Source organism: Melozone crissalis, unplaced genomic scaffold (assembly GCF_028551555.1).
Source record: "Melozone crissalis strain CALT ecotype California unplaced genomic scaffold, PUWL_Pcris_2 ptg000096l_1, whole genome shotgun sequence".
Taxonomy (NCBI): Eukaryota; Metazoa; Chordata; class Aves; order Passeriformes; family Passerellidae; genus Melozone; species Melozone crissalis.
This window is the reverse complement of record NW_026535873.1, coordinates 399,922-542,031: the sequence shown is the minus strand read 5'-3', so window position 1 is coordinate 542,031 and position 142,110 is coordinate 399,922.

Here is a 142,110-nt window from a genome sequence, read left to right as displayed (position 1 = left end):
AGGAAGGACGGTTTCCATTGTCAATTCCACCTGGTTTACCATTAGATTGTTTTTTGACCAAAGGCAACTCTTTCACTGGCACACCAACCAAACAGGTTGAAAAAGGCTTTTCTGGTTCCGAATCAGACAAACATATAGTATCCGATCCGGCAGCCTTGGCTAAGGTCACCCAAACATTTGTTTTCGGTTGATCCCAGGTAAATCTGCACGACAAAAACCAATTAAAATCAAACAAAACAAGTATACCATTTGATTTTGCCCCATCTCTTTCAAGATTTAAGTTTTGGCAGAATTCTTTCTAAACAAAAACAATAACCTAAGTTTTCAGTCAAAAATTAGTTTTGTTTAACAAACATTCAGCATTCAGTTAGCATACTCATAAATAACATTGGCACAAAATCAGAGTTCATGGGTTCCACCGATGCACAAAGAACGTCAGGCACAAGAGGCGTCAGGCGAGACCCGGGATCCTTCGATTCGGTTCACGTCTGCGTACTTGCTTCCTCAGTTCTGGGCTCGACAACAGGTTCTGAAGTGCGATATGGTTTGACGTTTTTGGCAGGAACCCACTTGATTCCAGCACCTGTGGAGACAAAAGCATACCCTTTCCCCAAATTATTAATCAAAATGGACCTTCACTTGAAAAACGTACAGAGCCTTATTCAGTCTCATCTGTGGGGTGATCTCCGTTCCCCCTCTCTGTTGATCTAATATGCATTTTAGGGTTTGATGTGTTCTTTCAATGATTGCTTGGCTTGTGGGAGAGTGGGGAATACAAAAAATGTGTTGAACACCCCATTCATTTAAAAATGTGGCAAATTTTTGAGATATGTATGCGGGACCATTGTCAGTTTTTACTTCTTGGGGTACACCCAAGGAAGCAAAAACTTGCAGGAAATGATGACAGGCATGGCTGCCAGTTTCACCTGTGTGAAGGGAAGCAAAAACTGCACCAGAGAATGTGTCTATGGAAACATGAATATTTTTAAATTTACCAAAAGAAGGATATTTAGTAACATCTGTTTGCCACAACTGTAGGCTTTGTAAGCCTCCGGGGTTGATTGCTCCTGTAGAAACAGGAGGTTGTACCAATTGACAGTCAGGGCAAGTATGAATGATAGCTTTATCTTGACTTTTAGTGATTTGGAACATTCGCATGAGTGCTTGTGCATTTTGGTGGAAAAAGGCATGACTCAATTTTGCTTGTTCAAAAATGTTTGGTAATATGTTAGAAATGACCATTGTCAACTTGTCTGCTCTTGCATTTCCTTCCACTAAAAATCCAGGAAGTGAAGAATGCGCCCTAATGTGAGAAACAAAATATGGATTAGTTCCATATTTTAATATTGCAAAGTTCCATATTTTAATATTGCAAAGTTATAAAAAGACAGGAAAGCCAACGATGTAAAGCCTCATTACTAACATGCTTTAAAATTGAACATTAACATTAGCAACATAAGCAAAATCTGTGACCAAATTAAGAGGTTGATGGAAAAGCTGAAAACTCAAACCACAGTCAAAGTCCAGTGATGAGGTTGTCTTCTTTGAAGAGTTGATAGTCTTCTTTGAAGAGATGATGTCTCAGCCTTGGATCTTTGTTGCATCCTTGAGGTTTAGTTGTAGAAATGTCAAGTCCAGCCTTTTGGATTTCAGTCCCAACACCAGCACAGGTTTGCTGCATCTCTTTCTGTGTCGAAGCTGTGATGAGCAGATCATCCATGTAGTAGTATAATCTTGAATCCTGGAAATTTCTGTGAACTGAGGACAAAACTTGTACAACAAGACATTAGCAGATCATATACATCATGACAATCACATCCTATGATAGGTAGAAAGTCACTTTGATTGGAATCTTTACATATGACAATCTTTTCGTGACATGACCAGCCCAGTGAGAGTATTCACCCATTGCCAGTGGGTACCACAATTTGTGTCTGAGCGCGGTGGAACGCGCTGTTTCTGAAGTTTAACGACAGTGGGTTGCCATTGATGTCAAATAGTGAATGACAGAATTTAGCAAGATGCCTTCCTTTTCGGCATCGAGGGCAAATAGAAATTTGATTTGATGTCCCACGACAATCCTTTTTAAGGTGCCCTGGTTTACCACAACCAAAGCAGACAGGCTTTTTATTAGGATCTACTTGTACAGCATTAACAGAATTTTCCCAACGTTTTTCTTGTTTTTCTAAAAGCTTTTCAATTTTATCCATTCGTTGTGTCAAATTATGTTCCAGTGTTTTTTCCAAAGCATTGACCTGTGAATTTGCAGCATTTTGTGAACCCATAAGTCTACTGCAAGCTGTTAGCATCTGTGTAATTGTTGGAGGCTGATCAGACAAAGCTAAAATAATTTTTCTACATTCATTATTAGCATTTACAGAAGCAAGATTTTGAATGATATAAGAGCGGGCTTGTTCATCTGGACATTGTCTTTCAACTGCTTGAGTTAATCTATCCAAAAAAGAACCATAAGATTCAGTTTCACCTTGTCTGATCAGTGGATAAGAATTCAAATGTGAGCCAGGGGGCTCAAGTGAAAGCAAGGCCTTTCTAGCAGCATCCTTAATGTCTGTTAACACAGGCCTAGGCAGTTCAGCTGCTTGATTTTCAGGCCTATTGTAAGGTGAATCACCAGCTAATTGAGCAACATCTAGATTAGCATAATCAGTATTTGCATATCCTTCAACCAACTTGTTGAGTAGTTTTTTCCATTGTAATTCCCATAGTAGGTACTGTGAATTGGTTAAGATCAGAGAGGCCACATTCCTGCAATCAGCAGGAACTAAATCATAAGAGTTAAAAGTATTTTTCAACACACTGTTAAAATAGGGAGAAGAAAATTCACTCTCTTTCAAAGCCTGTCGCAACTCCTTTATATCATGATGATCAAGTCTTTCATATTTTGGATTTCTATCATTTCTTCCATATTTTACTGGTAAAGCAAGATATTGTTCCTTTAAATCCGAATCTTTTTCTAGTTTCCGATTAATGTATGACCAATCAGGTAAATTTAATGGAAAATCAAAATTGTCACTTCGATCAGTGACAGGTTGACCTTTACTTCTAACCAATATATTTTCTGATTCTGAAAAATCACTAAATCCAAACCTTCCAGGCCTTCTGCCCAAATCCAAATTCCTGACAGGGACATGTACTCTTGTCCAGGAGTTCTGCCAACTCCGGGAACTCGGCCAGTTCTGGGAACTCGGCCATAACAACACGCCTCCTCTGAAGCCCGACCCAAAGGGGCCGGGACAGAGGCGTGTCCCTTTCTTCTGGGAACAGTGCCATTTAACCTTGAGTTCGATACTTTACTACAAGTTTCACATTGTCTCCCTGCCAAGAAAAATTCAGCTGGGGAGTCCCCAAATCCAGGTTTTAAACTTACATGATTTTGTTTTAAAATACAAGAATTAGGATCCTGACATTTTAAAAACTCAACCCATGTTTTTTCAGGGTTTTGAGAGTTATCCATCCTTTCAAAGGATTCCACCCTTAAAGCCAATTTTTCTTTCTCTGTATCTATGGATTGACAAACACCAGAAAAACCATGTTTTTGCTTAACTGAAAAAGAGTTCCCCAGAACCACAATTTCCCGAGTGGAAGTGACAATCTCAGCTTCCATCTCAGGCATAGAAGACTTCAATGTCCCTGCACAAACAATTTTAGAAGGTACAGACACTTTTTCATTTGCATTTTCTACACATATTTTCCCATCCCCCTTACAAGAGTCACATATTTTTACATTAACAGAACAACACGAAGAAAAGTCCAAAAGAGTCTCATTTTTTCCCAGAGAGAGAGAAGGAGGATTTTTTTCAACAGAGTTCAAAGCAATAGTGTCACCATTTGAAACAACACTTGTTACATTCTCAGATACACACACAGTCTGCGGTTTACTGGAAATTAAAGAGACAGAGCCAGAAGCTTTGTTTTCTGAGGCAAAGTTGATCTTATTATTATCAGTTTGTTTAAAACACTCCAACAGAGCTTTACATATCGGCATAAGTTCTCTTAAGCTTTCATCTTTTTTGAGAGAGACTAGATTATAGATTCTCCAGTTTATCTGATCCCAAAAATGAAAAGTAAAAGCAGACTGTAAGTCTAAATCTTGCGTATTCGCCTTAACCCAGACAAGTAAATTTTTAAGCTCCGTTTTTGAAATTTCAGAGTGACCTTTCTCTTGTAACATTGTCTCTAATTGATGAAAAAAATCCCATTCAACTTTTGATAAATTCGTTCCCATTTTTGTGTTCTTTTAATAATTTTCTTTTTCTCTATATTTACTCCCAACGTCACCCAAGCGCTCTCCCGAGATAGTTACTTACAATTTCCTTGGCTTCAGCGGGAGAGATGATACAGTGTCCTCCTTGATAACACTTGGGTCCCCGCGGCTGGTACATCCACGATTTTTGTTTTTTCTTCTATTCTACATCATCAGACGGGGTATTCCTCACACGGCAGGCACCATTTGCTGAGGGATGGGTAGATATAAGTCCAATTGTGTCAGGAACCCACGTCGTTAAAAAGGAACCCACTAGGCCGCGGCAAAATATCCAAATATGGATAACATTGTAAACAGACCAGTGAAGAGATTTTTGCTTTTATTTTCAGCACATCAGTCTCAGAATACAAAATGGAGACATGACAGCTCGCTGATCCACCCCAAAATGTCTCCTCCACGAGGGCTCATACAGCAATACATAAAATCATCTCAGTCTACATTTTCAGCCAATCACACACAGAAAACACATATTGACAAGCATTCTATCCAATCTTATAAAGCATACGTAATGGTAGCAAAAACAAAGACCAGTTCATAAGAGACAAGGAACAGAGTTCTATTCACGCTAATCTTCTGAAGATATACACTAAAAATCCTTGTTGCCATCCTAAAGCCAATTCTAGAGAGGCCTATTGTTATTTGTCAGGTCTACTGCTTGGGAAACTTTTCTGCTTTCATGGGAAAATTTTCTGCAATGCTAAAAAAACTCCAATCTAAGGCCTAGATACCTGTTTTTAACCATTTCTAAAAAATCCTCTAACAATATGGATTCCAACACCAACGACTGGGAGTGGGCCAAGAGAGGCGACAGGAGTAACATCGGAAGGGGTCACAGTGCCCCAAAGGCTCCCACGAGGACCAGAGAGCCAGATCTGGCCCTAGTGAACAAAGATGCGCATATAATCATCCTCGTCCTCCTCCTCCTCCTCATCCTCGTCCACGTCCTCGTCCTCGTCCTCCTCCTCCTCCTCCTACTCCTCCTCCTCGTCCTCGTCCTAGTCCTCGTCCTCGTCCACGTCCTCTTCCTCCTCCTCCTCCTCCTCCTCCTCCTCCTCCTCCTCGTTCTCCTCGTCCTCCTCGTCCTCCTCCTCCTCGTTCTCCTCCTCCTAGTCCTCCTCCTCCTTCTCCTCCTCCTCGTCCTCCTCCTCCTCCTCCTCCTCCTCCTCCTCCTCCTACTCCTCCTCCTCGTCCTCGTCCTAGTCCTCGTCCTCGTCCACGTCCTCTTCCTCCTCCTCCTCCTCCTCCTCCTCCTCCTCGTTCTCCTCGTCCTCCTCGTCCTCCTCCTCCTCGTTCTCCTCCTCCTAGTCCTCCTCCTCCTTCTCCTCCTCCTCGTCCTCCTCGTCCTCCTCGTCCTCCTCGTCCTCGTCCTCCTCCTCCTCCTCGTTCTCCTCGTCCTCCTTGTCCTCCTCCTCCTCGTTCTCCTCCTCCTAGTCCTCCTCCTCCTCCTCGTCCTCCTCGTCCTCCTCGTCCTCGTCCTCGTTCGCCTGCTCCTCGTCCTCCTCCTCCTCGTTCTCCTCCTCCTCCTCCGCCTCGTCGGCTTCCTCCTCCTCATCGTCCTCCTCCTCCTCGTCCTCCTCCACCATTTCCTCATCCTCGTCCTCCTCGTCCTCCTCCTCCTCGTCCTCCGCGTCCTCCTCGTCCTCATCGACCTCCTCGTCATCCCTCTCCTCCTCATGGTAATTCTCGTCCTCCTCGTCCTCCTCGTGCTCCTCCGCCTACTCGTCCTACTCGTCCTCCTCTTCAACCCTCTCGTCCTCCTCATCCTTGTCCTCCTCCTCTTCCTCCTCCTCGTCCTCCTCCTCCTCCTCCTCGCCCTACCGCTCCTTCTCCTCCTGGTCCGCCTCGTCCTCTTTTTCCTCCTCCTCGTCCTCCTCGTCTTCCTCCTCCTCCTCGTCCTCCTCGTACTCCTCCTCCTCCTCGTCCTCCTCGTACTCCTCCTCCTTCTCATCCTCCTCGTCCTCCTCCACTTCCTTCTCGTACTCCTCGTCCTCCTCCTCCTCGTTCTCCTCCTCCTCGTCCTCCTCCGCCTTCTCTTCCTCCTCGTCCTCCTCGTCCTCCTGCTCCTCGTCCTGCTCGTCCTCCTCGTCCTCCTGCTCATCGTCCTCCGCGGCCTCGTCCTCCTCCTCCTCCTCTTCCTCCTTGTCCTCCTCGTCCCCCTCGTCCTCCTCCTCCTCCTCCTCCTCGTCCTCCTCGTATTTTTCCTCATCCTCCTCGTACTCCTCCTCCTCCTCCTCCTCCTCGTCTTCCTTGTCCTCCCCGTCCTCCTCGTCCTCTTCCTCCTGCTCGTCCTCGTCCTCCTCGTACTCATCTTCCTCGTCCTGCTCCTCCTCGTCCACTTCCTCGTCCTCCTCCTCCTTGTCCTCCTCCTCCTCGTCCTCCTCCTCCTCATCCTCTTCCTCCTCATATTCCTCCTCCTCCTCATTGTCCTCCTCCCCCTCCTCCTCCTCCTCCTCCTCGTCGTCTTCCTCGTCCTCCTCCTCATCTTCCACCTCCTCCTCCTCGTCCTCCTCTTCCTCGTCCTCCTCCTCGTCCTCCTACTCCTCATCCTCCTCGTATTCTTCCTCCTCGTCGTCCTTGTCCCCCTCCTCTTCCTCCTCCTCCTCCTCCTCGTCTTCCTCCACCTCCTCCTTGTCCTCCTCCTCTTCGTCCGCCTCCTCCTCCTCCTCTTCCTCCTCCTCCTCCTCGTCCTCCTCCTCCTGCTCCTCCTCGTGCTCCTCGTCCTGTTTTTCCTCCTCCTCGTCCTCCTCGTCCTCCTCGTCTTCCTCCTCCTCCTTGTACTCCTCGTCCTCCTCCTCCTCCTCGTCCCCCTCGTCCTCCTCCTCGTCCCTCTCGTCCTCCTCGTCCTCGTCCGCCTCGTCCTCGTCGTCGTCCTACCACACTTCGTCGTCCTCGTCCTCCTCGTCCTCCTCCTCCTCCTCCTCCTTCTCCTCCTCCTCCATCTCCTCTTCCTCGTCCTCCTCGTCCTCCTCCTCCTCCTCCTCCTCCTCCTCCTCCTCCTCCTCCTCCTCCTCCTACTCGTCCTCCTCATCCTCCTCCTCCTCCTCCTCGTCCTCCTCCTCCTCCCCCTCGTCCTCCTCCTCGTCCTCCTCGTCTTCCTCCTCCTCCTGGTCCTCCTCGTCCTCCTCCTCCTTCTCGTCCTCCTCGTCCTCCTCGTCCTCGTTCTCCTCCTCCTCGTCCTCCTACTCCTCATCCTCCTCGTATTCTTCCTCCTCATCCTCCTTGTCCTCCTCCTCGTCCTCCTCGTCCTCCCCCTCCTTCTCCTCCTCCTCGTGCACCTCCTCCTCGTCCTCCTCGTCCTCCTCGTCCTCCTCCTCCTCGTCCTCCTCCTCATCATCCTCCTCCTCCTCCTCCTCCTCCTCGTCCTCCTCCTCTTCGTCCGCCTCCTCCTCGTTCTCCTCGTCCTCCTTGTCCTCATCCTCCTCCTCCTCCTCCTCTTCCTCGTCCTCCTCCTCCTCCCCCTAGTCCTCCTCCTCCTCCTCCTCCTCGTCCTCCTCCTGCTCCTCCTCCTCGTGGTCCTCGTCCTAATTTTCCTCCTACTCTTCCCCCTCCTCGTCCTCCTCGTCTTCCTCCTCCTCCTCGTCCTCCTCGTCCTCCTCCTCCTCCTCCTCGTCCTCCTCCTCCTCCTCCTCGTCCTCCTCGTCCTCCTCCTCCTCGTCCTCCTCGTCCTCATCGTCTTCCTCCTCTTCCCTCCCCTCCTCCTGATCATCGTCGTCCTCCTCCTCCTCCTCGTCCTCCTCGTCCTCCTCGTCCTTCTCCTCATCCTCCTCCTTCTCCTTATCCTCCTCCTCGTCCTACTCGTCTTCCTCCTCCTCTTTGTCCCCCTCGTCCTCCTCCTCTTCCTCGTCCTACTCGTCCTCCTCCTCCTCGTCCTCCTCGTCCTCCTACTCATCCCTCTCCTCCTCCTGGTCAAACTCGTCCTCCTCCTCCTCCTCCTCGTCCTTCTCCTCTTCCTCCTCGTCCTCCTCCACCTCCTCCTCGTCCTCGTCCTCGTCATCCTCGTCCTCCTCCTCCTTCTCCTCCTCCTCTTCCTCCTCGTCCTCCTCCTCCTCATCCTCGTCCTCCTCGTCCCCGTCCTCCTCGAGCTCCTCCTCCTCCTCCTCATCCTCCTACTCCTCCTCCTCGTCATCGTTCTCCTCCTCCTCCTCCTCCTCCTCCTCCTCCTCCTCGTCCTCGTCCTCCTCGTCCTCCTCCTCCTCCACCACCTCCTCCTCCTCCTCCTCTTCCTCCTCGTCCTCCTCCTTCTCGTCCTCCTTCTCATCCTCCTCGTATTCCTTCTCCTCCTCCTCGTGCTCCTCCTCCTCCTCTTCGTCCTCCTCGTCCTCCGCCTCCTCGTCCTCCTCCGCATCGTCGTCCTCCTCGTCCTCGTCCTCCTCGTCCTCCTTGTCCTTCTCCTCCTCCTCCTCCTCCTCCTCCTGCTTGTCGTCCTCCTCCTCCTCCTCCTCCTCCTCCTCCTCGTCCGCCTCCTCCCCCTTGTATTCCTCCTCCTCCTCCTCCTGCTCCTCCTGCTTGCCCTCGTCCTCCTCGTACTACTCCTCCTCAACCTCCACCTACGCGTACTCCTCCTCGTACTCCTCCTCCTCGTCCTCCTACTCCTCCTCGTCTTCCTCGTCCTCCTCGCCTTTCTCCTCATCCTCCTCCTCCTCCTTATGCTCCTCCTCGTCCTCCTCGTCCTCCTCCTCATCCTCCTCCTCCTCCTCCTGCTTCTCGTCCTCCTCCTCCTCCTCCTCCTCCTCTTCCTCGTCGTCCTCCTCCTCCTCCTCGTATTCCTCATCCTCCTCCTCATGCTCCTCCTTCTCGTCCTCCTACTCCACCTCCTCCTCCTCGTCCTCCTTTTCCACATCCTCATCGTCCTCGTGATCTTCCTCCTCCTTGTCCTCCTCCTCGTCTATCTCGTCCTCCTCCTCCTCCTCTTCCTCCTTGTCCTCCTCGTCCCCCTCGTCCTCCTCCTCCTCCTCCTCCTCGTCCTCCTCGTATTTCTCCTCATCCTCCTCGTACTCCTCCTCCTCCTCCTCCTCCTCGTCTTCCTCGTCCTCCCCGTCCTCCTCGTCCTCTTCCTCCTGCTCGTCCTCGTCCTCCTCGTACACATCTTCCTCATCCTGCTCCTCGTCGTCCTCTTCCTCGTCCTCCTCCTCCTTGTCCTCCTCCTCCTCGTCATCCTCCTCCTCATCCTCTTCCTCCTCATATTCCTCCTCCTCCTCATCGTCCTCCTCCCCATCCTCCTCCTCCTCCTCGTCCTCGTCGTCTTCCTCGTCCTCCTCCTCATCTTCCACCTCCTCCTCCTCGTCCTCCTCTACCTAGTCCTCCTCCTCGTCCTCCTACTCCTCATCCTCCTCGTATTCTTCCTCCTCGTCCTCCTTGTCCTCCTCCTCTTCCTCCTCCTCCTCCTCGTCTTCCTCCACCTCCTCCTTGTCCTCCTCCTCTTCGTCCGCCTCCTCCTCCTCCTCCTCCTCCTCCTCCTCCTCGTCCTCCTCCTCCTCCTCCTCCTTGTGCTCCTCGTCCTGTTTTTCCTCCTCCTCGTCCTCCTTGTCTTCCTCCTCTTCCTTGTACTCCTCGTCCTCCTCCTCCTCCTCGTCCCCCTCGTCCTCCTCCTCGTCCCTCTCGTCCTCCTCGTCCTCGTCCGCCTCGTCCTCGTCGTCGCCCTACCACACTTCGTCCTCCTCGTCCTCCTCCTTCTCCTCCTCCTCCATCTCCTCTTCCTCGTCCTCCTCATCCTCCTCCTCCTCCTCCTCCTCCTCCTCCTCCTCCTCCCCCTCGTCCTCCTCCTCGTCCTCCTCGTCTTCCTCCTCCTCCTGGTCCTCCTCGTCCTCCTCCTCCTTCTCGTCCTCCTCGTCCTCCTCCTCCTCGTTCTCCTCCTCCTCGTCCTCCTCCTCCTCATACTCCTCGTATTCTTCCTCCTCGTCCTCCTTGTCCTCCTCCTCTTCGTCCGCCTCCTCCTCCTCCTCCTCCTCCTCGTCCTCCTCCTCCTCCTCCTCCTCGTGCTCCTCATCCTCCCTCTCCTCCTCCTCGTCCTCCTCCTCATCCTCCTCCTCATCATCCTCCTCCTCCTCCTCCTCCTCCTCCTAGTCCTCGTCATCCTCTTCCTCCTCCTCCTCCACATATTCCTCCTCCTCCTCGTCCTCCTCGTCCTCCTCGTCCTCCTCGTCCTCCCCGTCCTCCTCCTCCTCCTCGTCGTCCCCCTCCTCCGCCTTCACTTCCTCCTCCTCTTCCTCAACCTCCTCTTTCTCCTCCTACTCCTCCTCATCGTCCTCCTCCTCTTCCTCCTCGTTCTCCTCCTCCTCCTCCTGCTCCTTGTTCTCAACCTCCTCCTCCTCCTCCTCATATTCCTCCTTCTCCTCCTCGTCGTCCTCCTCCTCCTCCTCATCATCCTCCTCGTCCGCCTACTCCTCATCCTCCTCGTATTTTTCCTCCTCGTCCTACTTGTCCTCCGCCTCCTCCTTCCCATCCTCCTCGTCCTTCTCCTCCTCCACCTCGTCCTCCTCCTCTTCGTCCGCCTCCTCCTCGTTCTCCTCGTCCTCCTTGACCTCATCATCCTCCTCCTCCTCCTCGTCCTCTTCCTCCTCCTCCTCCTCGTGCTCCTCATCCTCCTTTTCCTCCCCCTCGTCCTCCTCGTCTTCCTCCTCCTCCTCGTCCTCCTCGTCCTCCCCCTCCTTCTCCTCCTCCTCGTCCTCCTCGTCCTCCTCCTCCTCCCTCTCCTCCTCCTAGTCATCCTCTTCCTCCTCCTCCTCATCATCCCCCTCCTCCTCCTCCTCCTACTCGTATTCCTCCTCATCCTCCTCGTGCTCCTCCTCCTCGTCCTCCTCGTCCTCCTCCTCCTCCTCCTCCTCGTCCTCCTCCTCATCATCCTCCTCCTCATCCTCCTCCTCGTCCTTCTACTCCTCATCCTCCTCATATTCATCCTCCTCGTCCTCCTTCTCCTCCTCCTCCTCCTCCTCCTCGTCCTCCTCCTCGTCCTCCTCCTCGTCCTCCTCCTCCTCCTCCTCGTGCTCCTCGTCCTCCTCTTCGTCCTCCTCGTCCTACTTGTCTTCCTCCTCCTCCTTGTTCCCCTCGTCCTCCTCCTCCTGCTCGTCCTCCTCGTCCTCCTCCTGCTCGTCCTCCTCGTCCTCCTCCTCATCCCTCTCCTCCTCCTGGTCATCCTCGTCCACCTCCTCCTCCTCCTGCTCCTCGTTCTCAACCTCCTCCTCCTACTCCTGATATTCCTCCTCGTCCTCCTCCTCCTCCTCCTCCTCCTCCTCCTCCTCCTCCTCCTCGTCCTCCTCCTTCTCGTCCTCCTCCTTCTCGTCCTCCTCCTCTTCGTCCGCCTCCTCCTCGTTCTCCTCGTCCTCCTTGTCCTCATCCTCCTCCTCCTCCTCCTCTTCCTCGTCCTCCTCCTCCTCCCCCTAGTCCTCCTCCTCCTCCTCCTCGTCCTCCTCCTGCTCCTCCTCCTCGTGGTCCTCGTCCTAATTTTCCTCCTCCTCTTCCCCCTCCTCGTCCTCCTCGTCTTCCTCCTACTCCTCGTCCTCCTCGTCCTCCTCCTCCTCCTCCTCATCCTCCTCGTCCTCCTCCTCCTCGTCCTCCTCGTCCTCATCGTCTTCCTCCTCTTCCCTCTCCTCCTCCTGATCATCGTCGTCCTCCTCCTCCTCCTCGTCCTCCTCGTCCCCCTCGTCCTTCTCCTCATCCTTCTCCTTGTCCTTATCCTCCTCCTCGTCCTACTCGTCTTCCTCCTCCTCTTTGTCCCCCTCGTCCTCCTCCTCTTCCTCGTCCTCCTCGTCCTCCTCCTCCTCGTCCTCCTCGTCCTCCTCCTCATCCCTCTCCTCCTCCTGGCCAACCTCGTCCTCCTCCTCCTCCTCCTCGTCCTCCATCTCTTCGTCCGCCTCCTCCTCGTTCTCCACCTCCTCCTCGTCGTCCTCCTCCTCCTCGTCCTCGTCCGCCTCGTCCTCGTTGTCCCCCTACTACACTTCGTCCTCCTCCTCCTCCTCGTCCTCCTCCTCCTCCTCCTCGTCCTCCTCCTCGTCATCCTCGTCCTCCTCCTCCTTCTCCTCCTCCTCTTCCTCCTCGTCCTCCTCCTCCTCGTCCTCGTCCTCCTCGTCCCCGTCCTCCTCGAGCTCCTCCTCCTCCTCCTCATCCTCCTACTCCTCGTCCTCGTCCTCCTCATCCTCGTCCACCTCGTCCTCCTAGTCCTCCTCCTCATCCTCCTCCTCCTGCCCCTCCTTCTCGTCCTCCTCCTCCTCCTCCTCCTCCTCGTCCTCCTCCTCCTCCTCCTCGTATTCCTCCTCCTCCCGCTCGTGCTCCTCCTTCTCCTCCTCGTGCTCCTCCTCCTCCTCGTCTGCCTCCTCCTCCTCGTATTCCTCCTCCTCCTCCTCGTCTTCCTGGTCCTCCTCGTCCTCCTCCTCCTCCGCCTCGTCCACCACATGCTTGTACTCGTCCTCCTCGTCCTCCTCCTCCTCCTCCTCCTCCTCCTCGTCATCCTCCTCCTCGTCCTCCTCCTCCTCCTCCACCTCCTCCTCCTCCACCTCCTCCTCCTCCTCCACCTCCTCCTCCTCCTCCTCCTCCTCCTCGTCCTCCTCCTCCTCCTCCTCGTATTCCTCCTCCTCCCGCTCGTGCTCCTCCTTCTCCTCCTCGTGCTCCTCCTCCTCCTCCTCCTCGTCTGCCTCCTCCTCCTCGTATTCCTCCTCCTCCTCCTCGTCTTCCTGGTCCTCCTCGTCCTCCTCCTCCTCCGCCTCGTCCACCACGTGCTCGTACTCGTCCTCCTCGTCCTCCTCCTCCTCCTCCTCCTCGTCATCCTCCTCCTCGTCCTCGTCCTCCTCCTCCTCCTCCTCCTCCTCCTCCTCCTCGTCCTCCTCGTCCTCATTCGACTCATCCTCGTCGTCCTCCTCCTTCACTTCTCCTTCCCCTCCTTCTCCTCCTCCTCCTTCTCCTCCTCCTCATCCTCCTCGTCCTCTTCCTCCTCGTCCTCCTCGTCCTCCTCGTCATCCTCCTCATCCCTCTCCTCCTCCTGGTCATCCTCGTCCTCGTCCTCCTCCTCGTCCTCCTTGTCCTCGTCCTTGTCCTCCTCCTCCTCGTCCTCCTCGACCTCGTCCTCCTCTTCCTCCTCGTCCTCCTCCTCCTCCTCGTCCTCCTCGTCCTCCTCTTCCTCCTCGTCCTCCTCCTCCTCCTTCTCCTCCTCGTGCTCCTCCTCCTCCTCTTCCTCGTCTGCCTCCTCCTCCTCATATTCCTCCTCCTACTCATGGTGCTCCTCCTCCTCGTCCTCCTCATCCTCCTCGTCCTCCTCGCCCTCCTCCTCCTCCACGTACTCGTCCTCCTCGTCGTCCTCCTCCTTCTCCTCCTCCTCGTCCTCCTCGTCCTCCTCCTCCTCGTCCTCCTCCTCCTTCTCGTCCTCCTCCTCCTCCTCCTCCTCCTCGTCCTCCTCCTCCTCCTCCTCGTATTCCTCGACCCCCTCCTCCTCCTCCTCCACCTCCTCCTTCTCCACCTACTCCTCCTCATCGTCCTCCTCCTCCTCCTCCTTGTCCTCTTCCTTCTCTTCCCTGTCCTCCTCGTCCTTCTCCTCCTCCTCCTCCACCTCCTCCTCCGCCTCGTCCTCCTCGTCCTCCTCCTCGTATTCCTCCTCCTCCTCCTCGTCCTCCTCGTCCTCCTCCTTCTCGTCCTCCTCGTCATCCCTCTCCTCCTCGTGGTCATCCCCGTCGTCCTCGTCCTCCTCATCTTCGTCCTCCTCCTCGTCCTCATCCTCCCCCTCCTCCTCCTCGTCCTCCTCCTCCTGTCCTCGTCCTCATCCTCCTCCTCCTCGTTCTCCTCGTCCTCCTCCTCCTCCTCCTCCTTGTCCTCCTCGTCCTCCTCCTCCTCGTCGTCATCCTTCTCCTCGTCCTCCTCATCCTCCGCTTCCTCCTCCTCGTCCTTCTCCTCCTCCTCCTCGTCCTCCTCCTGCTCGTCCTCGTCCTACTCCTCCTCCTCCTCCTCCACCTCCTCTTCCTCCTGCTCCTCCTCCTCCTCCTCCTCCAAATCGTCCTCCTCCTCCGCCTCCTCCTCGTACTCCTCCTCCTCCTCCTCGTCCTCCTCCTCCTCATCCTCCTTCTCGTCCTCGTCGTCCTCGTCCTCCTCGTCCTCCTCGTCGTTCTCATCCTCGTTGTCCTTGTCCTCCTCGTCCTCGTCCTCCTTCTCCTCCTCCTGGTCCTCCTCCTCCTCCTCCTCGTCCTCATCCTCGTCCTCATCCTCCTCCTCCTCGTCCTCCTCCTCGCCCTCCCCCTCGTCCTCCTCGTCTTCCTCCTCCTCCTCCTCGTCCTCCTCCTCCCCTTCGTCATCCCCGTCCTCGTACTAGTCCCCCTCCTCCTCCTCCTCCACCTCCTCCTTCTCGTCCTCCTCCTCCTCCTCCTGCTCGTCCTCCTCCTCCTCCCCCTCCTTGTCCTCCTCTTCCTCCTTCACCTCCTCGTCCTCCTCCTCCTCGTCCTCCTTGTCCTCCTCCTCGTCCTCTTCCTTGTCCTCCTGCTCCTCCTCCTCTTCCTCCTTCTCCTCTTCGTCCTCCCGCTCCTCCTCATCATCCTCGTCCTCCTCCTCCACCTCGTCCTCTTCCTCCTCCTCCTCCTTGTCCTCCTCCTCCTCTTCCTCCTCCTCCTCGTCCTCCTCCTCCTCGTCCTCCTCCTCCTCCTCCTCTTCGTCCTCCTCATCCTCCTCGTCCTCCTTGTCCTCCTCATCCTCGTCCTCGTCCTCCTCCTCCTTCTCCTCCTCGTTCTCCTCCTTGTCCTCTTCCTCCCCCCCCTTCCTTGTCCTCCTCCTCCTCCTCTTCCTCCTCCTCCTCCTTTACCTCCTCCTCCTTCTCTTCCTCATCGTCCTCCTCCTCCTCCTCATCCTCCCCGTCCTCGTCCTCCTCCCCCTCCTCGTCCTCCTCTTCCTTCTCCTCCTCCTCCTTCTCATCCTCCTCGTCCTCGTCCTCCTTCTCGTCCTTCTCGTCCTCCTCCTCCTCCTCCTCATCCTCCCCGTGCTCCTCCTCCTCCTCCTCCTACCCCTCCTCGTCCTCTTCTTCCTCCTCCTCCTCCTCCTCCTTGTCCTCCTCCTCCTCGTCCTCCTGGTCCTCCTCCTCCTCCTCCTTCTCTTCCTCCTCGTCCTCCTCCTCCTCCTCGTCCTCCTCCTCCTCCTTCTCCTCCTCCTCCTCCTCCTCATCTTCGTCCTCCCCCGTCCTCCTCGTCCTCCTCCTCCTCCTTCTCCTCCTCCTCGTCCTCCTCGTCTTCGTCGTCCTCCTCCTCCTCCTCCTCCTCCGCCTTTTCCTCCTCCTCCTCCTCGTCCTCCTTCTCCTCCTCGTCCTCCGCCTCCTCGTCTTCCTCCTCCTCCTCTTCCTCCTCCTCCTCCTCTTTCTCCTCCTTCTCCTCCGCCTCCTTCTCGTCCTCCTCGTTTTTCTCCTCCTCCTCCTCCTCCTCTTCCTCCCCCTCCTCCTCCTGCTCCTCCTCCTCCTCATCCTCTTCCTCCTCCTCGTCCTCCTCCTCCTCCTCCTCCTCCTCCTCCTCCTCGATCTCCTCCTCGTCCTCCTCCTCCCCCCCCTTCCTCGTCCTCCTCCTCCTCCTTATCCTCCTCCTCATTCTCTTCCTCCTCGTCCTCCTCCTCCTCCTCGTCCTCCCCGTCCTCGTCCTCCTCCCCCTCCTCCTCCTCCTCCTCCTTCTCCTCCTCCTCCTTCTCTTCCTCCTCGTCCTCGTCCTCCTTCTCGTCATCTTCGTCCTCCTCCTCCTCCTCCTCGTCCTCCCCGTGCTCGTCCTCCTACTCCTACTCCTCCTCCTCCTCCTTCTCCTCCTCCTCCTCCTCCTCCTCCTCCTCCTGCTCGTCCTCCTCCTCCTCCCCCTCCTCGTCCTCTTCTTCCTCCTCCTCCTCCTCGTCCTCCTCCTCCTCGTCCTCCTGTTCCTCCTCCTCCTCGTCCTCCTCCTCCTCGTCCTCCTGGTCCTCCTCCTCCTCCTCCTTCTCTTCCTCCTCGTCCTCCTCCTCCTCCTCGTCCTCCTCCTCCCCCCCCTTCCTTGTCCTCCTCCTCCTCCTCGTCCTCCTCCTCCTCGTCTTCCTCCTCCTCCTCTTCCTCCTCCTCCTCCTCTTTCTCCTCCTTCTCCTCCGCCTCCTTCTCGTCCTCCTCGTCTTTCTCCTCCTCCTCCTCCTCTTCCTCCCCCTCCTCCTCCTGCTCCTCCGCCTCCTCATCCTCATCCTCTTCCTCCTCCTCGTCCTCCTCCTCCTCCTCCTCCTCCTCGTTCTCCTCCTCGTCCCCCTCCTCCCCCCCCTTTCTCGTCCTCCTCCTCCTCATCTTCCTCCTCCTCCTCCTTATCCTCCTCCTCATTCTCTTCCTCCTCGTCCTCCACCTCCTCCTCATCCTCCCCGTCCTCGTCCTCCTCCCCCTCCTCCTCCTCCTCCTCCTTCTCCTCCTCCTCCTTCTCTTCCTCCTCGTCCTCGTCCTCCTTCTCGTCCTCCTCGTCCTCCTCCTCCTCCTCCTCGTCCTCCCCGTGCTTGTCCCCCTCTTCCTACTCGTCCTCCTCCTCCTTCTCCTCCTCCTCCTCCTCCTCCTCCTCCTGCTCGTCCTCCTCCTCCTCCCCCCCCTCGTCCTCTTCTTCCTCCTCCTCCTCCTCGTCCTCCTCCTCCTCGTCCTCCTGGTCCTCCTCCTCCTCCTCCTTCTCTTCCTCCTCGTCCTCCTCCTCCTCCTCGTCCTCCTCATCTTCCTCCTGCTCGTCCTCCTCCTCCTCCTTCTCCTCCTCCTCGTCCTCCTCGTCTTCGTCCTCCTCCTCCTCCTCCTCCTTTTCCTCCTCCTCCTCTACTTCCTCCGCCTCCTCTTCCTCCTCTTCCTCCTCTTTCTCCCCCTCCCCCTCTTGCTCCTCCTCCTCCTCATCCTCCTCCTCCTCCTCGTCCTCCTCCTCGTCTACTGGAGGGAAACAACAGGAAGCAACAGACCCGTCCGAGCTGCCCAATCCTGAGCTGATCACTTTGAATAAAAGCATTGAAAGGAGAAAAAGTCTCCTGCCCTTTTTATTTCAATGCCACAGTGTCCCCTGTGTATCCGACAAGGCTGAGCACAGTGTCTTTGACAAGCTCCCTGCTCTGGCATCAGGGAGCCTTTGTGCTTCAGGCTGGCCCCTATCAAAATGCCAAGAAGCTGGTGCCTAAATGTGACAGACCAAAGCCCATTGACCAGCTGTCACAGGCTGGGGGCAATCACTAGGTCCTGGCAGGACTCCAGCACTCAGCATCCTCAGCCAGCAACAGTAAAGTGCTGGCTGGTCAGAAACTTGCAGCTCTGCCCTGCACTAAAGACAGCAGCACACGCAGCTGGCACTTACTGGCTCAGAATGTTCAGGCCGTGGTGTGGGCACTGATGGAGGCTGGCGCTCATCCACCTCATTTGCCTCCTCTTCGGCCTCCTCTCCATGAGCCGAGGGAGCCAGAGGAGAGACTGCTGTTGGTTCTGTGATCTGTGGACAGACAGCAGTGTGAGGGACAGAAAGTTACCTATGATTTATAACCTTATTTCTATTCAGCACTTTATTCTATTCAGCTCTATATCTACAACCAGCTCTACTAAGGACAAATCAGAAACTTGGATAACAATGAGATTCTAAGTCACTGTGACTAAATTTAAATGGACTAATTCAACAGAATTGCTAATAGTTCTGAATTAGACATTACACCCTGGCTACTATCAAGAAGCAACATTCTCTCTGCAACATGAGCTTTTCATTCCTTGAAAGTTCTGAAATGCAAAATTAGGAAATAGCCAGAGATGCCTTTGTTATTGCTGCTGCAGACATGAAAATGGATTTTCTTTCAGCCTACCCAGCTGGCCCTCTACACTCTACTGCCACAGGCCAAGCTCTCAGCTTGCTCTACAATTCCTAAGCACCAGGAACATGAAATGTTCCTTTCTCACTCACCTCAGGATCAGCACCTCTGAATATACGCTTCAGGTGACCTGGAGTGGGCAAGGGAAAATGAACAAGTGGTGTGAGAAAACTGCCTGGGCTGCTGAATCCCACAGAAGAGAAGAAGTCAACCCAAACAGAGAGTATTTTTCTTTATCAACATCCCTCCACATGACATAGTTCTTTCACACAGCCAGCAAGAGATCAGGACAATAATCTTGGTTGTGCCTACACTTCGGCATGTTCAGGGAGTAAATGAATACAAACACGATCAAGAAAATTCAAATTGTTCTTTAACATTCAATGCTTCTGTTCTGTTCTGTCCAGCACACAAAGCAGCTTTTGTTCTCTTGTCTTTCAGGTACTTTTTTTAAAAAAAGAAGTTGCATGCACTAATTTCCATTAAGTTTCTGAAAACAGTCACCCAGAAAAGCTTGCCCCAAATCCCCCTGAGCTGTAACAGTTCTATTGTGCAACAGCACAGCAGCAGCTCCAGGGCTCAGGAGCAGACACTCACTGCTTTGGAGTTTGCACTTCACTGCAAAGGGAATCTCTCTTTTTGACTTCCGTCAAGGGTCAAAATAGACAGTCAAATTCTTTCATTACAAAATTTGGAATAAAAGAAGCTTTCCCTGAGTTCTGGGGAGAACTACAAACTCTTTAGAAGGCCTTCTGAGAAAGCCTCCCAGTCTGCATTTTGGAAGTTCTCCTGCTTGACCCAGCAAACTGAGGAAATGACAGACTCTGATGCCACAGACTCTCCTGTGGAGGGAACGGAAGCCCTGCAGGTTCCCCTGCAAATGCTGCCCCTGTGGCTACAGACACCCGCCTTTTTAGCTGAACCTCTTGACAGGAGCTTTATCAAACCAGTGGCATCCTAATGCTCTTTCTCTTTCAAAATCAGAAACTCAGCCACCAAGAAAGAGCAGGAAGACATACAAAAGCCAGGTTAGGTTACACCCTAACTTAAGCAGAAGGGAAACCTCTACTTACGGGTGAAGTGTGTCACGTAATACACGGAAAATGAAATGCCATAAGCAGCAAAAGCTGCTGTGGCCAGATGGTGAAACATTATCATTTTTGAAAGTTAGGTAAATAATAGAAGAAACAATGCTCTTGTCAATGGGCAGCTACCCACTGACAAATTCCCCAGCCAGGAAATCTGAGCAAGCACTAGGGCTGCTCTGACACTCAGGCCTTCCGTGCACCAAGGCAACCTTCTGATGTCACTATGAAAAGGTGGCAACCATGCCCTGACATCACAAAGCAAATGCTGCATGTTGGTCTCTGAATTTATGCAAAGCAATAACCAACCTTCCCTACAGCAAACACAAAAGAGCCTGGGAAGTTCTTCTCTGTCACAAAGCAGCACAAATTCCCCTCATGGGCCAAACCCTGTTGTTCAGGGATCCAAGAGGAACTCCAAGGGTGCCTCAAGCACCTACAGCCTGTACCCCAGCTGAGCACTCAGATGGGACACAAGCAAAGGAAACCAGACCAAGACAATGGCACACAGCATTGCACATGTGAGAAATGACTCTCACTTTTAACATTTTAAAGGTTTAGTAAACCTTAACAAAGGACTGAATAAGGAAAAATTACAGCATTGGGAGTCTCTGTGACTAGCAGCCACGTTCTCATCTACAAAAAGGATGCTCTGCCTTTTATACCCTTAGCCTCTCTAAAAGTTTTGTCAGTCAACTCTTTCTCTGCTGACCATTGGTGGAGATTACTTTTTTGCATCCTGATGGGAGGTCAGGTGTTGTTACACCCTGCCTGCTGGTCACAAGCCAGCCCTCCCCAAATGCCCTGACTACCAAGGCTATTACAAGGGGGATGGGAAAGAGGACTATGGGAGGATATATTACAATACCATCACTACACATTTGAACATCCACATAACATCTGCTTCGTAATTGTCAGAGCCAACCACTGCATCACTGTTGGATTTTCGGCTGTTTAGATGGTCTGGGAAGGCCCGAGGTGGCCTTGGGCCGCCCGCGCTCCAAAGGACAAGAAGGGACTTCAGATCTTTTCTTGGTCTCGGTGTTTATTAAATGCTTATCTAAAAGATTTTCTCTTGGCCTGACAGAGTTCTGCTCAGCAGTCAGCCATGGGCACACACTGAGAGCCCCTAGGGCGGTCATCTATCTTTATACTTGGAGTTACGTATACAATATTTATCATTTTTCTCCAATACCCTCTACTCTTATTAACCAGTGTTCTTTTAGTAATGCCCAATCCCAGAGTGCCAACATCACCACAGAAGATGGAGGCCTAGAGGAAGAAGAAGAAGGAGAAGGGCACGCCCCAATTCCTCCATCTTACTTCTCTAGACCCCCCTGTACAGAAATCTTAAACCCTTTATCTCACACTCCAATTAACTTATCCCTTCACCATTCACCCCGGTGAAATCCTCCTATCCTCATACTGATGTCATCTCCCATGTGGGATCAAAGTCCAGCCACCAGACATTTCTGGCAACATTCCAGGACTCCCGAGCCCCCCAGGGGTGGTCTCGGTCACTCTGCCCCTCAGCCCTGAGAGGCTGAGATCCCACACATCACTTGTCCAGAACACACAGAACCAGGAGAGAAGCCACTGTTGGCATCACAGCTGAAATGCTTCCTAACAAATCTCCCCACATATTTGCACCTTTATTGGACATGCCAAGGGCTCAGCTGCGTGTACATCTCTGCCTCTCTTCCCCTTTGGCAGCAGTCAAACTGGCAGCATCTGCCCACCAGCAGCAGCTGCTCCAAGCTGGGAACGCCACTGGCGGTGCTGATTTCCAGAGGCTTCTGTGTGCCAGGGGAAGCCAAGGTAGGAGCGGGTTGAACGGTGCTGGCGCTGCTGCTGCTCTGTGCCAGAGAGCCCCGGCTGGGCAGGGCACGGTGCCCACTGCGCTGCGGGCTCCTTCTCCTGCCACAGCTGGGCACTCCTGGGAACAAGGCATGACAGCTTGTGGGCAAGCCAAGGGGTTTCTGGGGCTGCACTGCTCTGCACACACCCAGCACACCTGCAGCACAGAATTTTAACCCTCAAACAGGTAAACCAAAGGGAAACAGCTGGAAAAGATTTCATTTCAACCATTCTTTATGCTTCAATAGAAATGACCAAAATGAATGTTACCGAGCAGGGCCGATGCACACTGCCAGCTCAGTGTGAGAAAAGAGGCATTACTTTATTTCAGTGCTGGGTGCGTGAGGAATCACTTCCCTGAAACATGCACACCCACGTGTTACTATACATGGAACTAAGACATTGCTTTCATTACTTTTATTCATTATTTTGCTGAAACTCACAGGCTAAACATTCTCACAAAGTATTTGACATGTTTAAATCACTTCCCCAAAATTACTGACATTTAGAGTAGGGGTCTCTTGAGGGTCTCTGGTGGTCATGTGGTGAACATCCCATTCCTCAAATTCTCCTTCCATGGTTAAGAGCCTTCTTCGCCTTGAATGCATTGCAGCTACCTCCTCAGTAGGCCCACTGTCTTTATTCTCAAGGCTAAGACATCCACTTGCACACATTAACCACTGCTGTGAGGGAAGGTACGACTAAGCACTGCCTGTTAAAGCTTAAAAAATTCACAATTTGTTGCAGGTCAACACTTCCCCAACGTCTCTCATTCCTTCTCTGGGAATCAAACACAAACATTTTGTGATCCCTGAGCCCAAGGCCACCTCCAACCCTCCTGTCACCCAGCAGCCCTTCTCTCCTCACAAACAGCAGGCCCAACAGTGCCTTCCCTCACTGGCTCAGTCACCAGCTGTGTCAGGAGTTCTGTCACACACTCCAGGAACATCCTGGACTGTTTGCTCTCCGCTGCACTCTGTTGCCAGCAGACATCCCCACCCTGTTCCATGCCCCTTGCAGAACCCTGCACCTGCTGTCCATGGGCACCTGGCAAGGGGAGGCACTCATGGCAGAGATGCACCAGCTGCACTGGGCAGGAACCAAAACCCTCTGGCAGCACAGCTGCTGGCCTGGGTCTGGCACAGCTCTGCACGCCCCACTCCTCACGGGCTTTGGGCTGGAAATGCAATTGCACTTTCTGCCTCATGGAGAAATACCAGGGCTGCACAAACAACGGCCAGCAGGCCACATCCCAAAGGCACTGCAGCATGGAGTTGAGAAGGAAGACCACCCTTCCCCAATTCCTAACCATACCAAAACCACCATAATTGGGACTGTTAATCTTCTGAATGTAAAGTTGATTCACAGGGTGACAAGGGAATCTTCCAATGGAGTTGAAGTTTGGTAGAGTTTTTATTCTGAGTCCTACTCAGACTGTTGATTTGAAAATTTATTTTAAAATATTTTTTTAAAGGCTGTGAAGTCATATGGTTTTGTTCTAATACCAAAATGGCTAGATGAAATGTACTGGCATTTTAATTACATCAAAACTGATTAGTCTGTAAAAGCTTTCCTGCAGAATAGCCACTAAACAAGAAATGAAAATTTGTGGACTGCTGACTTTGCAAATTTCTACTAAACTTATCAGACAATGAGGCATTTTTAGGTAGATCATAGAGCAAATTAATTCCTATGGATAACTTGATTTGGATAAACCTGTTGATTTCAAATTAAAACTGCCAGCACATACTAAGTGGAAATCTGAATACTCACTTCTATGAGCTCTGAATTATTAGATAGTCATTGTCTGCCATATTAACAAAAATTATCATTCCGGCTATTTTTTTTACTTACAGGCAGCTCTTCAACACTCTTTGTAACATCAGAGAGTTTGTAGAAAGGTGAACCATGGGTTGGTGGAGCATTGCAGAAGGCTCCTATGTCAGCACTAAACGTTCACATTTACCATGGTATCCCTTCTTGCCTTTAATTCCAAGCTACAGCTCAGTTCCTGCAGTATAGATTCACACTTGTAGTCTGTATTTGCAGCTGGTTCTTACTTCCCTGTCCAGGAAAAAATCATGCTTGGATATCAAATCAAAATAAAACGAGGAGAGAGTCAGGTTCTGGATAGGTATAGCAAGAACTAAGATTTTTTTTTGCAAATATGTTGAAAAGTTGTTTGTACATGCTGCAAAACCAGCAGATTAAAGACTGCACTCTAACTTGCAAGCTGAGCTTTGCCTGTTCTTTCTGGACTAATTTCTTGAGGCCAGACACTGAACCTAATCAGTAAGAAAATCCAAACCACAGGAGTAGTTTGGAGAATATTCTAAATTATTCTGTCATGATGCTTTTTGCCTAAAAGTTCTGGCCATCATCCAATTGGAGTAATTAGAGGAGATCGAAGCCATCATACTGTGCCTGTGCACACAATTCCTTTCCAGGAGTAATCCATGAAGCAACGCTGACACATCCACACCAGCAGCTGCTGCCACACAGTCATGAAGCAGAGAATATGTATTTCTGCTACACTTGGACAGCTGAAGATGCCTCTGCTGAGCTAATTTTAGTGACTGCCCACCACAGATGAGACCTTGTGGTCAGTCTCCAGCAAGTCAGGGCAGTTAATATTCTGCCTAAATGAAGTAAGTCTAGCAATACATAGACCATGGAGCCTGAGGAAAGCCAGCAGCTGTGGGAGATTTGTTTCCATATCTTTCTTTTTACTAATTTGGCTGCAGCCTATTATTTAAAGCATGGAAACTTTTTGCATACCATTGGCTAGAAGGTTGATCAGTCTTCCATTCATGACTCCTCTGAAAGCATCACCGCAGTGTTTTTATCAGTAGCTCTTCCATCATCATGGCTCACACAGCATTTCCTGCAGCTCTTCCTGGAGTCAGGGAAGGCACCAGGAGAAGGGGGAGAAAGCTGTGTGCAGAGACTGTGTCAGCTGAAGAGACATTTGTTTCCTCTGATTTGGCTGAATGGCTGCAGGAACCTTGCTGGCACTGATGGCGGGGTGGCCTTTTGCAGGGCTGGGCAGAGTTTGGGGCCCAGGATCCCTCCTCTCAGTGGGACACCAGGGTGAGCAGCCCCTGTCCCAGCCAGGAACAGAGGTTCTGTGGCTCTGCCCTGGGCACAGGGACCTGCCACTGCCATGAGCTCCTGCCGCGGCTCCTCTGGGGCAGCTCCTGCTCTGCAGTGATGATGGGCGCAGCTGGGGGGGGCTGCAATGGAGGGTGGCTTCCAGTGGGCTCTGTTGGTCTGCCACACTGGAGCCAGCAGAGCTTCTGGAAGGAGTCTCCTCTAGTGAGCTGCTGGAGCTGGAGCTGGCACTGGCCACAGAGCCGCTGTGTTCATCCCTGACAGGACCAGAGCACAGCAGCCTCTGGGCCTCCTTGCTGCACGATGGCAGTGAGGAGGCCATGCACCAGAGGTTCAGTATGTGTGACTCAGTTTCCTCATAAACTGTGCTAAGAAAACCCTGCATCACTCCTGCCAGATCTAAGACACACCAAGAAATCTGTTGGCACTTTGGGAACTCAGAATTATTTGAATTTTGAACAATTGTCCTATGAGCGCTTTTGATTGTTTTTGTCATTTTGTGTTGATTCAGTTGATCCTTCAGAGAAGCTGTCTTAATAATATAAAACACGGTGAACTGTGGAGACCCTGGGGGGAATTCCCTGGTCTAAGGAGACACAAGAAGCTTCCCTCAAAAAGCTGTTAGACCCCATTGGCTCCTTCCCCTGTTCCTGTGTCTGTTCCTGTGCTCCTGAGCCACACCTTCCCTATTCCCTGATTGGCCCCCTTATCTTTGTACTGCCCCGAGATCAGGGTCAGCCCCCAGGCCCCTGTGGAGACAAAGTGAGACCCTCTGTGTGTGGGTGCTGGGACCTGAACATCTCCCTGCAGAGCTGAATAAAACATCTGTGGAGATTATGCAAAGGCCCTTTTTGCTTCTTTACCCTGGACTATGCTAGCAGCAATTCAGACTGCTACAGAGGAGAAGCTGCAGTACTGGCACCAAGAGTTTGGCAACTTGACCATAGGCACAGAGGGCGTGCAGGATGCTGCTCTAGGAATTCCTTAACCAGCCATCTCTGGTGCTGGCATATTCCCTCCAGCTTCTGCTGCAGCCAGGGCCACTTTTGGTCCAGTAGATGACATTGTTATTTGAAAAATTCGGCCCACACCTTGGGCAGGAGGCCATGCACAGGCTCTGGTCCTGCAGCCCCTGCTCAGCTGGGGACAGTGTTCCCTGTGGGGAAGATGGAGCAGCCATCACAGGGTCTGGGGGGCTGCTTTCAGCAAGGGGGTGTCAGGGTCCGTCCTAGTGAACAGATGACCTGATGGTTCGTAGGAATGATCTTAGAGTGCAAAAACCAACATGGTACAAGGGGGTTTGCAGTGATAATCAAATAAAATGTGGTTTTATTGAAATAACTACAGCAAAAATGCAATAGAGGGATTAAGGGAGAGAAAAAGATAGAGAAAGAGAGAGAGAGAGAGAGAGAGGGAGAGGGGATATAGCTACCAACGCAGAGATGAAGTCCTTTGGTCCAGTCCAGCTGAAGATCCGCCTGCTACACTGGGGAGATCTCAAAGGCTCTAGCTAACTCAGAGGTTTTTATTACTGAAAATTGTGAGGGGGGGGGGGGGGGACAGATACAATAGGGAACAGATGTAACAGGTAGTCTATGTTCTCAGCAGTAAGCGAGAGCCATTGTTTTCTTGCTCCAGTGGTCACAGTCTGCAGGCATATATCTCGCTTTGGTCAGCTTGCCTCCCCACACACCTCCCCCGGGCTGGGGGTTTCAGTCCCAGTCCTTGGAAGGAGAAGAGGGGCCTTTTAGGAGTTTCGTGTCTCAGTCCTTGGTGGGGAAGCGTCTTACATCTCAGTCTGTCTGTCATGGTGCTTGTAAAACAGGTGAGGGTCTTCAGTGGGAGACCACCTGAAACTCAGGAGAAGTCCAGCCAGGCCAAGGGATGGGACAGCTTCCAGAGCTGCTATTGTTGGAAACGGGGCATGGTGCCCTCTTCTTAGCATACAGCAAACACACTTGTGAAAACAATAGCTTAACACTGAGTTTTCAGGTCTCAGGGCCCGTGGAGTGTGACTTTTCTCCTTCAGAGCCAGATTCTAGACAGGGGGGGGTCTTCTCTTCAGTGGTCTCCCAAGGACAATCGTGGGGCAGATGAGGGAAAATTCTGATAGACTCTCACAGGGGGGCGAGGCTCTCTCCCTGCTGGGCTCTAGCAATTGTTTGGGGGAGCTGATGGCAAATTGTATGTAGTCATGTTCATCCTACTCAGAAAACGTAACAGCTTCTATCATTCTTCTGCAGAGTGGGCAGGATTTCTCTTTGCCCACTGTAGGATGCAGCCCAGGCAGAACTGGTGGTGACAGGGCAGAGAAAAATTCACATCCTTCTTAGTGCCCTGGCAGATGGGGCAGCTCCATTCTGTCCCCATGGCCATGTCTGTCTGTCCCAGCAGCAGGGAAGAGCTGAGGACCATGAGCTGCTCTCATCAGCAATCTTGCTTGGCCAGAGCCCAAGCTCGAGCCAGAGTGGTCCAGGCTCTGTCAGTGCCCAAATAGAAGCAGAAAGGGATGTTTTATCGCAATCCATTCCTTGGTGAAGGAGGTCCATAGCAGCCTCAAGAGGCACCTCAGACACTCAACAGTCAAGGCAGTAACATATGGACAGGACACGGATGGCAGTTCATGGCTGGGAGAGCATTCCTAGACATATCCAAGGACAAATTTCCCAGGAACTCTCCACAACTCTGGGATCTGCCCATCAGCTCTGTCAGAAGCTTCAGCAGAACAATCAAAGTCCTAAAAAGCAGCTTCCAGACACTTTTCCTACCATCCTGCCTGAGTAGCCGGGTTGCTTGCTGCAAAACACTCTTTTTCTCCTCTTCCCCAATGCCCTGTGGACACTTGCGGCCAAAATAAAAAGCTCCTGGCCCTCTGTGTGATGTGATAATACAATTTTTATATTTCCATGCTGGGATGAAAGAAAGCTGTGCTGTGGGTCAGGAGAGGCCAGGACCCACTTGGCCTTCCTGCAGGCTGAGGGGGTCCCAGCAGACATCTTGCTGCTTTTTTGGGGAATGTGTGAGGGGGAGTGGAGGGGGTGACAGAGAGGCCGAGATCACAGAGTGGAAACTCAGCTCCAGTGTGGCAGTGCTGACTCTCCCTGCTGAATGCCTGCTGGGGCTGGCAAAGAAGGAAAATGCCCCAATAACAGCCAGTGGCACTGTGTCTCAGGGACAGGTACAGGGAGGTGACAACAAACAGCAGCATGGCTCGGTCTCACAGCTTCTAGGAAGCAGTGACAGAGAGGCCTCATGTGCCAGAGATTTCAGAAAGGCTGTCTTCTCAAATGGCCACTCTAAAACCCCTCTCTTTGCCTCTTGGGTTTGTGAATGCTTTTGACAGCCACAGCATCCTGGGGCAACGCGTTCCACGATTTCATTAAGCACTCCTTGAAAAGCACCTCCCATTGTTCAACTGAGCTGCCAGCCTGGTCATTTCAGAGGGTGCTGCCTTGGTGGAGAGAAAAATCAATCTTCTGCCTTTCAGGGAGCTGAAGGAGAAGGGACTCTTCCCCATCAGACACCTGGCTGGGTCCCATTCAGAGGTCCTGCTTTGTAGACTTGGTGAGGTTTGCTTGGCAGTTACCAGCGAGGTGAGAACATTGTTCTGAATTGTCCCCCATACTTCATACACGGTGTGTAGAGTAGGTATGTGCTTGTTCATCTCCATGTGTGCTCAGGGTCTGCCTTCATTTCTGGTTTTAGACCTGATATTTCCAATGTCTGTCAGCTGTCTAGGATCTGTGGGCACATGCAGCTGTATTTATTGGCAGGTCGGGTATCTGACACTCAATCTTTGAGTGTGGAGCCTTTATAATGCAATGTGCAAATGCAGAAACTGAGACACTAATGACATTATTTGCCAGAGTTCTAATCTCTGCCCAAGCTATAATTCAACGCTGCAAATTATTCTGTAGACCCGAGCCTGTGTTTTCTGTTTCCTGGCTGAGTGCTTCAACTGCTGGTGTTGCTTTTTTGAACAGGAGCACCTGACTCTTTCATCTTTATGACTTATTCCTTCATGATTTGAAAGCAGCGCTTGCTTTAATTTTCTAGTAAAAGGGCCTAAAATCAAAGCTCTGGACATTTTAGAAGGCTTAAGTAGAACACTTAAGTGAATATTTTTTTTAGGCCTGCAGTGAGCAGGTCTGAAGCCAGAAATTGGTGCCAGAGTAAGTGCCTTTCTGTGCTTGTGCTCTCCTGCTCTTCCTGTCCTTGTATGCTCCTCTGGACACAGTGGGATGTGTTGTCATTTTCTGGGACTTCTGTTGAAGGCAACTGGTTTTCTTTTCAAGGTGATTCTTATGTTTCCCCTCATGGCTTCCCCAGGTGACCAACCTCCGTTCCAAGGTGTCCTGCTCTGCCATTGTCACTCTGGGAGAGCTCTCTGTGACCTTGAAGAAGGACATGGTCTCTGAGGTGGATGAGGTTGCTCGGGTCCTTCTCCAGATGGTGTCCAGCTCCCCAGAATTTGTTCAGAAAGCAGCCAGTCAGACCCTGGGGATCATGGTGGAGAATGTGACTCCTGCACGAGCAATGACTGCTCTCATGGACATGGGAGCCAAGTAGGTTCTTCTTCTTTTAGTGATGTTCTTCACCTTTGTGTGTGTGGGAGGGAGAAGGGATGAGACAGAAAATGGGAATGGTGGGAGGGGAGGGTCCTGTATCTTGCATCTTCTGTGGACTCAGTGACTTGATTCTCCAACCAACCTCACCTCTTTCCTCTTGTCACCTATTTCTGCCCTCCTGCAGCCCATTAGTTCTCAGAATAACAGAAGTGTAGAATATGGGGAGTTGGATGGGGCCCATCAGGACCATCGAGTCCAGCTCCTGGCCTTGCCCAGAACAGCCCAAGGGTCACACCAAGTGCCTGAGATTGTTGTCCAAATGCTCCTTCAACCCTGTCAGGCTTGGTGCTGTGACCACTGCCCTGGGGAGCCTGTTCCAGTGCCCAGCCACCCTCTGGGTGAAAAACCCTTTTTCCTGATACCCAAACTAAAGCTCCTCTGACTCAGCTTCCTGCTGCTTCCTGGAGTTCTCCCAGTCTGTCAGATTTTCCTAGATGTGGTGACTGATGGGGAAGGGAAAGTGCCTGCAAAGGCCAAGGATAGAGCCTTGTGCTTTTGTGGGCAGAGGGACAATTGCAATTGCAGCTGTGAGCAGTGTTTGGTATTTCACAGTGCTAACCACAGAGGCCCTGGGAAAACCACGTCTCCTCATGATGCCATTAACTTGAGAAATGAGGAGGGTCCTTGTAGGGGCGCGGAGCACATGGGGGACAATCTGCTGGGTGTGGCACAGCCTGCACAGCAGGTGCAGCTCCTGCTAAAGGAGCCTTGTATCACTGTCCTGGCCTTAGAGCTCTACTTTCTATTCAACGTGATGTTTCATGTTAGCCTTGAGATGATGAATCACTTTACAGGCACCTCCACAGGCTGACTGCCATGGGACAGTTGGAGCAAATGCTGCCTTAAATGTTGGTGCTGGGCCTGCTAGTTCCCAAGAGACACTCTCTAGAACAGGACAGCCTGGCTAAACTGCCTGCCACCCTTTCCTCAGCTTTGCAATAGGGTAAAACATTCAGATGTCTCTATTGCCAAGCCCCATAGAAGAAACAGGCTGCATTGCTGGATATTCCGCAACTTCATGACCCACAACGTGTTTTCCCTGCATTTGTTGTTTTCCAAAGTTCTGCAGATTTGGGGATAAATGGGTGGAAAGAGCCTCAATCCTGCTGCAGCTCTGTGTACTGGGTGCCCTCTGATGTGTCAGCATCAATTGTCCTTAGTTTCTAAATTATTCATATGTCATCTATTTCTTTAATCTTTCTCAGAATAAATACTGTGAAAGTAACTGAGTATCAGAAAGTGCAGGGAGACTGAATTCCTCCCTCTTCCGTGCAGGCAGGCCTTGTGTGCAATGCTACCTTTGTGTTTAGCTGAGGACAGAACCTTCTGCAGGGGTCTGAAGGTGCAGGGACAGCCCAGGCTCCTTCCCCCAGCAAGGGCAGGGAGCAGCTCTGGCCAAGGCCGGCGCTGCTGCTGCTCCTTGTCCCTGTGCCCAGGGTTTGCTCTCTCCTCCCCAGCAGCCGCCACGCCCCAGTGCGCGAGTGTGCGGCCCAACTCCTCCTGTCCCTGATGGAGACAATTGGAGTCACCCAGCTCGCAGGCACACCCAGGGCTGAGAGGCTGCCACACGTGGCAGGGAAGCTTGCTCGGGACTGTCACAAGGACACAAGGTAATGATCTTCATTTCACCTCCCAAAACAGGAAAACCGTTTTGTGTCTGGCTAAAAGGTGAAACCACACAAGAGTGGAAACTAAAGGGAATATGAAGTTACCTCACGGTGTGAATAAGGGTCATAGAATCATGGAATATGCTGAGTTGGAAGGGGCCCATCAGGGTCATCAAGTCCATTCCCTGGCCATGTGCAGTGATCCCAAGAGTCACTCCATGTGCTTAAGAGCATTGTCCAAACTCTTCTTGAGCTCTGTCAGCCTTGGCACTGTGACCACTGCTCTGGGCTGCCTGGGCAAAGGGCTATACTGGGAAACCTGAGGCTGGCCAGCAAAAAGGAACATTGCCACCTTTTTCCTGTGGCTTGAAGGATTCTTTACTGAGATCAAAAGAGCTCAGATCAACCAGTCCAACACTTTTGTTTGGCCTTAGGTGCACAACACAAAGCCAAAGTGGTGGCTAATGTTCATCACTGAAGGATCCCAAACATCCATTTCTCATTAACTTCACACTATCCTAGAAATATTTCAGGGGTCTTTAGCCAATCTTTTCAGACTTTCTAAACTTGTTCTGAAGATTTCTAGAATGCTGTTATCTGTGGCTCAGTGAGCTCCACATTTCTTCTTGAAGAAAACTCTGGTTTCCTACTGGCAAAATCAACCCAAACCACCAAAATCCCCTTCCTTGATAATGAAATTGCCATTAATAGCTGCCAAGAACACCAGAGCAACTAGCTGCCCCTGTGCATACACATAGCATAGAATAATCAAGAGGATGCATGAGGTATTTTGTCCTGGCTTCCCTGCCAGTTAAAGAAAGGCAAATTATTGTGCAATGGCAGCAGGACACTGCTAACAGGCTCTGACAACAAAGCAACAAAGCAAATGTGTTTTGCTTGTTCCCTGGGATGCTTTGATGCCACAGAAGCACACCCCCAGTTTCAGAGTGAAATGGTATTTTTCTGTGGCCCCACATTCTCCTTTTGCCTCTTGTGTTCAGCTGACAGCACTGTGCAGTGTCAAGTGAGGTAAATCTCCCTCTTTGTGAGTAGGTAATGCCTTCTCTGCAAGGATTGCCCCTGATGAGCTTAAGGTATCAGTCTCTTCTGTTAACACTCTTCCTGTGTTTGTTCACTTTTGTTTTCCTTCCTTCCTTCCTTCCTTCCTTCCTTCCTTCCTTCCTTCCTTAGGCATTATGGACAGGAGATGGTGAAGATGTTGCTCAATCATCAACAATTTAAAATGCTTTTGGAACAATCTCTTTCCACCCATGACCTGGAAGATATCCTGACAAGAATTAAGAAGAAAGTAAGTGCTTGGCAGGAGAAATGTCTCCTTTGGGCAAGTATTGCCACTGCTAATATGAAATCAAACATACCCAATCTGTCTTTAGCTCATTCCTCTTCTGCTGAATCATTTTGCTCCTGGGAATGAGCTGTTAATCCTCAGCCTATTCATCTGTAGACCACAAAGGAACTGATGTTATTAGGGAAAAAGTGGGGTTTAGAATATTTTCGATATCGGTCACAAAGAGGAAAGGGTAAGAGGAGAAAATGGGTTTACATTTAAGCGTAAGCCACCACCATGCTCTCCCTACTCTGCCCCCTGTAAAGCAATTAAGTGAGAATTGTGCTTCTGAAGATAACAGAGTTTTTGCAAAGGACACTGGAAGTAGTAGTGCCAAGAAAATTTCCAAATTTGCAAAAGATGTCCAAGTCAATCCTAGTTACTACAATTACTGTCTGTCTTTTGGGAATACTGCCCTGCTGTCCAGCCATGTGGAGCTGGAAGAAGCTTGGTGAATTCAGCAGCATCCAGTGGAAAATCCTTTGTTTGTTTGGGGGATGATTTTATTTTTCCAATCGACATTACAGAAGGGAGCCTGCCTTTGTGCAGGCACAGGGAGAGTGAGTGTTGAACCAAATCAACTTCCAACACAATGGGCCAACCCCCAAAGAGTCCAGTTTGTTCTGCTGCTTCCTTCACAAACACTCGTTGCCTGCCAGTTTGCATTATTCACATTTATGCTCAAGACTAAGGAATTTGGGATTTTAGATTGCTGCTCATAACCTGTCTTGACTCAAGACCCATAACCTGTCTTGGGCTATTGAAAACAAAGAGTTGGCATCACTGAATCTCTGGTCTGTTTCCATATTTATAAATTAGGAAACGTTTCCCTAAGCCTTGGTATCAGTGATCCTGGTTCTAACTTGTGTTTTCAACAGGGAATTTCCTGTTTTATATTCTAAAGATTGATGGGGTTTCTCTGTGTCTTTGTAGGGGATGGAAAACCAGAAGGCTGAAGGCCCATCTTTCAAGGAGCCGGTGAAGGAGAGGAACGATGGCTCAAAGGAGCCCCAGGCCACATTGTCTGCTAGCAAACGGTGCTGAGCACTTTTGTCAGATGTGACAAAGCACATGACAAGCTTTACATGCCTCTTCCTCAGGAAAAACTTTCTGGCAGAGATGACCAATGCCACAGATTGTTTCCTTTCCCTACAAATGCTCTAGGATAAAAAATGTCTACTTCTGCATTGTGCTGAACACATCTTCTCTGGAGGGGTTTCCACAAAAAAGGAGAGACAAACAGACACCCATTGGTTGCAGCTCAGACGATCCAGTGCAGTGGCAAGGGCAGGGTTGTGGAGGCTGGGAGAGGGCCAAGTTTCTGCTGCCTGACTTGGGACAAGTAAATTCAAACAGGGTTTTTTTTCATTTGAGTGGAGTCATTTTCAGATGGGTGTTTTGATGAGAAATCTCAGTCTGGAAGCAAGATGCCATTCCACAAAGATGCAGTTCTCATCCGTGTGGTTTGGCCTGGCTGAATCATGGTTTTCTTACCCTCAAACACTACCAAGTTGGAGTAGTAAGTAGCAAGACAATTCCTGAACAACTTCAGTCAACAGGTGTCTGAATGTGGACTTTTTGTCTTGATATTCCTGTCCTTCATGTAATTTGCTCGATGGACAGCATGTTTGGTTTATTGCCCCCTGTGCTGCAATCAGCATTTAAGACAGGAATTGCTCCTTGCTGTCTCTTCATGGCAGTTGCAGAGCTGCTTGTACCTGTTCTCTGATAACAGAGGGGATTTATTTAACTCTGTCCTGCTCAGCAGTGGCAGGAAAGTGACCACATGCCTCAGTAGCACAGCTGGCATCTTCCCGTGCTCATGGAAGAGACAGGTTGATCCAGGAGAATTGTTCCCAGTGGGTTTGTTAAGCTGTGCATCTGGTCTCTAGGGAACCAAATGAAATGTGAGTGTAGTTCTGGGATGTCTGGCTTCTGTTTTTATCTCTCTTACTGATTTTCTGAATCCTTCAAATTTGGCCCTGTTCATCTGTTCAGATGCATCTGAGCTACTTTTCCAGATTTTCATGCCTGGTTGCAGAGACACTTCTCCAGAGTGATGAGTTCCCTTATTCTAAGACACACACATCCCATATGAGGAGGCATTTAAACTTGGAAGTTATGTCTCTCTTTCTCCACAAAGCAATGTGGCCTGTGTGCCCTGGCAGCCATCTGAAGATAGATCAGATGCATCTCATCCTTGGTTTTCCTGAGCGAGCAGTGGTGAGAATGTCACTTCCAGATTGTCTCCTGTAATGATTGTCATGAGGTCCACGTTGTTCTTCAGACCCTTATGACTTTCCAGCTTGAAATCACATCATTAGGAAAACTGCTCAAGATGTTTTGCTCACTATTAACTGCAGGTATTGTCTGTGGCTGCAGCTCTCTCCACAGAGAACAGTAGGCACAACTTTCCCAGGCATTGTCCTGGGGAAGGTTGTGAGAAGATCAAAGAATGAGAAACAATTCTTATCTTCCCTTGCTGCGCCTGTTGTTGTGAACATGTGGAATGGAGATTTATGGAGATTTGTTTACCAAAGGGTAATTTTTTAATTGGCCACTGGTGATGGTGTTTTGGATTCAATTGACCAATCTGGTCTGTCTGTATCATATAGTATAGTATAGTATAGTATAGTATAGTATAGTATAGTATAGTATAATAAAGTGATTGTTCAGCCTTCTGGAATCATGGAGTCAATGCTAATTATTTCCACGATGGGGATGCCATGCTACAATAATTATCACCACCGGGTCCTCATTTGGTTTTATTTTCCAGGGTGAAATCTACCTCTGATGGACACCTCCTACCCCGTGCACAAGCCCAGGTCACGTCACCTCCAGCTGTGGAAGAAACAGAGCTGCTCCTGAAGCTTTACCATCTCCTGGAAGCCAAGGGGTTTCAGACAAGGATGGAAGGAGTGGAACTCCTCCAAGACCTGTGCAAAACCAGCCCCCAGCTCATCTCCACTAACATTGCCCAAGTATGTAGAGTATCTTCGCTGCTCCTTTCCTTTAGCTCCTTTCCTAAGCCTGTAGCAGCAAAGTTAATTCAGTGTGTCTTGGCACTCCGTCCTGGCTGTTTGGGACACGCTGGTCCCTCTTAACCAGACAAATGTAATTCAGGTCCAGGCTTCAGCACAAGTTATTTCAGTCCAGCTGTATTTGTCTGGCAGGTGCCTATTGATGCTGTTCATCAGATGATGGCAGAATTTTCTGCTGGTGTAACTGCTGCTCTCTCCTACTCCCAGTTGGGTGAAGTGAAGGGAATCCAGCCCCTGAAAGCATGGCAATTGTTCTCTAGACCAAAAATGGGTTTGCATAGGGAAGAGAATTATCAGGCTGGGTTGGTTTAAACCCAGTTGTTTTTTTGAAAGAATACTTCTATATACTCCATTTTGTCTTACACAGGCACAGCTCTGGCTACTCATTCCCATCCTTGTTCCTATTCCTCTTGGTAAAGACAGTGCTCACCCTTCTTGGGGGTCTTTCTTTCTCTTTGGAAAAGGAGGAAAACAGCTAAGGACTCATCTCTGCCTTCTCTTCCCAGTAGCTGCTTTTTCCCTTTTTCCAGGGAAAGGTGCCTGATAATATGACTGTCAAGGGACTGAACCTGCTCTAATGAGAGCTGTACAGCACATTACATTTCAGAAGTCCACCTGTTACTTAGAGAAATGGTCTGGATCCTGGAAGAGTTGATCAGAGCCCTGCACTTCTCCAGACACTGCCTCTGAGACAAACAAAAGAAAACTTAGATCTCCTCCAGCCATAGTTTTGGCAAAATCATAATTGCCCTCAGTACTTGAGGCAACTGTATAGAAAACCAGGCATTGTAAACATCTGCTTCCACTCAAAGCAAAGGTACTCTTTAGCATTAATAAATGGAATTGATTCAATGATTTATAGATGGAGAGAAATACCATAGGAACTATTCTGTCCCCAGCCAAACCTCTTAAAGACAGAAGAAAATCTTTCAACCAGCATGAGGTTGTGCCACCATTCCAGTGAGTGGCCCCCAGGAAAACAGTGAAATTGTGCAAGCGAGTGCTGACCTGACAGAAAGGATCACTTTCATCTTTGACATTGCTGACTGCTACATCCACTCTTCAAACAAGGACATTTGAATCCAGCTTTCACGTTGCTTGTTCTCTTCACAGATTTTTGAATATTTTGTCCTGAGAATATCTGACAGCCACAAGAAAGTGAAGCAGAGGGCGCTGGACATGCTGGCTGAAACCCGGTGATCATTGGTTTGGTGGAAGGAATAACAACGAACCTGAACTCAAAGGATCCCAGGGTTTGTGGGGCAGCTGTGAAAGCACTGGAAGAATCCATTGCTCATTTGGGTAAGGCTGAGCCCTGGCAGGGACTCTCCTCACCTTCGTCTCTGTCTCTCCTGCACAAGAGAGCACTGAGTGCCTTGACAGCTGCTCTTGTCTGTGGAACACTCCAGCTGACACCCACCAGAGGCTGTGCGGGTGCAGTCCTTATGCACCATCCCCAACAGGCTGGAATGGGATCAGCATTTCCCAACAGTCCCAGGAGCCCTTGGCTCTGTGCTGCTTGTCTGAAGAGCAAGTCCTGGGCTACAGCTCTGCTACAGTTCAGAGGCAAACGGGGTTTGGAGTTTGCTTGGGCCCTGTCTGACTTCCCAAATGAACAGCTTTGCTGTTGGCATGAAGGGACACTGACCCATCAGAGCTTCTGCAGAGCAGCCACCTGCAAGGCTCTACATTACAGGCATTAGCTGCCTATTTTCCACTTTTCTTCTTTGTCTTCTGTTTTCAAAGGGGAACTTGTGATTCACCAAGTTCATTTCTTTAGAACAAACAGGTATAAACCCAGCTGTCAATGATGCCTTGTTCCACATGTTGTTTTGCATGGGGCAGGATGGCCACAGCAATTAACTACATAGGCAAGGGCTGCTGTAAATGCCTTTGCCACACAGATTTATGTCAGCTCTGAGAATGCTGCACTGGGGAAATATGCCTGAAAAAAGGAGTGTTGAAGAGGCAGGTCTTCAAGGGGAGTTTCCACTTTCTCCTCCCCAGCTGCTTTGTGAGCTCAGGAACTGCCTGACTCAGTGCCTTTCTGTGACCCAAGTGTGGGGCTCTTCCTTTTTGCTCTGGGATGCAAAACCTTTTCACTGCTTCCATGTGACTGAAATCTCTAGGTCCCTGATGTGAAGTTTGGATTTACAAATATGAAAGGAGAGTTTTTCTTTTGGAATTTAAAACCCTTCCAAGCAGGCTAGAAAGAAAGAAGAAAAGGATTCAAATATCCACAGAAATGTACTTCATTTTATAAAATGGGGTTGGCCCTGCCCTTTCCCTCCCCACTGTCCTTGCTCCTATGACCTGAGAAAAGTGAGCAGAAATGTGTGTTTCCCTTGTAGATAAAGTGTCACTGCTGAAAGAGCTCAGCTACCAATGGAATCACCTGAGTGGCCAAGCCCTGCTGGATGTCACTGAGCGTATCACAGGTATGGCCTCCCCTTCTGAGCCAAGAGCTCTTCCCAGGGAGCATTTACAGGGAATGCCTGTGAGCAGACAGCAGAGCAGCTCCTCCAAACCAGGAGGTGCTGAGCGTGTCCCTGCTGCCCCATAGCCAAGGCCGGTGGGTTTGGCAGGTTTTCCCTGGCTGCTGCAGATCTGGGCAGCATCTGAGATGGGGGCAGCGCTCGGCCTGGGGCTGAGCTCTCACTGGGGCATCTCAGAACCACCTCCAGCAAAGGGAGGGCTAAAAATGCCCCAGCTGGCTCCTCTCTGGGAAGCTCGGGAACATCTGTGATCTTTGAGGGGAAATGGTGGCCAATGCTGTTTCAGGGCATCAGTTTGTTTTGTCCTCACAGAATTCTTGTTTTTCTCTTGGAAAGTTTTGAGGCTGAACCGTGCAGGGCCTGGAGGTCACAGCTTAGGCCAGAACTCAACAGAGGTATCAGAGGCACAGGTTTAGTGCAAGGCAGCCTCTGGGGCACAGGGACAGAAGCAGAGTGCTGAGGCTCCCTGCCTGTGCTGTCAGAGTGGCCTTGGACTGAGCCTTTCCGGGTGTGCAAACAGTGTCTGCCTGTGTCAGCGCTGTCCAAAATGCTACAAATGCAGCTGATAATTGATTCCTCAGAGGAGCTTGCTATGTCAGCAAGAGCCAAGGAATGGAAAAAGGATAATCTCAATATATAGCAGAGAAGATGATTGATAGCCTTGCCTTAACTGGGGCTAAATCCACTGCTGATTATGCCAACATCTTTGAATGCAAGGTTTAATACACTTTGTGTCTTCATTAGGAATCTGAAAAGGGCATGTTCAGCAATTGGGAATGTCAAAGGTCCTTTAAAGAGCATTTGAATAAAGTAGATCTCCAGCAATAGGGCATTTAGTTTAGCAGTTCTTTTGATCTCTTTTTCAAATAAAGGAAGTAACCATAAATTAGGACTACTTTAGAAAAAGTAGATGTTCTCTCTGAGATTTAGTAGGAACACACAGCTGTTCCTCACGTTCAGTAGTCACTGATGTCTTTAATTGCATTTAAACTCAAATGAATTCCCATTTTAAAATGGGTACCATAACTCTTTTCCTGCTTAGCAGAATTGGTTTTGGGTACTTGCAGGAGCTCTTTCAATGTTGATGACTGCTGGTGGATTAAAAGCATAGAGAAAATGAAGTCTCTTCCACCACAGAATATTAAATGCCTACTAGATAACATTTTGTCTGATCAGAAAATAAGAATGGTCTCCAGAGCATTTCAGGTTTTCATCTCTTAGCCAAATCTGCCAAGCAAGAAGCCTTTTGGTAGTAAATATTTGTCTGTGTTTGATACAGTTCAGTTCAGAAAATGGGCGGAGATATTTCAGGGACAATGTGAGAAAACACTCGTATTTTGGTTACATTTCAGTCTCCTGTGTAGCATTTTTCTTTCTCTATGCCCTATTTCTGTGAACATTATAAGAAAAAATGCCATTACCATTGGGAGGGGAAGTGGCATTAAAATGTGGAGATGCCCAAATGCCAAGGCAATGGGGTCTGAGTAATTATCTAAGACACTCTGAGGTTTGAAACAGCTCTTTGTTGGAAGCCCCAAAAGCATTCTGCCAAAGACACCAGCTGGTCACTGATGTTTCTCATCCAGCTGTCAGGCAGCAGCCATCTCTGGTGGGCTGGAGTTTTGAGGTGTGTTCTAATCCTGCCCTTTGCTGTGTGCCACTGAGCACAGGGAAGAGCCAGATTAGACATTTGGCACTTGACATCAAAGTTACAAAAATGGAATCATCCCTTTTATTAGAAATCTCTCCATTTCCTCTCTATGTGCATTTCCAAATCTTCAGTGTGGGTTTAGACAACTTCTTAATGGAAATCAAAGGCAATTGGACATTTCATTCATTGTTCATGCAGAGATTGTGAAATAATTTAGTAAAGGTAGGAAGTCTGCCACAGGGACAAGGCTCTGGTTGGAGCAATTCGTGCTGAGGGGTTGGTGGTTCTGTTTCCAGGATGATCAGCTGCTTTGCCCGTTTCTGGACCAAGGGGCTCTGGGTGCTGTTTTGCTGATCTTGGCCAGAGAGGCTGGCAAGAAGCAGAAGCAGAGGCAGATCCTTGTTTGCAGTGAGGCTGGTGGGTAAGGAGCTGTGTCTCTGTCCCGGCAGTGCTTGTGCAGGGGGTTCATGCCAGGTGCCCTGAAGTCGTCCAGCGCGACGCCCTGCCCGTGCTCTGGTCCTGCCTGGAGAACAAGGCGCTGCCCGTGCAGAGCGCCAAGGTCCGCACCGTGGCCACCAAGCTGGCCTCTGCCCTCTGCAAGGTGATGGGCACCCAGCTGAAGAAATGTGCTGCCAGCAAGCCTCCACATGTGCGGGAAAACCTCTCCAGAATGCTGGGCTGGTGAAGGCAAGATGTTCTCCAGAAAGCTGAGGAAGTGCTGAATTGGACACCTCTGGATCTGCCTTTTGAGCTGTGCCAAAAATGACAAAATCCTAAGGAAGGGTGTTCATCTGCCCCTGCTCTCTCCATCACATTTCCTAGTCATGGCATGGGGGGCCTGAAGCAGCTCCAGATTGAGGACAAGGTGAAGGCAATCATGGCTCAGCCTCACACAGAGGTGAGGGGGGAGCTGGGCCAGTCTCTGCTGGCAGGAAGGGTCTTGTGGCAGCCCAGAGAGGCTGTGCACATTGCCAGGGAACAGCTGTGCCCTGCATGTGCCCCTGCAATGAGCTGTGCTGCTGCCAGTGCCCCTGGAGCTGTAGGGCTGCTGAGCTGTGGGGCAGGCAGAGGAGCAGGAGTGTGCATGTGCAGCTGAGCCATTCCTGGAGAGCACAGGGCTCTGGGCTCCCTGCTGTCCCAGGGCAGCCCAGAGGCCAGGCTGTGCCTGTGCCAGCTCTGGGCAAGTGGCTCAGGGTTTGCCCTGGCCTGCCTCAGTGTCTGCCAGCAGGAGCATGTTTCCCTGTGCAGCTGTTTGGACATTTCCAGGAAATGTGTCTCAGGAAATATGGAGCTTCAGCTGCTTTAGGTTTGCATGGTGGCCTCCGTTAAACTTTGTGTCTCCATTTTGCAGATCTGACTGGTTACAGTCTTACCAAGAAGTTTTCTCTGGACACTTCCGATGTTCCCTCACCCACAAAGTCCTCACCTCCCGTCCAGAAGAGCTCTCTTTCCTCCAAGCTCAGGAAGAAGCTGCTGCCTGTGTGAAGAGTGTTTGAATAATAGAATTGATGCGTTAGGCTGAATAGTTACAGCTGTACATATGTTCTGATCTTTAGATGTAGATTGAATTACTGTGTTTTGATTGTATCTTTAAAATTTGATGACATACTTTTAGTTGTATATATTTTATTTTGATGATGAAAAAAAAGTAAAAAATAAATAACATTTAAATAAACCAAGAGGAGAATGTGAGACCAGGACCTGCTAGCCTAGAGATTGTGGGAGTGCAGCTCACTCAATGTGCCAGTGTCTCACCACATCCTTTCCTCATTGGGCCTCTCCTCTTCCTCTTTGGCCATGGTTTCTTTGTGTCATTTGTGCTGCTGTTTTCAACTTGTCATTGGAACAGGGCCATACATTGACCTGTTTGAGGGACAATGGATCCAAAAGATCCTGTCTAATCAAAGGTTTTCTACCTAGGTGTGTTCTGTGCCCACCAAAGGCCTGAGCAAAGAAACAAAGAGAAGTGTGCCCAAATCCCAAAGCTTTGCTCCTTTGCAATCTCCCACAGATCTGGCTCACAGGTGTCTTCAATCACAATTTCATAGGTAAGAAGAGGTCATGTATTTCACTGGGAAAAGATGCACCGCTTTGGCAAAGTCACCTGTATGTATATTTACCCAGGACAGCACTCCAGCTGTGTTGTTTGCACCTTGTTTGCAGAAGGTTGAGTGCACTGGGAGGCCAATAACAAGTGACAAGGTCTCCTCAAATCTGCACTGCAGCCTGGGTGCCATTCAGCCCAGAGCTAGGGGATCATTTGTTCCCATGGACCAGTACTTCCCAGTGGAATGAATTCCTGCACAGCTGGAAGAAGCAATTCTGGATTCAGCTCCAGCTCTTGGTGGGCTGCATGATCATTGACAGTGCTGCACTTCCAGAAATTATTCTGCAGTTTCCTTTCATAGTCATTTGAAACTTTGAAACTTCACATTTCAATTTGCTTTGCCTTAGGAAAAACACTTCTGGGCCCAGTGCAAGCTGTAATCTTTTGACAGCAAAGTCCTCATGCTTGCCAGCTTCTGATGTTACACATTGTCACCTGGCTGCATGTGTTTGCTTGGCTCTGGGTCTAGTCCCAGCCTAGTAAAGCCCAGGCAGGGTGGCACATTGCAGGGAAAACTGGTCCATGAGCTTATGGGGTTGCCATCAGCAGCAGAGTGAATGTGCCCTTTGGGGATTCCTCTGGAGACAAATTTAGTGACCTACTCCATGCCACAATATTACCTTAGATCTTTCTGCAATATCCTAGAAAAGGCTGTGAAACTTCACATCTCCTTGCACAGCCACTGTTTGAAGAGGGGCATTTTTGTCCCTCCTCAAAGTCATTGCTCTTGCACACCAGAAACATGAACATCCACCAACAGGAATGATGCATGGTCCTGCTGCTGCTGCTTCAGAGCTCTGGGAAGGACAGACCTGGGTATTACCAACATGAGCACTTAATCAGCATTTCACGCTCCTTCAAGCTGTCCAGATCTCAGGGCTTTTTGTTTCAAAGCAGCCACTGCACCATCTCTAGGGAAGAACAGGAAATGGGAAACAGCGACTGCCAACCTTGCAGGGGTGTGGGGGAAAACCTGAAGTGTCTGCATCAAAAGATGAATGGGAAGAGTGTAATTGCCAAAGCAAATGCTCTGTTAGGATAGCAGGACCAGTTCTTTACTGCATGCTTGCATGAAGATCATTTGGGATCTCCTTTTTGTATCTCATGCAGAAAAGGAGCTCTTAATAATACCACGCTACTTAAACCAGATTGGGATGTAGCTCTGTAGTGGTTCACAATGAAGCAGACTGCCTGCTTGGCCACTGCCAGCCCTGCTGAGCCTGCGAGGGACTGTAGTGTATCCCATGCCTGTTTTGCCTCCAAGCAAAGCTTGGTTTTCCTTATTAGTGTGGAGTAAATACAAGAGTCATAAAATGGGCAATTAAACTGGCCAATCTGGAGGATATGCTCATGCTTTCACACATCAGTCTTGCACCTCACGCTCTCAAGGCTTCGTACTCATCATGAAATATTTTAACAAAAAAACCTCAGCTCTCAAGTTACATCTGAATAAAATTGCACAAGATCATCAAGAATTCTGCTGTCAGGAACAAGACAAGAGCCTTCCGACACTCACTTGCAGCTGTCCTGGATTTCTGCAGCCCTTTGTGAAAAGCTGCTGCAGACAGAGTGTTTGGAGTTGGTTTGGGCCTTTATGAAAGATCTGTGGAGCAGTGTGCAGGGCTCTCCTGGCAGGAAACTGTTTGTCCAAGCCCAGGGACACGGTGCTGGCAGGAGCGGAGCGGCCCCGCTCCCAGCCCGAGAGTCTGTGAGCTGAGCCACGCCGGGGAGAAAAGGCAGCGAGGGGCTCCAGCCCAGCTGCTTCACTGCCCTGCCCGCTCCATGCAGCTCTGCCATGGGAGAAAGCCTATGCCGGACGAGCCCCCAGGCTTCCATCAGCTGCTGGAGCTGCTCCGTGACAGCTCCTGTTCTTCCGAGAGAGACCCTGGCGCCTTCTTGTAACGCGTGCCATGGGGGGATTCTGTTTGTTAATAAACTGTTGGGGGTTTTCCACTTTCATCTATTAGTAATAATTTCCTATTGCTGGAAAGGGATTGTTGGAACACTTTAGAGGAGACGACTTATTGCACAATATCCTGTTTGAAGTTTTCTCAAACTGTGAGAGACAGATGGCTTCACACAGGAGCATCCCCAAGGCTGCTGACGGGAAGGCACAGAGGAAGACAAACCCAGTATTTCTGAGCGAACTCCTTGACACCAAACCAACCTGAGTTGTCAAACAGCAGACCTGATGTTTCGAGACATGGGCCACAGGGAAAACCTTTCAGTGTGTTTGGTCCAGGCTGGGTTATGCTCAGGGCAAAGGTGTGTCAGTGTGTTGGATAATACTCTTTTCTTGACCTAGAGATGGGGACACTGAGAGGTGTTTTAATAAGTTTTCTTCCATTTTCAGTTTCATGAGAAGGGTGAGACAATACAGATGTTATAATTCACGCCATCACAATCAGAAGCCAACTATTTCCTAATTATAATACATTATAAGCGTTTCTTGGTCTATCAGCCTTTTGCCATGCCACGTTGTAGATGCCTTAAAGCCAATTATTTAAAACTGCCCCTCATGGGTCCCACTACAATGCATCTTTCATAGTTCTGTTTTTCCAAAATCTTATTTGCAAGGCCGTCTTTTGAAACTTTTTTCCAGCTCCATTTTTCTCTCAACAATATCTGTCCTGTTCCATGGCATTTTTAAGTTAGCATTTCTTGTCTCAAGATTTATATACAGATTCCTACTTTGTGGGCCTTCTATTAGGCCCTAAAAGCTTTCTACAAATCCATTTCCCACATCAGTGCACTTGGCTCCTTCTCTCCTCATTGTGCCTGGCAAGCACAGGAGCCCAGAGCTCCTGCAGAACCCATCACAGCACTCAGTGGGAGCAAACTTGTGTCCAGTCCTTGCCTGGAGCTGTGGTGCCCAGCATTCCACCACACTCGAATGAGGAACTATTCCTGCTCTTTCAGAAGGAGCTAAGGAGCTTTGGCCTTCAGATCAATTGTCTGCAGGCTCCTGCAGTGCCTGGTGCTGCTCCCTTGCCAGAGGCACCCCAGGCCAGGGGGGCACATCTGGGCTGCTGTGTCTGGCTCTGGGGCTCCCTGTTCTGGGCAGTGAGGAGGAGCTGCAGAGGCTCTGCAGGACTGACAGGATGGGCCTTGGGGCTGTGAGGAGAAGCTGAGGGACCTGGGCTGCTGGAGCTGCTGAAGAGGAGGCCCAGGGCTCATCCTGCAACTGCTCCAAGGGTGCTTTCAGAGAATCCCAGAATCAGCAAGGGTGGAACAGGCCATGGAGATCATCAAGTCCAACCTGTGCCCTTACACTGCCTTTTCTCCCCTGAGCCTCTTCTTCTCCAGGATACACAATCTCAGCTTCCTCAGGAACTTATCACAGCACTTGTGTTCCAGATCCATCACCAGCCTTGTCCTTCTCTGGAAACGCTCCAGCCCCTCCATGTTCCTCCTAAACTGGGGGCTCCAGAACTGAACACACACTCGAGGTGCTGCCCAAGCAGTGCTGAGCACAGGGGAAGAATCCCTGCCCTGCTCCTGCTGGCCACACCATTCCTGATCCAGGCCAGGAGCCATTGGCCTTCTTGGCCACCCGGGCACACTGCTGGCTCATGTCCAGCCTGCTGTCCATCAGTCCCTGCAGGTCCCTTTCTGCCTGGCTGCTGTCCAGCCCCTCTGGCACCTTGCTGAGGGAGGGAGGCAGGGAGGGAACGGGTCCAGATCCAGTCCTTCCTGAAATGTGGTGTTTGCTGGCACTGCCAGTTCCCAGTTCTTGATATTTCCCTATTCTGGCACAGCCCAAGTGCAGCAATTTGCTGGCAAAGGAAGCCAAAACCAAGCAAAGACCTGGTACCTACAGCAACCCGATCTCGGGTTTGCTGACACCGCCAGTACCCAGACTGGGAATGTTTCAGATGCCTGCACAGCCTAATTCCAGCAGTTTGCTGGCACAGAAAAGTAGCATCTGGAAATTTCTCACTGCCAGCAAAACCTAAATGCAGCAATTTTCTGGCAAAGAAAGCCAGAACCCAGCAGCTTCCCAGTGCTGCCACCAGCACCACCCAGGTCTGGTGTTTGCTGCACAAGTGCCCAGATCCGGAAATTTCCCAGTGCTGGCACAGCCCAAGTCCAGCAATTTGCTGGCACAGAAAGCCAAAATCCGGCAATTTCCTGATGCCAGTACAGGTGCCCAGACCTGATGTTTGCTGCCACTGCCAGTGCTCAGATCTGGATATTTCCCTATTCTGGCAGAGCCAAGTCCAGCAATTTTCTGGTAAAGAAAGCCACAATCTGGCAATTCCCTGCTACTGTCATTGGCAATGCCAAGATCCGGTGTTTGCTGGCACCCCCAGTGCCCAGATGCAGGAATTTCCTGGTGCCAGCACAGCCCAAGTCTAGTAATTTTCTGGCAAAGAAAGCCAAAATCTTGCAAATACCTGGTACTTACAGCAACCCAATCTTGTGTTTGCTGACACCACAAGTGCCCAGATCCAGAATTTTTCAGGTTCCTGCACAGCATAATTCCAGCAATATGCTGGCACTGAAAGTTAACATCTGGCAATTTCCTGGTGCTGGCACATCCCCCACGCAGATCTGGTGTGCTCTGGCACTGCCAGTGCCCACATCTGGCAATTTCCCTCTTCTGGCACCACCCATGTCCAGCAATTTGCTGGCAAAGAAAGCTAAAACCTGGCAATTTCCCCTTGCTAGTACCGCCCAATCTGGAGTTTGCTGGCAGCAGGATCCCAGGAAAGAAGGAAGGATAGAAGGAAAGAAAAGAGGAAGGCATCCAGATCCAATCCTTCCTGGAGCCTGGAGCCTGAAATGGGCTGTTTGCTGGCACTGCCAGTGCCCAGATCTGGACATTTCCCTGTTTTGGCACAGCCCAAGTGCAGCAATTTGCTGGCACAGAAATCCAAAGCCCATGGCAGCTTCCTGCTACTGGGTCTGGCACCGCCCCCACATCTTGTGTTTCATGTAACCAGAACCAAGATTTGGAAATTTCTCAGTGCCAGCAGAGCCCAAATCTGGCAGATTTCTGTCACTGGCAATGACACCACCCAGATCTGATGTTTGCTGGCAGCGCCAGCGCCGAAATCTGAAAATTCCTGGTGCTGGCACAGCCCAAGTCCAATGATTTCCTGGCACAGAAACCCAAAATTTGGAAATTTCCAGGTTCTGGCTCCAGCATTATCCAGATCTGGTGTTTGCTGGCAATGCCAGTGCCCAGATTTGGAAATTTCCCAGTGCCTTCACAGCCCAGGTCTAACAATTATTTTTAGCTAGCTGGGGCAGAGAAGTTCCTTGGACTGTGACTTTCCTTTTTCTTGGAACTGTTTAAACCTGCTCTGGACTGAAAACCCAGGAAAACACCTGCAGCTCACACTTGTGGCCCCCCGAGCTCTGGGACGCTGCATTCCAGCACCAGAGGGACTCAGGAGAGACCGAGTGAGCCACCTACAACCCACAAAAAGGACTTTCTGAATTTGCCATCTCTTCAGCACTGTCCAAGGTTTTATTTAATATTATTCATTTTTCATGCTTGTGAATACTTTACTTGTTAAATAAACTGGGTTTTTTTCACTTTTCTCCAGGGAAGTCTTTTCCTGAACTAGTAGGGGTAGGGGCTGCTTGAACTTGCTTTGTAGATGGACCAATTTTGGAGGTTTCCTCCCCAAATTTGCCCTAAGCCAGCACTAACAGTCATCATGAAAACTTCACCAGTGGCATAATTTCCTGGTGGCAAATCTTGTGACAGAAGCTTGACCTTGTTCTCCATGAGAGATTTTTGGGAAGAGCAGACAGGAGAAGATTCCTGGAAAAGTGAAACAGCTTTACAGAAGTGAAATGAAAATGAAAGAAACAATCCAAGATGTTTTCCTCTATTTATTTCTATGCTACCCTTTTCTATGTTGCATCCCAGTAATTCCAGATGCACCTCACCTCTAAGATCAGTGACTTAGTGATTTTTAGACACCCTAAAATACCATGAGCCACACACAGTTTTCCTTCCCCTGTTTTTACTGGAAAGCAACACTGGAGATGTAAGTGCAGTGCTTGGGTCAGGTAGGAATCCTACCCCAAAGAAAGGTGGCCCGACAGTGTTTGATGCTCAGCAAGGACAATGCACAACAGCAGGCGAGGGGATCGCTGTGCCAGTGCGCAGGAGCCAGGGCTCTGCATCCGGGCTCAAGGCTGCAAAGTTCCCGTGTTTGGGCAGACGGAGGGGCTGTCCCCGGGGCGCGCGGGGCTCGAACGTGGGGCTCGTGGGGCGAGCGGGGAACGGACACGGGGACGAACGGCCCCGGTGCCTCAGTTGCAGCAGCGGCAGCGGCGGCGGCAGCAGCAGCGGCAGCAGCAGCAGCGGCGAGAGCAGCAAAGAGATAGTTTTGAATACTCTCTCTTTCTTTCTCTTTCTCTCTCTCCCTCTCCCTTTCCCGCTGTCGGGCATCCTCCTCTCGGTGTCCGTTTCCCAGCGTCCCTCTCCTCTCCCCGGCTCCCTCTCCCCTGCCGGGTTGGGCCATGCCCCCGGCCCGCCCCCGGCCCCGGCCGGGGCTGCCCCGTGCCCGGCCCCGACCGTCCCGCCGCGGTCTCGCCTCCGCCTGGCTCTGGCCGTACTGGCGGTGGCGCTGCTGGGCGGGCATCAGTGGCTGGTGCGGGGGCGGCATCGCCGCCCTTCGGCTCCGCCTGGCCCGAGCCCGGCCCCGGACCCGAGGAAGGGTCCAGTCCCGACTCCGGCCCCGGCCCCGGCCCCGGCCCCGGCCCCGGCCCCGGCCCCGGTCGCGGTCGCGGCCCCGGTCCCGGCTCCTCCCAGGGCCCGCGGAGGACACACGCGGCGCGGCCGCTCCCGCCGCCTCCGCTGCGGCTTCCCCGGCCCGAGCTCCGCCGCTCGGCAGCGCGGCCGCCAGCCCCGAGCCTCCCGTGCCGCGTTCCCGGGAGCGAACGCCTGGGCATGGCCGGCCCGGGGCGGGTGAGGGGCGCTCGGGGGCCATTGCTGGCCCCGGGCCGAGCGCTGACGGCCGCGTCCCGCCCGCAGGGACGGCGCAGGAGGCCCTGCAGGAGCGGTACCGGCTGGGATCGCTGCTGGGGCGCGGCGGCTTCGGCAGCGTCTTCGCGGCCACGCGGCTCTCGGACGGCGCTCCGGTGAGCGGCGGGGCCGGCGGCGGGCGCAGGAGGAGGGGATGGAGGAGGAGGAGCAGGAGCAGGGCGGGCGGCGAGCTCACCCCGCTGCTGCCCTTGGCTTGCAGGTGGCCATCAAAAGGGTGCCACGGAACCGCGTCCTGCACTGGGGCGAGCTGGTGAGTGAGCGGGGCCAGTGGCAGAAGCCGGGGCTGCCGGCCGGGGATGAGCCGAGGCCCGGCACGGTGGGAGCCGCCAGGACGCCCCGAGGGAGAGCGGGCGTGGGGCCAGCGCAGGGCGCAGAGCGTCCCGGCCTGGCTGAAGGCTTCCCCAGGCCTGGCACGGCATCGGCCCCACTGACAGCATCGTGCTCCTCCCGCAGCCCGACGGCACCAGCGCACCCCTGGAGATCGTGCTGCTGGCCAAGGTGTCCACTGGCTTCCCTGGTGTGGTCCAGCTGCTGGAGTGGCTTGAGCTCCCCAAGGACATCTTGATGGTGCTGGAGCGGCCAGAGCAGTGTCAGGACCTGCAGCGTTTCATTCGGGCACGGCAGTTCCTGCCCGAGGAGGAGGCGCGGGAGCTGTTCCGCCAGGTGCTGGAGGCCGTGCGGCACTACACCAGCTGCGGGGTCCTGCACCGCGACATCAAACCACAGAACATCCTGGTTGACCTGGACACCGGGCAGGCCAAACTGATTGACTTTGGCTGTGGCACCTACCTGCAAGACACAGTCTACACTCACTTTGCCGGTGAGCCCATGCAGGGCTGTGCTCCCGCTGCTGGCATCTCATGGCCCAACATATCACAGCCCAAGCTGGCTGTGGCAGCGGGGATTCTCCCTTTTGCTGCCAGTCAGGGCACTGAGTCTTCAGCTGAGTTGCTTTAGAGCAGGGCTGGGTGGGCAGCCATCTTCCAGCCCTGCTGGCAGCCTTTGCCAGCCACTCTGCCCAGGACTAGGGCTGGGCTGGGGCAGCCAGCCCGACCAAAACCCCCATGGGTGGGGTAGCAGAGAGGGGGGGCAGAACCTATGCCCCAGCCAGTTTGGTGTGCAGATGAGAGGAAGGGCTTGGACTGCTCCACTCACCCTGTTTGCCTGGCTTCATAATATTTTTGGGGCAATGCAGGCAGGGAGGATAAGGGCATGTTTTTTCCCCAGCACAGAGGGGGTTTTTCCTTTGCATGTCATGGTCGGGCCTAGCCAGGGCTGCCCTCTTCCAACACCAGAGGCTTCTTTTCCAGCCCTTAGTTTTTGCACAAGTCCAGGTGCTGGCGAGAGGGCAGTGGTCACCCTGTGTGCCCCTGATGCAGCCCCTGCAGGCCCAGGGATGCTGGGGCCAGGCTCTGGGAGCAGCAGCATCCCCCTGCTGAACTGCATCTGTATTCCATAGGAACACTGTCCTACAGCCCCCCGGAATGGAACGACTTTGGCTGGTACCATGGCGAGGCAGCAACGGTCTGGTCCCTGGGCATCCTGCTGCACCAGATGGTCTGCGGGGAGCACCCTTTCAGGAGGGGCCAGAACCTCAGCTGGGGCCAGCTCCCGCTGCCACAAAGGCTCTCTCAAGGTGGATCCTCTTCTCTGGGCGCGGGGGGAATCCCAGTGCTGGGAGCCGGCAGCGGGGTCGTGGGCATCCCGCTCTGGCAGCTGCTGAGGAGGTGGCACATGTCCTGCTCTCCTCCAAAACAGGGAATTGATGGGAAAGTTTAGGCCCAGCTCAGAGCGCATCCGGCATGGCCTGGGCATGGGAATAGTGGGGCAAAGCAGACAGGACCCTTCTCTGGCTGACCATCAGTTTCTGCTTTCTCTCCCCAGAGTGCAAAGATCTGATCAGGTGGTGTTTATCCGTGAACTCCTTGGACAGACCCTCATTAGAAGACCTGTTCTGTGATCCTTGGATGCAGGAAATTCCTCTGCCATAGAAGAAGGGAGAGAGCCACAGGCACACCTTTGATCCAGGGCCCTGGTAAGTTCCTGCTCCACACATGCCTTGGCAGTCAGAAACGAAGGAACCCAGCCCTTTTTGTGCTGCCAGTGTCACTGCACCGGGGTCATGGGATGGGAACATGCAGCCCTTGTGCTGGAGCTGAGCTGCTCTGCCCAGCACTGGTGGCTGCCATCCAAGCTGGTTTTGCTTGTCCTGGTTCCCTGACAGCTGGGGCCCTGGGCAGAGCCCTGAGAGCCTGGTCTGCCCCCAGGGAAGGAGAAGGAGCCCCTGGAGAAGCTGTACCGGGTGGGGATGCTGCTGCTGCTGCTGCTGCTGCTGCTGGAGACAGCGAGGGTGACATCAAGGATGACAAGCTCTTCCTCAGCCTGGCCACTGGAGGCTGAAGGTGATGGACTTTGATTCTGGCACCTTCTTCAAAGCCAAACTCCACAGGGAATTTGCAGGTGAGCCCCACCCAGGGAAATGCTGCCAGATTTGGGCATGGCCCAGCCTGGCTGGGAACCAAAGGCTCCCACTTTGCTGGGGCAGATGCAACTCATTCTTCAGTGGCTGCCCAGCTGCTTTTGGCAGGGCTGGGAGGATGGGCTGGGGTGGGTACGAAATGGGAGTGGGCTCATGGCCCTGCCAACAGCCCCCAGCACCCACCGTGCCCCGGGCTGGGGCTGGGGCTGGGGCAGCCAGCCCGACACAAACAAAGCCCCATGGTGGGAGCAGAGGTGGGACTCCAGAAACTGAGCACAGCTGCTTTGCTGTGCAGGCAAGGAAAGGCTTGAGCTGCTCCACTGCCCTTGTTTGCTTTTGGATCACCATGATTTTTGGCGGCAGTGCAGAGGGGAAGAGAGAAAGTGTGGGCTTCCCTCACCCATGGCTGGGTTTTTCCCTGGCATGTGGGGGTTTGGCCTTCCTCAAGGCCCTGACAGAGATGGGAGTTTTTACCGTTTTTCTTGTTTTCCCTTTTTGCATCTAATCTCTTTTCAAGAATGTGTTGTTTATTTTTCCAGAGGAAGCATTCCAGGTGGTCCAGTGTGGATGGGGAAGTGCTTGGGAGCAGCTGTGGCGTGGATGGGCCGTGCCCTTGGAGAAGGCTGAGGCCATGGTTTGGGAGCAGCTTTTCTTCCAGCCGTGGGTGGCGTGAGGTGGGTCCCTGTGTGCTTGGCAGGGTGGGATCAGAGCTTTTGGGAGCTGGCAGCGAGCACAGGAGCATCCTGCTCTGGGCAGCTGCTGAGGGCTGGATGTGCCGTGGCTGGCTGCAGGCTGGGCACATGTGCTGCCCTCCTGCACTGTGCCAAAGGCAGCAGGGATGGGCAGCTCTGGGCACAGCTCTGGGCACAGCCAGCATGGCCTGGGCACCGCAGGCCTTGGCACAAGGGCACAGGAGCCCTCAGCTGATGGGCGGTTTCTGCTTTCTCTCCTTGCAGCCGGGCTCTGCGGGTGCTGAGGCTGCTCTGGGCTCTGCCAGGGCTCTGCTGGGCTCAGCCCTGGGTCCAGCTGGGCTGGCTCTGCCCTCACATTGCTCTGACAGCTCTGCATCAGACGAGCCCATTGCGAGCACAGCGCCTGAGCTTTCTGCTTTGGCAGGTGAGTGAGACTCTGCTGCAGGCCCAGAGATTGCAGCTGGGGACACACATCCAACTGGCAAGGACCCAAACTCTCCACAGTCCCAGCTGAATGCCTGGATCTGTACAGGGTGTTTTGTCTGTCCCATTCTTCCTTCTTGATTGGCTGGAATTGTGCAATTGCACTTTCTTCCTCCTCCAGAAGTGCCACGAGTGGGCCAAGGCTGGCGAGTGGGCCGTGTTCCTGAGGTACTGCAGTCTGGAGCTGGTGGATGGAGAATTGCCCTTCTGCACTTCCAAACCCGAGCAAAAAGCCGTAAGTGAGACTTTATGTCTCTAAGAAATCCCTGACAGTTTCAAAAGGAATGTGCAGCTCATTTCCAAGCTGAGAAGGAAGGTCATCTTCTAAAGGATTTGGGCTTTGACAGAGTTTCCATTCCCAGTCCTGCTTGGAGCTGGAAAGGCACAAAGCAATTTCCTCTTGCTTTGACCACAGTTTCAAATACCAATATTGGAAACAAAGCCCAAACTCTTTTAAGAGGCTTTTGAGGTCACAAAGATGGATCCATGCCATCAGCACATTTACAATGTAAATAACTGAGTTGTCTTTTTAAAAAGATCATTTACCGCTTAATGCAAAGAATGTAATTTGGCATTTATGTTTAGTTTTTTTCATTAACTGTATGGTTTTTTTTCTCTAACACTTGGATTTTATTCTTATCTTTTACAATTTATCTTTTTTTTTCCTTTTTCCTTTTTTTTGCTTTAAATAGAAAGCATGTCCTATCAAAGGATGTCCTTTGCTCCTGGTTCCCGTGTGGAGCAGCTCCCTTCCTGCTGGCTGAGCTGCTCAGGCAGAGCCCAGCAGCTCCTGGCCCTGCAGGGCTGAGGCTTTTCCCCGTTGCTGGGCACAGACTGATGGAGCAGCACTGCTGAACACGGGCACACAGAGGGACCAGCAGCAGCTGCCTTTGGCCACCTGAGGCTCCAAGGCCCAAACTCTGAGCAGCCAGGGCTGGAAGAGACTGGCAGGATCTGATCCCTGACTCTGGGCAGACAGGGCTGCACAAATGACCCCACAGCAGCAGCAGCAGCAGCAGCAGCAGCAGCAGCAGCAGCAGCAGCAGCAGCAGCAGATGGAGCTGACTTTGAGCACAGCCCCTGCCCCTCTTCCCTCCCGTGTGCAGCGGTGTCACAGCAGCATGAGGCACCTGGGAGCCCCCAGTGCCAGCAGGGACTGGAGATGGCAGCCCTGGGCTCCTGGAGGCTGTGCAGGGAACGGAGCTGGGCACTCCCTGTCCATGGGGAGCTTCCAGATGGAAAAGGCTGCTGTGCCCAGGCAGCTGCAAGGGCACAGAAAGGAGGCTCTGGAGCACTGGATCTGTGCCAGTGCCACAGTCCTGGGCAGCAGCCAGCGAGCCCTGGGGGAACAGAGGGCACAGCACGAGGGACAGAACCAGGCAAGGGCAGAGACTGGAGAGAGCCAGGCCTGGGAGCAGGAACAGCTGCTCCATTGCACTCTTGGAGAAAGCTCTTGGCTGGTTCAAAGCGCTGAAAGGCGTGAAGGGCAGAGAGGAGGCCACAGCAAACAATGCTCCTGTTTGCACAGCCTTCCCTCTCCGTGTCCCAGAAGGAATTGCATGGACTGTGTTCTTCTCTCTGAGCTGTCTTGTTCAGAATGAGCAGCTCAGCACCAGGAGCTGAAGGAGCTGAAGCCTCAGGCCACAGGAGCTGGGAGGGAGGGAACTTTTGGAGCCAAGTAATGCTGCTAAAATAGCCCCAGCTGAATGCAGTGGATATAATCATGGAATCACAGAATCCTTTCTGTTGGAAAAGCCCTCTGAGCTCACCCAGTGCAGCTGGGCACCCAGCAGTGCCAAGCCCAGCACTAAACCACGTCCCTGAAGTGCCAAGGCCTGGACACCAGCCCTGAGTGAGGCCTGGACAGCAGGCCCTGAGCCAAAGGTGGCCTCTGGATGAACCTTCCAAGCAAAGGTTGTCTTTGTATCTGCTCCCTGATGAAATATGCATGGTCATTAGCACTGAGATAGATGTAGCCACTCCTTAGTGAAACATGTATTGACCTTTGTGTATTTAGAAGCCAGACCAGGCCATGAAATCTGACATCTGGCCTTGTTTGGGGCTGTATGGTCAAAGTCAGCTCCCTTGGTTCCTCCTTGATCCCTGGCCAGGCTTTGGGAGGGACCCAAGGGGAGGATGAAAGCAGATGTTGCCACACTAGCAGTGCTGTCAGTTTGTTCATTCAGCACTGTCAGAGCTGGGCCCTCTCCCAGCGGGGTTGGAGCCTCACCTGGGGCTGGAGGCACCTGCAGGAATTCCCAGTGCCCAGGAGTGGCTCTGCAGCCCTTGGCTGTGACAGCTTCCCCAGCTGCTGTGTGGGTCTGGGGGATGGTAAAGGCTGAGGGTAAATGCTGCTGGATCTTTGTTAATCACTGCAGGCAATCTTTGGTGGGAATGGTTGGGTGCATTGCTGAGCTGCTCCTTTTGTGATTCTTTGCTGCTCTGAACTGCAGGAAATGACACTGATTCCTTCAGTTGGAGTCTGTGGCTTTGGTGCTGACTTTGGCCACTGGTAAAACAAAACTGGCACAGTCTGGCCAGATCCCAACAAAATGTCACTTGTTCAGTGTAAATGTGAGGAATTAGTCCCATTAGAAATTCCCAGCTGGGAAGCCCTTCCCTTGAGTTTCCTAGGTCTGGAGTGAGCTGAGGTCAGAGCCCTGTGGTAGCAGTGGGGCACTTGGGTAAAAGAAGCTGCACCCCTGGATGGCTTCAAATGCATCCAAAAATTGCAAATGGAAAAGGAAAAGACCTTGTGGATTTGGGCAGACAAAGACGAATTTGTTGAGAGTACATAGGAAACAGCACCTTCAGAAGGAACAATCATTGTTGGAATGCTCCCACATGGAGCAACAGAAGAAGGTTTTCATCTTGAGCTCAGATGCCCTTGTGCAAGTGAAATATCAATATAACAAATAACTATATACATATTTATAGTATAATAAGACCTTCATGTTTATATTTATAGATTTTTATGTATATATGTCTATATCTACATGTCTATATCTGTATTTATATATAAATATGTACATATAATAATAATGTGAAATAGTTCTGACAATGCTAATTTGGTATTTTTGGCTGCTCAGGGATGTAACACTAAATACCCTACAGAACAGGATTGGCCAGGACCCTCATGTCAGTGGTCAACTTTGTGAGATTGTATACAATGGAAAAAGGAGGAAGGGAGGAAATTGGTGATTTTTACAGGGTTTGCTGATACTGTGATGCAGAGTGTTTTGTCTGTTCCTGTGAAAAATACAGCGATTTTGTCTGCAGGGTTTTTCATGTACCAGACTATGCACAAGCTGCAGGATTGGTTGAAAGGGTGAAGGGGTTGTTAAAAGAGCTGTTGGAAAGATGAGGAGATGGGAACCTTTGCCCATGGAGAACCCATCTCCCAGATGTGCTCCATGCCCTTCACAATGGCCCATGGGGGAAATGGAAACTCCCTGGCTGTGCCCGGCTGCTTCCAATTTGCAAATCCAACCATGGGCAGTGAGACTTGGGCTGCCTGGGAAATTGTTCTGGCTGTGATGGCCCCTGGCAGGGCCAGCCCAGAGGCTGCAGGGCTGGGCCTTCATGCATTGGAATTAATGAGGATAAATTCAAAGCAAATGAGAGCTATCAGTACTGAAACAGGAATTCAGATTCCTCCAGGACACTTTGCTTTGGTAACTGCTCCCTTGGAGCTTGGCCTTGCAAAGTGTTCCTGTCATGGCAGGAGGAATTGATGAAGAATGTCCAGGAGAAATTACAGTAATTCTGTTAAACAATAATGAACAAGATTGGATTATTCAACCCCATGACAGGGTAGCACAATTATTGATCTTGCAATTTTAAGAACGATTGTGAAAAAAGGAGATCCAGCTCCAATCACCACCGTTTGTGGAGATAAAGGGTTTGGATCCAGCAGCCCTAATAATGGAGCCAGAGTGTGGGTCCAGAGGCCAAAAGGCCCTCCTAAGGCAGCTGAAGGAACAGCTCCTAGGAAAGACAACTCTGAGTCCTGAAACCTGGGCAGGAACAATGGGAATGTGTCTCTGCAGCGAAGTATTGTGTGTGAGAACAAGTAGATCTGCCAGGATATTGTTTTACACATCCTGCCAGACCAGATCTCCCTGTTTGCCCCAAGGGCCCCTTTGGAAAATGCTCTGATCCACAGGGCTCAATATGAAGGCTGCTGTGACACTGAGGGACTTGCACAGGAATTCCATCCAGGAGCCTGGGTGCCCCTCAGGGACTGGGACCCGGCCCCTTCCAGCCAGAGGGGAAAGGGCCCCCCTAACCTTGTTAGCCACAGACAGCATGGTAAAGCTGAACAGCAAAGGGCCTGGGGGCATTATTCTGGAATTAAAAAGGTGCCAGCTCCATGGGCAACAGAATTCTTGTTCCTAATTGGAATGAGATTGAGAAAAAAGAATGAAGAACGGTGTCACTAAAGTATTACTGATGTCTTTAAGGTGTACCTTGATAGTCAGGCAGAATCTTTGTCTGCCACAAACACCTCTAGTGTTTCACCAATGGATTGGTCATCAAAATGTAATGATGGGTTATGATGGATTGCTGAGCTGCTTTTGTAATTCTTTGCTAATGATGATGTGCTTTGTTGAGCTTATCCTTTTGTAAATCTTGGCAGCTGTGCCCTATATAAATGACACAGTTCCTTAAGTTGGTGTCTGTATTTTTGGTAGTGACCCTGCCCACTGGTGAAACAGGGCCCCCTCTTGCCTAAGCGTTACCTGGGAAGGCAAAAACCCTCCCTCCAAAATTCCCCCCTTCCTCCCTGTTCCCCCCTTTACACCCTGAGCATGATGTGCTCTGGTCTGGGCTATGCCCGGGGTCAGTTGGGGTCCCCTGTCCTGGCTGTGTCCCCTGCCCAGCTCCCCCGCAGCCCCAGCCCCTCCCCAGCGTGGCTGGACGAGGGGCAGGACAGGCCTTGGCTGTGCTGCAGCTCAGCAAGAACAAAACCATCTCTGCGTGCTCAGCCCTGTGCTCGGCACCCGGCCCAGCAGTGTCTCAGTGCCAGGGGCTGTGCCCTCAGTCCCTGCCAGGGGTTTCCATGGCAACTGCCAGGCCAGGTGACCCAGGTGTCCCCCCAGTGCCGGTTGCCATGGAAACAGTGCCCAGCCCTGCCCCTTTCTGTCTGGCTGACCTGGCCTTTGGCCCTGGCAGTGCCGCTGGCTGCTGGTTCCTGGTGCCTGAGTGGCCAGCGCGGCACAGGGCAGGTGGCCAAGGCACAGCCCCCAGCAAGGGATCCCCTCTGGCTCTGGGCACTGACACCAGCCCTGAGCAAGGGGCCAGGGCAGCTTTCCATGGCCACCAACCATCACGACTGGGCCGGGCACTGGTTGCCATGGCACCAAACCAAAGAACGGGTCCCCGTGGCCATTGCCATGGCACCTGGTGGCACCAAGGAGTGTCACGGGAATTGTACCTGGAACAGCCCTGGCTGTTCCTGAGGGTTGCCATGGCAGCTGAGGACAGCAGCTGCTGGGGCTCTGCAAGGGCCCTGGGGAGGATGGAAAGGATCAGCAGAGCAGGGGCTGATCCATCCCCAGTGCACTGGACGGCCCAGGGCAGCGTCCCAGAGCATCCTCATGAAGCTGCCAACAACATCCCCTCTGCAGCCCTGGCCTCTCCCCCAGCTCACACAGGTGCCCCATCCTTGCAGGCACAGACACGGCAGCACTGGCTCAGCAGCCCCTGTTTGCATTGCACAGAGCAGGGGAGCACCCCCATGCTGTTGGTGTGGGGACATGAACCTGAGGGAGCACAAATGCCATCAGCCCCTGGGGCCAGCAAGGGCTGGGGGACACCAGGGAAACCACTCAGGTTTGTCCTGGCCTCTGCAGTCAGCCAGAAAGTTTGTTCCCATCAGCTGGGAGTTCCCTGTCCCACTGCAGACGCTGTTGCTCAGAGCCAGGGCTGCCTGGCAGCCACCCCCAAACTGCCCTGAGCATTTCCTTGGCTTCACCTTTGCTTTCTTTCCTCTTCCTGCTGCAATTTTCTTCCTATTGCCCACCCCTCTTCCCTCCACTGCAAACAGCCCATCCCTTTTGCCCTTTTCTCTCTGGCACCACTCCCCATTGCAGTTCCTGACTTGGCCCCATGGGAAGATCCCTTGGGCAGCAGGATCATCCTACAAGTGCTGCAGGAATTGTCTGCAGGCTCCTGCAGTGCCTGGTCCTGCTCCCTTGCAGAGGCACCCCAGGCCAGGGGGGCACATCTGGGCTGCTGTGTCTGGCTCTGGGGCTCCCTGTTCTGGGCAGTGAGGAGGAGCTGCAGAGGCTCTGCAGGACTGACAGGATGGGCTTTGGGGCTGGCAGGAGAAGCTGAGGGACCTGGGCTGCTGGAGCTTCTGAAGAGGAGGCCCAGGGCTCATCCTGCAACTGCTCCAAGGGTGGTTCCAGAGAATCACAGAATCAGCAAGGGTGGAACAGGCCATGGAGATCATCAAGTCCAGCCTGTGCCCTGACACTGTCTTGTCTCCCCTGAGCCTCTACTTCTCCAGGATAAACAACCCCATCTCCCTCAGCTGCTCCTCACAGGACTTGTGCTCCCTCCCCAGCCTTGCTACCCTTCTCTGGACACGCTCCAGCCCCCCAGCGTCCTTCCTAAATTGGGAGCCCCAGAACTGCAAACAGCACTTGAGGCGCTGCCCAAGCAGTGCTGAGCACAGGGGAAGAATCCCTGCTCTGCTCCTGCTGGCCACACCATTCCTGATCCAGGCCAGGAGCCATTGGCCTTCTTGGCCACCTGGGCACCACTGCTGGCTCATGCCCAGCCTGCTGTCCATCAGTCCCTGCAGGTCCCTTTCTGCCTGGCTGCTCTCCAGCCACTCTGTCCCCAGCTTGTAGTGCTGCAGGGGTTGTTGTGGCCAAAGTGCAGGACCCGGTACTTGGACTTGTGAAACGTCACCTTGTTGGATCTGGGCCCTGGATCCAGCCTGTCCAGGGCCCTGTGCAGAGCCCTCCTACCCTGCAGCAGATCAACATTCCCAGACAACTTGGTGTCATCAGAGTTCCATGAGGCCGCCGAGTGTCCCAATGCTCTCCATGATTCCATGAGGCCACCCAGTGTCACAATGTCCCTTTGGTTTCAAGGGACCCCTTGATGTCACAAAGTCACTTGGATCCTTGCACCCTGCCATGTCACAATGGATCCTTGGCCCCCAAGGCCTTCCGTGTCACAGTGTATCCTTGGTTCCATGAGGTCTGGCAGTGCAGCAATGCTCTCCTTGGCTCCACAGTGTCAGAATGGTCTCTTGGTCCCAAGGGCCACCACCTTGTCAAACATGTTTCCTTTATTCCAGGAGTCCCTGAGGTGTGGTGGTTTTCACAGGGGTCACAGAACAAACGAAGAGACAAGAAACTTGAATCCATGTTTCAGAAAGCTGATTTATAAATTTATGATATATATTATATTAAAATAAAATCATATACTAAAACTATCGTAAAAGAAGAAGGGATTTCATCAGAAGGCTAGCAAGCAATAGAAAAGAATGGAATGATAATAAAATCTTGTGACTGACCAGAGAGTCCGAGAAAGCCAAACTGTGATTGGACATTAAAAACCACCACATGAGACCAATCAAAGATCCACCTTTGCATTCCAAAGTAGCAGATAATTATTGCTTACATTTAGTTTCTGAGGCCTCTCTGCTTCTCAGGAGAAAAATACCTAGCAAAAGGATTTTTCATAAAATATGTCCACATAAAATATGTGACACTGAGGAGCAGCACTGACCCCTTGGTTCCATGGGGCCCTGCAGTGTCACAATGGCCCCATCATGACACCAGGTCCTGTTCTGTCACAATGCCCTGCATGGTTCCACAAGGCCCTGCAGGGTCACAGTGGCCTCTTGGTTCCCTGAGGCCTCAGAAGGCCGCCATGAATTCCTTGGTGCTGCAGTGTCACAATGGAGCCTGGTGACACAAGATCCTGCAGTGTCACCAGGGACCCTTGGTTCCATGGGGCACCACAGGGTCACAATTGTTCCCTCAGTTCCCAGAGTCCTTGCAATGGAGCAATGGCCCCTTGATTCCATTGTCCCCAGGCTCCCCCAAGGGTCTCCTTGGTTCTGCAGTGGCACAATGGCCCCTTGGTTCCACAAGGCCCTGCAGGGTCACAGTGACCTCTGTGGTTCCACCAGGACCCATACTGTCACAATGGACTCCTTGCTTCCCCTGACCCCCACAGTGTCACAATGGCCCCTTGGCTCTGTGCTGCCATGTTGTACACAATGTCACCATGGTCCTCTTAGTGCCACCAGGCCCCGCAGTGTCACTATGGCCCCTTGCTTCCCCAGGCACCTGCAGGGTCACAATCATGAGAGAATCAGCCAGGCTGGAAAAGACCTTGGAGAGCATCAGGTCCAACCTGGGACCCAACACCACCTTGTCACCCAGACCATGCACTGAGTGCCTCATCCAGTCTTTCCATAAACACTTCCAGGGGACAGTGACTCACCCACTGCCCTGGGCAGCCAGTTCCTGTGACCTAACAGTGTGCTGCCCAACCAGTACTGAGCACAGGGGAAGAATCACTGCCCTGCTCCTGCTGGGCACACAATTCCTGATCCATAGGAGTGCCAGGGTTTGGATAAGGGAAATGGTGGGGAGAAATTGTGATTGATTGATTGATTGTCAGCCATAAAGGGTCTTGATTTTCGTACGTATTCATGCTGCATTAGGAGGTGCTGGGGGTCAATATCAACTGGACACTGCATTGCTGATATCAATCTATAAACAGGGAAAAACTAGGACAAAACAGTTCTCTCTGCATTTTTTTCAGTACAGTATATTCACTTTGAATACATTTCTGAAATGTGTGTAATTAATCACAGAAGAACTGAAAACTTATATTATTCCCAAGGGCTTGTCTTGTTTGGGTGATTTGAAGAAATGTTTAACAGCCTTTTGCAGTGAATTCCTGAACTGAAGAGCTCAAGACAGAAGAGGCCTCTGGAGTAGTAAAATTCATCAGCAACCTCCAAGTGCCAGCAGATCCATCCCCATCAGAGCAACAATGAACAGAAGTGGGCACAGCTTTGTGGCTGCCCCAGCTCTGGAATGGGCCCTGGGCCTGGAGCAGGAGCAGCTCTTGAGGGCCCCAAGGCCGGGGCTCTTGTGCTGCCCTGGGCAGATGGGATGGCAGCAGGGGCTGCAGAGCTCTTAGCATCTCCTGCAGAGGAGAGCAGGGCACCCAGGGAGCCTCCTTTCCCTTGGCCAGGCACGTTCCCCCATGCTGGGGCTGAGTCCTGTGGCAGCTGCAGCTGCTGCTGTGCCCTTGCCAGGGGCTGAGGCCGTGGGGCATGGCCCAGAGCAGCCTGGCCTGAGCAGAGCTGTGGGGCCAGAGCTGGCTGGGCTGGGCTGGGGAGAGACCCTTGGTGCTGCCCAGAGCTCAGGGCAGCTGGCAGAGCTTGCAGAGAGCTGGGCTGGGCTCAGAGAGCCTGGCCCAGAAACCATCAGTGTCCATCTCAGCCTGGCTGAGTGTGCAGGGGCAGGACTCAGGCCAGGCCTTGTGGGGCAGGGCCAGCGCCTGTGCAAGGCATTGAAAACAGGCAAGTGGCCCAGAGAGGAGGCTGCTCTGTGCCCTTGGTGGCATGGACAGAGCAGGGAGGGGGTCCAGAACATTTGTCAGCACCAGCCTCTGTGCCCAGCCCTTGGCAGCCCTGGTTGCTGAGGCCAGCTTTGGCCTGGGCTGAGTTTGACTGTGGCCCAGCTCCATCCTCCTGTGGGGCTCAGGGCCTGTTCCCAGCCGTGGTGAGCCCTGGCTGCCTCTCTGCTGGCCCAGAGGGTGGCAGAGCCCAGGGCAGGGCTGTCTGTGCAGCCCCACAGGTACCATGGGCTCTGCAGGAGCTGGCAGAGGCTGCCCAGCAGGAAGGCCATGGGGCACAGAGCCCCAAGGCTGCCATGGGAACCACGGCACAGGGGCTGTTCCCATCCGCAATGCTCCTGGCCGGGGCTGGGCCTGCACAGGGGCTGGGCCACCATGGCTGGGCCGGCACAGGGCCACAAAGGGGCCACGCAGCCGCTGCCGGGGCTGACAGCAAGGCCAGGCACACACAAGCAATTGCTGAGCATGGCCTGCTCTGGCCAGACCTGACTGTGCCAAAGGCAGAGCTCAGCTGCCCTTGGGGCTGCAGCAACAGTCCAGAGCCCAAAGAGCCTCCATGGCTGTGCTGGAGACCAAGGCTGCAGGAGGGAAATGCAGGGCTGCTGTGGGATGGGGAGGGCATTGAATTCCAGCACACACCTCAGCTCCACGATGATCCCGGCACCATGCTGGGCCCTGTTTCAGACTGGAACAGAGCAGATGTTGATGGGACAGGAGCCCTGCGGTGCTGTCAGGGGTCTGCAGCTTGCAAGGTGGTCTGCTCTCCCTCAGGTGCTTTCGGAGAGATGCAATCCCAGCTGGGCACCTCAGGGCACAAGTGGCACTGCCTGTTCATGGGCACACAACTGATGTCTGCCTGGAAAAGGCCACTGGTTTTAATACCGTTTAGTTTCATAATATACCAGCAAATCTATATTATCTGTATCATTTGAGTACTTTTCAGAAATGGCAATGTTTTCCCACCAGGAACGGGGATTTCCTCAAAGTGTACTGATGGGAGGAGAAGAAATACTGATCTTCCCATCTACTTGTGCCACCAATATTCAGTCTATTATTTTCTCTCCCTTTTCCATCAGATGTTTCCAGCTCTCCTGTTTGAATGGCCATATCTAAGGACATTTCTTCACTTGACTAGCTGGATCTATGTCCTTTCCATTGCTCCCAGATTTCCTCCTCCAGATGCTCTCTGATCATTTCAGTTCCTCTCAAGTTACTGCTTTCATGCTTTGAGCTCCAGGAAGTTGCCCAATCTTTCTGATGTTAAAATAAATACCACATTAGTCAACATCTTTATTGTGTTTGTATTAATCACAGAATTGCGTTTTCTTATAACTTTGTCTAGAACTGTTCCGGTTTGGAAATCCCTTGCAGATGGGGGACATGACAGATTCTGCAGGGACATCACAGAGATCTGAGGGAAGAGCTGTGATGGCTATTCAAGTGTTCAAATGTTCTTCTTGCGTTTGTGGGCAAGAAACCTTTCTGTGCCTCTGAGTGTCACCAGTCCCCGAGCACAAAGGACACAAACCTGATGAGTTGTGGTTCCCACTGCAGGGGCTGCACTTGGGCCTTGGCTCTGCACAGGAGAGCTCTTCATCCCCTTTCTCTCTTTTCATCCCTCTGGCCATGGAGGGACTCCTGACTTCAGCATGTGACTCGTGTTCAAAGAGCAAATCTGGGCAGAACTGGGGCAGGGAGGGTTTAGGGGGACCTTGGGATCTGTGCTGGGCACAGAAGGTGTTTTCCATTGATCTGAGGCTGTCTTCTGTGGAAAGTGATTTAATATCCAGCAGAGGAATGACTTTTGCATTTGATGGAGCTGTGCCTCCCCTTGGCTTTGCTGGCTGACAAGAAATGAACATCTCTCTGTGTCTCGGGCAGCTCCTTCTCCAAGGAAAGGCAGGTGGGAGCTGGAGCCAAGGAGCTGAAAGCTGCAGGTGCAGCCTGGGCTGGAGGGAGCTCAGATTTGCACAAGGCTGCTCTGAGTGCCAGGGCTTGGACGGGGGAAATGGTGGGGTGGGAGTAGGGACAGAGTCTGATTGATTGTCATCCATGAAGTGTCTTGATTTTCATATCCATTCAAACTGCATGAGGAGGTACTTGGATTCAATGTCAGTTGGGGACTGCACATATTGATTTATGAACAGGAAAAAATCCAAAACAGGACCTAAAAAATGTTTTCTGGCTGTCTTTTTAAATATTATGCATTCACTTTGAACACCCTTCTGAAATCTGTCAAATTAATCTCATAAGTTTTGAACACTTAAATCAAAATATTCCCAGAGGCTTGGCTTGTTAAGGTGTTCTGAATGTTAATGAGCCCTGGGCCACTGAATTCCTGCACTGAAGAGCTGAAGGCTGAACAAGCCTCTGCAGCAGTGAAATTCAGCAGCAGCCTCCAAGTTGCTGAGGATGTCAGCAGCCCCCACTGAGGCCATCCCTGCCCAGAGACCGTGGGGGAATGGGCAGACAAGGAGAGCGTCCGTGGGGCTGGGGCAGCACAACTCAGAGGCACCAGGGGCTCCAGCTGGGAAATGGAGTGTGGAATGTGGCTGGGAAAGCCCTGCCTGGGCTGTGCCAAGCAGGACAGACAAGCCCTGATCCCCCATTCCCCAAACAACTCTCTCAATGAGACATTTAAAAGGAATTACAATTGTTTGTGTACTCTGACTTGGAGCACTGGAGAAATACTGACAAGAGATACTCAGGAGCTCAAAAGAACACAACAGTCTTTACTGGTAATTTTAGAAAATTAGGGAACCTTGGTAAATGGTTTAATATTATATTCAATTAAAAAAAAAAAACACTTATCAAAGATTTAAATTGGACCATTCAACTTCACAAACTCTAAGCCTGCTCAGTTTTAACATACTTAAAATTTGCAAGAGAACACAAATAAGAGAAATAAACAGAGAAAAAAAAATAAGATTTAAAGAAGCTTACACAAAGTTAGCAACTCCTGGATTCCAGCAATGTTCAGATGGGAGTTTCAAGAGGAGGTAGTGTCAAGATGTGTGCTTGCCTTCTGGTCAGCCTTCAATACCCCTTGGTCTTCCTGGGCCCTTCCCCCAGGTGGGCCTTGGGCTCATTTGGTCCCGCAGGAGCTGGGCTGGGGGCTCCAGAGGTGGCTGTGGAGCATTGCCTGTGCTGTGACAGGGACTGGCAGACACTGCTGGGCTGGGATAGAGGCTCTGGGGGCATTGGGGTTCCAGGGCAGGGCAGGGCTGGTTTTGCTGGGCAGGGCAAGGCTGGACCTGCCCCTTCCTCCCTCACACATGAAATGTCTTGAGCCAAGAAACTCCTCCGGTCTGTCACAATAGGGAATACTGGAGGTGAAATCTGTTATAAATAGACTCAAAAAGGAGCAATATTTCCAATTTGAATTTAATGATCCATTGCATACAGCATAAGCAAAAGATTCAGTGCTGGGCGACAGGGGAGTCCCCGCTCCACCAACTGCCGCACGCAGTGCTTCTCAAGTTCCCCTTTTATACTAATCCACTTCCGTAGATGTGTTCTTTTTCTTGGCGCATGCTCCAGTTGTTGCTAGGGGGTCGTCTTCTACCCTCTGGTGGTCGTTGGATGAAGGCTCGAAGTCTTCCTCGGGCCTGTACTCTTGACCCCATAGCTCTCATTCTCCTTATATGGGGAATATTTGGCTGATTCCTATTGCTTGGTTAGTTCTCCTTTTGCCTTTCGCATGGTTAGTACTTGCGCAATACATGATTGAATTATAGCAAACAATGGTAACTTGATATATATTATTTTTAGGTTATGTGGTTATCTATTTCTTAATCATATGGTGGACCATGCATCTCTGAATCACAATCATATGGTTAACCAACCATGTATTTCCCAATCAGATGGTGGGCTATTGCGTAACGAACAAGAGGTTCTATCCATCTCAATCCCCCCTTTTTCTTTTATCCTCTTGTTCGTCAAATCTTACTAGCTCGAATCAACTTAGTTCCAAGTATTCCCCTCCGTCAGCCCCCCGTAAGGCTTCATAATCTGAGCGCATCACCATTAGGTGAGCTGCTTCCAGTCTTCCTTTGACAATATTCGCTATTTTGTTAAAAATGCAAGGTCCAAACATAAGTCCCATCATTAAGAGCATTGCTGGTCCCGCAATAGTTGACAGCAGGGTGGTAAGCCAGGGGGAGTAATTGAACCAAGTTTCATACCAGCTCTGTTGAGCTTCTCTTTCCTTTTTCCTCTGTTCTAACCCCTCTCTAAGTTTTGCCATAGAGTCTCTGATAACCCCACTCTTGTTAACATAGGAACAACATTCCTCTCGCAAGGCTGTACATAGTCCTCCTTGTTGTAACAATAGAAGGTTTAGTCCTCGTCTGTTTTGTAAAGCCACTTCTGCCAAGGAATCTAATGATTCTGTGAGATCTCTTATGGATTCTTCAATTCTCCTTAAATCTTCATCTACAGATATTCTGAGTTCCTGGAATCCTTTATGATGTTGTACTAATGAGGCCACCCCTGTTCCTGTCCCTATTGCTCCCATGCTTAGTAACATAGCTACCGTGAAAGTAGTGAAAATCTTCCTTCTGACCAAATGATGTTCCGAGATCTGGTATTGATCATAAACGTACTCAGAAGAGTGGTAAAGTATCCTGGGCACAATTAATACTTGAACACAGAATTCACTTGTTCTGTTAAATTCTTCTATATTTATACAAGGGGTAACTCCCAAAGTATTGCAAACCCATTTTGTATTCATTGCTGGGAGTAGCCATTGTGCAGGTTTCATTTGATCTCTAAGTCTCCCATACTCAGCACACAGGTGGCTTTTTTCTGGGGGGACTTGTCCTATACATCTTCCCTTCCCTGTGACTCTCGCTAGAGTAATTCCCCTCTGAGTATCCTTTTCTTTTCTCCACAGGCATCTCGCGGGGTTGGTGCCATTTACTCTTTTGGCTTTTGCAGTAATTCCTATTGCCTCATAGAAAGGGGGTTTTAGGGTATAACATAGCCAACAGTCTGATGTTAAATTTGGATGGGTTTCATTCAAGATTTTAAACGTAGCTTGTAAGATATTCCATAAATTGTCATCCCCCGTTTCAGTCAAGCTAAGTGTAGAGGTTGGAAGTGTGGCATTTACACCCATACTAGAATCATTTTCCTGTTTCTCGACTGTCTCTTCTATCATTACCAGGTTAGGTCCTACAGGTTCTGGGTCATTTGGTAGAGGACTTTTCTTTATCAGAAAATGTCCTCCTCTGTCTGTTCCTGGTTCGAACAGTCTAGCTCCCCACATTTTTCCCAGTAACCACGCAGAGTCATCGGGGTTAGTTATGTTGATATAGATATGATCGCAGTTACCCCCATGAACTCCTCCAGCCTGTGTATGTGACTCTGGTTGTTTACACCCAAAAGGTCCCCATCCAGTGGTGATAAACTTGTCATTACTTCCCCATCCTGAAGAAACAGTTTCACATCCCCAGTAAGCACAATAATAATGCCCAGGGTAATTACAGTAACTCTTTCCAGGATTTGAACTTGGGCAGAAGTAATATTGATATTGATTCAGGCATGGTGCTACAGGGATTAGGTCACACAATGTACACAAAAAGCTAGGTTTCCCAGAAGTGACCTGTGTTCTCAAAATCTTTTGGTCCTCCCATCTAATTAAGGACCACATAAAAGGTTCATGTGTCTGAGCATAAGACATTCTAACCATTATACACATCAATATTACTAGTTTTATCCAAACCGGGTGGCTCACATGGTTGGAATAGGACTCATAAGTTAAATTTAGTTGCCTTCATTTTTCTCTCCCCTGCTCCCTTCCCTTTAGTGGTGGCTCACCAGTCCTGCGGTAGGGCTGCCAGCATTTCTTGGACTTTCCACAGAGGGGTCGAGACTTCCGATCGTCTCCACGGTCTATTATCCTTCTGCCTCGCTCGACGACTCGGTTGCAGCGAGTCTCGAGGGTGACCATCTTCTCGGCAGCAGGGGTATTCTTCAGGAGTCGGATTATTGTCTCGCTTCCACTTTCTCGTGTTAACAGCCCAATTATTGGCTTTTATTTGTGGAGTATCACACCGTAAGGTGTGAACTCTCCTTCTGCATGCCACTTCAAGAATGTCGAGAAGGAAAGGGGCCGGTTCGTTTGAGTGATAGCAGAACCGGTCGGGATTTATTCCCTTTGAGAAAATCTCCCACCACTGGTCTGATCCAAGTTTTATTTCCCCCGAATTTACTTTGTGGTTAAGGATTATAGAAGTTAATTTCCTTTCTTTATCATAACATGGGCCGCAAATGCCCCTAGGAACCCGTCCCTTCCGACAATGAGTCCACCACGGTTCGTTACACAGCCTACAAGAAAAACATACAAATGGGTAACAATCACAGTCCAACCAACTGCATTTTAGTCTTATATCTTGGCATAAAGCTTCCTCCCCTTCCCAGGTGTGTCCTTTATGTTCAAGGCGAGGAGACTTAAAGAAAGGCTTGCCCAATTCGTCCTCCAATGTCTTACAATATCCTGGTGTTTCCCTATCTCCTATTAACAGTTTTTGAAGATATTGAGTGTCCTCCACCCAGATTATCGTCCAAATCATGAAGTTCGTTTTAATTTAATCGTGGTTTCTCCAGGGACACTGCAAACCTTCCAGTTGTCCGGGGGTTTCACTGGTCCCTTGATGCAACTAGCGTGAGTCCACCCTTTCTCGGCAGTTCGGACTGCAGCATCTGTTGTAATAATTACTTGGTAAGGTCCTTCCCATTTTGGTATCAAGGGGTTTTCTTTCCAGTTTCGGATTAATACCCAATCCCCAGGTTGTACTTTATGTAGGGTAAAATCTAAAGGAGGTTTTTGTGCCAACATCCCCTTTTCCCATAGAGCCTTTTTGAACTTGATTAGTTCGGCTAAGTATTTGCTCATACATTGGTCACTAATAACTGGATGCTCCTGAGGTCCCTCAAGGTTGTATGGCATTCCATACAACATTTCAAAAGGGGATATTCCCATATCTGCCCTAGGTCTGGTCCGTATATTTAATAGGGCTAGAGGAACACACTTTACCCAGGACATTTTTGTTTCCGCTACCAATTTAGTTAATTGTTTTTTTATCTCTCCGTTCATTCTTTCTACTCGCCCTGAACTTTGAGGATGCCATGGGGTATGTTGTTCCCATTTGATTCCGAGAGCCATTGCTAAATTCTGAGTTATTTGGGAAGTGAAGTGTGGCCCTCGATCTGAGTCTATGATTTCAGGAACCCCATATCTAGGGATTATTTCCTCTAGTAATACTCTTGCAACTACCTTAGCAGTTTCCCTCGAGGTTGGGAATGCCTCTACAAAATGAGTGAGATGGTCTACTAAAACTAATAAATATCTTACCCTTCCTACCTTTGGGAGTTCAGTAAAGTCGACTTGAATATGCGAAAAAGGTCTCTTTGCCAGAGGTCGTCCTCCCTCTGGCAATTTCCTTAGGTTTTTCCTATTTGTTTGTAGGCACAGAAGGCAACCCCCAGTTATTTGCTTAGCCATGTCCCAAATGCCCATACTCATGTATTTAGTGGCAAAATAATCTACTAATCCTTGTAACCCCCAATGGGTCTTCTGATGGACCTTCGTCAATAACCTATAGGCCATAACTTTGGGTAGAATTTCTCTCCCATCCGGTAGGAACCACCTTCCTTCAGAATTTTCGGTTGCCCCAATTTCTAGCAGCTTCTTCTTTTCCTCCTCCCTAAATGTGATAATTGGGTTCTGGCCCTCTAAGTCAATATTGTTTCTGTCTTCCTTCAGGGTCAGGATTCGTAATGCTGCTCGTTTTGCTTCTCGATCTGCTGCGTTATTTCCTCTACTCTGCAAATCTAATCCTCGTTGGTGCCCCTTTAAATGAACTACCGCTAACCTTCGGGGTTTCCTTAATGCTTTTAATACTTCTGCGATAAGATTTTTGTGAATCAAATCCTTTCCTTGAGAATTCATCAATCCCTTCTCTTCCCATAATTTCCCGAATGTATGTATTACTCCATAACAATATTTAGAGTCTGTAAAGATAGTTCCCTCCTTTCCTTCTAGGAATTTTAAGGCTCGTAGTACTGAGTATAGTTCACACGCCTGGGCTGACCAAGATTTATCTAATGGTCCTGACACTAATATTTGCAACTCAGGTCCCCTAACAATTGCATATCCTGATTTCCTTGTCCCTTCTACAACCCTTGAGGAACCATCTACAAATAATTTTTTCCGGTATCTAATTCCTCCTCCTCCAGATCTGGTCTTATTTTTACCTGCTCTTCTATGGTGACTATGCAATCATGCTCCAACGGTTCCGCACCCCATTCCCCATATAGGAATTCAGCGGGGTTTTGCAGGGCTGTAGTTTCAATAGTTAGGTTTGGGGCTTCTATTAAAATTCCTTCGTATTTAAGAAGTCGAGCATCAGATATCCATTTGTCAGCTTTTTGCCGAAGCACCCCTCTAATGTTATGGGGTGACATTACCTTTAATATACTGTTGAAGGTAATCTTTCGAGCTTCCTCCACTAGCAAGGCACATCCCACTACTGCTTGTAAGCATGTGGGCCAACCCTTACTCACAGGATCTAGAAGTTTGGATAAATACCCGATAGGCTTCTTTTTCCCTGCCCAATCTTGGGTTAGTACCCCAAACGCAATTCCTCCGTTTACATTTATGAAAAGAAAAAAGGGTCTGTTTGTGTCTGGAAGACTAAGTACCGGTGGTGCACCAGACTTTCTTTTAGGATCTGTAATTTCTCAGTATCTTCCTGATTCCATTTTAGAATTCCCTCCTGGGTTAACTTTTGATATAAAAAGGCAGCCTTAGCGCTGTAATTATCAATCCATTGTCGACAATATCCCGTTAAACCCAAAATTTGCCGAATTTGCCTCTTATTTTTAGGGATTGGTAGTGCCAGGATTGCCTGAATTCTTTCCGGATCAATCCTTTTTTCCCCTTTCCTCAAATAATGTCCTAAGTACTTAACTTCCTCTTCTACAAATTGTAGTTTTGCCTTTGAAACCTTTAACCCTTTTAGTCCCAGAAAATTTAGCAATTTGATGCTTTCTCTTCTGACCTCCTCTTCTTGTTTTCCTGCCAAGAGTAAATCATCTACGTACTGCACTAATGTGATTCCTTCCTCTGTCTGGTAATCTTGTAAAATTTGCTCTAAAGATTGCCCAAACAAATTAGGGGATTCTGTGAATCCCTGTGGTAACACAGTCCACCTCAATTGTTGTCTTCGGCCTGTATCTGGATCTTCCCATTCAAAGGCAAAATAGTCCCTACTGTTTTCTGCTAGAGGACATGCCCAAAAGGCATCCTTCAGGTCTACTACACTATACCATAAATTGTCTGGTCCCACTTTACTCAAAAGAGTGTATGGGTTAGCCACTACTGGAAATCGGGCTACGGTGCGTTTGTTTATTTCTCTTAAATCATGTACCAGACGATAGGTACCATTTGGTTTCTTAACAGGAAGAATGGGCGTATTAAAGGGAGACATGCAGGGTTCTAGTAGTCCTTTGTCCAGTAATCTATCAATCTCAGGTTTCAACCCCTTTCGCCCTTCCGGTGACAAAGGATATTGCTTTACCCTAATTGGGATATCTGGATTTTTAATAGTCACCGTAAAAGGAGGAATTTGTAATTGCCCAACACTCTCAGGGGTGTACCATACTTCAGGGTTGATCTTTTCCTCGTCCTCCACTCGCAGAGGACAAAGTTTTATTCTAAGTTCTTTATCTTCTACATCGATGTTGATTCCTAGTTTAATGATCATGTCCCGTCCCAATAAATTATATTCTGATTCGGGAACTAACAAAAAATCCCCCATTACTATTTTTGAATCTGTCTCTATTACTACATCCTTAATAATTTTGACTTCAAATGGTTCCCCCTTTGCCCCAATAACAGTAGTAACTTCTTTAGATAAGTTACATTCTTTTGGTAAAAACTGAATGGTTGATCTCTCAGCCCCAGTGTATACCAGGAAAAGTATTTCCTGGTGTTGGGGACCCACCTTAAGTTTTATCAAGGGCTCATTATGTTGTTTCCGGGTCCCCATTAGATAGAGCCCCTGACCCCTCTAATCCATTTGGAATACTTCCTCATCCCTGATCCTAGTCCTACAGTCCTTCTTAAAATGTCCTTTCCTGCCACAATAGAAACAGGTCTTGACCCTTTGGCCCACTGTTCCCTTGGGTTCTTCCTTTCTGGGTTCCCCAACTCTCTCCCCTTCTCTCCGATATTCCCTATTCCTTCTGGTTGCTGTGTTTGCTACTACCCATCAGCCTAACTTGCTTCCGATGGCTCTCGTCCTCTCTCCTGACATATACTTTCTGTGCTTCCCTTAAAAGTTCGTCCAACCCTAGATCTTGCCAATCTTCAATCTTTTGTATTTTTCTTTTTATATCTTCCCATGATTTTGAAACAAAATGAACCTTTAGAAGATCTATTCCGGGTGGTCTATTAGGGTCCATACCCGCATATAGCTGAAAGTTCCGTCTTAACCTTTCTAACCAATCTGTGGGTGATTCATCCTTTTTTTGCCTGTCGTTAAATGCTTTATCTATATTCTGACCCCTCGGGACTGCTTCCCTGATACCTTGAATTATAATAGTTCTTAGATCTTGCATATGCGTTCGGTGAGCTGGATTTTGATGGTCCCACCGCGGATTTTGCAGGGGCCACTTAGTATCTGCGGCGGGTCCCTGGGCGTGTTGCTCATCCCAGATACGCATTCCCTCCCTCCTAATCATGTTTCTTTCTTCAGCCGAAAAAAGGATGGTTAAGATCGACTGAAGTTCCTCCCACGTATACATATTTGGGCCCAAAAATTGATCCACTCTTTCAGCTACCCCTAGAGGATCCTCCAGTAAATGTCCCATTTCCTTTTTAAACTCCCGGACATCAATTGAACTCAGGGGAACTGAAATAAACCCTATTCCTGCCTGTGGTCCCCCCATCGGCATTTCCCTTAAGGGAAATAGCCCCATTTGCTGTTTTCTGGTTCTACTTCTGGTGACCGGGCCCAGATAACCTGATTGATCAGAGTCACTGTCATTTTCTTGAGATGGGAGTGCCGGTGCATTGGGTGCTGGAGGGTGTGGGACATATGGAGGGGGTGCTATTATAATTTCATCTGTCTTATTTTCCTTCTTGTCCTTCTTCCTTTCTAGTTCCTTATTTTCCTCAGTTAACTTAAAAATGTATACTTCTGGTCTAAAAACCCAGATCTTTGCGTACTCGCTTTCTTCTGGCGAGACGGGTTCTTTAGAGTTTACCCAAACGTTTAATGCCTGCCGTACCCAATCTTCCGATGATCCGAAGATGGGCCAATATACATTCTTAGAAATTTCCTTCCCGCCCCAAACTTCTACACAATAGTGTATCATTTTAGCCCTGTCTTTACTTTCGGTTCCTGGGTAGTGTTTCCAATTACTAAGCACATATCCCAGGGGGCTATCTCTTGGAATGGGGGGAAGCCTAACTTGTGCAAGGGGCTTACTCTCCCCCTGTCCCATCCTTTTAGGAGTGCCTCTCACACACAGAACACCACTCGCTTCCCCTGGTTCGTGGCCCACGTCCTCGCGGACTAATGGGAACCGCACTACTGAGGGTCCACACTCACTTGGGGAATCCGACTGTCGGTTCCCCTCTCATGCACACCTCACTTACTCGCACTCAAGGATCTTTCGCCCTCCAAGGGCTCCTCTGGAGCATGCAGGGGGCTTCTCCCCCTGTTCCATCCCTTCGGAGTGCCCCTTTGCACTCTAGGATCCTTGCTCCAGGATCTCAACCCCAACCGGATAGATCTCGTCTCTTCCGGAGTGCCTTTGCACTCCGAGACCCTTTACGGCTTACGTGACTTACGTGTCCTGCGTCTTCGTCCGGACTCTGTGCACAGAAGATTAAGGGGTTCACCGGTATCTCCCTTTTGCTTATGAGTATAATTTTAGGTTCGTCGGTGGTCGTGAGGTAGGAAGGTCGGATGCTGGGCCACCCAGAGATGGGGTGGGGCGCCTCCCAAACACCGTTGCCTCCTCACCTATGACCATCCGAGTCACGGCACCAAATTGTTATAAATAGACTCAAAAAGGAGCAATATTTCCAATTTGAATTTATTAATCCATTGCATACAGCATAAGCAAAAGATTCAGTGCTGGGCAACAGGGGAGTCCCCGCTCCACCAACTGCCGCACGCAGTGCTTCTCAAGTTCCCCTTTTATACTAATCCACTTCCGTAGATGTGTTCTTTTTCTTGGCGCATGCTCCAGTTGTTGCTAGGGGGTCGTCTTCTACCCTCTGGTGGTCGTTGGATGAAGGCTCGAAGTCTTCCTCGGGCCTGTACTCTTGACCCCATAGCTCTCATTCTCCTTATATGGGGAATATTTGGCTGATTCCTATTGCTTGGTTAGTTCTCCTTTTGCCTTTCGCATGGTTAGTACTTGCGCAATACATGATTGAATTATAGCAAACAATGGTAACTTGATATATATTATTTTTAGGTTATGTGGTTATCTATTTCTTAATCATATGGTGGACCATGCATCTCTGAATCACAATCATATGGTTAACCAACCATGTATTTCCCAATCAGATGGTGGGCTATTGCGTAACGAACAAGAGGTTCTATCCATCTCAAAATCCAAATTCTGCCGATGGGCACCTAGATAAGAAGGACAGTTCTTTTCCTTAGGAATGAAAACCCCAGTTCTCAGTTTATATCTGGTTTGATTGTCTGGATTCTGTTTGGTTTTGTTGTTGCGTTATTTCCTTGTTGTACCTGAAGTGTCCAGGCAGGAGCAGATTGACTCTTGCCAAGGAACTTGGTGCTGCTGTCCCTTAATATTAAATCTGGTTTTTGCTGCTCCCGTGCTGGGGATTTTTTCAGCTCTCTCAAGTCCTCATTAATAACCGGGTGAAGGAGCCCTGGCCCAGGCTTTGGCCCTGGGGGACATGGGGACGCTGCCGGGGGGTCCTTGTCCCCCTGTGCCACCCCCAGGGCCCTGGCCCCCCATCCCCGTGTCAGGCTCTGGGGTCGATCTCATGGAACATCCTCTGGGGGAGGCTGCGGGACCGGGGGCGGGAGGACCCAGGGGGACAGGGGACCCTGCTGTGCACGAGCAGGGTTGGACTGCTCTGGGGGGAACTGTGAGGGGGGCTGGTGCAGAGTGACCTCCCCTGTGATGTCACACTGCCTCCTGTGATGTCACACAGCCTCCTGTGATGTCACACAACCAACAGTCCCCCAGTGACCTCACACAGTCCCCCAGTGACCTCACACAGCCCCTGTGATGTCACACAGTCCCCTATGATGCCACACAGTCCTTTTGCAGTGTTACACAGTCATCTGTGATGTCACAGCCCACTCTGGGACATCATGCAGCACCCTTGTTATATCACAGAGCCAGCTCTGGGATGTCACTCTGGAATGTCATGCACCTGCACTGTGACACCACAGAAGACTCTGTGGTGTCACAAAGTCACTATGTGATGCTACAGCCTGTCCTATGATGTTACACAGCCACCCAGTGATGTCACAACCCACTCACTGATGTCACAGAGCCACCCTCTATGATGGCAGCATCTGCTCTGTGGCCCCTCATCCTACCCTATGATGTCACAGAAAGCTGTGTGATGTCACAACCCCCTCAGTGATGTCTGAAAAACCTCTCTGTGATGTCATACTGCTACTGTGTAATGGCACAGCATACAGTTTGACCTCACAGACAGCTCTATGATGTCATACAGCCATGCCATGATGTCACAGCCTGCTCTGTGATGTCACAGAATCCCCTCTATGATTGTCCAGCTGCTTGATGACCTCACACAACAAACTCTGTGATGCCATAGCCCTACCTGTGACCTCACACAACCCACTCTGTGCTGGCCTTGGCCTCCTGGGGGCCATCCTCTCATCTGCTTTCAAAACACTGGGGTCCTGTGATTCTCTTCTCATGGAAAAAATCGTCTTTCAACTCCAGGCAACCATGGCCTAAACTGAGAATCAGCCTCTGAAATTTTCTATATCCAAGGATAGCTCCCATACAAAAGCTGCCTGGCCTGTCCAGGTTCCCTTGCCTTCCTGAGGCCCAGCTCTCCTCTCGCTTTGAAAAACTGGGGCTCTGTACTTTCCTTCCTATGGAAAAGAACTGTCCCTCTTGTCCACATGCCCATAGACAAAAGTGGGTTTGGCCTTCTAAATTCTGTCACTCCAAGGATTCTTCCCCTGACAACAGGTCTGGCTGGCCTTGGCCTCCTTGGGGCTGCCTCTAATAAGCCTTTGGAGCACTGGGGCTCTGCCCTGTCCTTCCTATGGAGAACTGCCATTCCAGTCCAGGAACCCATGAATGAAATGGAATTCCACCCCCAAAACTCCCCATATATATCCAAAGGCTGCTTTCAGACAAAAGCTGCAAGGACAGTAGGGTCTGACTGGCCTGGGCCTCTGGTGATTGCTTCTCATCTTATCACAGACATCTTTTCATAAAAATCCTTTCTTTAGGATTTTTCTCCCTTCTGAGAAGCTGTGGCCTCAGCAACAAAATGTAAAAAATGGTTATCTGCTGCTGTGGAATGTAACAGGTGGATCCGTGATTGGTCTCCGGTGAATGTTTGGATTTACTGACCAGTCACGGCAGAGCTGGGTCTCCTTCTCTGCTGAGACACAGATCTTTGTTATTCATTCCTTTTCTATTCTTAGCTTAGCCTTCTGAGAACTTTTCCTTCTATTCCTATTAGTATAGTGATAATGTAATATATCATAAAATAATAAATCAAGCCTTCTGAACATGGAATCAACATTCTCGCCTCTCTCTTCATCCTGCAACCCTTGTGACCACTGTGACATCATCTGCCTTCAAACTCGGGGGTTCTGTGGTTTCCTTCCTATAAAAATAAAAACTGTCCCTCTTGTCCAGCCATTCTTGGCCTCAAGCACTTGACCACTCTATAGGGACAAAGGAGCTCTGTGCACAGTGGGGTGGAGACTGAGGACAGCAGAGGAGAGCCCTGGAAGGGACTGGAGGGCGGATTTAGAGAGGTTGGATCCTTTTCACATAGTAGAGAACAGCCAGAGAAAGAAAGAAAGAAATAATTCCAAGAGCAGCTGGGAAGACCCAGACTGGACAGCAGGAGAAAAGGAATTTCCCTGCCAGGACAGGGCTGTGGTGCAGCACATCGCCCAGAAGGAGCCTGGAGCAGCCCAAGGCTTTGTGTGGGCAGGCAGGGGCAGGCAGGAGGCGGAGCTGTCAGCAAAGGAAGGGCCCAGCCAGGTGGGGCAGCCGGGGGATGATGACAGCCTGGAGGGACAGAGGCGCAGGTTTTCTCAGCATCAGAAACACCTTTCCCCTGCTTGCCCCAAATTGTCATCACTGCTACCAGTTCTCTCCTCTACCTGGACCTGGGGACCCTTTGTCAATCTTGTGCCTCACAGGGATCTACTGAAACTACAAGAAACTTCAGTGTTTCAATCTTACATTGTGTTCTTGAGAAAATTTTTGAGCCCTCTTTGAGGGACTGAGTCTGATGCAAAGAGCACCAAAGCCCCAGAGGGTCATTAAAGTCCCTGTGCTGTGTCTGTGCTGCTGAGCTGGGCCGGGCTCCTGGCCCAGAGGCAGCTCCTGGCAAGGGCAGCGCTGCAGAGAGACAGCTCTGGCCAGGAGCAGCTCCTGTGCACAGCCCAGCAGGGCTGGGGCACTGCCAGGGCCCCTCAGGGACACCAGCAGGGCACAGAGAGAGCTCACAGGGGCTTATCACTGGCAGGGGCTGTGGCATGTCCCAGAGGGGGCTGTGTCACAGCAGCACCTCTGTGGCTGTGTCATAAAGGCACAGAGCAATTGTGATGTCAGCAAGGGGCTGTGTGACAGCACAGAGTTGGCTGTGTGAGGTCATTGAGCAGGTACAGCAACATGGAGGGGATTGTGTGACATCACAGCAACTTGTGACATCATGGCATGGCTGTAGGGCATCATGGAGCAGGCTGTGATGTCAAAGTGTGTGCTGTGACATTACAGAGTGGCAGTATGACATCATATTGAGGGTTTTGTGACATCACTGAAGGGATTATTACATCACAGAGCTGGCTGTGATGTCATGGAGTAGGATGTGACGTCATAGTCCAGACTCTGGACATCATAGAGGGTGGCTCTGTGACACCAGAGACTGGGTTGTGACATCACTGGGTGACTAAGTAACATCACAGAACTGACTGTGACATCATAAAACAGACTATGATGTCATGGTGTGATTGTGTGATATCACAGAGCCTTCTGTGACATCACAGAGTGTCATGGACATATTTTATGAAGAATCCTTTGCCAGGATTTTTCTCCTGAGAAGTTGAGAGCCCCTAGAAACAAAAGGTAAAAAATAATTATCTGCTGCTGTGGAATGCAACAGGTATATCTTTGATTGGTCTCATGTGGTTGTTTCTAATTAGTGGCCAATCACAGGACTGTCTCAGACTCTCTGGTCAGTCACAAGATTTTATAATCATTCTATTCCTTTCTACTCCTTGCTAGCCTTCTGATGAAATACTTTCTTCTATTCTTTAAGTATAGTTTTATTATATCATTTTTTTAATGTAACATATATAATAAAATAATAAATCAGCCTTTTGAAATGTGGAGTCAAGATTCTCATCTCTTCCCTTGTCCTGGGAGCCCTGTAAACACCACCAAATCAGAGCAGCTGTATCACATCACAGGGTGACATCTCAGAGTTGGCTCAGGGACATCACTGGGGCTGTGTGGCAGGTCACAGGGGGACTGTGTGACATCATACTGTTGGTTGTGTGACATCACAGGAGGCTGTGTGACATCACAGGAGGCAGTGTGACATCACAGGGGAGGTCACTCTGCACCAGCCCCCCTCACAGTTCCCCCCAGAGCAGTCCAACCCTGCTCGCGCACAGTGGGGTCCCCTCTCCCCCTGGGTCCCCCCTCCCCCGGCCCCGCAGCCTCCCCCAGAGGATGTTCCACGAGATCGACCCCAGAGCCTGACATGGGGACAGGGGGCCGGGGCCCTGGGGGTGGCACAGGGGAACAGGGACCCCCCGGTAGCATCTCCGTGTCCCCCAGGGCCAGAGCCTGGGCCAGGGCTCCTTCACCTTGTTACCAACGAGGGCTTGAGAGCGCTGAAAAAATCCCCAGCAAGGGATCAGCAAAAACCAGATTTAATATTAAGGGACAGCAGCACCAAGTTCCTTGGCAAGAGTCACTCTGCTCCTGACTGGACACTTCAGGCACACCAAGGAAACAAAGCATCAACAAAACCAAACCAAATCCAGGCAATCAAACCAGAAATTAAGCAAGAACTGTCCCTGTGTGTGTGTGTGACACAAGGACAGTGAGGGCAAGGATAAAAGGAATATGGCCTAAAAGCTTAACAGAGCTCAAACTTAACAGGACTTAACATAACCTTGACTGATACTTTAAACTTGACAATTTAACAAAAGAACATCACTTAACACTATTTCACCTGACTTATAACCTATGAGTTTGCAATTTAACAGTGGAAAGACATTTAGCAGTATTTAACTTAGCTAATAACTTAACAACTTCGCTAAAGAACAACTCTTAGCAGCATTTAATTTCACTTAGACCTTGTGACTTAACCTTACCTACACGCCTGACTGACTCAGGTATCCAAGGCACACAGACCCCTCAGAGAGCAGCATTTCTGACACATTTCCCCAGCACAGGCACTCCTGTGTGCACACAGACACAAAGAGTCAGTGCAAGGCACCTGTGAGCAATTCCCCTGAGGGCAGGAAATGCTCACTGCGGATGCTTTGACATCTCCCCAGCAGGCAAAGGGCTGAACCTGGGGGAGTGGGGGGATCGGCCCAGGCTCCGTCTTGTTCAGGATCCCCGAGTGCAGCAAACGGGAGAGTTCCCGGCTGGGAGAGGCCCCACTCAGAGGGAGTTGCTGGCCCAGGACAGCTCCAAGGGCCCCTTTTGGAGCGCTGTTTGCAGGGCCCCAAGAGAGGGGCTTCAGTCCCAGCAATGGTTCATCCTGGCCGCACTTGGCACCAACAGCTTTCTTTGGCAGTGTGAGAACAGGGATGTTGTGCCACTGAGGGAACAAAAACAGTTCCCAGGGCTGCTGCTAAAGGAACCAGGAGCTGGTTGGGCAGCAGCAGTGCCTGGAGCAGACAGTGTTTGTGATGAGCTGCAGAGGAGCTGAGCCCAGGGGCTGTTGGCCAAGGCCGAGGCCCAAGGAGCATTTCTCAGCTGGCAGGGCAGCCTGAGAAGGGGAGGGGGGAATGCAGCAGCACAGAGCCCATGGAACCAAGGGACCATTGTGACACTGTGGAGCCTCATGGAATCATGGAGAGCACTGTGACATTGCTGGGCCTCATGTCATCAGTGGTCCATTGTGACACTGGGCAACCAAAGGAGACCATTGTGATGCTGCAGGGATGCATGGAATCTTAGGGCCATGGTGATATTGTGGAACCCCATTGAACCAAGGGTTCATTGTGACACTGCAGGGCTGTGTGAAACCAAAGCTCCAAGGTGACCCAGAGGGACCTCCTGTCATCAATGGTCCATTGTGACACTGTGGAGCCAAATGAGACCATTGTGACGCTGCAAACTCCAGGGTCCAAAGGTCCATTGTGACATTGCAGGGCTCATGGAATAGAGGAGTCATGACATTGTGGAAAGCCTTTGTGCTTTCCTTCCCATGGAAAAGAACTGTCCGGCTTCCCCAGGTGCCCATGGCTGAGATTGGAATTCCACCTCCAAATTTCCTTAAATCCAAAGACTGCTCTCAGACAGAATCTGCCATTCCTGACAAGTCTGGCTGGCCTTGCCCTAGTGAGGCTCTCACCTGCCTTCCAAATACTGGGGCTGTGTGCTTTCTTTCCTATAGAAAAGAGCTGCCCTTCTCAGCCAAGTGCACACGACCTGAATTGCTATTTCCCCCTCCAGCATTCCCTGTTGTGAGAGACTGGAGGAGATTGTTGGCTGGAAACATTTTGTGTGTGGGGGAGGAAGAAGCAGGTCCCTCCTTGCCCTGCCCTGTAAACCCAGCCGTGCCCTGGAACCCCAATCCCCCCAGAGCCTCCATCCCAGCCCAGCAGTGTCTGCCAGTCCCTGGCACAGCACAGGCAATGCTCCACAGCCACCTCTGCAGCCCCCAGCCCAGCTCCTGAGACCAAATGAGCCCAAGTCCCACCTGGGGGAAGGGCCCAGGGAGATCCAGGGGTATTGAGAGCTGACCAAAAGGCAAGCACACCTCTTGGCACTACCTCCTCTTGAAATTTCTATCTGAACACCACTGGAATCCAGGAGCTGGTAACTGTGTGTGCACTTCTCTAAATCTTATTTTTCTCTCTTTCTGTGTCTACTTGTTCTATATATGTCCTCTTGCAAATTTTGATTAACTTAAAATTGAACAGGTTTAGAGTTTGTGAAGTTGAATGGGCCAAGTCAATGCTTTGAGAAGCGTTTTTTATTGACTGAATGTCATATTAATCCTTTTGCCAAAGTTTCTCTGATTTTCTAAATTTGCCAGTCAAGGCTGTTAGGTTGTTTTGAGCTCCTGAGAATCTCTTGTTGGTATTTCTCTAGTACATAAAACCAAAGTATAGAACAATTGTAATTCCTTTAAAATGTCTCCTTGAGAGAGTTGTTTGGGGGATGGGAGTCAGGGCTTGTCTGTCCTGCTTGGCCCAGCCCAGGCAGGGCTTTCCCAACCACATTTAACATTTCCCAGCTGGAGACATTGGGGCCTCTGAGTTGTGCTGCCCCAGCCCCAGGGACGCTCTCCTTGTCTGCCCATTCCCCCACGGTCTCTGGGCAGGGATGGCCTCAGTGGGGGCTGCTGACATCTTCAGCAACTTGGAGGCTGCTGCTGAATTTTCCTGCTCCAGAGGCATGTTCAGCCTTGAGCTCTTCAGTGCCGCAATTCAGTGGCCCAGGGCTCATTAACATTCGGAACACCTTAACTAGCCAAGCCTCTGGGAATAATTGGATTTTAATTTTCAAATCTTTTGTGGTTAGGTAGATCTCAGTAGCGTATTCAAAGTAAATGCATGATATTTAAAACAACAGTGAGAAGATTTTTTAGGTCCTATTTAATTTTGTTTTCCTGGTTTTTTTTATTGCTATGTGCAATCTCCAATTGACACTGAATCCAAGTATCTCCTCATGAATTTGAGTAGATATGAAAATCAAGACCCTTCATGGCTGACAATCAATCAGACTCTGTCCCTACTCCCACCCCACCATTTCCCCCATCCAAGCCCTGGCACTGAGAGCAGCCTCGTGCAGATCTGAGCTCCCTCCAGCCCAGGCTGCACCTGCAGCTTTCAGCTCCTTGGTTCCAGCTCCCACCTGCTTTCCTTGGAGAAGGAGCTGCCTGAGACACAGAGGGATGTTCATTCATTGTCATCCAACAAACCCAAGGGGAGGCACAGCTCCGTCAAATGCAAAAGTCATTCTTCTCCCTGAGTCTGCCGTCCCCCTGATCCTCACAGCCTGTCTGGTTTCCTTCATCCCTGCATTGCGAGGGACTTTGTGGGACAAGGGAGCTCTGCTCTAGGGATGGAGGGAGGTCCAAGTGCAGCCCCCAGAGTGGAAACCACAACTCATCAGGTTTCTGTCCTTTGAGGGACCAGGAACTGGTGAGACTCAGAGACACAGAAAGGTTTATCTTCATGGCCAACATAAAAATTGTGACCGTGATAAAATTTAATAAACATCAAAACACTTCCCTCAGTTACTTGTGACATCTCAGCAATATCTGACGTGTCCATCATCCACAAGGGATAGCCATAAAGGAATGACTTTAGAGAAAGACATAATAAGAGGTGATAGAATAGATAAAACTACAACTAAGATGCTGACTAAGGAGTTATTTAAACCTCTGAAAGAGTAGACAACTCCCTTAAGGTCAAAGCATGAAGCCAGTCAAGGGAGACTCATTGGAATGGTCAGAAAGCAGCTGCAGGAAGAAAACTGGAACAGAAGGGAAGGACATAGATCAGCTGCTCTAAACGAAGACATGTCCTTAAACATGGCCATTTAAACAGGAGAGCTGGAAACACCTAAAGGAAGAGGGTCATGACATATTAGACTGAATGTTGGTGACAAGAGTAGAGGGGAAGATCAGTATTCCTTCTCCTGCCATCAGTAGAAGAATCCAGGAAATCCAGGAAATTCCTTCTCTTGGCAGGAATACTTTGCCAATTCTAAGAAGTACTCAAAAGACCCAGATAATTAAGATTTGCCTGTAGACAAAAAAAGAAACATGTATTAACACCTGTGCCCCTTTCCAGGCAGACATCAGTTGTGTGCCCATGAACAGGCAGTGCCACTTGTGCCCTGAGGTGCCCAGCTGGGATTGCATCTCTCCGAAAGCACCTGAGGGAGAGCAGACCACCTTGCAAGCTGCAGGTCCCTGACAGCCCCGCAGGGCTCCTGTCCCCTCAACATCTGCTCTGTTCCAGTCTGAAACAGGGCCCAGCATGGTGCCGGGATCATCAGAGAGCTGAGGTGTGTGCTGGAATTCAATGCCCTCCCCATTCCGCAGCAGCCCTGCATTTCCCTCCTGCAGCCTTGGTCTCCAGCACAGCCATGGAGGCTCTTTGGGCTCTGGACTGTTGCTGCAGCCCCCAAGGGCAGCTGAGCTCTGCCTTTGGCACAGTCAGGTCTGGCCAGCGCAGGCCATGTTCAGCAATTGCTTGTGTGTGCCTGGCCTTGCTGTCAGCCCCAGCAGCGGCTGGGCCTGTGCCGGCCCAGCCATGGTGGCCCAGCCCCTGTGCAGGCCCAGCCCAGGCCAGGAGCATTGCGGATGGGAACGGCCCCTGTGCCGTGGTTTCCACAGTAGCCTTGGGGCTCTGTGCCCCATGGCCTCCCTGCTGGGCAGCCTCTGCCAGCTCCTGCAGAGCCCGTGGCACCTGTGGGGCTGCACAGACAGCCCTGCCTGGGCTCTGCCACCCTCTGGGCCAGCAGAGAGGCAGCCAGGGCTGGCCATGGCTGAGAACAGGCCCTGACCCTGCAGGAGGATGGAGCTGGGCCACAGCCAAACTCAGCCCAGGCCAAAGCTGGCCTCAGCAGCCAGGGCTGCCAATGCATGGGGACAGAGGCTGGTGCTGACAAATGTTCTGGACCCCCTCCCTCCTCCATCCCTGCCACCAAGGGCACAGAGCAGCCTCCTCTCTGGGCCACTTGCCTGTTTTCAATGCCTTGCACAGGCGCTGGCCCTGCCCCACAAGGCCTGGCCTGAGTCCTGCCCCTGCACGCTCAGCCAGGCTGAGATGGACACTGATGGTTTCTGGGCCAGGCTCTCTGTGCCCAGCCCAGCTCTCTGCAAGCTCTGCCAGTTGCCCTGAGCTCTGGGCAGCACCAAGGGCCTCTCCCCAGCCCAGCCCAGCCAGCTCTGGCCCCACAGCTCTGCTCAGGCCAGGCTGCTCTGGGCAATGGCCCCACGGCCTCAGCCCCTGGCAAGGGCACAGCAGCAGCTGCAGCTGCCACAGGACTCGGCCCCAGCCATGGGGGAAGGTGCTTGGCCAAGGCCAAAGGAGGCTCCCTGGCTGCCCTGCTCCCCTTGGGCTGAGGTGCTGAGAGCTCTGCAGCCCCTGCTGCCATCCCATCTGCCCAGGGCAGCACAAGAGCCCCGGCCTTGGGGCCCTCAAGAGCTGCTCCTGCTCCAGGCCCAGGGCCCATGCCAAAGCTGTGGCAGCCACAAAGCTGTGCCCATTTCTGTTCATTGGTGCTCTGATGGAGATGGATCCTCAGCCACTTGGAGGGTGCTGATGAATTTTACTACTCCAGAGGCCTGTTCTTTCCTGAGCTCTTTAGTTCAGGAATTAAGTGAGAAAAGTTTATAAACATTTGTTGAAAAATTTGTTCTCTTGTTCATCCGAACAAGAAAAGGCCCTGGGAATAACTGAAATTTTCAATTCTTCTGTGGTTAATTAGAGAGATTTCAGAAGTCTATTCAAAGTGAATATACCATATTGAAAACAATGCAGAGAGAACTGTTTTGTCCTATTTTCTTTTCTTCTTTATTGATTGATGTCAGCAATCCCCAGTAGATATTGATCCCCAGCCCCTCCTCATGCAGTTCTGAACAGATATGAAAATCAAGACCCTTCATGGCTGACAATAAATCACACTTTGTCCCTACCCCCACCCCACCATTTCCCTCATCCAACCCCTGGCGTTCAGAGCAGATGAGGATTGGAGCCACATCCAGGGGTGTCCCCAGGGCTCAGGATTGGGGCCAGGTCAGTGAAATCTCTTTATTGCTGATCTGGACGAGGCCATCAAGGGCACCCTCAGTCATTCCCAGGTGAGCCCAAGCTGGGTGGGAGTGTGGCTGTGCTGGAGGGCAGGAAGCTCTGCAGAGGGATCTGGACAGGCTGGAGCCATGGGCCCAGGAAAATGGGATGAGGTTCACCAAGGCCAAGGGCTGGGTCCTGCCCTGGGCTCACAACCACCCCAAATCCCTGGCTGTGCCCTGCCCATGACCCCCACAGCCTGTCCTGTTTCCTTCATCCCTGCATTGCCAGGGACAAGGGAGCTCTGCTCTGGCTATGGAGGGAAGTGCAAGTGCAGCCACTGGAGTGGGAACCAGAACTCACCAGGTTTGTGTCCTTTGGGGGTCAGGAACTGGTGAGACTCAGAGGCACAGAAAGTTTCTCTTCATGGCCAGCAGACCACAGTTGAACAGGACGCAATTTAATAACAATTACGTTCTTCACTGAGCTATGTGTGACGTCCCAGCAGTGTGTGATGAGTGCATCCTCCACAAGACATTTCCATACTAAAATTCATTTTAGACAAATGTGGTAGTAGATATAAACACAATTAAGTTCTTGTATCAGCATGCTCCTCCTGGAGTGGGGGCAAAACAGCACAAACAATTCCTGATTTGCAAAGCTGCCAGTGGTGGATGGAGAAGGGAGGTCAGGCTGCTCTTGGTGATGAGGAAATGTTGAAACCAGCCTGACTCATTTAATCTTCTCATGCCCTGGCTGATCTCCCCTCTTTCCCCTTCCACCCATTGGCTTTTGTCTCCCCCCAGCCCCCTGGTGAAGAGCCTGGCTCTGTGTTCTCCATCCCCTCCTCACTGGCACTGCCAGGCTGGGATGAGGAGCCCCTCAGCCTTCCTTGCTCCGGGCTGGACCAGCCCAGCTCCCTCAGCCTCTGCTCACAGCCCAAGGGCTCCAGTCCCACCCTGGAGGCCCTTCCCAGACCCTGCTCCAGCTGCCAGACATCTTTCCTTCCCTGGGAAACCCAACCCAGGCCACAGTGATCTGGATAGTCCCCGTCCTTGATGTCCTGGTCACACAGCCCTGGCCCCTTGTCCCCATGTCAGTCTCTGGGGTGGATTCTGTGGAACATCCTTTGGTGGAGGCTGTGGCTCCAGGTGGGCTGGGGGGATCCTGGGGGACAGGGACCCTGCTGGGCATGAACAGCATTGGACTTGTTGTGAGAAACTGTGAGGGGGAGCTGGGGCAGAGTGACCAACCCAGTGACCTGACACAGCCCTGCTGGGATGTCACACAGACCCTCTGGGATGTCACAGCCTGCTCTGTGATGTCACAGCCCATTCTCTAATGTCACACAGCTGGTCTCTGATGTCACAGCCAACTCTGTGCTGTCATAGTCTGCACTGTGATGTCAGACCTCTGCTCTGTGATGTCACAGCTGGATCGCTGATGTCACAGAGGCAGTCTATGATGCCACGGCTGCTCAATGACCTCACATCATGCACTCTGTGATGTCACAGCCCACTCTGTGACCTCATGTTACCAGATGATGAATTGTCTCCACCAGCTGAGCTGACACCTAGAGCTTGTTCTCCACACCCCCAGGCCTATGGAAACCACACAATGCCCATTGTGTGAGAAGGGGAACTGGAAGTTCAGCAGCCTCAGTGTCCTGCCAGCTCAGCCAGGCCCACTGGAACATTGGAGTCCACGAGCACCATGGACCAGCAGAGAGACCTCCAGGACAGAAGAACACATGGGTAAAGGGGAGGGGAAATGTGTTAATGATTTTTGAGGAAATGATTATCAAATGTGTGTAAAAGAATAGAAAATCACCAAATTTGCAGATGACACCAAGCTGGGTGTGAGTGTGGATCTCCTGGAGGGTAGGAGGGCTCTGCACAGGTCCCTGGACAGGCTGGATCTAGGGCCCAAATCCAACAACGTGAGGTTTAACAAGTCCAAGTGCTGGGTCCTGCACTCTGGCCACAACAACCCCTGCAGCAATACAGGCTGGGGACAGAGTGGCTGGAGAGCAGCCAGGCAGAAAGGGACCTGCAGGGGCTGATGGACAGCAGGCTGGACATGAGCCAGCAGTGTGCCCAGGTGGGCAAGAAGGCCAATGGCTCCTGGCCTGGCTCAGGAATGGTGTGGCCAGCAGGAGCAGAGCAGGGATTCTTCCCCTGTGCTCAGCGCTGCTTGGGCAGCACCTCCAGTGCTGTTTGCAGTTCTGGGGCCCCCAATTTAGGAAGGACGCTGGGGGGCTGGAGCATGTCCAGAGATGGGCAACAAGACTGGGGTGGGAGCACAAGTGAGTTTGAGGAGTGGCTGAGGGAGCTGGGGTTGCTTATCCTGGAGGAGGCTCAGAGGAGACAAGGCAGTGTCAGGGCACAGGTTGGACTTGATGATCTCCATGGCCTGTTCCACCCTTGCTGATTCTGTGATTCTCTGGAACCACCCTTGGAGCAGTTGCAGGATGAGCCCTGGGCCTCCTCTTCAGGAGCTCCAGCAGCCCAGGTCCCTCAGCTTCTCCTGCCAGCCCCAAAGCCCATCCTGTCAGTCCTGCAGAGCCTCTGCAGCTCCTCCTCGCTGCCCAGAACAGGGAGCCCCAGAGCCAGACACAGCAGCCCAGATGTGGCCCCCTGGCCTGGGGTGCCTCTGGCAAGGGAGCAGCACCAGGCACTGCAGGAACCTGCAGACAATTCCTGCAGCACTTGTAGGATGATCCTGCTCCACAAGGGACGTTCCCATGGGGCCAAGTCAGGAACTGCAAGGGGGAGTGGTGCCAGAGAGGAAAGGGCAAACAGGAATCGGCTGTTTGCAGGGGAGGGAACAGGAGTGGGCAATGGGAAGAAATTTGTATCAGGAAGAGTAAAGAAAGCAAAGGTGAAGCCCAGAAAATGCTCAGGGCAGTTTGGGGGTGGCTGCCAGGCAGCCCTGGCTCTGAGCAACAGCGTCTGCAGTGGGACAGGGAACTCCCAGCTGATGGGAACAAACTTTCTGGCTGACTGCAGAGGCCAGGACAAACCTGAGTGGTTTCCCTGGTGTCCCCCAGCCCTTGCTGGCCCCAGGGGCTGATGGCATTTGTGCTCCCTCAGGTTCATGTCCCCACACCAACAGCATGGGGGTGCTCCCACCTGCTCTGTGCAATGCAAACAGGGGCTGCTGAGCCAGTGCTGCCGTGTCTGTGCCTGCAAGGATGGGGCACCTGTGTGAGCTGGGGGAGAGGCCGGGGCTGCAGAGGAGGGATGTTGTTGGCAGCTCCATCAGGACGCTCTGGGACGCTGCCCTGGGCTGTGCAGCGCACTGGGGATGGACCAGCCCCTGCTCTGCTGATCCTTCCTATCTCCCCCAGGGCCCTTGCAGAGCCCCAGCCATGCTGTTTGCCCCCAGCCTGCCCACGGCCAGCCTGGGGCAGCTCATGGGGCTTTTCTGTGCTGAGCATTGGCCAGGCCGTGTTCTTGAGAGAGCCTGGGCAAAGAGCCTGGAGCCCCCAGGGCCTGGCCTGAGGGGTCAGCACTGCCCCAGCAGTGCCCATGGCCTGTCCCTGCTGCAGCCCCAGCACTGCCACCCCCAGGGCTGTGCCCGGCCCCAAGAGCGCTCAGGCTCTACAGCAACACCAGGGCCAGCAGGTCAGCGGGGCAGGGCCATGGCAGCAGCACTGAAAACACCAAGTGCTGCTGCTGCTGGGCACAGCTGCTGGGCCAGCACTGATCTGCCCCCAGCTCTGCACACAGACATTGCTGCTGCAGCTCCAGAGAAGAGAACAGAAGGGGCATCTCTGGTGAAAACAATGCTGGGAGATCGTTTAGTTCCTTCAAAGCCATCAAGAAACCAGCTCCTCATTGACGCAGTCTGGGGCCACGGTTAAAGTGGAGGGAAACAAAAGGAGAAATGGCACAAGGAATGACAGTCCTTTGTGGACAATAGAAAAAAAAAAAAAAAACAAAGGAAAAAACACCCACAACCAAACCAACAACAAGTATCAAAGATGATTTTTATTATAAGTATTTTTATTTAAGAAATTGGAAATTGGCCAGCAGTTTAATGTTTCTGAAAAGCATCCAGTCATCAGTCTCCACACTGCAGCCCTGAGCTCCTGGTTCCTCAGGCTGTAGATGATGGGATTAAGGGCTGGAGACACCACCGAGTACAGAACTGACACTGACAGATCCAGGGATGGGGAAGAGATGGAGGGGGGCTTCAGGTGGGCAAATGCTGCAGTGCTGAGAAACAGGGAGACCACAACTAGGTGAGGGAGGCAGGTGGAAAAGGCTTTGTGCCGTCCCTGCTCAGAGGGGATCCTCAGCACGGCCCTGAAGATCTGCACATAGGAGAAAACAATGAACACAAAACAGCCAAAACCAAAACAGACACTAACTGCAATGAGCCCAAATTCCCTGAGATAGGATTTGTAGCAGGAGAGCTTGAGGATCTGGGGAATTTCACAGAAGAACTGGCCCAGGACATTGCCATGGCACAGGGGCAGGGAAAATGTATTGGCTGTGTGCAGCAGTGAATAGAGAAAGGCACTGGCCCAGGCAGCTGCTGCCATGTGGGCACAAGCTCTGCTGCCCAGGAGGGTCCCGTAGTGCAGGGGTTTGCAGATGGACACGTAGCAGTCGTAGCACATGACGGTCAGGAGGAAATACTCTGCTGAGAGGAAAAACAAAAAGAAAAACACCTGTGCAGCACATCCTGCATAGGAGATGTCCCTGGTGTCCCAGAGGGAATTGTGCATGGCTTTGGGGACAGTGGTGCAGATGGAGCCCAGTCAGTGAGGGCCAGGTTGAGCAGGAAGAAGAACATGGGCGTGTGCAGGTGGTGGCCGCAGGCTACGGCACTGATGATGAGGCCGTTGCCCAGGAGGGCAGCCAGGGAGATGCCCAGCAAGAGGCAGAAGTGCAGGAGCTGCAGCTGCCGCGTGTCTGCTAATGCCAGCAGGAGGAAGTGCCTGATGGAGCTGCTGTTGGACATTCCTTCACTCTGGGCATGGTGCACTGTTGAAAAAGACATTGACAAGCTTGGACAGATTTCCTTTTTTATTTCAGGCTTGTGCTCCTTCTGACTTACTGCTTTACTTTCAGCATTGCACTCAGCCTGAATACTGGGGAGGCCTGAGGGAAAACAGGGCTCCCTGTGCCACAGGGCAGTCAGACCTGCTAGAACCACACAGGTGCCCTTTGTTCATTTAACCTCTCTCTATTTCACCGTGATCACGCTTTAATATTTTTTGAAAAGTGAAGTAGACTTTTTGAATTCTCCAGTTGAATTTTTTTTTTTCCCAAACCCTTCTCTCTTTCCCTATGCACATGAACAGGAAAGGATACCAAGGGCTGGTCTGGCTCTCTGCTGCCTGGAGTTGTGCCTACTGGGAACTGTTTCTCTCTATCCAAGCCTTGTCCCTGCCTGTGCTGCCAGGGCCCAGCCCAGCCCTGGGGTCCCAGCTCTGTCCTGCAGACCCCTCCCAGCACAGGGCACTGCCCAGGTGCATCTCCCTGCCAGCAGGGCCTTAAGGGCAGGCCAGACAAACAGAGATGCTGCAAGCCAAGGTGCTGCTGCTGCTGGCTGTAGGGAGAGGAGGCTGAGGAGGCACTTTCTGAGGGAGATCTGAGACACATCTGCTGATGCCCAGGAGTCTCAGGAGTCTCAGTGACACAGCCAAAGCTGACAGCCCCTTTCCTTTCCCTTGAGGAGAAAGCTGAGAGCAGCCCTGGCCATGCAGCACCATCTCCACAGCAGGAGGAATCTGCCCTGATGGGGGTGGCTCCTTCCACCTCCAACTTCTCCCCTGCAGCATCCATGGGGAGATGCCAGGCAGGCTAAGAGTTGCCCCTGGCAGGTGGCACATGCTCTAGGCTGGCCAAGAGCCCTGAGGGCTGCAGGAGCTGCTCTGCAAGACAGCCCTGGGCAGCCCTGGCTGCAGCCCCAGCTTCACCCCCTGCAGCCGTCCCTGGCAGCAGGAGCCGTCCTGCCCTGTCCCTCTGACGGTGCCCAGGGCAGCCCAGCTCTGCAGCACATCCTCCTCCTCCTCCTGTGCCACAGAGAAACTCGGAGAGTCCTCCTGACACATCCCCCAGGCTATAGGGTGCACTGGCTTCAGGAGATCCCTCCAGGAGCACAAGGGACATTGCCCTGCACCCACAGACTCACCATGCACAGGGCTGTGAAGATCTTTCCCCAAGTGAAGTCTCAGCTCAATGTCTTCCCAATCCTGATTGCCTTCAGCCTGTCTCTGCCTGGCTCCTGTCCCCTCAGTGCCTGCAGGCAGAGCCCTCAGCCCTGCTGGGCTGGGAGAGGAGATGGCCCTGGGAAGAGCTGTTCCTTTGAAGCTCAGCAGCACAGACACAGCACAAGGACTTAAATGAGACTCTTGGGGATTTGGTGTTATTTACATCAGAGTCCCTGAGAGAGTGTTCAAAAAACTTCTCAAGAACTCAAAATTAAATTGAAACTCCAAAGTTTTCCAAGTTTTAATGGGCACCACTGAGAGACACAAATGAGAAATTTTCCCCTGGTTCCAGTTAGAGCAGAACACTGGAGGCAGTGATGACAGCTGGGGACAAGCAAGGCTAAGGTGTCTCTGGTGCTTAGCACACCTGGATGTGTTTGAGGAATGCCAAGGGCCAATGCCTGAGCCCCAGCCCCTGGCCAGGCAGATCCTGTCCCTCCCTCCTTGCTCAGGGCTCTTCCTGGGATGGGCACTGGCATGTGGGGATGTGCAATGCCAAGGGCAGGAGCATGGGGCGGCCCCTGCCAGGCTGCTGAGCAGGGACAAGGAGGCAATGAGGCCCCAGGCCTGCAAGGGTCACTTGTCCCCTCGTGGCCTCAGGCCCAGGCCCAGCAGCCATGGCCAAAGTGCTGCCCAAGTTGGCTCTGGCAGGGCTGTCTTGCAGCTGCTGCCCATCCCTGTGCCCTGTGCAGCCCAGGCTGTCCCACGGTGTCCCTGCCCTGCGCCTCTGTCCCTGCAGGCTGTCGGCATCCCCCAGCTGCCCCACCTGGCTGGGCCCTTCCTTTGCTGACAGCTCTGCCTCCTGCCTGCCTCTGCCTGCCCACACAGAGCCTGGGGCAGACCCCAGCCTGACCCAGACTCCTTCTGGGAGATGTGTTGTGCCACAGCCCTGCCCTGGGAGGGAAGTTAATCTCTCCTTTCCATTCTGGGTCTTCACAGCTGCACTTGGTGACATTATTTCTATCTCAGGTTCATTTCCACTATGAAGAAGAGGTCCAATATATTTGAATCCACCTTGGTCATCCTCACAGGCTGTTCTTGTTCTGCCCTCAGTCTCCACTGAACCCAGGACTTCCAGTTCCCATACAGTGATCATGTTCTTGGGGCCTCCAAATCCCATCCTGGGAGATCTCTGGGCCTTCTCAAAGGTGCTCAGCCCTGGAGATGTGATTTAAATCCAGGAATGGCTGAGTACATTTTTGCCCAAGATTGTATTGGGGAATATAATACAGAATAATACACTGTATCTTTTAAGTGACTGAGGGCAGATTTAGATTTTCTGTAAGGATGAAATATTTTTTGATGATGGTGGCAGGACACTGGCATAGGCTGCCCTCAGAATTGAAACCCCATCCCTGGATGTGTTTAAGGTCAGGGGCTTTGTACAACCTGAACGAGTGACAGTGTTCCTGGGTAATGGGAGTTTTACCAGAGACTCTTTTGCGTCTCTTCTAACTCAAACCATTTTACATTTCTTTGGTTCTTATATCCCAACTTCTTCTCCACAGGGCTGCAAATACCTATGCACACCCTGCCAGCATTTTAATGTGGTCTAATTCCCAACACTTTCATAAAAAGGAAAGAATTGCCATATTAGGGACACGAATTGCCATGTTTATGGAGGAATCATTAAAAGCCCCAAAAGTAAAGAAACTGAAAGGAAGGACCAAAATCTCAGTGTGAAAAATTCACAAAGTGGGATATTGGAAGAGACTCTGATGGTGACCTCCCAGCTGAGGATGGGGTTTCTGAGTATCAGGATGGAAGGTCGCTCCCAGGAGGAGTCCTTGTGCATTTTCCTCCCCCATGGCTCTGCCCTTCCTGATCCAGCAGCTGTGGGGCAGCAGAGCGGGGGCAGTGCAGGGACAGGCCTGGTTCTGACAGGGCTGTTGTGGTTTAGGAATGGTGCTCCCAATTTACTACACCTACTACCAAGACCACGTGTCGCCCCAGATTTATATTCCCACCATTGCCCCCCCACACCACAGGGGCTTTGCCTGGCCTGGCCCTGATTGATCTCAGCCCATGTTTCACAGTCAGGGATAACCTGGAGATGGTGTCCAGGGTTCACCCTTGTGTGGCCAGTCCAGACCCCCCTGAGGCACTTTAATCCTGGCCGCCCCATCCTCCTGTCTGTTGTTGTGATGCTCTTCAGTGCCCAACTCTTGGGCATGTGAGCATCCACAGGAGGGAGTTTCACAGCCAACTTCTCCCCCAGACAGAGATGTCTTGCCCCAGTCCAGCAGCCCAGCTGGGTTTCCCTCTGTGCTCCCAACTGTCCTTTTTCCATGGTTCCAGCCACCCCAGAGAGCATTTCCCACCATCCCTGAGTCACTGCAGAGGTGCAGCACTGGCCATTTCTCTCGCTCAGAGCTCCAGGGGTGGTCCCAGTGCTGCAGTGACTGCAGGAAAGGGGACCCCACAATGGGACATTTCTTGGTCAGACACAGACAGGAAGAGTGACAAACTGTCTGTGACTCGGGTTTTGGCCTCGCAGCCCCTGCCGTGGTTTGTAGGGAGCTGCAGTGTGGCTCAGCCCTGGCTGTGCCAGGCAGTGCTGGCCTGGGAGAAGGTGTTGGTGCCAGCCGGCCCAGGGAGCTGCAGCGTGTGGGGAATGAGTTCCTCCTGGCCTCCTGCCCCAGGGTGGCACTGCAGGGCCTCATGGAGCCAAGGGGCCATTGTAGCTCTTCAGGGCCCCATGGAATTAAGGGGACTCTTTGGACATTGTGGGGCCTTGTGGGACTGAGGCCATTGTGACACTTTAGAACCAAGGGGCCCCTGTGAAACTACAGGGCCTTGTGGAACTGACACTGAAATCACCCAAAAAGAAACTTTCTAACACAGTCTGAGTATCAAAAAGCATTCATTTTTATTGTAGCACTGATCACTTGGAGGATCCTCCCTCCATTCGAGTGCCCCAAACATCATGCGAACAGAGGTTTTATGACACACACAAGTTCCATATTTATGAGCTATAGAGGTTTTATGACACACACAAGTTCCATATTTATGAGCTATTCCTCTATGATGCTCTACATCTGGCCTGTAGGCCACACAGTATAAATAATTCCAACTTCATAAGTGATTTATTATATAATTACCTTGCTTATGTAATTCGACCAGTAAGAGCAGACCCAGGCCATTGGAGACTCAGGCTGCTATTGGCTGGTTAGCTGAGTAGTAACTGGCTCAGCCAATGAGGATTACCTTCATGGGCCTTCTTATCTATATAAGGAAGTTAGATCTCAATAAAGCTGCCTGTTGCTGCATGAACATGTACAGTCTAGTCACCTGTCTCCACGGGCAGGAGTTACTCCACTCTCAGACATGCAGAGTGCTGCCAAAACCTGGCACCACTGAGCACCAGGACAGCCTCGCTGGTGCCAGGAAAGCTCAGCAGCACCTTTCTCTCCCAGCAGCATAACACTGGCACAGGCACTGAGCAGCCACGGGCAGCTGACTACTGCTTGGAGACAAAAACCCCAAAACTGGGGGGTTTACAGGGCAGAAAAAACGTGGAGGCACTTTTCTGATGATGCCTACTCTCATCAAGGCTTCATCCAGCAAGAGGAATAGATAAGCTAAACTTATTTCTGGATAAACCATGTTATTTCCACCCTGAGGACCTGAGGCTAGCACAGGAACCAGCAGAGGCCTTTTAGACAGCAAAACATTTTTGCCCATTTTCCCAGGCTGGCTCACGGTCACACCTCACCCATGTGGCTCCAGAGCTCTTGCTGTGTCCCACGGGCAGGTTATCCCTTCACATCTGCTCTCGCAGGCTCCAGTGCCCTCCCGGAGCGCCTCCCCGGCTGTCCCAGCCCAGCTCAGCACAGCTCAGCTTGGGGTTCCACACGCGACGGGGCTGGGGCACCTCAGAGCTGCTCCTTCGGGCGGGTCACCGCCATCGGTCATCGGCTGAAGGCCTAAAGAGAAGACAGCAGAAACATCACAAATAAGCCATTAGTTCCATCTGTATTCACAAAGCTCAAAAGCAGCAGCCTGCCTTGTGGCAGAGGACAAAAGCCAGCACACCAAGCGAAAGGCTGAGGAATTAATGCTGAACCGCACAGCCGAGTAACATCCCCAGTCCCCCGGCCGAACAGCTAAATAGGAGACAGTGAGTATTTCAGGTGGCGCCTTCCTGCCTTGGAGCCCCGGTCTCCAGCCCCGCTGCCGCCCCCCTCCCCCACCTCATGGCAGCGGTGGTCCCTCATGGTGAGGGAGCTCGGCCCGCCAGAGCCGCTCCTTGCCCTCACGGTGGCGAGCTGAATGAGCCTGGCCCGCCAGAGCTGCTCTTTGCCCTCATGGCGGCGAGCTGAAGGACCCCAGCCCGCCAGAGCCACTCCCTGCCCTCATGGGGAGGGAGCCCGGCCCGCCAGAGCCACTCCTGGCCCTCATGGCGGTGAGCTGAAGAAGCCCAGCCCCCCAGAACCGCTTCATCTCCACACGGCGGCTGGGGCAGAAAAGCAGGGGGCCTGGCCACTCTGCCGAGGTGATTCCACAGACACCGCTCGCTTCGGCCGCTCCCCCCGGGGCGGGAAAAAACCCTCGGTAATCAGGCACCGGGAGGGACTTTGAGATCGTCTCGTCCCACTCCCTGCCATGGGCAGGTACACCTTCCACTGTCCCAGGTTGCTCCAGTCCCTGTCCGACCTGGCCTTGGACACTTCCAGCATCCCTGACAGAGCCGGAGCAGGAACACGATCTGTGGAGCTGGGAGAACTGAACTCAAGCACCGGCTCATGGGAAGCAGAGGGCTGGTGAGCTGCTTCTGCTTGCCCCTGATGTGTCCCACTTCGGGCACAGGAGGTAGAAGTGTCAGCTCAGAAACAGCTGCCAGCAACAAAATTCCAGCCCTGAAATAAGCAGAGAAAAAGCTGTGGTGCTGCCAAGTGCCTTGCTGGGAAAAGCACAATTCCACACCTTCCCTGACCTCCACTGGCTGCTGTAACATCAGCCCAGTGCTCTGTGTATCCATGTCTGGGCACAGCAGTGTAACTGTAACTCCCTCGCTGGGGATCCATTCAAGGGAAGTTTTTCTCTGGGCTTTGTGCTCCATTGCGACACTTGAAGGCCTTTCCAGAAAGCCTGGCATCCCTCCCCCATGCTCCTCGTGCTTATGCTCTCAGAGCTCAGCAGTGAACTCAGCTGGAGCTGCGCCTTGCTTCAGGCAATCATTCACTCCAGCTCTGTCTTCTTCAAATGTTTCATGGTCTATTTTCAGCCCAAGCAGGCAGCTATTCTTCCTGGATGTGGGGTGCTCCTCTCCAGCTCAGCCTGATCCTGCCTTGTCCTGGGAAGCTCTGGGCTCGTTGTGCCCAGGCCACTGCTGTGTGCAGGGACAGAGGCTGGTGCTGAGCAGAAGGAGCTCGGTGCTTCCCCTGTCACTGATGAACCTGGTGAGGAACAGGTTTCCCAGCTATGCCCAGTGCAGCACAGCAAAACCTGTCTGGGGGAGAGACAGGTAAGAGCAGACACAGAACACTTCATGCTCTTGTTCCTGGGGGTCTCGCTGCCCATGGCCAAGGGCACCTCATTTGTGAACTTTGGGTGAAGAGCATCAAACCAGATGAAACACAGCAGAGCAGCTCTGCTATGGGGGTGAAACCCTTTTCTGTCACAGGAATGTGCTCTCTGCATTAGCTGCAGCCAGTCCCTGTTGTTCATCTTGGCTTGCTGACCACTAAACAGAGCCTCCTTTTCTCCTGCAAGTGTCGTGGCAAGGCCTGAAAGGACTGAGATGCTTTGTTCCAAGCCAGATTAGAGATATGAGTTACTACAAAACAAAAGCCCAGCAAGCCTCCTGGAGAGTTCCTCTAGTCTAGACACAGCCTCCCCTGAGCTCCCTGCATCCCAGCACAGCCCTGCAGCTTGTGTTCAAAGCAACTCAACTGGCTCCAGAAGCCTGGGTAACCTCTGTCGAGTGAATGTTCAGTTGCAGCATAAAGGAGGAATCACATCTGAGTGATTTTGCTCCCATAAATTAGCAGGATGGGTTAAACCAGGACATGAGCACTGTCTGCTGGCACAGTGCATCCACTCAAGAGATCTGCACTGGCATGGAGCTGTAGTGCTTCAAAAGACGTGTGCTCCAAGCCTGGGGTGGGACATCCCCCATGTAGCTGATGTCTGCAGCTCCTGTGGCAGCAAGAGAGATCCTTTACTGTCACCTCAGCCCTGAACACACCCGTGCCCAGGGCTCACTGCCTGCCCCCCGTCACTGCTCAGCTCTGGCACTGCAGGGCTGGTACTGTGATCCTTCTGTACCAATCAGATTTTGGCTCAACACCATTTGGCCACACTGTCAGTCACTGGAGAAAAAGACAGAGTAGTAACGTGGGAAGAGGAAGAAAATTCAGTAAACCTATGGAAGAAAAGATCTGTGGATGTACATCATCATTTACCATGGTGATCACCTCCAGCCCCACAGCCAAGCATGTTCAGGCTTTGGTGAGAAGAACTTTTATCCCCCTGGTGTCTGTCATGGCTGGGGCCTGTGATGATGACACCTCATGGGTGTTGGTGCTTGCACTGCCCTGTGAGTGACACCAGCCTTGCTTGGCTCCCACACAGCAGAAGGCAGGGCAGCCATGGCCTCGATGGTGCCTTTTCCTCTTTGAGGTGCTGCACCCAGGTCAGGGATACCCCACACATGAGCACAGACTGGGAGAAGAGCTCATTGACCAGCAAAGAAGGACTTGGAGGATATAATGGATGAAAAGCTGGACATGAGCCAACAGTGGCAGCCCAGAAACTCCCCTGTGCTGGGCTGCACCCACAGAGGAGTGGACAGCAGGTGAGGGAGCGATGGTCCCCCTCTATTCTGCCCTTGTGAGATACCCCTGCAGAGCTGCTCCAGCATCAGAAGGACCTGGAGCTGTTGGAGCAAGTCCAGAGAGGCCATGGAGATGCTCCCAGGATTGGAGCCCCTCTGCCATGGAGCCAGGCTGGGAGAGCTGGGGGTGCTCACCTGGACAAAAGAAGGCTCCAGGGAGAGCTCAGAGCCCCTTCCAGGGCCTAAAGGGGCTCCAGGAGAGCTGGGGAGGGACTGGGGACAAGGGATGGAGGGACAGGACACAGGGAATGGCTCCCACTGCCAGAGGGCAGGGATGGATGGGATATTGGGAATCAGAAATTGTTCCCTGTGAGGGTGGACAGGCCCTGGCAGGGTGCCCAGAGCAGCTGTGGCTGCCCCTGGATCCCTGGCAGTGCCCATGGCCAGCCTGGACACTGGGGCTGGGAGCAGCCTGGGACAGTGGGAGGTGTCCCTGCCATGGCAGGGAGAGGAATAAAATTATTTTTATGGTCTCTTCTGACCCAACCCATTCTGTAATTCCATCATCTCCTCTGCCTCCACAGAGGGGCCATTTCCACTTCCCCACTGCCATCACAAGATGGCATTCCAGACCTAAAAGCTGAGCTGGCTCAGCTGATACTTGGAGATCTTTTCCAGGCCCTGGGGTGTCCAACCCCAGAAGAAGCTGTGGATTTAACCCTGCCTGCTGAGCTCTTCTGCCAGGTCTCAGCCCTGACACTGCCTTTTAATCACATCCTTTAACGCCAGGGCTGTGTTTTAATCAGCTGCACTGAAACACTGCTGCCGTTACTGTGTAACCTCTGATCCATCTAATTGCACTGATTTAAGCCAGTTACAGCTTTGACAGTGAATGTCATGCAGAGCACTTTAATCCTGACCTGCAATACCTTGGGCTCTTGTAGGGCCTCCTCTGCCTCCGAGGACACGCTGCTAATGAGACCGAGCCAGGATGTAGTTTAAGACATGGACAAAGGGAGCCAAGGGCAAATCATGAGCAAAATGAATCTGATTTTGTTACAAAGCAGTGTTGAAGGTAGAGCTGCTTTTCTTTGCCTGAGAACGATTTGGGAGAGTAGTGAGAATAATTTTTTTCAATAATTTATAACTTCAAAATAATAACAAAAAAAAAAGAGAGAGAAAAATCATTCTTAGATATGTTTTTTAAAAAGAAAGCTTATTTTGAGTTAGGTGCATAAAGCACTGGTGCAGTGTGTTATCCCCTGTGTCTGCTCCCACGTGTGAGTGGGTGCTCCAGGCTTCACCCACCAGTTGCTCCCTGCAGGAAGAACCCATGATCCAACCATCTCCTTCCCTGGCCAAGGGCCTGCAGCCTCTCACCGGGGCTTGGTGCCGTGTCCTAGGTGCCAGCTCTGCCAGCACAGCTCCCTGGGGGTGGTAGTGGGGCAGGATCTGCTGCTTAGCTGCCTCGGAGGCTGGGGCTGGCTGTGTCCCTCTGGGCAGCTCAGGAAAGGCTGCTCCGGCTGCTCCTTGCAGGGAGCTGGAGCAGCAACCTCACTTGATCGGGGGAAAGAGCAGTCAGGAAAGGTGACATAACCCCGATCAGGCTGCCAGAGGGGTGGTGCAGCAGCAGCAAGGGCAGTGCCCCTCTGGATGTGGCTGGGCAGGAGTGTGCCCTGCCTGTGGGACCCTGCCTGTGGGACCCTGCAGCCCCTCTGTCCATTCACTCTTGCCTGGGTCTCCTGGCCATGTCAGAGCTTGCTGGTTTTGTTGTTCAAAATGCCCTCAGGCAGCTCGAGGAGCCCGTGCAGTTCCCTCTGTTCTGGGCTGAAACTGCTGCACAGCAATTCCTTTTTCCATTTCATCTCTGGCAGAGCCCTTGAGCTTTGCTCCCTTGCTCTTCCACCCTGCTCTCGTCCTTCTGGGCTTCTCCTTGGCCCAGTCTCCTTCCCTGGTGTCCCCTTCTGCTCCCAGCTCCTATTTAACCCCCATCTTTTCTGTCCTCTCCTTCAGTGCTCCTAGCCAGAGGACAGATCACAAACCACAAGCTCTGCTATTCATCTACCAGATCCCAAGCCACTGTCTCAGTGTGATAAAGGTGATCTGCTAATCGTGTGGAGAGGATCCCCCAGGATGCAAACCCCTGCTGGGATCTGTGCCAATTCCATGGCATCAGCCACAGGGTCAAACGTACAAGGGGGGGGTTGCAGCTGCCTTGCTCGAGTGTGGGCACCACAATCAGCCTGCCTCAGGAACTGAGACCTGCACAAGGCCCACCAAACACACCTGTGTCCTTCCAGTGCCCCACCAGGTCTCCTGGCAGCAAGGAATTTGCTTTAGTTCTGTGAGTTTTATAAAGCCTGACTCAAATCCCAGGGATTTCAGGCAGTGCTGACACGCAGAGTGGGGTGGTGTGAGCACAGCCCTGGGGTCAAGTGCTGGGGCAGATGGGTGGGCACATCAACATCAACCCAATGTTTTAGAGCAGAGCTAACTAGGAACAGCTTATTCCATTAAGAAAAAAAGAAAACAAATAATCATTCTTAATTAGGACAGAAACCTCCAGATAGGCTTTTTTAAAGAAAATGCCTAAAAATACCATTTTTGCTTTGATTTGAAAACTATTTTTTGCTCTTCAGACTGTAAAACAATTTGAATTGATGATGCATTTCACAGCAAAAATACATCCCTTTTCATCTTGAAAATGCTGAAATGAGTTGTTACAAAATTTTCAACGTTTACCCCCTTTCTCAAAAAACAAAATTTTTAATTTAGATGAATTTTTTTTTTTTCCTAATGGAAACTCTTGATTACATTTTTACCCAACAGTTCTAATTAGAATTAACAATTACAGCTGATTCTTGGTGGGGTGATAAACAGCTGGACTGCACAGCCCTCTCCACTCTGGGACTTCCAAACAAGCCCCAGCCCTGGCAGTTTAGCCTTCTGCAACATTTTAGACTTGTCTAGTCACTGGAATTTATTTTTCTTTCTTTTTTTCCCACCCTTTCTCCTCTGAGGGTTAGATTTTACCAGTGCAGCATCTCTAACAGTCAGGGAACTTCACAGTGAGTTGAGATCGTATTGATTTCTCGAGGAAGAAGCCGCATACTAATTTTTCCTGTTTTCCTCCCTTGAGGAACACAGGTAACAGCTCCAGGAAGGCAGCTGGGTTTGTAGATAATATGTTTACCCACTGGCTGACAGGGAATTCTGAGGTCTGTGGGACCATCATGGGACACAAGGAGACTTTGGCTGGTCTGGTGCAAGGCTGGATTTGCTGAGAAAGAATGTGGGATTAAAGCAGAACAGGTTAAACCTGAGAGAAGCATCAGGTGAAGATCAGGGGATGGATCAGTCCATGCTATGCTGCCAGAGCTTCCCCCTGCCTCCAGGATGATCCTCACAATCCAGCTCTGTAGGGCGAGGAAAGGAACACTGGAGCAGCGAATGAAGAGGAAATGACTGTGGTGGAGGGGAAGGGAAGATGTCAGAGTCTGCTCTTAAACGCCCAAACCCTCTATTCCAGGCACCGAGGCAAGTTTGTCCAGCCTTTGCAGGCAACCTCCAGAGAGCCAAGAGGCACTGGGACATCCTCTTTCAGGGGACTGGTGTCCCCAGTGCCGCTGTCACTCCTGGACTGCCATGTCCAGTGCTTTTCATGGCTGCTCATCCCTGGGCTGGCTCCACGCTGTTAATGGCTGATCTCTCCCTGGAAACAAGCCCATGGCCTTTGCCTGTCCCACCTCGCCCCTCCCACTCCCCTGCCAAACAGTTATTACCTTCTTGGAAAAACCTGAGATAGTATTAAACGAGAGGGAGGTTTTCATACACAAATGCCCCTGTGATTAATTGATTAAGAGATTCTGTGCAAATTAAAGCCTTTCTTCATACTTTGCACATCCAGCTCTTCAGCTGTTGTTCTTTCCCTTCTAGTCCTTTACAGAAGTCCCTGTGGGCCTTGCTTGCCCCATTCCTTTTGCTGCAGTTTTCTCCCCACAGTGACTCAGGGATTTCCCCCAAATCCTTGTGCCCACTGAGTCCTGGGCAGACCCTGCTGCTCCTGAATCAGCACTGTGGAGAGGGGGATGCTGTGAGCACAGCTTGTTTATACACAGAATCAGCCCAAGAGAGGGGCTGTAAATGCCTCTTTATTTCCATATTTATCATTGCAGCTCAGATGGATGAGGAACCCAATGGAAAGTTTAGATGAAACAGAGAAGAAATGAAAAACTGTTGGCAAGTGGCAGCTCAGCTGAGACTGGCAGCCTCAAGGGCTTCCAGAAGGAAAAAGGCTTTCAATTCCTGCACTGCTGCTCCATAACAACCCCATTCCCCTGCCAGGCCAGGAAGAGTGGGCCAGCTGAGGAACCCTGCCCTCCTATGATCCCACCCCAGGGAGATAGACCTGAGATCCCAAAGCAGCACATTTGGTCTTGCTGATGTTTGGCAGGGCTGATTTCTTCCCAGAGCAGCAGCAGAGTGTGGGTGTGGAGGCTCCGTGAGGATCTCCAGGTGATGGGCACTGTGGTCACCCATGCCATGGTGGAAAGGAGCCACAAAGGCTTTGCTGGACACCTTTGGAACATCTAGTGCTGGGTGCTGGTGATGGATGATGATTTAAAGCCCATTTGTGCAGGGAATAATGGCTCATAACCATCCCCTCTCCTTTAGGGGTGTGACACTGCTGAGATGGGTGGTCTCATTTCCACCTTAGGGGAGGCGTTTTATTAATTGTCCCCGGCCTTGCTCCTGAGCCCGTGTGTGCTGTGATGTGGACGTGCTTCAAATGCAGTGACAAGGAGGTGGCAGCCAGGATGTGGCTCCTGGGGGAGGCAGCCAGAGAGGCAGGGATGGTGCTGCCCACAGCTGTCCAGTGATCTGAAACCTTCAGCCCTGGGAGGGAGTGACTGCTCCAGGCCAAGGGAGTCTGACTTTGCTGGGGGATAACCAGGACTGTGTGTCTGTGACCGGGCTCTGTTCCATGGGGAGGAGGCAGGGGATTGAACTGTCCCCTTGCTGCCTGCATGGCCCTCTGTGTTGGCCAATTTTTCACCTAAATCCTGGCTTGAGCACCCATAAAGGCCCCTGCCCAGATCATCTGGCATGATGGCTTCTAGAAAAGCGTCCCTAGGGTCGCTGTCCCTGCTTAGTCACAGCTGAGCTGGTGGCACTGAAAACTTGAGTTTCCATTCACATCCCTCCTGTACCTGCAGGTCCCTGTGCCCTCACTCCGGCCTTTATTCTCCTCCCTGCTTTCCCCTCATTTGTGCCCGGCTCCAGAGGAGAGCACTGGGAATTGATCACTGTGTTGGCTTCACTGATTTAATCCAAATTTAACCAGGCGGGAGCGAGCGAGGGCAGCCCGGGGGCCCGGCATGCTGTGAAGAACCCGTTGGTGCCGAGCGGTGCCGTTAATAATAGGGGTGAAAGGCGGCAGCCCCCCGGCATCGCCCCTCTCACCCTGGCACAGCTCCCACGGGGACAGAGCTGTCCTGGGGACACGGCACAGGCACTGTCAGGAGCTGTCACCCTGCGGGTGCTGAGCCCTCAGTGCCAGGACAGAGCTGTCCTGGGGACACGGCACAGGGACCATCAGGAGCTGTCACCCAGCAGGTGCTGAGCCCTCAGTGCCAGGACAGATCACTCCTGGGGACATGGCACAGGGACTGTCAGGGGCTGTCACCCGGCGGGCCTGACCCCGAACTGTGCCAGGGCTGCATGGGCAGCAGCTCACCCGCGAACCCTGAGCTGCATCCCCGCTGGCAGAGCCCTTCTAGAGCAGGGATGGCCCCGGGCTCATTTCATCCCACTTATGGCTCCAGAGCCCCCGAGGGACTGATGGCAAACGCCTTTGGATGAGTCTCTTTTTTTGGCAGTGAATGAAATAGGATTTGTGCTGCTGGTGATAAGAGACTGCAAGATGGACTCATCTGATCCTCACAGCAATTCAGAGAGGCTGATGCTGGCATGGCAGAACAGGTCCTACAATAGTCTTCACGTCCCAGCACACAAAATGAGTGAGAAAAAGCATTTTTAAAAGTGACTGGGGAAACTCTGCTGTTATGATGCTATCCTATCTCAAGCCCAGGGTTCCCCTCCAGCCTCTTTGGAGTCACAAGTACTTAAAAAATGCTCTGCTCTGAACTCAGGCTGGGTCATGACTCATGTCTTGGGCTGTAAAAATGCATTTCATTGTGTCAGCAGGAAAGTGGTTGTGGGCAGCGCTCTGGCAGCGGTGAGGCTGGCCAGGGCAGGCTGTTCAGCAATTACACCCACTGGAGCCCAAATTCCATCTCATATTTTGCTACAGCACACAAAAAAGGTTCAGGGGAAGGAAAGGCTGAAGGGGAAAAGTGTTTCACCCCAAAATCCTGGTAGGACTCTATGCAGTGGCTTGTCTGGCCACAAATCCATCTGTTTTGGTGCAAGTGCAAAGCCTGGACCTGCCACCTGGAAATGTGACCTCAAGAGTCTCCTGTAGCCTGTGGAGTTTGCTTTGTACCCAGAAGAGACACCTCTCATGCTCATCCTGGCATCCTTCCAGAGAGAAAAGGGCAACTGAACCCTCTGGATGTCTGTGCCTTGCTGTGGGCCTTGTCTCTGGGTCTTCCCCCAACCAAAACTACTTGCAGGTACTTTTAGTATGAGCCCATCACCAAAAACTAAGTTACCTGTCAAGGGCAGCACTGTGAGGCTTCACAGCATTGGCACCCTGGGACTTAATTTTGCTTGTGGACTTAAATGTCCAGTTATGTATCTGGGAGTGTTTAGCTGTTGTGACCAAATTTGGGACACATTGCCACAACTGAGTCACTGGAGAAGCCAAACAGCGTTGAGAGGAGAGGAGCCTGGTGGCTCCAGACGAGCATATGGCAGTCCTGGGAGCAAACTCACACACCTTTGCCAGAGGAACATCTGGATTCCTTAAAGGAAGGGGTTTAGCCAGGAAGCACCAACTCCATGAAGAAAATCTGGATTCCTTAAAGGAAGGGGTTTAACCAGGAGGGATCAATTCCACAAAGAAAACTTGGATTGCTTAAAGGAAGGGGTTTAACCAGGAAGGATCAACTCCATGAAGAAAATCTGGATTGCTCAAAGGAAGGGGTTTAACAAGGAGGGATCAATTCCACAAAGAAAACTTGGATTGCTTAAAGGAAGGGGTTTAACCAGGAGGGATCAATTCCAGGAAGAAGATCTGGATTCCTTAAAGGAGGGGGTTTTCCCAGGAGGGATCAATTCCATGAAAAGCAGCTGCCCTGTTCCACTGCTGTCCAGGACAGAGCAATGCTGTGGGATTGGGACAGGGGCTCAGTGCCTGTTAAAGCCCTGGGCATTAAGGAAGCCCAGGAGCAGCTGCAGGCAGAGGCAGCTGAGGGATTCCTGCTGCCTCCCACCAACGTTGCCCGCTCAGTCCTTTTCTCCATCCTTTTGCAATCTAAATAGCACATTTTATAGTTGCTGCTAAGTGATGTGATCAACATCAATTACCTATTAAAAGAGAATCAAGTCTTGATTTAAAATTAAGTGCTGCATTTTCCCATGTTCTTTATATGTAGCCAACAGAATAATTGCAGTGACATAAAAACTAATTACACAACTCCACAATTAGGCCTCCCTCCTAGTGCTGTGATTGTCTTTAAGTATACTGATGAAAAATTACTCCCAGTCCCAAATTACTCTCTCACACCCATCTTCTCTAATACCTTTTGAAAAAGCCCTTCATCCCATCAGACCAGAGAGAGGAACTCCAGATGCAGAAGGTAATACATGCAGAGTGTATTTTCTTATCTCTTAGATGTGGGAGCAGTTTCAGATGTGGGATTTGGTTGGGATTGCCCAGGGATGCAGCAGTGCTCCTCTCTGGATGGACTGAGCATCTCAGTGAGGCTTCCCAAAGTGCCTGGTGTGCAGCAGCCTGAGACAAGCAGGGGGAAAATCCACTTCTCAGTGCCCCAGCTGACATTTGGCTCCTGGGCTGCAAGCAGAGAGACCAGTCCTGCCTGGCTGCCAGCCTTGGCTTGGTGTGTGGAGCCCAAAAGGAGGAGGAAGAGGATGAAGTACAGCAGTACTTCCCCCATCCAAAAGCCAGGAGTTACACCCAGGCAGCAATCACGTAGCTGCCTGAGAAACTATAAATCTCAACAAAAATCATAAACATCTATAAAGCTCTGGTGCACTCCTGACAGGCTTTGAGGGATTTGATTCCAGATTATGTTTTTGAGATGTTTACAACCAACCTGGAAAGATTGAAAATATTCAATTACTGGCAAGGAGAGCTGAGATTTGCTTACAGTCAATCTCCTGCCTCCAGGATCTCTGTGGGTGCCAGCAGTGAAACACAGCATGGGTGAGCAGAGCCGTGGGGACAGTGGCCCAGGGACAGGTCCCCTGATGTCACTGAGCATCTTTCACTAGATGATTAAGCATTGCAGGTTTAATTTTGGGGCTGGCACGTTGGTTTTGGCTGCTGTGCAGTGGACCCCATGGCCTGTTCCTCAGCCACAGCCCAGCCCTCACCAGGGAGGGCTGCACAGCTCGTGGCTGATTTTCCATCATCTCTGCAATGCCATCACTCAGTTGCAGTTGGGAGAGGGGTGGGAAATGCTTTGGCATGATTTTAATCAGCAGAGTGCTTTGAGTGAATGAGGTGAGGGGACCAGTGAGCTCCCTGTGCCTTCTCTGACTTTGTCACCTCATTTCAGCATCAACCAGGGGTGCCAAGACTGAGAATTTACACCCTTGTGTTTACCTGAAACCTCACTACCTTCCTCAAAACCTGTGAAAAATAAAGGGGGTGCTGAAGCAGCCTGTGGCAGGGATGATGTGATGTGTAAAGCCAATATCTCCAGATCATTGCAAATATTCCCTCCTGATCCCAGGCATCCATCCCAGATATTCCCACCTTGTCACCAGCCCAGAGCACTGGGTGCCACCTCCAGCCCTTCCTTGGACATGTGCATGGGGGAGACTCCAACACCTCCCTGGGCAGCCCCTGCCAAGGCCGGACCACCCTTTCCACGGAGAAATTCCTCCATTAGTCCAACCTAACACGATGCACAGAGGCGCGCCAAAGCAGGCATTCACTCCTGAGGGACAGATCCTCCAGGATGGCGTTGCTGCCCGGGACACGCCGTTCCCACAGCCAGGGAGGCTCCCGCAGCCCAGGGCAGCGGACACGGCTCAGCCCAGCTAACCCAGCCCGGGACACGGCTCAGATCGGCCCGGGACACGGCTCAGGCTCAGACTCAGCCCGGGACATGGCTCAGATCGGCCCGGGACACGGCTCAGAATGGCCCGAGACACGGCTCAGGCTCAGCCCGGGACACGGCTCAGGCTCAGCCCAGGACGTGGCTCAGATCGGCCCGGGACACGGCTCAGGCTCAGCCCGGGACATGGCTCAGATCGGCCCGGGACACGGCTCAGGCTCAGGCTCAGACTCAGGCTCGGGCTCAGGCTCAGGCTCAGGCCAGCGAATCTAGTCCGGGACACGGCGGGGCCAAGACAGCGCCGCCACCGCCGCCTCACAGGGCACAGGCGGGGCCAGGATCAGGGGGAGGGGCCAGGACCAGGGGGCGGGAACAAGGGCGGTGCTGACAGACAGGCACGGGTCAGGGGGTGTGGCCAAGAGTGGGGCCGTGCTGAGTGAGTAGGGCAGGGCCAGGGGCGGGGCCAATGGCAGGAGCTCGTGCAAGGACGGCGTTAATTGGCTAGAGCGGGGCCGGGGCGGGGCGGCTGGGGCCGGGCGGCGCGTGCGCAGTGCGGAGCGGTGAGTCGGGGTGGGGGGGTAGCAGGGGGCGGTGGTGCTGGCGGCCCGTGAGGGCCGGGGTGTAGCTCCGGGTTGGGGATCTGCGATTCGGGATGGAGCCCTGGTCCCGGCCTGGGGGTACCCACTGCTGCCTCCCTGCTTTGCCCTCGCGCGAGCGCACCCGGCGGTAAGGCCTTGCCGGGTGGAGGCTGCCCGCCAGCCCGGTTCCCCTCATTGGCTGTGGCCGGGCCGTTGGGGACGCTGTGCGTGCGGCCCCGGAGGCTCGGCAGGCCCGGCAGGACGGGCAGCCTGTGCGACTGGAGTGCTGTAGCAAACGTGTGCCCTGTGAGGGGCACTTAGGCACACAGTCGGAGCAGGGCAGGGGACCCATACACTCAGGGCTTTTAAACAAAAATCTTACACATGAGTTTCCCCCAACGGGCACAGTTTGGATCCTGCCTGGAGCACGAGGCTGCGTGGAATAAAAACGTGCTGGAAAAATTGAAGTAGCTCTGGGATATTAAAATGGATGTTTCTTCAGGGTGTGCGCTCTGTAACACGAGGTCTGAATTTTAAAACTGGTTTAATTGTTTTGGTACAAGCCCGCATATGGTTTTCTGGCAGGAGAACTGGTGAAACGATGCATTCCACAAGGCCAGGAAGGAGAACGCTGAGCAAATGGGATTTTGTATATCAACACTGTTTGGAATGTTGCCGTAAAATGTTTAAGTTCAGTGGTTGACTAACACTTGCATTAGCAGTGACCTTTGACAGAGCTCTGATGCTGCCCACCTTCAGGAGGGTCTGGGTTTACACCAAGCTCTATAGACACAATTTCTTAAGTTATTTATTCTGCAGTGTTTCTTTGCTAGAACTAACCCTGTCTGAGTGCAGCGCAGAGGCAGAGCTGCCTGCGCTGGTGCTGCTCAGTGTGCCTGCCAAAGGAGGGTGATCAGCAGAGGCATTTCTGTGGTGGAGCTGTCTGTGGAAGAGGCTGGTCCGTGCACAGCCTGGCAGGAGCCTTTTAAGTGCAGATAAGTGTCCAGAGGATGTTAGAAGATGGTGACATGCCCTGTCATTTACCCAACGTGCTGCCGCAGTGCTCCTGCTCCCTGTGATCATTTGAATTCCTTTGTTCTCTGGGAGTAGCACTGTTAAGGGATGCACTTCTAAGTTTCTGTCTTTTCTTTCCCTTAATCCTGCCTTAAAATGACCCAGCCTGATCCACTTAGTTTTTCAGCAGCCTCTAGGGTATTTCTGTGGTGGAAGTATCCAAAATGCTGTCCCAGAAAGTTCAGTGTAGGAGTCCAGCTACCAGAGGTGGGAGATCAGTGTTGCAAGTTCCTGGAGGCTGCTGTCTGTGTGACCATGTATTTACTAAATTTGAAAGGATACAAATATGATTCTTGGTAAGAAATCAGCTGGAAACAATTCCTGGTGAACTGTCAGAACAGCCTTTGAACCCACAGTGTTGTCCCTGTGTCCTGAAGCAGCACAAGAGCAGGGCTGGTGCTACTGCCACCACCTTCTTCATTTTTACAGTGGAGAATTCCTTTAGCCTGAGCAATAAAACACCTGGCAAACTCCAGCACCCCCACACCTGTCTCTGCTTCTGCTTGGGTTGAGCAGATGGGGTTGAATGCACAGCAGCCATACCTTGAGAATTTGTGAGGCAGTGGATTATTTGGATAAATTTAGGGATAATAGTCAGCCTTTCCATGTGCTAATCCTCTGTGCTACTGACTCCCTCCGTGGCTTTTGTAACCCACCTCAGCTCTTACACCCAGTGTTCTCCTCTGAGAAATAATGCTCCACTCGGGCTCATGGGGGAGGGGAATCAGCTTTAATTAAGATTTGTGGAGCACTTTGTTGATAAGTTCTCAATAGCTGGTTGCTATTTTTTATGAGCACGCAGATATTCTTAGTACCTGCAGTGGGAAGTGACACAAGGCTCGGGATCTCTGGGAAGCAGCCCTGCCAAGGGAGACGGCGCCTGCTCACCGTGAGATCCATTCTGGCTGTGGTTCACGAGGCAGCTCAGCAAAACCCCAAATCCCTCTGAGTCTTTGGGAAATGTGAAACGTTCCTGAGAGCTAAGCCCTGCTTTTGCATGAGATTTGTAGCTTTTGCCCCCTCGCTGGGTTTCTCCCAAGCTGCTGGTTGGGTTTGGTGCAGCTGTGTTCTGGTGTCACCTGCTTTGTAACACCTTGTGGCAATGGCTTTTAACAACTGTCCCCTCAAATTAAGGTGTCTGGGGTGGGCAGGGCTGGGTGATGGCCCCTGTGGGCTTCAGGCATTGCAGAGGTCAGTGGGGTGGAAGGGGAGGAGGGAAGCTAGGAAACCATGCCCTCCCCCAGGGCAGCATCCCATTCCCTGCTGGCTTCTCTGCTGCAGCAGCAGGTGGCAAATGAAGCTTGATGAGCTCTGTTAGTGAGGGATAAGGAAGGCGTGAATGGAAACGGTCACAGCAGTGCTGGCTCTGTGTTGTGTGGGTGCCCCTCAGCAGGATGAGGAGTTCTGTTGTATTTTGGAGAAGAGAAGGCTGTTCATTTGGCTTTGTCACTGCTGCAGGAGTAGCCAGATGGAGGATGCGAAAAGGAAATACAGGGCTGGAACAACCTCCTTGTCCGTGCCCCTGTCCTGAGCCAGGTGAGAGATGCTTGGCTCCAGGCTGGGCAGTGGTGGATGGTAGTGCAGATCTGGACAGGGCCCAGTTCCCTCTGGGCCTTGATGGAATCCCACTCTCAGAGCCTGACAGCCCATCTAACTTGTCCTTGCAGCAAACTGAGCAGCCAGTTTGTGTCTTGCCCTCACAGAGTGGGGAGTCCTGTGGCTGGTTTTCCTTGTGAGTAAACCCTGTTAAAATCTGAGAGCTGGGACTGGCCCTGGAGGGAGCAGGGATGGAGAGACCCCTCCACAGCTGGTATAGGGCAGCATGTTTTATACTGCTGACTGCTCTGCTGGCTGCCCAGACCCTCTGGTCTGTGTGTACCTCAGAGCTGATACCAGCACAGAGCCCAGAACTGGGTATTTTATGTTTCTGGATCACAGAGGGGAGTTCAGCTCTTTGGAGCTGTGGTGTCACAGTGCTGGCACATTTAGTCTGGTCCCCAGTTTTCCCCAGGTTCCCTCTGTCTGGAGAACTTTCCCCTGGACTCTGTTTGTGTGCTTGATCTCTGTTTGTGCTGTTTTCAAATACGCTTCTTTGCATTGTTTTCCTTGCTTTTCTTTCTATTGATTTGTTGGTGTTTTGGGAACTTTTCTTCAGTTTATCAATTCCGATCATGACCTCCAGAGTGCCTCCAGCTCTTAACTCCTGGGCATCCTTTCAGGTTTTATAAAAGTGCTTTCTCTTCTTTGTTCAAACTATTAATGGAAAGGTTGAACAGAAGAAGACCTGGGCTGAGCTCCCGGGGCTCATACACAAGGATTTCTCTTGTGGTGACAGGGAATTGCTGATGGCTACCCCTCAAGTGTGTGGGGTTGAGTTGCTTTGGTTGGTCTTTTTTTTTCTTATTAATGAGCACTGGGCCTCATGAAGGTGAGCTTTTCCAGACCCAGCTCCTCTGGCTATTGAAAGCATCAGATGGATAGAGTGAAAAACCTGCTTTGTGCTGGTCAGAGGTGTGATGGGCAGGTCTCTGTAGGGGAGGATTGTGTTGTGCTCTCCTTCTGAAGGCTGAGGTGATTTTTAAGAGCTTTCAGGAACTTTGTTCACCTGGGGCTTCTTGCTGATGCTTGCTGGGGCTGTCACAGCTCTGAGACAATCCTCAGCCCTGCTTCCCGTTCAGAGCTGCCTCAGCAGTGGGCTGTGCATGGGGGAAGTTGTGTCCAGCATCTCCTGCTCCCCTTTTCTCTCTATAAGTCTCTCCTCAGTGAGAGTTGGGCTTGTCTGTATGTGGCTAAGATAGCAAAAATGCATTTTTCTCCTCAAGCAATTCCAAGTTCCTTGTGTGGTTGCTCTTCTCTGGAAAAGATAAAACTACCTGCTCTGGAGAAATTAATGACGCTCATTTTTATTCCTAAATAGTCTGTCATGGTGGATGTGGTTGCAGGACACCTCACTGCACCAGGCCTCTGCTGTCACCTCAGTGCCAACTGCTTAAGGAAGAGCTGAAATAGATTTCACTGGAGCAAACATCTCTGCCTAGCTCTACCCTCCCTGAGTTCTGTGAGTACTGAGCTGCTGGGCTCAGATGCCTGAGGTTCAAGAATTGGTCCTTTTCTGAAGTGCTATTCCATCTTTCTTTGCACATGGGTGTAACTGTGGGGCGAAATTTGGGCCCCACTGAATTTAAGGACAACACAGGGTGTTCATGTCTTCCTCCTCTCCAGGCTGGTAACTTGTGGTACCCAGCTGTTCAATCCAGCTGTGCTTCAGGGACACCATCAACAGGATGGAGATGCTGTGCCCTCTTTCTATTGGTCTGTGGCTGATGGTAGAGTCATGGAATCATGGAATATTCTGAGTTGGAAGGCACCTACAAGCATCATTGTGTCCAACCTGGTGGATGCCCTGACCTAATTTCAGTTCCAGGGCAGAAAATTCAGTCTCCCTAAAACCTTCCTATGGCTTCTGTTGGATTCTTCCTCACTTTTCTCCAGGGGGCTGTGTGCTGTAGTTAAATATGGATGGAAAGGTTGTGTTCCACTCTGGATTACAGCTGAATCTCAGTGGTGGATAAATTGCATCCCAAGTCTAGTTTGCAAAGCCCTTTGGGCTTCATGGGCTGCAGGAAGCTGTATTTTATTCTGGATGTCTGTTTGCTGACAATTCTATAGGATTTGCAGACAGGAGGTTGTAAGAGCCCTGATTATACTGGTTTCCTGTGCAGTCAGACTCTGCCCAAATAATTCAAGTGCCTGCTGCAGAGAGAGGGAAAGGAAGATGGAAGGATGATTTAGAAATCTCCGGAGTAGATGGGAAAAAGATGCATATGTTGATCTGAAGGAGATACCAAGCCACATATATTTCTTCCAGCATCTAAATAAAAGTCAGGATTTTTTAAATGGTTGCCTACTTAAAGCCCAAATAATTCCTTTAACGGCAGGTTTTAAAGGTTTAACCTAATTTTAGAATTTTTATTTCAAGTGTCCTTCCATAAAATTAACTTTTTGAATGCAGAATGCTTTAATGTCTTCCATGTTGGTGCTCATTTTCAAGAAATCTCTGCACAGTTATTTCTTATGTACCAGTTATATCTATCAGTCAACAGATATCAAGTGTAGCAAAAATGCTATAATGATATTATGGTCTAATAATAGTTATAATGATTCTAATTACCTGGTGCAGCTTTAAAGAGAGGCAGATTCAGAGATGAGTGCAAAGGAGGTGTTTAACCTTGAAGTGCAGAGGCAGGGCTCTTCCAGAGGTGCCTGTGCTGCGCCCTCTCCTCCCCATCAGACATCCCCCTCCCTCTATTTCCTCCAGCAGACTGGGAGGAGCACTCTGGTGTGTTTTTAATGTTCAGACCTCATTCTGGCTGTGCTCAAAGAGTGCTGGTGAGCTGAGGATGAGCAGGTTTCCTGCAGTACCTGGGAGTGTGAAGCCTGCTCGTTTTCAGCCTCTGTGTGCCCTGCTCCTGGCGTGCTCCCACAGCCTGATGATTGTGGCACTCAAGGATTGCTCCCACCCTCGGAAGCTGCAGAGCCTCAGCAATCTCCATCCTCTCTGCAAGCTGTTTGTGCTGCTCTTAACCATTAGGGGTGGCTTTGCCACAGCCTGGGAAGCACAAAGCCAGAGTCTCCTGATGGAGAGCATTGGGGGTGTGCAGGTGAGTGGCTGAGAGTTGTTGATCCCTACAGAGGCTTTGCTGTGGGGGTAGGAGAGCACTGGGCTGGTGCTTGAGTGCTGTGCTTGCCTTGCCTTCGACAGGCTGGCCCCACAGAGCCTTGTCAGAGTCTCTTTCCCCAGCTGCTCCATGTGCCAGCCCTGTTACATCACTCCCAATGCCCTTTCACCACTATTTTTCCTTTAGGAAGGATGCTGGGCTGCATTTGCTGTGTTCCTGTGGTTTTTGCCCGATGTTGCTGAGTGCTGTTAGTGCCTTGGGGTGCCAGTGCTCATTGTGGCTGTAGTGTAATGGATCCCCTCGTGTCACAGCTGCTCATTTAATCCTGTGACATGAGGGGTGAGGAGTCCCTGGCTCACAGACCAGCAGCCTTTCCACAGAGGAAGCTCTGTGTGGGCTGGAAGTTGACAGCTTTCAATGATTATATGCTGAACCTTCTTCCTATAAATAATTGATTCACAGGCTGATGAGAACTACAGGAACTTGTCGCTCAGTTGCTGCTCCCTGGCATGGGCAGCAGCTGGAAATGTGCTGTTTTCCTATAAAATGGATCCAGAGGTGCCCTTGCTAGGTTTTCTTTATTTCCAGCCTGTTGATAGGCTGACCTGCTCTGCTTCTCAGGGAAGCCCTGCCTGCCAACACCTGCAGCACACCTTGTGCCAGGCCTGGTGCTGCTGAGAGCTCTGCCACCTGCAGCCTTTCCCTGGGGGCTGTTCAGCCTCTCCCTTGGGCACGTTCAGCCTTTCCTTTGGGGAGGTTCAGCCTTTCCCTTGGGCACGTTCAGCCTTTCCCTTGGGCACGTTCAGCCTTTTCTTTGGGCACTTTCAGCCTTTCCCTTGGGCAGGTTCAGCCTTTCCTTTGGACAGGTTCAGCCTCTCCCTTGGGCAGGTTCAGCCTTTGCTTTGGGCAGGTTCAGCCTTTCCTTTGGGCAGGTTCAGCCTTTGCTTTGGGCACGTTCAGCCTCTCCTTTGGGCACGTTCAGCCTCTCCCTTGGGCAGGTTCAGCCTCTCCCTTGGGCATGTTCAGCCTTTCCTTTGGGCAGGTTCAGCCTCTCCCTTGGGCAGGTTCAGCCTTTCTTTTTGGGAGGTTCAGCCTTTCCTTTGGGGAGGTTTGCCTTCTTGCTGGAGTCAGTGTGTGTGTGTGTGTTGGTGCATCACCATGGAGATGAGGCCACAGGAGCTGCAGGGCGCAGCCTTTTCCAGGCTCACGTGAAGAAGGATGCGGTAACGGGCTCCTCTTATTTAGAGAAAATGATTTCTTGGAGTAAATAAATCGTCAAAGAACACTTGGCATCAGCTCAGGTGCTATTAAGGAGAAGATCTCTTGAAGCCAGAGCTGTAAGGCTCATACAATACTCACCTGCTTTGCTGTGTTCCACATCAGGCATTGCTGCTGTGCCCAATGCTGACTCACTGACCCACTTGTGCTTTTACGTACCCCGAGATAACAAAGCTCCTGTTGCTTTTCTCCTCCCTGTGTAGGTATTTGTCATCCTGCCACAACAGCACCTTCCTGGATCCCTTTCCTTGCCCACTGAGTGTCCAGGCTTTCAATGCTTTGAGTGGTTACAAGGCTTCACCTCCCATGGCTGCTGCTGCTTTGGCCGGGTTTGGGGAGGATGTGGAGGGTGTGTGGCTGCAGTGAGTTCTCCCCCATGCAGAAACACCTCTCTGGGTTGAGCACACCCCAAAACCCTGTTCTGGTCATGCAGACATTCTTGGGGGGTTGGGGACACTGCCCTTTCTGTGTGCCTGCCCCTGGCACACTCTTTCCTTTCTAGTTTCTGGTACACAGAACCCTCCCAACAAGGTCTGGAAGGGCTCTGTGGCAACTCTGCCTCATTGCCTCCACGTCTTATTCCAGACTTCATCTGTAAACATCTCTTTGCCCTTGCTAAAAACACTGTCTCTTAATTTCTCTCTGCAGGAGTATTATTTAATTTGTAACAGTTTTAGGACGTTATTTGAAAAATCCGATATGAAGCTGTATTTCATTTACTGTAATGATCCACTAATGCAGGCATATTTCAAAGGCAGGCAATGCAGTACTGTGGGGTTTAATTAAATTTTGTTTTTCAACTGAGCATCAATAGACAGACAATAACAAATGGTGGACAGTATGCATACAGAACGAAGTCTCTTCATTTTCCTTTTCAAGACTGTGGAAGTGAAAATGTATAGCCCTTAAAATGGACTTGGCCTGCTCACAACTGGTGCTTTAGTGTATTTAACTCACTTTAGGAGGAGTTTTTTCTTCTTACTCTGCCTTAATTAATTTTCTTGCTCTCTTCCTGCCCACAAAATAAACTCTTACACTGTGGAAAATTTCCAGCAGGAGCCGTGAGTGATCTAAGTGCTTCTGCAAGTTCTGCATGTAGTTTTGAATACTGTGTTGGTACCTAGTGTGTGATGGCTTCTCCAGATGGGCCCTCCTGAGGATGACAGAACAGAAGGGCTGGGTGTGAGGTTCCTGTCTCTAGGAACTGGACATGGCATGTGCCAGCCTTGGAGAGGGAGGGAAAAATGGTGTTGCTGCCATGGTTGCACTCAAATCAGGAATCAGTAGGTGGCTCTGGAGTGCATTTTGTTCCTCTTCTCCCAGCAAGCGTGGGGTAATCAAGTACAGAGTGTATGTGAGGAAGCTCGGGCAGAGTGTTCCACATCAGCAGGAGGTTTCTGGGAACCATCTGAGTGCTCACAGCGTGGCACTTGGACACGTGTTCTTGGGTAAAGAAATTTGTCACGGGTGCTGTTAATGGGCTCCTTTGTTCAGATTTGAGGAGCAGGGTGGGATGGGCTGGCTGAGGCAGATTTGGTTTCTCCAGGTGTCTGGAGAAATTACCATTGTTCAGGAACAGAACCAGAGTTTGCTGAGGAACCCGATGTGAGTGTGACTCCCACTGCACTCCAGCCTTTGATTCTCTCAGAAATCTCTCAAAGGCAGAGAGCTGAACAAAGCATTAATTTTTCAGAGGCAGAGTCTCCATTCAGAGATGTGAGTTCAAGCCATGTCCTGGGTTGATGCCTAAGGCTTTGCCTGCTTAACCTGTCTTCAAAGGCTGGGGGCAAGGGCTGTGCCTGGAGCTGGCACTGCTTTCCACCGCTGAGCTGGGCTGGGTCACAGTCCAGAGAGCTGCTGGCTGGAAACTGGACCGTGCAAAGGCTGGGAATCTGTGGGAACCTGACTCCTGATGTCTGTGCAGCTGTACCTGCCTGAAAAGCATGGCTGGAAATGACAGACTGGAGGCTGTAACCTCCTCCTCCTCCCTGGGATCTCAGTGTAACGATTGCCGTGTTCCAGGCACAGCCTGTGTTGTTTGCTCCTTGCTGGAAGAAGCACTGTGAGTCCTTTGCAGCTCTCCTGGTGCCTGGGCCGGCTGAGGGTTGTGTTCTGAGCTGGGTGAGAGGCTCCTGGAGCAATGGATGGGGTCCTGTGCTCCTGCCAGTCCCTGTGGCTGGAGAGGAGTCCTGGTACAGATAGAAGGGGTATAAATAGAACTCGTCATCAGGCACCGGATGCTGTTTCAATAAACTGGAAAAACCCCTTACAGCTGAGGTTTGTACTGGCCCTGCTAATGCTGGGGGAATGCCCCATGCCTGAATCCTTGTTCTTCCCTTGTTCCTTGCTTTAGGCTGCCAGATTTCCCATTTGCTCACTTCATTTTGTTGATAGGCAGTGTCAAGGTCCTGTTGCTGGGGTTTGGGGCAGGATGTTGGTTTCTGGTGACTTGAGGCAACACGTCCAGCTTCTCCTGTCCTTCCTTGGCATCTCCTGCCTTTCTGCCTGTGGCTGCTCTCACTGTGCCATAAACTAATCTCCTTCCAACTAGGAACTTCAGGCCTCTTGCAGACTCACTTTTATGGAGCCATTATCCATCATCTATAGAAGGAGAGGCTTTCCTGGCTGTGGCAGGGCTCAGGTGGCTGCTCCCAGATGGAGCACACTGGATCATCTGGAGCCAGTGGCTGAGCCCTGGGCTGAGGGATGTGCCCTCTGTGCAGACCAGGGAGTGCTTGAGCCTGGTCTTTGCACGAGCAGGTGAGTGATTTGAGATCCTCACAGTACTGCTGGCATGATTTATTCTTGCAGAAGTGCCCACAGCAACTTCAGGGGTTTGTTCTGCCCAGCAGGATCACAGACAAGGACATGCCTGGGCCCTGTGCTTTAGTGGCTCTTGCAGGACTATGCAGCAAACAGGACCTGCAAGGGGCCTCAGCACAAGGGCACAAGCCCAATGCATGGGGAACCGCAATGGTGCTTGGGAGTGAACAAAAATAAGTCTATTTAAAATGAAAAGGTAGTAATCTGTAATGCAGTTTTGAGGGAATTATTGTAGCAGGAGAGCATGTGCTGGCTGGGAGGGGAGAAGCACTTGCTCAGACAAGTGATAATCCATTGCAGCCCATTCCAGACACCTGGCAGATACCAGCCTTCCTCAGGCCTCCCTGGGATGAGCGATGTGCTGTGCCACTGGATGAGGAATGTGGAGTTTCCAGACTATGTGGAGTGCTAATTTAAACACCAAACCCTTGTTCCTGATGGGAGCTGCTGGTGTCTGCCTGGTGTGGGGTGCTGCACGGGATCTGCAGTCTCACAACAGGGAGTGTGCTGGGCTTCTCAAGCACTCGGGGCTGACACGGCCGGCTCTCTTGCTTGGATTTCTCCTCTGGAGTTTGGTAGCCATCTGCTTCAGGGAGCACAGTGGCCTCATAAGAGTTTCTTTGATCTCACACATGACAAATTGTTTCTGCTGGCGGCTACTTGAGGCACAGTCTGTTCGCTGGCAGCCGCGGCTCTGCGGGCGCTGGGAAGTGGAGGAAGGCAGGCCTGCCTCCTCCTCTTAGGAAACATCAGTGCAGAGAGCATTGCTGTGACCCCCCTGCCATCCCAGCCTCCTTTCTGCTGCTTGGTAACGGTGCTGCTGGCATGGATAATTAATGGTGTTTGTGTGCTGGGTGTGTCTGCAGGTGCTGGTTGTGGCTCCCATGGCGGGGCAGAGGAGAGCCTGTGTTTTGGAATCAGACCCAGTTGCCACTAAAAACGCTTTGTTAAGTTCCTTTTTTTAGGACACCCTTTTAGCTCTGCAATGAGCAGCAGAATATTACATTCCTCAGCAGAATAAAAAGTACATGTCCCCTGTGAGATAGTGTAAATACATTTTATCTGTTCTATTACCTGCAGTTTTCAGAATATGTCCCCTAAGCATTTTAATCTTGTTTTCCAGAGTTGTCTCAGAGTGAGGAATTGCTCCTATTTGCAACTTTGGGAATGATTATTTGTTCATTAATTTCTTCCCTTTCCTGCTGTCCATCTATTATTGCTTCCAAGAGAAAAAAACCCTCTCTGTAAATCTCCTCCAAAACAGGGCTGAGTGCCTGATTAGACAGAGAGTTACGTGTGCTGGGAATGTGTTCCCAGGAGATCATCCTGGAGCTGTGCATGGAGCCCTGGGTGCTGCTGTTCTATGCCCTTGGGCAAACAGAACCCACCAGGTGATGCCTTTTCCTTGGTCTTAAAATGAGGAGCCAGACACAGTTAGGGGATAAAGGGTTTTTCTCTTGGTATTTGATAAAGATCTTTATGGTGCACCACTTCACCAAGGTGGAATGTGCTGAAATGCACACACATGGTATACAATTTATAGACCTTGCAAATTAGCATATTTAACAAAGATGCCTCAATGAGAGGCTTCAAGGAATAGCCTGATATCTTCGTATTTCAAAGTATTTCTCACTAGATGGGCTTAATTTTAGTTTACAGGATGTATTTTAGAGGGGATCTTAGTTTCTCAAGATAGCTTAGGGCTTTTTGGCCTCCAGCTGAGAGGCCTTTTGGATATTTGGTTTTCTGACCTAACAGAATGCCAGGCTTATTGTAAGTGATCAGACATAAGGAATTACAAGTGTGCATGTTAGGGGCACTGAGAATACATAAAAGGTACATAAAAGAATGGCAAAAAATCCTCATGGCATCATGGGTGCCCGGACTGGCTCCCTGCTCCTTGCCCTGGGATGAACAAGCCCAGCAGGCAGCACGTGCCAGGGCAGCCAGGCACACCTGGAGCACACCTGGAGCACTCCTGGGAAACACCTGGAGCACACCTGGAGCACAGTGGCAAGGCAGGAGCTGGAGTCAGGGCAGCTCCAGCACCCAAGCAGGGCTTTGCTGCTGCTGTGCTTTGCCTGCAGTGCCGGGGCTGTTACGAAACAGGAACGAGATGGGACAATGCAGAACAGTTCCTGCTGCCACGCTTTTGTCCAGCAGCTAAAAGCCTGTTCAGAGGGTTTTGTGGAAGCCTTGTTTGCTTTGGTCTTTTTTTGCTCTTTCTTTAAGTACAGACTTTAAAGAGCTGGAGACTGGAGGCCACTGTAGTTATTGTTTCTTCCTGAATAGCACAATAAATGTGCCATTTGTCAGGGTCCTTGCCTCAGAAAACATGTGGCCTATTCCCACTGCTGTTCCCTTTGACATATGAGGAACTGCCCCTGCCTTCCTCTGGGTGCGTGGAGATTTCTCAGTCCCTCATTGGGGTCAGTGCTAAAACTTGTCTTGACGTGTGATGTGTGTGGTCACTGGAAGTCACTGTGGAGGCTGTCACTGAAACAGCCTGGATTCACAGAGCAGCTTTATTTAGATGGCAGCTGATGGAGGAGCTCTGCAGAACGGCTGGGTAGAAAACCTGTGTGCAGGAGGGGACAGCTGAGAGCTGCAGTTATCATGGGAGAAGCTGAGACATGTACAGACGTGGTGTGGCAAACCTGTGGTGGATGTGCCATGTCCCACCTGCTATGACACCACCAGGATGCACAGGCAGCTGCTCAGGATGTTCTGATGTCTCACAGCAGAGAGGAAGGTGCTGCAGGTGCCTCTTGGATCAGAGCTGAGGGTGTGTGAGGGAACAGCCTGCTGCTCGCTCTGACAGCAGATTTCGAGCTCTTGGCTTTGCCAATCACCTCGCAGAAAACACCAAGACATGGGGAGTGAAAGTCCCTGTGTCCTTTGGCTGCTGCTTGGGTGTTTGCAGAGCCAGCAGGTACAGTGACAGCCAGGACTGTCAAAGGAAGAAGCCTCCTGTGGAGCAGTGCTGCTCAATACTGAGATATGCCAGTCCATGAAATGGCTCTTTATAGGGTGTTTCACCAAAAGGATTTTCCTTTTGAGTGTCTGGATCTCCTGCTGTTGGTCTGAGCTCCAGATGAGAAACAGTGCTTTCACTGGAAGGTACTGAGGTTACAAACAGAGTAATTGTCCCTTAGAAGAGAAAATTGTGGAGGAAACCCACTCAGAACATGTCTCTGTTCTTCCTCAGAGCAGGTTTAGGAGTGCTGTGGCTGAGGGGCAATGGGGATGGAGCTGAAGTTCTGCTGAGTGAACCCCACGGCTCTGAGGAGCAGGGAGCCTGGTCATGGAGCCCAGGAGGGACCTGGGAGCTTTACTGGCTCTTTAGTTCTCTCTCTACAACCCGTGAATGCAGATCTCCTGGGGCAGCAGAGTGTTCCCTGTGAGGGGAGCCCATGGTGTTGCGGTTCCAGTTGCACGTGCAGGGTCCCATGGCAGTGCAGGCAGTCACAGGAAAGCTGTTTCATAACCTCTGCTGGGATTCATGAGATGTTCAGAGACAGGTTCTCCACTTAGTCAACGTTTTATAAGGATTTAAGGCTGAGGAGCTCTTTGAAGCACCGATGCAGCTTGTTCTGCCATGACAAGGTGGAGATGAACGCTGGCATGACTTCCATTCCCAAGGAAAATGCTCTTTTGCACGGATCACAAGCTGTGGCTCTGCTGCTGTTTGAAGAGACCTGAGGAATCCCAGATCCAGGCACTCTGTACCACATCAAAGCCTTCCCATCTGAAGGTGAGGTGATGGGGAGCTCTAGCTGCATGTCCTTCGTGTTTGGGCAGCAGAAGGAAAGAAGGTCCCTGAACCAGGAGTTGCTTGGAGGATCAAAGCTCTGCTTAGCAGAGGCTGACAGGGCAAAAAGCCAGGATGGCAGCAGGAAGGACAAAGCCTGCAGAAGATCTGGGCCATCTGATAGCAGACCTCCAGAGGGGTCTGGGAGACCTTCTGCAGTGCTGGAGGAGTGGGGCCAGCATCTCCCCCCGAGGAGGCAGACCTGCAGTGTCCTGGGCTTGACTGGAGCCATTCCGTGGTGCCTGAGGGATTGTTTAATTAAAAAGAATGCTGCACCATCACATTTCAACTCTTTTCTCCACACATTGCTGCAAGTAACATCTAAAATAGCTCTAAAAGGCAACAAACCATTCCCCAAAGCAGGGGTGGCAGATGAACAACATGAGAGGGAAGGAACTATGTTCTCTTTCTGCTTTCTGTGTCTGTGCATTTGCTTCTGCATTTGCAGGCCTTGGGGCTTGTTTTAATTTAAATTTCCTTAGGAAAAACCCTGTTGAAGGAATGCTGCCTGCAGTGGCTGGCTGTTCTGCTTTAGCTTTGTCCTGGGGAAGCTTTGATGGTTGGGGAGCAAGAGTTGCTTTTCAGTCTTGGTGGGAAATGCCTAGATAGAGAAATGGCAATGACCACAAGAGTCACTTCTGGATGGTGGGACTGGCAATCTCTCAGCTCTCCCTTCATGCTCATTCCTGTCCCAGGGCTTATTTAATTGCTTAACAAAGGCATTCTCTGCAACCACTGAGAAAGGACCAGTGCAGGGACAGAAAAAAAGCAAACTTGCATCAAGCCTTTGATCCAAGCACAGGGAGCTACTGCTGCTGACCTCAGTGTCTGTAACCATGGTGTCAGTGTTGGAATGGAGCAGCTGAGCCCCAGCATGGGCACTGATGTGTCCAGATTGATGCAGGGACTGGGGACAAAGCCAGGACTGGTTCTGAGGGAGCCTGTGTGGCAGCAGGTTGTGTTCATCCCCAGAGAGCTCCTTCCTCCCCTTCAGGGGTGGGTTTGAGATTGGCTTGTCAGGGCTTTATCCCAGGTTTTGCTGCCAGTCTGGAAGCTCCTGACTGGGTTTGACCCACGAGGTGGATCCCAGTGGCCTCTGCCTTTTAATCTGGGAGCTTGCCACAAAACTGGAAGCATGTGGGAGCCAAGCCAGGGCTGGACATCCAGCCAGGCATTCCATGAGCTCAATCCACAAGCTGCTATGCCATGTTATTCCTGTGCACATGCCAGGGCATGCAGCAGGTGAGCCCCACGTTTGCTGCCCGTGTGCCATCCTGCTCCCTGCTGCTCCCGGTCCCCTGGCTTGTCACAGGGAGTCAGAGCTGTCACCACCGACTGACGCTCTGTGGAGAGGTGAGAAAATGCATTTCTCATGAAGCTCACAGCTCGTGGCTCCTGGCAGATCAATAGGGCAGCTGGAGGAGTCCTTTGCGTGCCCACTGTTGGGGCAGCTCTGTGCCAGTGCTCTGCAGGGACTGGCAGGGGTTCCTTGGCTTGGCAATCCCCGTGGGAAGGAAACCTGCCGGCTGAGCTGGGGCTCCTGACTGAGATTCAGCCAGGGGCAGGGATAGTTGTGCTGGGCAGGCAGTGTGGTGTGGCTGCTGCTGTGGGAGTTGTGTGCTGGATCCACCACCACTATATTTCTGTAACACTGAGCAGGAATTTTTTTTTCATGGTTTCTTAACCTCTTAATTGAGTTTCTTTATAGGGAAGCTGGCATCTGACAGGGGAAGGAGGTTGTTATTCCCTATGAGAACCATGGGTGAACAGCAGGAACTTGGAAAATACAAAAAGCTGTTTCCAGAGAGGCTAGGAACAAGCCAGTTAAATCTTTGGCAATTCGTGGGCCCAGCTGCAGTGGGAAATCAGGATTCTCTGGGACCTTGTTAGTGCAGCATGTGCTTTCTTTCCTGTTAGATTCTCCAAGCTTGGGAAAGCAGAGGGGATAAAAACACACGGAATGCTGGGAGACTCCTGGGATAGTGTGAGGCAACGTGTCACCTTGCAAATAGGAACTGGTGGAGAGGATAGATCTGAGGGGGGGGAGAAAACATCACTTATTGTCTGTGCTTTGCATGGGAAATTGCAGCAAGGAGTGGGAGAAGGGAATAGGTATGGGTGGGATGAGAGGTGTTTTGGCTGGGATTCAGGGTGGTGGGGAGGCGAAGAGGAAGGGAAAAGCTGTTTCATGTGGTGGAGGTCAGGCAGTGTGACAGCTTTTAGAAAGATGTTTGTCCTGAAGGTCCCTGTGCACTCTCATCTCCAGGCAAGTCCTGAAGTCCTAAATTGGAGCAAATCAGCACCAGTGCTCTGGTGTGGGCCCAGAGGTCCCTGCCAACCCCAGAGCTCTGAGGAGTCAGTGTCATGTGGTGTGCAGGCAGAGCAAAGTCCTGTGAGAACAGCTGCCAGAAATTCAGAGAGATGCGCTGCTTATAAATAATAAATGATAAATTCAGCCTCTGATCTCCGAGGCATGCTCTGCTTCTGCACACTCCATGCTGGCAGAGAAGATTCCCCATGCTGGACTCAGCAGTCTGTCTCTGGCGTGGAGGGTCTGGGGGAGGCAGCTCATGGAATTGGGGTCGTGCTGAGCTCCGGTGGAGCGTGGCCCCTTCTGCCAGCAGCACTAATGAGCGTGGGCCCTGTGCCACGGCCGCTAACGAGGGTGAGGGCAGCCTTGCTCAGCCTTCACACCACCCCAGCTCAAAGCTGTGCTCCTGCCCTCTGGAGAGCAGCGTTTTGTGTGAATGCAGCTTGCTGAATGAATTGATTAAGTCAATTTAAATGATAGACTAAACGATGCTTAGTGTTAAACTGTGCGAGCTGTATAAACAGCAGGGTCAGGGTTGCTGTGGCCGCGTAGAAGGGGCGGTTCTGGCTTTATCCAACACACAACAACCCCTCCCTTGCCATTGGGGGAGCTGTGGCAGTGCTGGTGAAGCTGCTGGTGCCAGGAGCTGCCCCCACCGTGCCCAGGCACTGCTGGGCTGTCTCCTGCTGCTGGACACATCCCTGTCCTGCTCCTGGCACCTGGCAGGGCTGTCGGAGCTGTGTTGGGTGGTGTCGTGGCCAAGCTGCTGCTCGAGGGGCTGATGTGAGCTGATGGCTGCACAGGTAGCCTGGAGGGGTTATTAATATTTATTGTTATTATTTGTTAGCAGCGGTTACAAAGGTTGCATGAGTGCTCAGTAGATGCCAAGCTCTGTAAACATGTGTTTGTGCCATGGTTATCCTGCCCCTGCCACCCTGTGCCCGTGTTACAATTCCCTCCTGTGGGCTGGTTCAAGTTTGGAGCAGGACCTGCTGCCCCTGCTCAGGCTGGGCCCAGCCAGCCCAGTTTATTCCTACCAGCCTCAAAGTGTGGCTTCCTTGCTGTGTGGGTTCTCTGTAGGCAGCAAGAAGGTGTTCCCACAACTTTTCCCTTTGTGTAGGAGTGTTTTTAATATGCCAGAGCAGAGTCCTAGTAGGAGTAAATGATGAGGAGCAGGCAAGAAGAATAAATGTTTTTTTTAAGCCATTTCATAAGCGACATGAATGGAATGGTCTGTGTGGCAGCTACACCCTCTCCACTGGGATCCTGGAGGTGTGAGGGGGCTGGAAAACAACTGGTGCTCCCTGGGCTGCCCTGCCTGGCTGGGGCTTTGTGCCCAGGTGGGACCCTCTGGCAGGGCTTGGGGCTCTCACTGGAGTGGGGCTGGGACACCCACTGGAGGCACAGGGGTGCTTTCCTGAGGACAGGATGCCTGGAGGAGCAGAGCTGCTGGGATCATCCTGGGCATTGACCTCGGGTGATGGTGTGTGCAGGTTGTCCTGTGTGAAAGCACAGGGTTGTGCACACCCAGCTAGTGACTGGGGAAGGGCATTAGAGTGTGGCCTCCCAGTAATCCTCTGTGGCCTCCCAATAATCCTCTCTTTGCCGTCCAGCTGTTTCCTGTCCTAGGCATAGGCTGAATTTCAGCTCCAAGCCTCCTCTTTCTCCTGCTGGTGTAGCTGTGCAGTTGGCAAGCAGGAGGGACAGCTGGCTGCAGGGTGCTCCCAAGGTGTCTGTAGCACACCAGCAAACATGAGTGCTGCTCACAGACCTGGGGACCCTCTTGCTCAGAGGAGGGAAATTGCAGGTCAGGTCAGCTGCATTTCCTTCTCTTTGTCTGTGGCACTGCTCATCACTCAGCCTGTCACAGGGGCTCGGCCCTGGATGCCACCATTGGAAGGACATTGTGTGTGAAGGGGATCTCAGCTCGCTGTGAGTGCACTCTGTGTCCTGAGAGCCTCTCCAGTACCACAGCCCCCGTGCACGGCTGGCTGGAGCTCATTCCCTGAGCTGCTGTTGCCCAGGAAACTTCTCCTCCAGCCTCAGAGGCTGTGAGTGCCGCCAGGGCTTTGTGCCCTGCTTCAACTGGAGGTGCTGGGGGTTCCCATCCCTGCCCTGCTCTCACTGAGGGAGCTCTGTTGGTGCTTTGTGCTGGATGGCACAGTGTGCTGCTGGTGCTCCCCTTGCCATCTCAGTGAGGCTGGCTGGACAGAAACTTGCCCTGAGTTAACCTGCAGACAGTTTGTAAGGCTGTAATACCAGTCCTGCTCCCTCAGGTCATCCCTAGGTGAAAACAAGGATTAGCTTATTGGTATTGCTTATTCTTGGAGATAATTGGTGTTTTTGTATCAGCACTGGGGTGGCAGCAGGAGCAGGACAGTGCCTGTCCCCTGTGCTGGCACTGCTGAGGGACCTCCAGTCTTGTGTCCAGTTCTGAGCTCTCATGGCAAGAAAAACATGGAGGGGCTGGAGCATGTCCAGGGAAGGGAACAGAGCTGGGAAGGGGCTGGAGAGTCCCAGCAGTGTATGGAACTGTGAGGAGCAGCTGGGAAAGGGGCTCAGCCTGGAGAAAAGGAGGCTCAGGGGAACCTTCTCCAGGAGGGAGGAGCCAGGTTGGAGTCAGGCTCTGCTCCCAGGGAATGAGGGACAAGACAAGAGGAAATTGCCTACAGGCTCAGGGTGGGCACAGCAGGAATTTCCCCATGGAAAGGGGGCTCAGGAATTGGGAGGGGCTGCCCAGGGGGGTTTGGAGTTCCCATCCCTGGAGGTGCCCAGGAAGGGCTGGAGGTGGCACTGAGCGCTCTGGGCAGGGGACGAGGTGGGGATCAGGCACAACTTGGACTCAAGGGTCCTGGCAGTCTCTTCCAAGCTCAGTGATTCTGGAACTCTGCTTCCAGCTGGCTGCAAAGCCAGAGGCTGATGTTGGGGCTGAGGGGCTCTGGGATGTCTGTGTGCTCTCCTGGAGCAGCAGGTCAGGGCTCAGATGAGGCTCCTGGAGGATTTGCTGGAGTGGCACAGGACGGGCAGTGTGGGCTCTGTGCTGGGCTGTGAGGGCAGTGCTGCCAGCAGCAGGAGGCATCAGTGACATGTGCTCCTCTCACTGGCTGCCTTGGGGCTGTCACCTGTGGCTGTGGGAGCTGCATTCCCGGGGCTGTGCAGCCCCCTGTGCACAGCTCTGCCCTCACTGGAATGTCCCTGCTAATGGGAGCACAGCTCTGGGCTGTTTCTGCTGCTGTTGGTGCAGACCAGGATTTCTGGAGCTGTGGAGCAGAACCTCCCAGCCAGCAACATCCCCATCTCTGACAGGAGGGTTACTGCCAGCAGAGGAGACTTCTCAGAGTCTGACCCTTTGCTCTTTCCCTAGTGCCTGATTTTGTTTGACAAAAAGGATTATTGAGAAAAAAACAGCCCCTCCACTCTGCACAAGGGGAATTTGTGACCTTCCTAGTCCAGTTTTGCTGCTGCCTGGCTGCTGTACGTGTGTAGGGGAGGAACTTCTTTAAAACCTGGATAGGAGTAGGAGCATACTTGATGGAGGGATGAGTAATGAAGGAGTGTTTGAATGGAACTAATCAGTCCTATCTTCTTTCAAAAGACCTCATTTAGTTTAATTTAGCAGCGTGTAAATTTAGAGCTAATCAAAGGAAATACTTGTGCAGCCTGTGTGCTGGCAGGCTGCTGCACTCCCTAGCCCAGCAGAGCGCTGAAGGCTGTAGGTGGATCCCGAGCCTCGTGTCAGGCACTGGGGGCACACGTGTGTGTGCTCACACGCAGAGTTGGCACAACTGCTCTGTGCCCAGGCACTGGCACCCACAGCAGCAGCAGCAGCCTTCATTTCCCCGTGATGTGCTCTGTGCCCCATCAGGGTGGTTCTGTACCCATCAGGGTGGCTCTGTGCTCCATTAGGGTGGGTCTGTGCCATGGCTCTGTACCCATCAGGATGGCTCTATACCCATCAGGGTGGCTCTGTACCCATCAGGGTGCCTCTGTACCCCATTAGGGTGGCTCTGTACCCATCAGGGTGACTCTATACCCATCAGGGTGGCTCTGTGCCCCATCTGGGTGACTCTATACCCATTAGGGTGGCTCTGTGCCCCATCAGGGTGGCTGTGTACCCCATCAGGGTGGCTCTGTGCCCCATCAGGGTGGCTCTGTCCTCCATCAGGGTAGCTCTGTGCTCCATCAGGGTGGCTCTGTGCCCCATCAGAGTGGGTCTGTGCCATGGCTCTGCTCCCTGGAACACCTGAGCATGGTCAGAGCCAGCTCCTGGCCCCATGGCTGGGCTGAGCCTCTGCTCTGAGCAGCAGGGAAAGCCTTGTGCTGTAGGAACCACTGAGTAAACCTTGCTGACCTCTGCAAAATGTTGTTTTCCTCAAGAAAAACCTACATATGGATTAGATGAACCCCTGCTCCTTGGACGGCTGGTCGTTTTGTTTAATTTGAATTAATGCAGCTACTTCAGTGCTTAAAATGAGGCACAGGTATAAAAAGCCTTCACGGGATTGCACGGCTTTTTATTTTTCCCTCCAGTTGTCATCCGTGGCACTGACACAGAGATTTTAAACAAGTCTTGCAGGTCTCCTCATATTTTCCAGGAGAGATATCATCCCCTGTGGGGTCAGTATGAGTTCTTGGCATTACCTGTCACAAACCCCATTGGCAGTGATCCCCACGAGTCGCTGTGCTCACACCTCGAGGTGTTGTGCCTCCTGCCATGTCACACCCCTGATCCCACTCTGTGTTGCAAAGTGTTGTGTAAAGAGTCCTGAAACCTGCAAAAATGGAAAAAAAAATACTGTTGGGTTTGTTTTGCTTTGCATTTCAGGCTGGTGGCAATGTCTCCTTGGGCCAGGCTCCTCTCCAGCACCTCCAGGGTCAGCCTGCTGCTGCTGCTGGGCTCTGTGCTCCTCTCCTGCTCCAGCCTGGGACAGAGAGTGCCTGTAAGTTTTGGCTGCTCCACTTGACTTCAGACTGATAAAACACGGATGCTTTTTGCCTTTAAGGAAATGCCCATGATTCTTTAGGAAATGTCTTTCTCCTGCTCGAATTATGAAAACAAACCAGAAAGGATTCTGCTGATTTCTGTGTAAATGAAGAATCGCTTTTGTGGTGCTGCCCGTTTTTGCTAGAAATGCTAATGAAAATGGGGTATTGCAAAGCAACTGTGGCCAGGCAGTGACAGCAGCACTTAAATGAACCAAGTCATATCCTTTTATCCTTACTGAGCGTTTAAACCCCACACTTTTCCTGAGCAGAGCTGGTAAACATCAGCTGTCTCCATTATGTGTTTGAACAGATCCAGCACTGGGAGGCCTGGTGGTAAATTTACAATAGCCTGTATCACTAACTCCCTCTTGGATAATCACAGAGCTGTGGAAATCAGCTAAGGAATAACTGCTCCACTCACTCTTTATTAGTCCTGTTGAGTCTTGGCTCAGAAAATGTTAACATTGATTTTCATCTGCAGAACCTGGGCTTTTCTGGCTGTGATTGTTCCTGAGCTTTAACCGTTTGTTATAATTTAAACAATTCCAAGCCCCTGATGCGCTCAGCAAAAGCAGGAGTTAAGATCTGGTTCCTCGTGCATTTCTGAAATCGCAGTCGCTTTCCACAGCTGAAATAAAAACATTCTATAGGTTTGTCAGCCTTCCTTGTGTGTTACCACAATCATGGAATTGTGCAATTGTGTAGGTTGGGAGAGACCTTTGTGATCATTGAGTACAACCTTTAACCCAGTGCTGCCAAGGCCACCACCAGCCCACGTCCCCAAGTGCCACATCCACACTGTTGTTGCTACTCTGCGTGTTTTGCTCAGGTTGACATTTCTGTTGCTCAGAAAGACTCTTCTGGGCTGGAAACGGATATTTATATGCAGAGCATCCAAATTCTGACAGAAAATGTGCATGCATTTTTTTCCCAAAGAGTGGAAGAACTGAAGGCAGAATGTGTCCCAGAATTTCCCAGTTAACCTCTGAATTTACTTACATTTTTCCCTGTGAAAACATCCTAAGGATTAAGAACCAAACACTTCATGAAGTGAGCTGTAACTCCATCTTAATTGCCAACAATTAGGACTAATCATTCCCTGTAGGGTGGTTAACTAAAATTCCTCAGTGGTGACTGAATTGGTGATCTCAGAAGCTGAAAATATTCCCTTCAGCAGGCACTGAGCTGTGGGGATGATGAGCCTGGACCAGTTCATCTGTTCCTGCTGGAACCAGAACAGCCCAGACCCAGAGTCAGTGCCTGGTGTGAGAGTACAGGTCATTTCTGTGCACTCTCCAGAGTTTTTTGTGACTCCCACCAGCTCCCTAGGGAGGCTTTCCATTGAACACCAAGGTTTCCCTCACAGCAAGGATTTTTTTCCCTGCTGTTCTTCCCTCGGTGTAACATCGAGCCGCTCGTGCTGGCTGCTCTCCCACACCTCTGCCAGCCTCGTGCTGCACTTGCCATGGAGGTGGTGATTAAATCCCTGCCTCATTGTTTTAAAAGCCTCGGAGAACACTGGAAGAGGGTGGAGAAGAGGATCCTCACATTTGTATAATGTGGGCAGCTCAGTGTGTTTTTTCCCATGTCCTGTTTTGGAAACAGCTGAACTATTTTAGCTGAAATCTTCTCCAAGCCTGAAATAGGTGCATTTAAGAAAAAGAAAAAAAAAACAACCCAACAAAACCCAAAAAAACTCACCAAACCCCAAACCAACCAACAAGCCTTGAGGCATTCCACTCGTGTGGAAAATTTCAGCCGAAAAAGTTAAAAGTTTGACATATTTTTAGGCAAGGGAAAATGGGGTCTTACAATGTTATACAACCCTAATAATAGCCAGGGCTCCTGCCTCTGACTGAAATACAGGTAAGGCTCTGTGAGAGCTGGTTTGAAACCTGCAACCTGCTCTGGAATAGGAAATAAGTTGTGTTGCTTTGTTCAGCACAAATGTCATGCTAGTTATGCATGTTTAACCTTTAATATACTTTAAATCTAAATTTAACCATGTGGAAAGAATCTCAGATGTCAAAAAAAAAAAATCTGCTGGCAAGGGAAAAAATTTTGTATTCTCAGCCAGCACTAAATTACCCAGATGCAATTGCTAATGAGCTGAATCTCTTCTCTCCAAAAGGAGTTTGCCCTTACAAAAATACAAGAGAGCGACATAAAAGATGACAGTGGGAAGGAGCTGGGGACAGAGGATGATGCTGATCCTGAAGACCTGGAAGTGTTTTACCCCATGGATCAGTGGCAAACCCTGCGTCCAGGTAACTGCTAATTATAGCATGCCTCTGGAACCCACCTGCCAGCACTGACAGGAGCCTTGCAGACGCTCCAAGAGCTGTTTGTTCCCATGACAATGTGTGCTTTTGCTGGTGCTCACACAGAGAGGAGGACTCGGTGACCCAGTGCAGGGACTGGAGGTGGTGAGCAAAGCGTCCAAGGAGGGGAGAGGTTGCTCCAGGGCTTTCAGGTCACTAGAGCAGGAGGAGTGGGCTGCCAGCCCCCTGTGGGTGGGGGGCTGTCTCTGTCACTGGCTCCACAGCCCTTTCTCTCTTCATTTGCCAAGGGCCAGGTTTTATAACGTTTGTTGGCACGTGGATTCCCAGGTCTGCTGTGCTCCGGTGTGGCGCTGCTCAGTGGCAAGCTGATTAGGAGCTGTCACTGGAGCACTGCACAGCTTTTTAACAATGGCTTTTCTGTTCCTCACCTGTTTGAAAGCTAGCTTTTATTTCCATCTCTGCAAACCACAAGAAATATCTTCCCTTTCTTTGGGTTGGTGTCTTTCATTAGACATGCCTGGGACTCTGTGGTGAGAGGAGCCCAGCAGAGCAGCTTGGCCTCTGTGTGCTGAGAAGGCTCTGGAGGGGCCAAACCCATTCAAACACACACAGATGCACATGTGCATACATATTTCAACAATTAGCCTGTCTCTGGGATCCTGAACGAGCTGTTTAATCCCCTTGTGCTTTGGTGTCCTCATGTATATGCAGGTATAATACCTTCCCACCTCACAAGGGTGAACTAAGTAGTAATTAATTTTTATAAAGTGCTCTGAATTTAAGAGCTTTATCCTGTGCTCAGTATTATCATTGAAAGAATAAGTATGGGTTCCATTTGTCTTGAAATTTCTGCCAGATATAGCAGAATGACTTTTCCAAATGTAAATCTTTGTATAACATAAATGGCTACAAAAGCCCCTGCGTTCCACAGAGCTGCAGTATATACTTATATTCCATTTCTGTACCATTATGTATGGAAGGCATGTGGTGTCCCTGCTCATTAGTCAGCCTGGCAGATCCCCACCAGCTTTGCTGGAGCAGAACATGTACATACTTGCAATCATTAGAAACCTCATTGCAGGGTTTGTTCACAAGCACCTTCTCCACTGCTCAGGTGCCTTATTCCACTTCATTTTTGTAGTTATTCCATGTTGGGCACATGCAGTGAAGGGCTTGTGGAAGTGGGGAGCTTGTCAGTATTCACAGAGGAGAGTAATTTTGGTTACTCTTGTAAAGACTTAAATGGTGCCCTGCCTCATGTTCTGACTGCTACAGACCCCAGCACTGGGGACGTGGCACAAAGAGGAGCCGGCCTTGGTCTCCTGCTGCCAGCCTGGGTTTCTGTCTCCTGGGGTTCTTCTGCAGTGAAATCCCTGTGAGGACTGGCACTGACACCTTCAGCACGTGTTAGCCAAGGCTGGGGCCCTGCTGCCAGCATGAGCCCATCCCTGTAGCCTCTGGCCACACTTTCCCAGTGTGAGCTCAGCTCTGACTGGCAGGGAGCTGACCTGGCACAGCTGCTGCTGTGGCTGCACAGGGATTCACCTTGTGGTGCTGCAGCAGAGCCACGCAACTTGGCAGCGTGTCCATCCCACTGGTTCTGCATCTTGCCATGTTTTACATGTGGCTGCACTCACTGGCAGCTGAGCAGAGCCTGGCTGGGCTCAGGGTTTGCCTTCTGCTGCCCATGTCTCCAGGACACCCCCACTCCCTCTCCCGTTGTATCCCTGCGGCAAACTAGGCCAGTCTCTCTGGGGGAAGCAAATTCAAGTGTTTGAATTTAGAATTTGGATCTACCGTTCTGAGCACTGGGAGGGAGCTTGGAGCTGTGTTTCCCCCATCTCACTCCTGTTTCAACTTGTTCCTGTTCTGAGCTCACGCAGGATTTTGTGCTTCTCTACAATGGTGCAGCAGCTCATCTTTTATAGATGTGTTCCCAGTTTTCCTCTGCTGAGTTTCCAGTTCCCTGTTGCTAATTGCATCAATCCACATTTCCACTGGGACTGCAGCAGTGTCATCAACCTGTAACCTGTCAAATCCCTCCCCAAATTCGATTGTTGTTGTGTCTGTAATGCTTTGGGCGCTTGTTCCTCGCTGTCTTCAGTGTGAGCTGGATTTTGATCAAGTGCTTCCTTGCACTTTGAGCACACTTCAAGGAGGTGTCTGGATGCAAACACAGAGAGACAGTTGCCCTAAGAGCTGTGCTGCCTGTAGTCTGGAAGCAAGATCAGTTGTCTCTTCTGCCAGGCAGCCGGAGCTGACGGCTCTGGAAAGGTTGGTGAAACTTCCCAAAGCCCTTTAACACTTGGTTAGGCATTGCTTCTTTCTCACTTGGCACTAAATAATGCACCAGGTGCAGGCTCAGACTGAAGGGAGATGTGTGCCCCAGAGAGGCTTCCAGCACCTCTGCTCTTAGACTTTTGGGCATCATCTGTGGGGCTTTTCCTTCTGTCCATGGTTGGAGTCCACAGGAACCTGGAGGTTTTTTGGGGTTAAGTGAGTGGGATTGCTGTTTCCTCTGAATGAAGGTTCACACCCCTGCTCTGACTCCTCATGGTCAGATAACAGAGTTTGTTTGAAGTTGTGCTTCCTCTGCAGTCTTTTTTCTTTCAGAATACACTTTCTCCATGTGACAGTACCCTTGGGAGCTGGGACATATTTTACTTTTGTTATTTGGGCACCAAATCTCCCAATATTTTGTTCAGCATTCCTGATGATGATTGGAAGTTGGATTTCTCTGGCCATCTAGTTGTATCACTGAGCAGCAGTTTTTCCACCCAGCAGTGGTGGGAAATTTCCCACCCAGCAGTGGCTCCTCTGGGAAGAGTTTGCTGTGAAGATTCAGAGCAAGGATATTAGAAGCAGGGGTTTAATTGGGAAAGGAAAAGGGCATTAATCGCCCCCCAGCAGTGATGAGTGGAGAGCTGGGGCTGCACAGGGCTCTGCTCTGCCCATCCCCGTGGCAGCAGTCCTTTGCTGCTCCCTAATGTGGCAGAAACCCTCTGGCAGCTTTTCCAGCTGACAGTTGGGAGTTAATGAGTCCAGTTTCCAATCCAGATGGACAAGTGAGAACCTCCACTGCCCAAATATCAAAATATTTACAGATTGCTCTGCAGAGAGGCAGCAGTGGGGCACAGAGGCTGCCTTTGCTGCAGAGCAGCTCCCTGCAGACTGGAGGGATGGAGCAGAGCCTGGCACTGTGACTGGCACGGTGCAGCTTTGATCTCTCTGGGCTTTGGATGGATGTCTCAGGGCAGAGCAGGGAGCTCAGCTGGCCTGCACCTTCAGCTGTGGTTAAAGCTCTGCCTTGCAGAGCTGAACCTGCAGTGACTCCCCGCTGTTTGTGCTGCCCAGAGTAATTTTCTGCAGTGCCCAATGATTTCCCAGTTAAAAATCAAGGAGCCACAGCTGCTGCTGCTGGTCAGTCTGCCAGAGTGAAGCTGATGTGAGCATGCTGTTGGTGCTGCTTCTGCAAAGATGAAACCATCTCATGTTCAGCAGGGAGCCAGTGATACATTGCTTGGCATTTAAATATCCATGGCTGCAGCTCCCAAGGATCCTCAGGCTACCTTTGCTGCTCCTGCTTGTCACAGGTCTTCTCCCGTCTCATTTGCTGCTCAAACAAGGTTTTACACCTGTGGGAGCCCAGTTCTGCAGGCAGCCACGGCAGGGAGGTGTTTTCAGGGCTGCTTTGAAGGGCTTGTTGTGCAAGGACAGGGCTGAGGATGGGCAGTACCTCAGCCCAGTTTCACTGCCAGTCTGTCCTCCAGGGGATTCCAGTGGCCAAATGAGGCAGCACTGATTTGGCTGACAGGAGGTTCCTGAGGCAGGGGAGGCAGGAGGCAGCAGGATCTGTGCCAGGCCTGTGCCACAGCCCGTGAGGGTGACCTGGCTGCTGCTGAGGGTCCCCTCACACCTTGTCTGCTCCTGCTGCTCGCTGGGATGTCCTGAGCTACAACAACTCTTGCTAATTGCTCTGCTGAATTCATCACTGTCCAAACCATTGGCTTCTCACTGACCCAGACCTAACTGAGACAGTGGTGGGCAGGTCTCTGAAATATTTATGGCAGCACAGTCAAGAGAGGGCTGTGAAATACAGAGTGAAACCACCAGGGTATGCTCGTTTTTGCAAAGTTTGACATGTCTAATCCAGGAAATAGGAGCCTCATCAGATCAGCACGGTTTTGCATACAGAGGGAAGGCAAATGGAATTTCAAAAACCTCATCTATACTAGATGAAATGCTTCTTCTCCACGCTTCTTTATAAAATGACTTGTTAATGCTGTGCAGATGGGAGGAATCTCCACTCTGGAGTTGGTATAATCTTGTCTGGCCAGCAACAGGAGAGCTAGAGGATGATTCCAGCAGGTAGGAAAGGCCAGGCTGACTTGAGAGCAAATGTTCAGTGCTTGGAAGCTGAGTTATAGTCCCTGGTAGTTCTCCCTCTACTTGTTTTCAATCTGACTTCGAGCATAGGAGGCTTTCCATCTCCTTAATTTATCTCCTGCCTGTCCTTTTTATTGCCAGCTGCCTTCATGAGCGCCTCTCTCAGCTTCCTACCCTTGTGAGCTTTCCTTTGCCCCTCATCCTCACATCACAGGCAGCACAGTGTCCCTAACACTTATGCCTAATTCCAAGTCCTTGGCAGAAGTGCCAGGGCTGAAGCTCCAGGTGCTGCTCCTGCCTGGCGTGTGGGGCAGTGCCAGGCAGATGGGGCTCACCAAGCACACCCTCCATGCCCTGGTCCTGGTCTGGGTAAGAGGGACAGTGGTGTTTCCCTCCAGCTGTTGGTGAGAGGACAGGACTGGGGCTCAGGAGATGCTGGGACAGTGAGCAGACAGGTGTTCCCAGCCCCCTGCTCCAGCAGGAGGATGTGTTTGAAGGATGCCAGCTCTGGGCAGGGAATCACAGCACAAATGTCCTGCCCTGCAGCTTGGTTTCAGCATTTCTGTACAGAATTGGGACCCCCAATTCCATGAATTGGGAGCCAGCTTTTGCCCCCCAAATGCAGGTAAAACTTCTCTTCTGTCATTTGCAGAAGTGGCAGTGTCCTGGCAGCACTGGTGTGGTGAGGAAAAGCCCTACAATGCTTGCTCAGGTTAAGTAGCAGAGTGGGCTTGGGGTGGGTTTTTGGTGTGTCAGGTCAGTCCTGTCCCTTGCTGGCCATGATGTTCTGGTTTCAAACTGGTTACAGAAGACTTTTGCAGGGATGCTCCTTCTGCCAAAAACTAACTGTGCTTCTGAGCAGCCAGAATAAAATCTGAACTTCTGTAACACGGAGCCATGGGTTAGGCTGTGGGCACTGCCAAAACAAGGGTGCAGGGCTGTGTTTCCATGAGCCAAGCCATGACTCCTGCTAGTGGTTTGTGGAGTTCTGAACCCTGCAGGGTATTCTAGGTGGTCAGGAGTGGCCATAAACCAGGGGATGAGGTGCTGAGAGTCAAGCAGTGGTTTTAGTGCAACAGGAGGAGGTTAAGCTGCAGCTTTCAGAATAATTTCAAACTTCACTTTGATGATGCTCAGGCTGCTGGTGGTGTAATAGCAGCAGACATCAGCAGTGGAACCATTCCCGTGGTTAAATGTACATTGTTTGGTGGGAGAAAAGTGCTTTGAAGGAAGAGAGACTGTTTCCCAGGGAAGACATCTCTCATTCCTTGCTTTTATCTCCTCCCTGCCAAGCTGGGAATGCTGTGAGCCTGTGAGCTGCTGAGAGGTGCTTACATGTGTGCTGGGTGATGAGGAATACCTTGCTCTGGTTTTTATGTGCAAGTAGGCTGGATTTTCTGCAATAGTTCCAATAACCTTTGCGTGGCTGTTTAGAAGGATGAACCTCATTAAAGAAGAGGTATTTAATAACAGGCCTATTTTTATCTCTGTCTTTATCTAACAGTCTGCACATTTATTTCAAGCTTGTAACAGTGCTTTGGGAAAAAAATGTTTTCCCTCCTCTGAAATGTTTTGGCAGTGCCTCCAGCCTTGGTTATCTTGAATTTCCAGTCTGGCTAGCATCTCTCCTCTTTCCAAAGCCAGCAAGCCACAGCAGGCCCAAAGCTCCAACATTTTCCTTGGGAAATGGGAAATTCCTGGGGGAATATGCTTTCAAAACATGGGACTTGGGTCCCAGGGTTACTGAAACAGTTATGAAGGTTTGATCACAAACATAATCACAGCGACTCCCTCAGGCTTCAAATGTGTGATCTTGTGTGGGACAGGCACTGCAGGCACTGCAGGCACTGCAGTGTTTGGTGTTTGCTGCAGGATGTGACTGACCACACACTCTGGGAGAGGCTGGCAGCTCTGGGGTCAGGCATTCCTGCAGAGATTTTTTTTTTCCTAAATTTGTCAACTTTATTCTGTAATGTCATAAATTCGGCCCTGACCTATAGATATCTTGCAGACATTGTGTTTTCAGCCCACTCTCCTGTGTTTGCTGTCATTTGCTGGTGGTGAAGGAGGCAGCCCCAGCCCTGAGGGGGTGCACCATCTTTCCACCTCCTTCCACATCTGTCCCTTTGGCATTGCTGTCTCTGTACCCGGACCCTGCCCTGACTGAAGGTTTGCTGGAGCACAGGTGTCTGAGCCTGTGGCCAGGATGACCATTTCTGAGCCCTTTTCCCAGGATACATGTGGCCATATGCTCCAGGAGCTGCTGGATTTGGGCCTTGGGATGTGTGTGGCAGTTGTTAAAAAAGAACTTGGCTCTAGGGGCTAATCCCTGGTCCTTGCTGTTCAGTCTGCATCATATACATCCCTTACCCACAGTTTTGCAGCATTATCTTTTTCCATAATTAGGGAGCATTTTGCATGGTCTTGCTCAGGCCCTTCCTCCCTTCAGTTTTCCCCGTGGGTTAAGGCCTGACTTACTAAAACTTCCACAGAGCTGATTCTGGGCAGGCAGGGACAAGGCCAGAGGGTTTTCAGCAGTCAGCACAGTCAGATGGCTCCTGTGAGGAATATTTCACTTGCTCCTTCACAGCTCTTGCCTGCAAATTGTCCTCTTGCTCAGATGGGGCTCCAGTTTCTTTTTTTTTCTCCTTTTTCTTTCCTAAGTTATTCAGTTTTCCATACATTTATTTATAGGGTCACACAAGAAACAGGTCTGCTTTTTCCACAGATCCTTCCAGAGCCACGTGCTGTGCCTGCTCCATTCTGGTGCAAAAGCACCTTCTCCTCTGAGGAAAACTCAGAATATCCATCCAGCTGTCTTGACTGAGCGAGGCATTTTCTCTGAACCCTGCCCTCTGTTCATTTCAGAATCTGCAGGGAATTTGGGACATAAATTAAAAAGCTATTTGATGCTCCTTGAGGTCTAGAAGCTGGTTTTGCATTTGTTCTTACTTGAACGCACACTGAGACAAATGGCTCTGCTTTACTGAAGCTGCTTCCTTTGGCATCCTGAGGAAGCTTCCCAGTTAAAAAATAAATATGGCTCTGTTTTTCCAGCCCTGCTTTACTAGCAAAAGCTGGGGAAGGAAATGTAACCTCCTTGGGTCTGTCCTGATGTTTTGTACAGCTAATTCCCATTTATTGAAAGAACTCTTCCACGCCAGATTAACGTTTAATTTTTTATTATGTGTTTACATTTTGGAAGGAGTAAGGGTGGTGGTGTTGGAAATTCTAATGAGGGACAACATTTCTGATTTAAAAGACTCAGGCTCCTCTCTTCTGATTTTTCTGCCTGATCCTTCAGACTGCAGGAAGTTTTGCTTGGGTCATTCACTTGCAACAGGATGTTATGTGAATACAGAATTAATGTATGCAGCCTGTCACTTGGAATTGCTGCTGTTTCTGCTGCTGGAGAGCTCCCAGGGTTGCAGAGTCCTTGCAAGCAGCAATAACAGGAATGTGCCTGTGATCCTGCAAAGCCAGAGGAGGAGCAGGGAGCTGCAAGTCTCCCCCATCACTGCGGGGTGTGAATAAATAGATCTAATCAACAATTTACATGTTAGCCCCGGACCAGGGTTTATTTTTAGGATGTGTCATTCAGCCCAAGCGAAACCTCTGCATCTCAGGCTGGTGGTGTTTCTAAAAGCACCTCTAAGTGATCACTGAGGCTGGATTTTGAGCTGCATTTACATTTTGATAGAATCTGCTGCTTTCCTTATCTGAAACAAAGCCTACCTGATCTTCATTAATAACACTATCATTTCACCTAACCAGGGTGCTACTAATTACTGTTATCTGTCTGTTCTTCACCAGATAATACACAAAAAAATTGTTATCCCTGGCTGCATCTGGATTAGCTGGAGCTGTAAGGGGGGTGCACATGGTGATGGGTTTTACAGGTGGAGTGCAGGTATTTATAGACTGTCTGAGGAAATGCTGGAGGAGTGGCTGCTGCCCCACTGACTGTGCTGCCATCCCAGCAGCAAAACATACAGAAAACACTGCTTAAACACAGAAAAATGGTTACTGCAGGGTGGCTGGAGCAGGCCAGCTCCACAAGAGAGGTGATGGAGTCCTGGGACATCCCAGACCCTCCTGAGCACAACCCTAGGGCTGGAGGGGACACTGCTGGAACAGGGGTTGATCCCAGAGGTGTTTCCAGGCTCAGCTATCAGGGACTGTCTGGCAGTGCTGTTTCAAGACAGAAAATCTCACAGTGGCTTCACAGAGGGCTGCAAGCCCTGGTGGTGGTGCTGACTGCTGCCCCACTAACATCAGCTGCAGTCTGAGTGGGGCAAGCACAGAAAGGGCTCCTCTGAAAAGAGGCAGCAGGAAATGTCTGAGCTGCTGGGGAGCTGTGGGTCCAGAGGGCTGGAACCAGGAGTCAGAGGCTGCAGGGAAGGGGGTCCATGAGGGCAGAGCCTTTGCTGGAAGAGAAGCCAAGGGGCTTTCACTTGACTCCTGTTTCATCATCCTTCCACACACTGATCTCTTCAGATGCTCTCCAAACCTTTGGTTTGCTTTCTGAAGGGGAAAGGACTTGTCCTGGAGGAGGAGCAGAGCCAGGCTGCTGAGGAGAGCTGGTCGCTGTCAGCTGGCAAGAGAGGAGGGACACGGAGGCCAGAGGGGGGACACAGGGTGAGGAGATGTTCACACTCAGCTCCATCCACTGTGAGTGCCAAACACACCTGCACTCCTGTTTGTACGGCTTGCTGTACTTGATAAACTGATAGATGTGAGTTTGGGCATTTTTGTTACCTTTTTGTATTCTGAAGAGAACTAAAGATGGTTCACATGATTTTTTTTTTGTGCCTTCTGCAGTGCAGGCAATGCAGGCAGGGATGGAACACCAGCATCTTTATACTTGTCAAGTCTCCATCCACACCCAAGGCTCTGCCTGAAGCTCAAGGTGATTTTCTTGCAGGCTTAGAACACTGCACCAGCAGGGAGAACAAGAAACTCAGTGGAGATTATGCTCCAGAAAAACTGTATGCATGGCCCAAAAGCTAAATATGGAACCATGGAAGTGCACACTGCAGTGGTAGTGGAGCTGGGAATGCTGAATGGGGAGGTTTCCTGTCCTTCTGGCACCAGGAACCAGGGGTCCTCTGGTTCTCCATGGTTCTCCTTGAGGATCTCTGGTTCTCCATGGTTCTCCTTGAGGATCTGTGGTTCTCCATGGTCCTCCTTGAGGATCTTTGGTTCTCCATGGTCTTCCATGAGGATCTCTGGCTCTCCATGGTCTTCCATGAGGATCTCTGGTTCTCCATAAGGATCCCTGGTTCCCTATGGTTCCCCCCAGGGCTGTGCTGGTGCCATGCCCGGAGCTTGCTGTGTCAGCAGGCAGTAGTTTCAGGTGGGGCTGCTCTGCTGGCAGGGCCTTGGTGTTCCCAGCAGGACAGGGCAGGGATGCTCCTGTCCCAGCAGGACACTGGGCATGCAGGTACCACCCCACAGCAGCTGCTCCTCCTCTGCATCACTTCCAGGGGCAAAACTCCTGTCCTGCTGCGTGGCAGGGAGCCCTGCAGAGCCAGCACGGAGGGGACAGGCTGGGCAGCAGCTGGGCAGCACTGGTTTAATCCTTTTTGCCTGTTCCTGCCATGGAAGCTGTGTACTGGGTGAGATGTGTGTGTTTGGGGAGGGCTGGCCCGACCATTAGCCTGTCAGGGTTTGCAACACTGGCAGCTGGGGAGAAAACTGTTATTAAGTGTAACGTGGCACCTTGGAGACGGAAGCATGGGGAGACAATAAATACAGCCTTCCATAATGCCATTTTATGGTGTCACTCTTCAGAATTTATTAAGACTTAGTTGCAGCCATGCCTGCAGCCTCCTGTGCTGGAATCCATAAATTGTGTTCATTATCTCCAGCACTTGCTCTGACCTGCTGTGTTTTACAAGGGGGGAGACACTGGAGGCGTGGGGACACCCGAGCTGCTTTCTGCAGCCATTCCCCTGGTGCCAATCCAGCTTTTCTGGGGTTGCTGGGATACTCCAGGCAGTGCTTGGCTGTGTGGATGGACCCCAGGTGTGATGTGGTGGTTGAAGAGAGCACTGAGGGACCAAGGAGCTGCCAAAATCACCACAGCTCCACAGGGAGCAGAGAAGGAGCTGGGTGAAGGGGGTGCCATGGGCACCTTGGAGCACACTGGCACATTTGTCACTCCACTGTGGGACCACTCCAGCAGTCTTGGATGTGCTGAGGATGCTGGAGGTGGAAAAGGGTTCACAGGAGCTCCCTGAACTGCACACAGGGAGATGCTACACCCCTGCTTGGTGTCCTCTTGCACCAGTGTTCTCAAATGAAAACACAAATGAAATTGTGCTCCTTTCGCCCACTTTTTGTCATGACATATCCCTGCAGCAGCACGTTTGTGTACCTTCATCCTTTCCTCAGCATTTAGGTCCAGGATGGAGGAAAACAAGTTCAAGCCCAACCTCCTGTTAATTTATTATGTTCCTTGTGCCTAAGGGCAAAATTTAAGTTGCCAAAAGTAGATGTTTGCATGCTCTTTTTTTAGCTCTCAAAGTACTTTCTGTGTTCTTGATTGATGGACGTCCCTGTTACATTAATAGCTAGGCTTTGCAGAAAGCTGTTATTACCAGGAGAATCTGGTGTGGGTTTCAGTTTTTCTTCTTGCATTGAAAATCCATTATTAATGTCTTTCTGAGGGAAAAGAAAAAAAAGGTTTCAATTCAGGAATTTTGCTTTGCTTTCTCAGGCTTCTTCTGAACTGTCTTTACAGTGGTGCTTTTAAAATCAATATTATAATTGTTCTTTATATTTTACTGAGTGGTTGAGGATTTCTGCATCTTGCTATTGATTTCTGATTGTATTGCAGGACATGTAGGTGCACACAGGTTGCTCTGTGATGGATAACTTTATATGTCTTCCTAATCATCACTGAGTTGCCTTCTGCATGTTCCCTCTTGCTGGATGCTGCTGCTGAGTGTGGAAGGCACCAGGAGAGCTCTGAGTGCAATCCTGAAACACCAAACTTGTGACTTCTCATTTAATTCAGTTTGGTTTTCAGACACAGAGGTCACATGAGGCTTGTGGGGTCTCCTCTTTTGTGTAGTCTTTGCAGAGTTCTTCTGCCCTGGCTTTTCAGGCAGCTTCGTGTTGTGTGTTGTAGGAGCAAAACAAGTCATTGTCCTGGCTTTGTGTGGGGTGATCATGATGCACCTTTAGCTTCCAG